At 39.3% G+C, this 133,557-nt stretch overlaps 25 protein-coding genes and 1 long non-coding RNA gene across 34 annotated transcripts; 16 read left to right on the forward strand and 10 right to left on the reverse strand.

Moving 5' to 3' along the window:
• Positions 1-6,421: 6,421 nt before the first annotated feature.
• Positions 6,422-11,699, reverse strand: LOC138927975 (uncharacterized). Of its 2 annotated transcripts, none has more exons than XR_011444447.1 (3): positions 11,200-11,699; positions 7,072-7,395; positions 6,422-7,004 (listed from the first exon to the last, which is right to left on the reverse strand). It is a non-coding gene; the product is annotated as an uncharacterized lncRNA (long non-coding RNA). The 2 variants fall into 2 exon arrangements; XR_011444448.1 differs by having other exon boundaries at positions 7,068-7,395.
• Positions 9,078-30,924, forward strand: Eglp2 (Entomoglyceroporin 2). 2 transcript variants are annotated; one of them, XM_017169285.3, is made up of 3 exons: positions 9,078-9,459; positions 29,416-29,974; positions 30,423-30,924. In XM_017169285.3, exons 1-3 carry the CDS (start codon positions 9,338-9,340, stop codon positions 30,645-30,647), a joined length of 906 nt encoding a protein of 301 aa, XP_017024774.1. In that variant the 5' UTR covers positions 9,078-9,337; the 3' UTR covers positions 30,648-30,924. The 2 variants fall into 2 exon arrangements, with proteins under 2 accessions (XP_017024774.1, XP_017024775.1); XM_017169286.3 differs by lacking the exon at positions 9,078-9,459 and adding an exon at positions 28,694-28,804.
• Eglp4 (Entomoglyceroporin 4) lies at positions 11,541-25,480 on the forward strand. Its single transcript, XM_017169289.3, has 3 exons — positions 11,541-11,634; positions 24,420-24,969; positions 25,029-25,480. Exons 2-3 carry the CDS (start codon positions 24,439-24,441, stop codon positions 25,245-25,247), a joined length of 750 nt encoding a protein of 249 aa, XP_017024778.1. The 5' UTR covers positions 11,541-11,634; positions 24,420-24,438; the 3' UTR covers positions 25,248-25,480.
• On the forward strand, positions 26,330-27,318 carry Eglp3 (Entomoglyceroporin 3). Its single transcript, XM_017169287.2, has 2 exons — positions 26,330-26,935; positions 27,000-27,318. Exons 1-2 carry the CDS (start codon positions 26,330-26,332, stop codon positions 27,216-27,218), a joined length of 825 nt encoding a protein of 274 aa, XP_017024776.1. The 3' UTR covers positions 27,219-27,318.
• On the reverse strand, positions 30,639-31,776 carry Eglp1 (Entomoglyceroporin 1). The gene is made up of 2 exons (XM_017169288.3): positions 31,168-31,776; positions 30,639-31,103 (listed from the first exon to the last, which is right to left on the reverse strand). The coding sequence occupies exons 1-2, from the start codon at positions 31,645-31,647 to the stop codon at positions 30,795-30,797; spliced, it is 789 nt and encodes a 262-aa protein (XP_017024777.1). The 5' UTR covers positions 31,648-31,776; the 3' UTR covers positions 30,639-30,794.
• A 113-nt stretch (positions 31,777-31,889) lies between these two features.
• Positions 31,890-33,000, forward strand: LOC108076244 (uncharacterized). 2 transcript variants are annotated; one of them, XM_041776926.2, is made up of 4 exons: positions 31,890-32,063; positions 32,116-32,182; positions 32,238-32,694; positions 32,759-33,000. In XM_041776926.2, exons 1-3 carry the CDS (start codon positions 31,993-31,995, stop codon positions 32,427-32,429), a joined length of 330 nt encoding a protein of 109 aa, XP_041632860.1. In that variant the 5' UTR covers positions 31,890-31,992; the 3' UTR covers positions 32,430-32,694; positions 32,759-33,000. The 2 variants fall into 2 exon arrangements, with proteins under 2 accessions (XP_041632860.1, XP_017024481.1); XM_017168992.3 differs by having other exon boundaries at positions 31,898-32,063; positions 32,113-32,182.
• A 135-nt stretch (positions 33,001-33,135) lies between these two features.
• On the forward strand, positions 33,136-34,078 carry IM18 (Immune induced molecule 18). Its single transcript, XM_017168972.3, has 3 exons — positions 33,136-33,281; positions 33,335-33,404; positions 33,464-34,078. Exon 3 carries the CDS (start codon positions 33,642-33,644, stop codon positions 34,026-34,028), a length of 387 nt encoding a protein of 128 aa, XP_017024461.3. The 5' UTR covers positions 33,136-33,281; positions 33,335-33,404; positions 33,464-33,641; the 3' UTR covers positions 34,029-34,078.
• A 268-nt stretch (positions 34,079-34,346) lies between these two features.
• On the forward strand, positions 34,347-35,291 carry LOC108076254 (uncharacterized). Of its 2 annotated transcripts, none has more exons than XM_017169004.3 (4): positions 34,347-34,504; positions 34,572-34,664; positions 34,720-34,795; positions 34,851-35,291. In XM_017169004.3, exons 1-4 carry the CDS (start codon positions 34,431-34,433, stop codon positions 35,061-35,063), a joined length of 456 nt encoding a protein of 151 aa, XP_017024493.1. In that variant the 5' UTR covers positions 34,347-34,430; the 3' UTR covers positions 35,064-35,291. The 2 variants fall into 2 exon arrangements, 1 of the variants encoding a protein (XP_017024493.1); XR_011444488.1 differs by having other exon boundaries at positions 34,370-34,504; positions 34,554-34,664.
• Positions 35,292-35,391: 100 nt separating this feature from the next.
• On the forward strand, positions 35,392-36,197 carry LOC108076367 (uncharacterized). Its single transcript, XM_017169168.3, has 4 exons — positions 35,392-35,531; positions 35,592-35,696; positions 35,767-35,842; positions 35,900-36,197. Exons 1-4 carry the CDS (start codon positions 35,404-35,406, stop codon positions 36,107-36,109), a joined length of 519 nt encoding a protein of 172 aa, XP_017024657.2. The 5' UTR covers positions 35,392-35,403; the 3' UTR covers positions 36,110-36,197.
• Positions 36,198-37,243: 1,046 nt separating this feature from the next.
• LOC108076366 (uncharacterized) lies at positions 37,244-38,611 on the forward strand. Of its 3 annotated transcripts, none has more exons than XM_070284497.1 (5): positions 37,244-37,434; positions 37,516-37,608; positions 37,668-37,743; positions 37,801-38,022; positions 38,129-38,241. In XM_070284497.1, the coding sequence occupies exons 1-4, from the start codon at positions 37,361-37,363 to the stop codon at positions 37,990-37,992; spliced, it is 435 nt and encodes a 144-aa protein (XP_070140598.1). In that variant the 5' UTR covers positions 37,244-37,360; the 3' UTR covers positions 37,993-38,022; positions 38,129-38,241. The 3 variants fall into 3 exon arrangements, with proteins under 3 accessions (XP_070140598.1, XP_017024655.1, XP_017024656.1); XM_017169166.3 differs by having other exon boundaries at positions 37,247-37,434; positions 37,495-37,608; XM_017169167.2 differs by lacking the exons at positions 37,244-37,434; positions 37,516-37,608; positions 37,668-37,743 and adding exons at positions 38,293-38,356; positions 38,415-38,611 and having other exon boundaries at positions 37,881-38,022.
• Positions 38,612-38,649: 38 nt separating this feature from the next.
• On the reverse strand, positions 38,650-79,731 carry apt (apontic). 3 transcript variants are annotated; one of them, XM_017169164.3, is made up of 5 exons: positions 79,598-79,731; positions 40,994-41,099; positions 40,673-40,933; positions 40,368-40,614; positions 38,650-40,304 (listed from the first exon to the last, which is right to left on the reverse strand). In XM_017169164.3, exons 1-5 carry the CDS (start codon positions 79,628-79,630, stop codon positions 39,464-39,466), a joined length of 1,488 nt encoding a protein of 495 aa, XP_017024653.1. In that variant the 5' UTR covers positions 79,631-79,731; the 3' UTR covers positions 38,650-39,463. The 3 variants fall into 3 exon arrangements, with proteins under 3 accessions (XP_017024653.1, XP_017024654.1, XP_070140597.1); XM_017169165.3 differs by lacking the exon at positions 79,598-79,731 and adding an exon at positions 60,344-60,722; XM_070284496.1 differs by lacking the exon at positions 79,598-79,731 and adding an exon at positions 41,234-41,391.
• A 136-nt stretch (positions 79,732-79,867) lies between these two features.
• LOC108076305 (uncharacterized) lies at positions 79,868-80,617 on the reverse strand. The gene has a single exon (XM_017169076.2). It carries the CDS (start codon positions 80,615-80,617, stop codon positions 79,910-79,912), a length of 708 nt encoding a protein of 235 aa, XP_017024565.1. The 3' UTR covers positions 79,868-79,909.
• Positions 80,618-80,659: 42 nt separating this feature from the next.
• Positions 80,660-84,137, reverse strand: Pi3K59F (phosphatidylinositol 3-kinase 59F). Its single transcript, XM_017169072.2, has 8 exons — positions 83,944-84,137; positions 83,251-83,872; positions 83,091-83,186; positions 82,939-83,024; positions 82,002-82,879; positions 81,671-81,944; positions 81,255-81,616; positions 80,660-81,197 (listed from the first exon to the last, which is right to left on the reverse strand). Exons 1-8 carry the CDS (start codon positions 84,012-84,014, stop codon positions 80,752-80,754), a joined length of 2,835 nt encoding a protein of 944 aa, XP_017024561.1. The 5' UTR covers positions 84,015-84,137; the 3' UTR covers positions 80,660-80,751.
• Positions 84,138-84,227: 90 nt separating this feature from the next.
• On the forward strand, positions 84,228-85,350 carry Rrp4 (exosome complex component Rrp4). The gene is made up of 2 exons (XM_017169075.2): positions 84,228-84,791; positions 84,853-85,350. Exons 1-2 carry the CDS (start codon positions 84,345-84,347, stop codon positions 85,300-85,302), a joined length of 897 nt encoding a protein of 298 aa, XP_017024564.1. The 5' UTR covers positions 84,228-84,344; the 3' UTR covers positions 85,303-85,350.
• Positions 85,351-85,420: 70 nt separating this feature from the next.
• Positions 85,421-91,631, forward strand: pita. The gene is made up of 3 exons (XM_017169073.3): positions 85,421-85,714; positions 89,214-90,299; positions 90,358-91,631. Exons 1-3 carry the CDS (start codon positions 85,553-85,555, stop codon positions 91,249-91,251), a joined length of 2,142 nt encoding a protein of 713 aa, XP_017024562.1. The 5' UTR covers positions 85,421-85,552; the 3' UTR covers positions 91,252-91,631.
• Dcp-1 (Death caspase-1) lies at positions 86,250-88,954 on the reverse strand. The gene is made up of 3 exons (XM_017169074.3): positions 88,419-88,954; positions 86,905-87,476; positions 86,250-86,841 (listed from the first exon to the last, which is right to left on the reverse strand). Exons 1-3 carry the CDS (start codon positions 88,565-88,567, stop codon positions 86,585-86,587), a joined length of 978 nt encoding a protein of 325 aa, XP_017024563.1. The 5' UTR covers positions 88,568-88,954; the 3' UTR covers positions 86,250-86,584.
• On the reverse strand, positions 91,371-92,100 carry levy. The gene is made up of 2 exons (XM_017169077.3): positions 91,942-92,100; positions 91,371-91,806 (listed from the first exon to the last, which is right to left on the reverse strand). The coding sequence occupies exons 1-2, from the start codon at positions 92,036-92,038 to the stop codon at positions 91,574-91,576; spliced, it is 330 nt and encodes a 109-aa protein (XP_017024566.1). The 5' UTR covers positions 92,039-92,100; the 3' UTR covers positions 91,371-91,573.
• A 498-nt stretch (positions 92,101-92,598) lies between these two features.
• Positions 92,599-96,098, forward strand: wmd (serine-threonine kinase receptor-associated protein wmd). The gene is made up of 3 exons (XM_017169423.2): positions 92,599-93,095; positions 94,969-95,634; positions 95,691-96,098. The coding sequence occupies exons 1-3, from the start codon at positions 92,975-92,977 to the stop codon at positions 95,888-95,890; spliced, it is 987 nt and encodes a 328-aa protein (XP_017024912.1). The 5' UTR covers positions 92,599-92,974; the 3' UTR covers positions 95,891-96,098.
• Positions 95,994-96,888, reverse strand: AIMP3 (aaRS-interacting multifunctional protein 3). Its single transcript, XM_017169424.2, has 3 exons — positions 96,740-96,888; positions 96,356-96,664; positions 95,994-96,286 (listed from the first exon to the last, which is right to left on the reverse strand). Exons 1-3 carry the CDS (start codon positions 96,818-96,820, stop codon positions 96,134-96,136), a joined length of 543 nt encoding a protein of 180 aa, XP_017024913.1. The 5' UTR covers positions 96,821-96,888; the 3' UTR covers positions 95,994-96,133.
• Positions 96,889-97,116: 228 nt separating this feature from the next.
• On the reverse strand, positions 97,117-98,540 carry Gr59f (Gustatory receptor 59f). Its single transcript, XM_070284412.1, has 4 exons — positions 98,517-98,540; positions 97,513-98,460; positions 97,305-97,457; positions 97,117-97,243 (listed from the first exon to the last, which is right to left on the reverse strand). The coding sequence occupies exons 1-4, from the start codon at positions 98,538-98,540 to the stop codon at positions 97,142-97,144; spliced, it is 1,227 nt and encodes a 408-aa protein (XP_070140513.1). The 3' UTR covers positions 97,117-97,141.
• Positions 98,541-98,687: 147 nt separating this feature from the next.
• Gr59e (Gustatory receptor 59e) lies at positions 98,688-100,019 on the forward strand. Its single transcript, XM_017169024.1, has 3 exons — positions 98,688-99,614; positions 99,675-99,830; positions 99,912-100,019. The coding sequence occupies exons 1-3, from the start codon at positions 98,688-98,690 to the stop codon at positions 100,017-100,019; spliced, it is 1,191 nt and encodes a 396-aa protein (XP_017024513.1).
• A 306-nt stretch (positions 100,020-100,325) lies between these two features.
• ppk3 (pickpocket 3) lies at positions 100,326-102,494 on the forward strand. Its single transcript, XM_017169014.3, has 6 exons — positions 100,326-101,017; positions 101,077-101,173; positions 101,240-101,343; positions 101,409-101,487; positions 101,804-102,158; positions 102,220-102,494. The coding sequence occupies exons 1-6, from the start codon at positions 100,326-100,328 to the stop codon at positions 102,492-102,494; spliced, it is 1,602 nt and encodes a 533-aa protein (XP_017024503.1).
• A 137-nt stretch (positions 102,495-102,631) lies between these two features.
• Positions 102,632-105,532, forward strand: bw (brown). The gene is made up of 8 exons (XM_017169293.3): positions 102,632-103,037; positions 103,126-103,358; positions 103,415-104,007; positions 104,059-104,253; positions 104,315-104,420; positions 104,476-104,594; positions 104,657-105,096; positions 105,151-105,532. Exons 1-8 carry the CDS (start codon positions 102,887-102,889, stop codon positions 105,336-105,338), a joined length of 2,025 nt encoding a protein of 674 aa, XP_017024782.1. The 5' UTR covers positions 102,632-102,886; the 3' UTR covers positions 105,339-105,532.
• On the reverse strand, positions 105,399-109,508 carry mi (minus). Its single transcript, XM_017169292.3, has 9 exons — positions 109,247-109,508; positions 108,979-109,051; positions 107,897-108,912; positions 107,698-107,832; positions 107,504-107,638; positions 107,378-107,439; positions 106,708-107,312; positions 106,481-106,641; positions 105,399-106,402 (listed from the first exon to the last, which is right to left on the reverse strand). Exons 2-9 carry the CDS (start codon positions 109,048-109,050, stop codon positions 105,802-105,804), a joined length of 2,787 nt encoding a protein of 928 aa, XP_017024781.1. The 5' UTR covers position 109,051; positions 109,247-109,508; the 3' UTR covers positions 105,399-105,801.
• Positions 109,509-109,962: 454 nt separating this feature from the next.
• RabX1 (RAS oncogene family member RabX1) lies at positions 109,963-114,733 on the forward strand. Its single transcript, XM_017169454.3, has 3 exons — positions 109,963-110,363; positions 111,758-111,891; positions 113,578-114,733. Exons 1-3 carry the CDS (start codon positions 110,321-110,323, stop codon positions 114,184-114,186), a joined length of 786 nt encoding a protein of 261 aa, XP_017024943.1. The 5' UTR covers positions 109,963-110,320; the 3' UTR covers positions 114,187-114,733.
• An 11,179-nt stretch (positions 114,734-125,912) lies between these two features.
• Positions 125,913-126,800, forward strand: LOC108076221 (uncharacterized). Its single transcript, XM_017168963.3, has 2 exons — positions 125,913-126,544; positions 126,614-126,800. Exons 1-2 carry the CDS (start codon positions 125,933-125,935, stop codon positions 126,710-126,712), a joined length of 711 nt encoding a protein of 236 aa, XP_017024452.1. The 5' UTR covers positions 125,913-125,932; the 3' UTR covers positions 126,713-126,800.
• Positions 126,801-133,557: the final 6,757 nt, after the last annotated feature.

Here is a 133,557-nt window from a genome sequence, read left to right on the forward strand (position 1 = left end):
AAAACATTTAATAAATCACTTATAAATAAAGAAACTTCAAAGTGGTTTAAATATTTCTACTGCCTTAATTGGACGTCAAATTTAGCTTAGCTCTTTAAAAAGTGTGACCAGGTTCACATAAAGCAATTAACAAGAAGGAACTAAAGCTGATTCCCCTCAGAAAATTAGCTTGGTTTTGTAAAAACTTACATTTTAATACAATTTTAAGTATGTTTTAATTTTGATACTGTCTTTGTCCTTGTAGAGTTACCATGCTCTCCGTGGAAAGTGTGACCAATTCAATATATAAAGCAATTTTTAATTTTAATAATATAAAATATAATTTTTTCTCTCTATGCATCTTCGACTTCAACTTCGGTTCCAACTTCGTGTTCGACTCGAGCCCAACTTTCATCATTAAAGAAAATTATAGCCAAGTGGCTGTAATGCGTCGAAAGAACGGGGGAGAGAGCGGGACAGCCAGACAGGGTGTAAGCGAGAGAGAGACTGAGGAGAAGGATGACGACGTGGACCGTTCCACACAAAAATTTTTTATGACCAGAAATCCGTCAACATATTAACACTAAATATTAAAACGTACGAGCGTGTTTATGCATACACCGCACACACAGCTGAGTGTGTGTGTATGAGGCTGAAAAAAACCGCAAAACTGCCGAGCAACCGGGCACAGAGTTCACCTCTCATGGTAATTTGCGACTAGAAATCGCCTTTTGATAGTCCCCCAGAGTTGCCAACATCTCGCATTTCTCACGTAGGCAAGAAAGCTTAAAAGTAGTCAAGGAATTATTAAGAAACTTAAAAAATTATTGATTTTTGAAGCTGGGAAATATATTTAGAAATCAAAGAGATATTACAGAAATTAAATGGAGTCACTAAAACCAAAATGTAGTTAAATTATCCATATTTAAAATAGTTTCTTTAAATATAGTTTTGGTATTAGTTATCTTTCCTAATTACTTTCCCTCACAAAACATCAACTCTGCTCTCATAAACTCAAGGTAAATCATCGTTATCGTTTCTTTAGCATATAAAAACCCCTCGAGGGTAATATCATTAATTAACACACATTTATAGAACCATTAGATAATGCACAACGTCTGTGATCTGATAGATCTGTGGGAAGCAGAACTGGAACAGACAGAGAGCAGACTGGGTCAGCGGGAAAATCAATTTATAACAGCATTAATAACATGTATTTAGGAGAAGGCCCGAGGGCAGCAGGTCGCTTGCCCCAATATAACCCTCTCCCTATATATACCATACTATATGCTATATATATATATGTTTCATGCCACATCGATCACTTGACACCCGCACAGTTTGGCAGACGGCAAGGCGGCCTCTGGAGTTGGGGGGGTTTTTTTTTTTGGGGTGGAGCAGGGAAAATGATTATGGAAAACAATGTTGTAGACGAGGCGACTTCTCCGATCTCATGAAGAGACTTCTTTATTTTTTGGAGGGGGATCCGGGCATACTTTGCTTCCGCTGTGGCAGCGATGAAAGATGCCGAAATACTTAAACGATTTTTAATAATTTTACGAGTTTTCTGCGAACATGTACGCATAAAATACAACAAATGAAGAGCAAAGAGCTGCGTTATACGCCCCCCAATGATTTACACACACACACAGGCCCCTCTACCGAGGTAGAGGTTGGAGTCGGGCAAGGATCGTTGCGATGGGTTGGGGCGGGGCGGGTAAGGGAGGTGTAGCTGAGCTGCAAACTCCAGGGTCTCCCTGGTCTGTGGCCTCTTCACCCTGATTTCTGCTCCTCCGGCTCTCCAAATGGTTTCATTTTGATCTCTTTACGCTGCGTTGGTGCCGCCTCGCCCTTTGCCACCACCACTGGACTCCTTCTTCCACATTTATATACAGTTCAGGGGGAAATAATATGGCAACAAAAGGTTTAACAGGTTTTTACTATAGTTTATATATTAAATTTTGATATAATTAAAGCTTTTTCTCAATTTTAAAACTATTAAAAGAATTTAAATAATAAATAACCGCTAAATTATAAGCCAACTATTGATAAAATAAGCTTTAAAAATGCTTTAACACATTTTAGGACCATTAAAAATGTTATATTAATATTTACATGCTTAAATATATATTTTATATACTGGTTTTCTACTTTTAAATATCAATTTTTTATATATTTTTCCAAATCTAAATGCTTAATTATCCCTCTAATATATTTTAAAATATAATACATCCTATCATCTCTTCCCCAATTGTTCTTAAACCCCAAGAACGTGTGTGCGAATATCTCTTAAATTGTTCTTTTTTTGATCTACAACAAGTTTACAGCTTGTTGCTTCTTGGCTGTGATTTCTTTTTGCCGCCTTTAATAGGCGCACTTCAAATGGCCTCCCAAATGATTTCCCTGAATTGCTTTATTATGCTTCAACTTCAAATTGCAACTCCAACTGCCTGGCCTCAGCTTCAGCTTCAACTTCAACTTTAGGGCAAGACAAGTGCCCACGCAATCGATTTGCCCCTGGGCTTTAATAAATTTTATAGTCACACACATGTGTGGATCTCGAATCTGGGATCTTGGATTGAAAATCTGGATTCTACGATCGATAGGGGCCTGCGGGGTATAGGAGAGGGAGGCCTTCATATATCAAGGCCTTGTTTATTACTAATTGAATTTGCTGCCTCCGCTCTAGGCTTCCTCCTAGTAGAGACCATTGGAAATATATTCAAAGAAGGCAGAAGACTTGAAATCAGGTGTGAAAACTCTTTTGGGCGACAACTTCACTCCACCCCCTCTCGAAATTGGAGTTACTTTTCATTCACTTTTCGGCCAGTTCCCACGCTCTTTAGGCTGCATTCCAAAAACGCTTCGATTGTTGGGCAATTAATTAGCACTGCGTGAAATTATAAGGTAAAGGGGGCTGGGAGCTGGACTTTTTGGAGGCGGGGGGAGGTGTGTGCACAACAATTACTGGGGCCTGGGAAAATGTGAAAAGTTGCACAGTTCAAATACATTTTGCAGCAGTTTAAAGGTAGGTGGAGTTAATGATTTATTTAAAGGGTGGTGATTTTGAAAGAAAAGAGTGACCAAAGCAAAAAATTAAAAACAAAAATTAAATTAATTAAATATATAAATATAATAATATAAATTAAATTGCAAATAGTTGCAATACACTTTGTATATTCAGACCGAGGATCCTTTATGAATCCTTTCAACTCTAGTCTGGTCACATTTTAATCCTTAAAATTAAATTACCTTCTAAATATTATAATGAACTTATAAATATATTTAATCGATTTCAATAAGCAGGAAAAAAAAATTCTTACCTTCTTTTCCAACAATGAATATCCTTCAAGTCCTTCCCTAAATATTTCCATCTGGCAACTCTGTTGCTTTAAATACCAAGCTGGTAACACTTTTTTTCTTAAGGAATTCGTTTCCAACTAATAAAATACACAGCCCTGTCCGAGTTTTCAGTGGTGTCCAATCACAATTAAATGCAACCGACAATTACGGCGCACATTTTTATGCCCGCCAAAGCTGTGGCAGTTCCCACAGAGCGCGACTCCGAAGGGGGAGGACACTGGTCATCACCGGACCGCACTGAGAAGGGGGGGTAGAGTGGGTGGAAGGCGGAACATTTAATTAGCTAACTCAATTAAAAGAGCGTAAAACGAATTTATGTAGTCTGGCCCAGGCCAGGGCAAGCTCGGAGGCCAGTGCTCAAAATACTCATCAGGTGTTGGGGCCATAAAATGGGATCTCTATGAGGAGTGCTTTGTTTTTTGTAAACCAAAGAAAAACTCTCGGAACAGCCCTCGCTGCGTGATTAAGGTGTGGTACAAGCGCCTTTTATTTCGGTTAGCCTCACCTGGCTATGAAACAGCCATCCGATTGGCTGCCTCCGCGACAGATAAAATAATCGAGGTGCGAGAGGGCCAGCTGATGCTTAGGAAGCGAGCGAGCGAGCGAGTGAGAGCGAGTTGCACACACAGATACAAGATACAAGATACAAATACACTCGCGCAGCCAGCGAGAGTGTGCGCACACAATTTGAATTGGGATTGGAATTGGAATGGGATTTGGAATGGGAATTGGAAATGAATTGGGAAATGTTGGAATCGAAACGAAACGAGATACATTTGTGGGTGGTTGGCGGGCGAATTTAATGTCCATGTATCTGCTAGATACATTTGCATCTCTTACTGAACCAGCCATTTGTCTGATACTCTTAAGTGTCTAATCAAACAACTTTCCTGGAGCTGAGCCAATCAGAAACTTGCGGAACAAGTAGCTGCAAGATGCGCAAGTATCTTTTATTGCTTGGCAGATATTTATTTGTATCTAAAGGTGGAATTTGTGTATCTTTTGGGGGGTTAGATACGGGATTGTACTATTTGTACGGAAAGATTAAAAGCAAAGACTATTTGGAATTGATTTTTATGAATCTTCTTAGTTTCAAAGTGGAAATTATTGATCTTAGTGCTATTAAACAGCTTTTCTTTCTATCAAATTTTCCTGTTGAACTCATTAAGACCTCTTATTAATCCCCTCAATCTCAAAGTTACGTGCTTCTTAAAACGATTCCCCATTAAAACCGATTGTATCTTTTCCCAAATAAAAGCAAATCCTTATGTGCTAATCAATCCACCTTCCTATAGAGCACACTCTCAGCCCAGAGGCTTAAATATCCATTACGTGCCCCGCCAGTGATCAAAGCAATCAAAGAAAAGATACAATTATAGTAACCAGAATTGAGTTTTCTGCTCAAATTCGCACCACAGAAAAATGTCAACACTTTAGGGCGTCTTAGACCCTCTCCCTCTTCCGGCATGTAGTACTTCTCCCCCTTGCTCCACCTGCTTAGTTAAGCTTATTAAATGCTCCAAAACGCTTTGTTGTACCGTCTTTCGAATGTTTTGGGCCAAGTCTCTCAGTGTTTATTTGTGTGTTTTGTTTGCCTTTTGTGTTTGTCTCTTTATTTGTAATAAATATGTTTGGCCAGCGAGGGGAGTCAGTTATTAATTTCACAAGTTCTGTCTAGAGTTTTCCACACTGCCCGCCGCTTATCGGGTTACATAATTGTCTCCCCCTGGCTTTTATGTAGTGTAATTATCGCAAAACATTGCATATATCACATATATAGCCTTCGATTTGTAGGGTTTCACATCAGGACGACGCGTCCGTCGGTAGCAATTCGAAAAAAGTCAACCCCTAGCCGCACGTAGTTGTAATTGAGTAATTTCCACTTGAATTTCCCCTTTCAATGTGTGTTTTCTTTTAGCGACTTTGTGTGGGATTTCAACAGATTGGAAGGACTTCTTCAGCTTGCACTTGGACTACGTATCTATTTCCGTTTCTTTGGCTGTGGTCTTGGGCCGGCTTTGGGGATTTTTGCGGTGGCATTACACACATTTAATATAAGAAGAATTCCATTTGGGTGTGGGATGTACATAGGTGGGTGGGTGTGTGTATGGTGTGTGTGGAGAGTGTGCTAACAAGTTGGTGGGGAAGAGGAGTAGCTACCAAAGCAGATCAAGCATTTTCTTGCACTTCTTTCTTGGCAGCGTGACGCGTGTGAATTTCAATTTGAATTCGAAATTGGTAACAATGAGACAGCTTATTTTGTACACAGAAAGAAAGGGGTTTATAAATAGGGGAGAGATTATTTTAATATAGTATATTAGATACTAGAAACAGCAGGTTGAAATCACAGGCAACTATGGTAGTTAAAGTATCTATTAAGGCTTCTTTTCCTTTTCTTGAATATTCAATCAATAACATTAACTAATTATAATAATTTAAAGATAATTATATATTTTCTACGAGTGCACACGAGCACTAAGAGATGGGTTAGCATTTCCAGAGGGCGCGGTAGCAGAGCAAATAAAAAATAAATACAAAAAAAAGCTGACAAATAACTGAACTCACTCTTGCTGTGCCGAGGGTAATAATGATGCTGCAGAGACAGATAAATGCCGACGTGCCTCCGGCTACGCCCTGGCACCTTGATAGAATTTCAATTAGAATAAAAAACAACAACGAAATCTATTAAATTTCCATCTAATCACAAAAGCAATTAATCATTGACACTATTTAGGCGATGCTTATTAACCGAAACAGAAAGGAGAGCTTACAACCAGGGCTTTGTTATGCTAAGGCCTTTTGTTGGCCACACATAGACAGAGATACAGATGCAGATACATTTACGCGAGATACAGATACAACAAATGAAGATACAAATGCGCGACAGCCGCGTGTAATTACAATTCCTGAGGCCTGCGCGGTCATCGCTTGTATAAAAAGATATTGTATCTGCATCCGTGCGCTGGCCGGACGACATTGAATTATCACATCGCTCTCATCTCTCGCAAACGCCTTTATTTTCGGGTTTTTCGAGAGACGTCTCCGTCGGAGTTGACAAACTACAAAATAATAATGTGGCATTCATTGTTGTCCTCCTAGGGAAACGACGGGGGAAGTCTCTCTCTGGTATTGTCATGCAGAGGAGACAAGATATTTACACAATTACTTACATTCTCTGAATATGGGGATATTTTCACATACAGATTTCCCATTTTGAATTTACGTACAAAGCTAATTTATCATTTCGTCGTCGGTGCCTGGAAACTGTAAAAAACGCGATGTGTTTTGTGTCCCCACTGAATGGGGATGCCAATATCCCGGCCTGTGCATAAGTATTATAACCGCAAAATAAATAACAAATATAACAAACGATGACGGGGGACCCTGGGACCGAACCGAACCCAAAAGCTAAAGCCAAACCCCAACGTCGATTGAAGCTGTCAACGGGTACGCACAATAAAAACCTTTTGTCCAAACTGCGTGAGATACTTTTAACTGCATGGGATCCGATGGATGTGGATGTGGATATAGCTGGGGCTGGTCCGAGCCATATGGACATGGGCAAGTGCCTAATTATGTGGCCAAGTCAATTTGTTCAGCGTTCGACCCACTCGGAGTGGTCGTCGCTATGCCGCTTTTGCTTTTTTGTTTGACTTTTCTCGCTGCGGGCAAACAATAAATGTTTTGTAGTGATTAAAAAGTAGTGTGAAATCGATTATACGTACTCACATTAACCGGCCCCAGGGTCCCGGACCCTCGTACCCGTACATCACCTCCTGCTCCTCACTCGCTTCTTGGACCGGATATATCCGATCTCCGTCACTCCGACTCCGAACCGTGTCAATATTTGGCCGACTTTAGCGATACATGTTAATTCCTGTTAATCGTTGAGAGTCGGTTATTTTTGATCTCGCAACTGCGTCAACTTGATGTCCACACGGGGTCTTTTTGGATTAATAGAAAAGGTAGGGGAAGCCTTTTTTTTAACAATATTTGATTTCTTCAAAAATCACATATCCGTTTCCGCCAACAAGAATAGTAAGTAATTGGTTGCTAAAGGGGTTATAAGAAGGTTTACTTAGTGATTCACAATACACGAAATTGTTTTAGCTTAAGGTGTATTTAATTTACTGAAAAGTTTATTCATGCTGATCAGGAATATATATGATTTATAGGCTCTAAAATGACTCTTTCACCCTGCAAGGGTATAAAAAATAGGTTTCAATCAAGTTTTATATAGGTTTATTACCTATATATGATATATCCGAGTATATATATTTTGTATCTTTCATATTTTACATTTAACATGCCATATAGACATTAACTAGCGTCCTCTACAGGCTGACAGTGTTTCAAATATTGTGGAAAACGGAAAAGAAAAGCTTTAAAAGCTTTTGCTGTCGATAAAACCGCTTTCATTTTCACCACTTTTGCTTCATAAATATCAGAAAATAAAATATATCCATGGAATTTGTATAAATGTATAGTTTTATTTAAAGAAATCATTACAGATCAACAAATATCTTAAATATAAAGCCTAAAAGCATGCAAAACCCTTCAGAAAAACACCTTAAAGTATGCTAAAAAAAGCAAATACTTATTTCAAAGTACCCAAAGTACCTTCTCATAACTGGTAGCCCAGCCCCTCCGATATGCTCATAAAGGGAGTTTATGATTCAATAAATTCAGTAAACGCTGTCTGCCTTTCACAGCCCACAGAGCTGTTTGGCAATTGATTTTATCTACAATAGTAACAATATCTATAATATACCACAAATACTCCCCCAATAAAAGCGTTGCCGATAAATGATGGCAAAGTACACATATCAATATCGGCATAGAATTATTGGAGCAGCGTTGGATATATAGAGAGAGAAACCCTGGTTAACCCCCCTTGGTGGAACCCTAAAAACACCCACAATCGAACATAATCAAATGTGGAACCGATCTCTGCGTCAGTGGGGATATATACAAATTGTGTTTCGATATAAATCCATATAGATAAAGGTCAAAACTAGCTTGCACTGGGCGAAAACAAAGGTTAGGCATTCATACAATATATCTAACTCAATTACACCGTCAATTATAAGACTCTTATGGCCCCAAAAAGCGCCACAAGAGATCTCATCAAGTGAGCTGACCCTCTGCGTCTGTAGTTCAGCAAAAAATCTGTGGAATCAAAACAAAAGCCGAAAAAATAGTGGAAATTTTTGGGACTCGACTAACCGGATACCGAGCAGACAAATCTATCTTGAGGGACAAGTAAAGTAGAGAGGTTTAGATATAAGGGGAAGTGATAGGTTCTACTATCTTAAGGGTAAAGTCAAGGTGAACTTTTGGCAAAGAGATAGAGGAGCTTCACTAACTATAACCAACTTTATAGTATATCTTTTTGTCTAAAATTAAAGTTCTAGTTAGAGAGTATAGACTGTCTGTCACTATCTAGATTAACTCCAATGGGGAATTTTCCAATTTAGCCTGACGGAAGTTCCCCTGAACCCATGATCATACCCTATACCCTATCTATATCGAATATACCTCCCCCTGGGCTATTAAAAGGTATCGTGTCTAATGGCACTTGTGTAGTTTTTGTTTTGTTTTGTTTTTTTGTGTATTTGTTGCTGCCTTGATTTTATGGCCTGCCTTTTTGCGATATTTGATTTTGATGGGTGCTCAGCGGGGCGACAGTGTTTACTCTCAGTCAGTCAGTTGATCGGTCGAAATAAACTCACATGCGAGGCGACGCAACGCACCGGCGCATGCAGATACAGATACAGCTACGAACTCGTTCCGCAGATACAGATACAACGTCCGCGAGTCAAGAGTCCGAATTCGCACGACACGCAGCGCGCAGTGGTGGAGTTGTGCAGGCAAAAAAAATTACCATTGCAAACGGGAAATTCAATTAGTTGTCAAGTGAAATACAAAGGCAAACCAAGGAAAAGTAAATAAACAATAAAATCACAAGTAAAACTAAAAGTAAAAGTGCGAAGAAATGCCAACGCAACAACAACAGTCGACGGTTCTCGGTCAGCAAATAAAGATGGGCAGCGAGACAGGTGCCAGTGCAGGTGCAGGAGGTACGAGCGGGTCTAATGCCAAACAAAAGCCCAAAAGGTGTGATATTATTTGCTATTATTTATATTACAACATTCGCTTATTTCGTACATCAACAATTTGACACACTTTCGCGTGCCACGTTGCGTATACGCAATATTCGCGTCACGTGCCTAAAGTGTGTTTGTTGAAAAGAAAAAAAAAACAGAAAAACCGCCGAAACAAAATATATTTTTGGCCAAGAACCAAAGTGCAAATAAGAAAAACAACAACAACAAGAAAATGCCGCTGAATTGTTTATTTATTTAGCATTTTCGCAGGCCGTCAAACCAGTTATTTGTGTTTTTTGGCTAACGAGCCAACGCTAGACGAAAATGATGTGTCCATAAATCAAAGAGAGTCTGGGCTTGGACCAGAAATTAAGCATAAAAAATAAGTAAAGTGGATCGTTGGCGGGATAAAAATCAATCCCACCATCCGTGTTCCAAGGCATCTCTTTGATTCGTCGCGGTTTCATTGAGTTTATTTTTATTAATCTCCGCTCGGAGCGCGTTAAATTGCTTCTACCTCGATCGATCGATCGATTGTGTTGTATAATTTATTTGTGAACTTCAAAAGTTCCGATGGTCTATGCAAATCATTGAGGTGCATGTCGCATCGTTTAAGGTGCGCGTCATAAAGGCTAACCGTTTGGTGTCAAAGCGGCACGCGAGTGTCAGGGCCACAAGGAAATCCGTTATGGAAAGCCTTCGATCTATAAGTGACGCGTTGAGTGATAAGTGTTATCTCGAGAGAGACAGAGAGGAAACTCTGGGTAAGTTTTCCAGTCACCTTGAAGGTAAGTGTAAACAAAATAAAAATCAATTAAAGGTAAACAAATGTAGGTTAAAACTATAGTACTAACTCTTATCGGGTATATAGAAAATAAGGGCCACTTGAAAACAATATCAGGTGTTATTGTGATTTCATCTATAAGTACATATAATCATGATGATTATCATCGTTTAGCTGGCTTGGATTTTGTCATCTGTTGATTTGACTCTGATGTCGGCTTCCTAATAGTTTCGATAATTGCTTAAAATGATAGTTAAATAAGCCTTAGGCCAACACATTTTTGCCTAATTATATTTATTTAGCATTTTATAATGTGCCATTATGAGAATTATGGGGCTTTGTAATAGTTTAGGCCAAGCTGTGTGATGATTGTGTGGGTTTAAATATGGTCTTTGTACTCAAAAGCATTTTGTTAACTTGCTTAATTATTTAACTTTGGGTAAACAATGATGGGAGAGCTGTCTTAAGTAAGATGAGTCTTTTGTCAATTATTTCATCTGAACAATTAAAGGCTATAAAGCTTATAATTGTATGTTATTAAAGTGTATTTATATCACTTTGTTATTTATAGCTTGTTCCGGCTGTTTGATTCATTTAAGCTTTTTTTTTTTACTATATTTAAACTTTTTGGTTTTGTTTACAAAAGAATATAAAAATGCAAGTTTTGTAAGAAGACTATATGCAAAGTTTCATTCACATAGCTTTAAAACTGAGGGACTAATTTGCGTAGAAACGGACAGACGGACATGGCTAGATCGACTGGGCTGTTGATGCTGTTCCTCAACATAGGCACTGCTTATGCGGAAGCTGGTCTTAAAACTGCTTGTCTAAACACTGCTTATAAAGCCATTCTCTGCTCGACACTGCTTAACACTGCTTGAACCTGCTTGCCGACTGCGCAGCTCTTTCTACTTGGTATATCTGCACAACCTAATGCCAAGCTAATATTTACACGAATTAAATTACCCGCTATCGCTATCAAAAGCTCCCATCACTGCCAGCTGGAGCGATAAGAGCCGAACTTTTGACGCTGACGCAGCAGGCTGCTGCTGCCTCTGCTCCCTCTGCCTCTGCTGCTGCTGCTGCCTCTTCTCCCGCTGCCTCTGCTGCTGCTGTTTCCTCTGCTCCCTCTGCCTCTGCTGCAGCTGTTTCCTCTGCTCCCGCTGCCTCTGCTGCTGCTGTGTCCTCTGCTTTTGCCGCTGCTTTTTTCTCTGCTTCTGCTGCTGAGCAAGCAGTAGCTTGTTGCTGCTTGTTATGCGGCAGCAATATAATAATACGCCATGGTGTCCGCCGCAGGCGGCGACGTCGGCAGCGCCCACTGCTTCGTTCGATCGCGCGTATTTTTTAGCTCCAGGCGTTTTTTTTTGCTCAATAGCAAACAACCGATCGACCACGACGCAGGTTAGTTGGTCTCCCCGTGACTACCCAGTGTGTGTGTGTGTGTGTGCGTGCTGTGAGTGCCTTGGTGTGCGTTAATTAATTAGCAAACTTGTCTTAAAATTCCCCCCCAAAAACAAGAGCAAAAGAAGAAAGGCTGCTGCGATTTTTTTGATATAAAAAGGTTTGCGGTTCGTTGACAGGCGTCGAACAAAATGTGTATCGCGTTTTTGGCGGTTTTAATATAATTTTTGTAAATATCTCTGAAGCTGAAGCTGAAGCTGGCTTCCTGGTGATAAATTAAAAGCTGTGACAAGTTAATGGAATCTTTCCATACCAACCCTGAGGAGAGAGAAAGAGTGCGTGTGCTTATAAATGTGGATTTTATTCAAATATTCAGACTCAGACTTGGTGAATTGGTTATCTCAGTCTCCCCCTTTAACTTTCCATTTCTCGTTATCGCCTGTCTATAGCCCAGGGCATATTGCATATTCAGGCAGTATCTCCATAAAATGCGGTAGTAGGAACCCGAACCCCTTTCCTCCCACGGCGCCTGATCAGACTAGCTAAGAACAATTGAAAACACCTAAGCACATTGCCATTGCACATATAATATTTAATTAAAAATTGTTGTTTATCAACTGGCAGATTATTGACTTGTAATTATGTGCATTATTTAGCATTTGCACCTGATGATAGATAGATAGCTAAGCTAAGCTAGTGATCCCACACGATTGCACAACCTTGAGACCGGGGTAATTATTAGACAAAGCCAAATTGTAATGCAGCCGGGAATCGAGTTAATTTTTATATATTTATTCTGGCCAAGTTTACGACATTATGTCTTGTGCATTTGACATTCATTTAACACTTGCTTGTACAATTTCTTTACCGGAGAATGTTTATTTTTATAAAAGTGTGCCACTGTTTTTTTTTCTTTCGGGGTTTTTTTGGAAAATGTTTCTACGCATACATTTGTCTGCTGCTCTACTTTAAATGCTAGACTGTATATACATATATAAATGTGTAGAGTTGTTGTTTTTTTTTTTATACTAATTAGACGTCGGCTCGTGGGCAAGTCTTATCAAAATTATCATTGAAAAATAAGTATAGCAACACGATTGCCGGGGTCACTTCGATTCAATAAAGTGAAAATAAAGGCCTGATAAGTAAAGGCAAATGGAATGCTACATGCTAGACCCATAATTCTTGGATCAGGCGATTTTTGCATAGTTTTTGTAGAAGCTAAATTGATCAGTTTCTAAGACTTTAAGACTGGGAAATATGCGTTGCGCAATATACTCCTACTCACTGAAAAATAATAATAAAAAAACCAAACAAGCACATACTTTTTTCGGCTGCCTCGAAGGTCAAACAGTTCCGATAAAGAAGTTGTTAGTTAGCTTGATCTTGGCAGCAGCTTGTTCTGTGAATGGAAACCAAACCAAAACCAAACCAGATTTTATATAAGTTTTTTTTTGACACATGCCTTTGATTATGAGCCACTACTCACGGGTTAAACGATAATTTAGTGCTAATCAAATTTGATAAATCAATCAAGCGCGTTTGATCGCGTGCCCAGGCGCTAAGTTAATAACTCTATTAAACGGAAATTTGGGTCTTTGGACAATATGTAGTGTCATCATATGATCAGGAAACTGGTTGTAGACACAATCTTTCTATGTTAAATCCGATCCAGTTTGTAACATTGTGATTTTTCACAGTCCGTTGATGTCATTCAAGCCCACAGCTGTTATATTTGTGCTTGGCAAACCGTGAAACAGAAATGTGATTAACTTAGTTGCTCCCTCCTACCAGAACTTGATAAGGTGTTCTCGGGGTTATCAATGGGGGCCCCACGACCGTCATTGAGCAAAGTTTAGTCCCAGTTTCTAGTCCGTTTCGTTTCTAATTCCTTGTTGCATAATTCATTGGCTGACTAAGCTCTTATCGACTTGGTATTATCTGCTAAACCTGCTATATAAATATATGTTAGAAGAAAGCTTATAAATAGTCTTGACATCGCACCATAAATTTGCTGATCGACGGGCCCTCTGGAAAATTCTTAGCCTAGGTCAATGCTAGTCTCTATCAGCTCTGGTGACAGTTCTCTAATAAAGAGCTATTTGTTAGTAATTAACAAATCGTCTGCCCCACAATGGGCATATAATTGTAAAGCTTTCCACAAATAATAATGAGCAATCAAGTTTCAAGTGGCCAACCTCGTGGTGTGCTGATAAGCCCCAGAGAGCCCCTAATTTTAGCCGCAAATCAGGGAAATCAAGGAAACTTCAACGCACACCTGACTGTTGTTATTGTTGTTGTTTGAGGGACGGGATCTCTTCTTATTTTTTCGGCTGCCCCCTTAATCATGGCCATAAACCTGGTCCATAAATTAAATGGGCCTATGCCCCGTGGTAGTCTGTGGTTGCGCAACCCGAGCGTCAACACTTGCCATTTTGGCCTGATAAGCCGGATAGATAAGAGCTGCCTTACGGGAGGCGGAGGCTGCATCCAGATCAATGGAAACTAAAGCTTCCGCCACGAGTCGTAATGGGTTTTAATTACGTTTCGTTTGACAATTGAAATGTGGAATGAAAGCAGGGTAAAATATGACAATAGAGGGCACTGAATAGGGTATCTCTAGGTATAGGGTATAGCCTCTAAAAAGTAAATAAAAATATTTTAAAATTATTTTGTATATTAAAAATTGTATTCCTGGCTTTTTATAAGGTCTAAAAGTAGGCTAAAACATATTATATTTTAAAGAAAAAGCCTATTTGCAATTTATTTGAAATAAATAGGTTTTATATTTAATTAATGATAAATAAATGAATGAAATAATTATAAATAAAATTGATAATTTAATCATAAATTAAAAATATATATTTCGATTATTTTAAACCAATTAAAATAAAGTCTAAAAGTATGCTACATGGAGTTAAACCTTAGATAGATAGATAGCTATGTGGAAGTAGTAGATAGACTTCTATCTTATAGCAAACTTTTAGATACTATTTCAATAAATTTATATTTTATAGATTTTTTTTTGGTATTTATTTAAATTCCAGTATATACCTTATATATACCTTATATTTTGTAATTATTTTAGCTTTAACATTACATTTTTAATGCCACACCGTCAAGAAATATTTGATATATATCTACGCATTTTATGGCTTCATAATACTACTAAAAGTCCACCCCACCCTTCCTCTGGAAGCACAACTTATAAACGCATAAAAAACGACTAGATATGAGTATAGTTTCTCTTTCAAAAAAAAGTATGTCCGATCATTATCAGACTTTGGAATGGCCATAATAAATGCCGGGGCGATGTCAAAAGTCTGACGGGCAAATCCGATTTGAGTTGGCCCAATTATGGCCAAATTAAGCCGATCGAATTAGTATGCCGCCGCCGCCGTCGCATCATCACTCAGGTGCCTTTGCTTATCGCTTATCAGCAGCCATCACCTGTTGCCCGATGACAGTGGTTGTGGTTTATAGTTTATTGACCCCAAACAAGCACAACGTAAAAATCACTTCTTAAGCAGCCAAACAATAACTATTATCACACAAAGTATGGCATATATCGCCGATTGATTAGTGGCTCTTCAGGCTAACAGGTTTTTTACGATGCGCTTCTGGCTAAACTTTTATGGCAAAGCGATAAACGTAAATTCAGGCTCTTAAAAAACAGAGCAAATGATAAGGAAGCTCGTAGCCCTAGAAGCTCTCTCTCCATATAGAAGCTCTCTTTGATAAAGCTAAGCTGGAGAACTCCCCACGAAGCTTGTGGCACAAAAAGCTCGGGATTCTATGCTAATTAACAGAGCTCATTTCCGCCGTTAAAATATATACAGATATATGGTAAGATCTTGCCGAAAATATAACCATAGAACCTCCCCAGTCACGTTCCATCACTTAGCCGGGCAATGAAAATAGATGATGAAGTTTATCGCCAATTAGGGCCCTGCGGCAATATCGATGATCGGATCGTGGCCCATGCAGCGATCCCATGAATGATACGTGATCCTTCTGGGCAAATGGAAAATATATATGGTAATAAACCAAGTATATATAGTAGGTGGTAATTAAATTATTAACATTCGATGTTGGGGAGATGCGTAACAAATCTGTGTGATTTATTTTTAACATTTTTTTAGTCCATCGCGTGTTTATTGTTTAGACTTTTAATACCTTATGCCTTCTGCCAAAACGTGTCGCTCTCTGCCAAGCGTACAGTAAATGTCAATAAGTTGGCCAAACATTTGCTCTTGGCCAAAAGCCAAAACGTTTTTCTCACCAATTGTTCGGGGGGAAAGCAACAAAGAAATAATAAATAATAGAAAAGTAAAGAAAGCTACAAGTAATTGTTTAAATATTTTATATATTAGGTGAGGTCAGTGAGGGTCACTAAAAATATCACTAAAAGATCCCAGAGTTCACCTGGGCTATCGTGCCACGCTTATGCAACAAACACCGTGCCTTGCAAACACATTTATTTATTTTTTTAATTTTAATTTATTGCCACAATCGCTCCAATTGTTATTGAGACATTTAACGCGAATTGCGTGCAATTTGATCGACAGCCCGTGCTGAGATTTGCCGTGATTTGTTTGCCATAACATTGCGTAGCACGCAATGCCCAGCAGTGCAACTTCAATTGCTGCAATTGTCAATTGCAATTGATAGGGAGATCTCGGTGTGGCCATGGTAATTGATAGTGTCGGTCACTCTCTGTTATCAATCTGCCGAGCGATGCAGCTTCAATTGTTCACCAGCAGCAGCGTCACGCACTCGCACACATGGCAATCGTGATGTGATCCATCCACCGCCCCCTGTTCATGCTCTGAAAAAATTGTTAAATAATATTATATATATTTCGGAGTTTAATTATCAGGTTTCTATATTTAACTTGGTTTTTTATTGGACTTTACAATTTCTTCATTTAAAATTAAAACAAAAAAATGTAATTAAATACAAAAAAAAAAAAAACAATAACTTCAAGAAATTACTTTGACGTATTAATTTTCAACTAAAAAATGCTTTATTTTATTAAAATTCATATTAAAAAACCAACACAAACTCAGCACTTTATCTTAAGGAAACGCCTAGGTTTTTGGTTGTCTTTTATATATATTTTTAAAATCCATATCCCCGCGTAGTTTGATAATTTTTAATATTATATTCTTAATCTTTAAGAGCTTTAAAAATCAATAAAAATCATTTCTAATGTTCCGTAAAATTCACAAAATAAACTCGCAGATCAGAGATCACTCTCAAGTTCAAGTGGCTACCCATCTGCTGGAATATTATCTAGACTTTATCTATATTATTTCTCACATTTTTACAAAATATATATATTTTGTTATATTGCTCCAGAGATGGATTATGGCCCAGAGAGCACAAGTGGCTAGGAGAGCGGCCAGCGGTAGCTTTTTAAGATGCTCATAAATTCTGGACACTTGACTTTTTTATGCTCTGCCGCCAGTAGGATTTGCTAATTTCCCTAGCTGCTAGTGTGTGTGTGTGTGTGCTGTGACTCTCTCACTCTCACTCTCTCACGGATGCTAAAAATGGGCTTTTGATTTACGCAATATTATATAGATATAGATATAAATATTTGTCTTTGGCGACTCCAACGCCTCAGATTGACATTGACAGTCCCGCAGTCGCTGTGTAAATTCAACACTCGCTCCGCGCGTTAACACTTGGATATAAGATTAAAAAAATATAGCGTGATTTTTTGTTAATACTTTAAATTAAAAAAATAAAATAAGACAAGTGTCAAAATGAGTCGTGAGATCCGTGAACGGTAAATATTTGCATTTAAAAGAGGGATATAGATAAAGAGGCAACAATTTTTGCCAGAAATTATAAGAAATATAAATTATATGTATAAAGATATAATAGTTCTTAAAGGAATATGAACAGAAAAAAATATATAAAAAAAATATCAATTCTTAAAATAAATAAATTCAAACAAAATTTCTAAACATTATTATAAAGAAATAACAATTACTTAAAGAATCTGGCCAGAAATAAAATTTATTAAAAAGTTCAAAGAAATTATGTGAAAATATACATATGTACGTCTGGAAAGTCTTTTAAAATTATGAGTGTTTTTCTAAAAGGAATACGCATACAGTATATGTATAAATAAATACCAATCCTTAGGAAAATATTAACCAAAAAAATATATACAAACAACATTTCTTAGAAGAATAGATTTGGATATATAATTCAAAAGAAAGTTCTTAGAAATTAGACAAACATACTATATAAGTATTTTAAAAATCATTAAAAATATGATACATTTTTACAAGGAATAAAAATAATATAATAAATTTTAAAAACATAATTTGTAGAAAGAAATTTAAACTAAAAGGTTTTTCAGATATTAAAATAAAGCCTCGTGTTAGTGGTGGCAAGAAACACATTCAATATACATAGTTCCTGGATCTATGAAACCACAAACATAAAATTCTATATATAGAATATTAATCTATTAATTTCTATATATTTTATAGGAAGAGTATTATTTATTTATTTATTTATCTAAAGCTAACAAATAGTATTAAACTAAGAGCTAACTATGGGTAAAGAGCCATAGCATCTAAGGCCTTTGGCTCGCGGTTTGTGTTGGTTTAGTTGTATTTACATTAATTACATTGATACAACGAATAGATATTTACAAAAGAATAACATAAACATACATACATAGGTGGAATCATACATAATTTATATTTACAGCGGCTTCATATTTTGTAGGTAATTTTACAGTTGTCTAGGAACTTGAGGATGTTTTTGGAGTTTTTATTTGAGGGGTTGGCTATTGTGGAGATAGGGTCAGGGTTGTGGAGGAGTAAGGAACGTTGTGTGGTAATGGCAGGGCAAGTGCAAATGATATGTCGAAGATTTACTTCGGCATTGTTGCACATTGGACACAGGTTGTTTTTTGTTTTGTCAATATAGTGAGCGTTTGTTAAGTATGTGTGTCCAAGTCTGAGTCGGGTGATGATGATTTGCTCTCTTCTGTTTAGGGAAGAGTTTCTTAAGGGCTGGTTTGTTGTTGATAATCTGCTGATTTCTTGGTACCAGTCAGACGTGCGTAGTTGTGATTGTTTTTCAAGAAGTGATATTTTTAAGAAATGAGATATATCGTTTGAGTTATAGTTAGCGGTGTACGTTAAGGGGGATTTGGTGGCAAGTTTAGCTGCTTTATCAGCGCTTTCATTGCCCACTATTCCCATGTGACTAGGGATCCAGATGAGTTTAATTTTCGGAAAGTGTTGGGTGATCATGTTTCTAATGGAGGCCGGGTAGTGAGCGTGGTTGTTTTGGTTGGTGATAGCGGAAACTGCTGATAGGGAGTCGGTGCAAATGGCATATTTGCCTGGCAATTTTATGTAAATTTGCATGGCTTCCTGGATCGCTATTATCTCGCTCGAAAGTACTGAGGAGTAAATAGGTAGGAGTCCGCTTTTAATTGTTTCGTTTTCACTTGTAATGCTGTAGGTTGTTATGCCGGAGGATTTGCAACCGTCCGTATAAATAAAGGTGTGGTTAGGGTAGGAGAGTTTCAGGGAGTGGAAGAGTTGTTGGAATACAATTGGGGCTGTTGTGTTTTTATTAAATTTTGAGAGGGAGGTGTCTGTTGCTTTGAGGACATTGGACATGTTGAATTTCTTACAGGTATTTTTCTTTATTGGGAGGTAAGGGATGGAGTTGGCTTTACATATCTTTACTATTTCGTCTATTGTGCTGGGGTATCTGTAGGTCTTTTTTGCTGCTTTGGTAAGGGTTTTTAATGGTGTGTCTTTGGCCTGGATTAAGTTTTTGGAGAGTTTGCCGATGAGGAAGTCTCTTTTGTGCTCAATTGTATTGATGCCGGCTTCTGTCAGTAAATTGTTTATGGGTGTGGAGCGGAATGCCCCCAATGCTGATCTAATTGCTGCGTTTAGTGGGGTTTTTAGGCGATTGAGTTGGGATTTGGGTGCGCGTCCATATATAGGAAGACAGAAGTCTATTTTTGAAACAAGAATTGATTTGACGATTTGGATTAGGGTTGTTGTGTCTGTGTTGTATTTGAGAGAGGAAAGGTGTTTAATTATCCCTAGAGGTTTGGCAAGTTCTGATTTTAATTTGTTGATGTGGGAGTTCCAGTTGTATCTATTGTTTATTGTAAGTCCTAAAATTTTAAGAGTGTTTGTGATTGGGATTTGTGAGTCACCTGAGATTATCTTGGCTTTGCAATTGTGTTTGTGGCAGATATGTATTATTTGGCATTTTTCCTTTGAAAGGACTGAACCGGATTTTGAGCACCATTCATCAATTTGGTTAAAGGTGGTTGAAAGGTTGGTTGTGGGATTTTTATGTTTATTGTGTTGGATGATGAGGTGGAAGTCGTCAGCATAAGCACATAATTTAATATCTTTTGAGATTGAAATTATGTTAGATAATGAATTGTATGCTATCAGGAAGAGAATTACTGAGATCGGTGAGCCTTGTGGTATGCCATTGTTTAGGGGGAATGTATCTGAGAGGAATTTTCCAGATTTAGCTATGATTTTCCTATTTGACATAAAGTGTTTTATGTAGTTTATGGTTTTTTGTCCTATTTTCCAGTTGTGTAGTTGGTGGATGATGGTGTGGATGCCTATTCTATCAAATGCTTTGGTGAAATCCAGCGATATGATTGAGAGGTGCTTTTTTAAGGCAATGGATCTGTAGGCTAGGTGGTCTACGTAGAGTAGACAATCTAGTACAGATTTGCCTCTTTTGAAGCCGAATTGGCTGTTGTGTATGAGATCGTTATTTAAAACGAACCACCACAATCTTTTAGCCATAATTTTGTCCAGAACTTTAGCTAGGCATGGATTTAATGAGATGGGCCTGTACGATGTTACATCCGTTTTGGGTTTTTGCGGCTTAGCTATGGGTAGGACGAGACTAAGTTTAAATGATTGTGGGATGTGGGTGGAGAGGATGATGTTGAAGTGGTTGATTATTCTATATTTAACAGCGATAGGTAGGTTTTTAATCATTGGGTAGGAAATTCGGTCGAAACCTGGCGTGTTACCTCTTAAGGAGTTTAGAGCGGCTGAGAATTCTGTAAGGGTTATGTCCTTTTCAATTTCTATGGCTGTCTTAGAGGGCTGGTATGTGATGTTGGTATTCAGGCTGTGTTTGTTAAGTTGGAATTGGGAGGAGAAATTATTGTCTTCGGCTTGATCTGACCAAGTTAGAGCAAAGGCATTTGCGATTTCAGTTTGGTTAGTTGTTTCGATGGGGTTGCAAATGCAGTGAATGTGTTTTTGCGGATGAAGGCCGCAAAGTCTTTTTATGTTGGCCCACGTTTTCGTAGGGTCGGAAAATTGGTTAATGTTTGTTGTGAATTTGAGAATGGAAGCTTTTTTTGCTTCCCTAACTGCTCTTTTAAGTTTAGCGTTGGCTTTTTTGTATTCAATGTTGTTGTGATTGTTTATGTCCCTTTTTAATTTGTTCCATTTTTTGGATTTGTCCTTTTTGAGAAGTGTTAACTCTTTGTTCCACCAGGGAACAGTTCGATTGAGGGAAAAGGTGGAGTTTTGAGGAATGGAAAAGTGGGCACTTTCGATAATAATTTTTTTTATAAGGGCAGCTTCGCGATTGACGTTTGAGCTTGGTTTAAATTGAGGTGAATTATTGAGGTCGGAGGCTATTTTTCTGAATAGGTCCCAGTCTGCGGATTGGAGTTTGAATAAGGGTTTTGACATAAAGTTAGGAGAAGTTTGGTCGTTAAACATGGATATTAGTATAGGGAAGTGATCGCTGCCATATAGGTCATCTAGCACTTTCCATTGGATTTCAGGGGCTATGTACGCTGAGGCAAAAGATAAATCTATGTGTGTGAAGGTCTTATGGGTGGAAAAATGAGTGGGGGATTTGTCGTTGAGGAGGATGTAGTCAGATTTGTCTATGTATTCGGCTATAATTTTACCTCTACTGTTTTGTTTTGGTGAACCCCAGTACGGGTGCCAACTGTTAAAGTCACCCAGCACTAGCGTGTGGGCATTATTTTGCGGGTCAAGGATGTTTTCTAGATTTTTAGAATTAAATGTTTTGGTGGGAGATATGTAGGCAGATATTATAGTGAATTTGATTTTGGAGTGTATATTAACTCCGACTGCGTCGAAGTCTGCGTTCAGTGGAATTTGGTTTTGGGTAATGGAATTATGGATGAGGAGGGCAGCGCCGCCAAAGCTATTGCTGTTGTTGACGCTGGTGTAGAGTGTGTAGTTAATTGGGGTGGGGAGTGAGGAGAGGTTTGATAAATGGGTTTCTTGTAGGGCTATAATGTGTGGGTTTTGATCTTTAATTAACATTTGTAGTTCAGTATAATTATTTCTATAGCCGTGTATGTTCCATTGTATAACTTTTAGCATATTGATTTGATTAATATAAATGTGTACTTATAGATAAGGATAAATGGTAATAGTATGTGGTATCTAATTGATTTATTGATCTGGACTTATAGCGGATATGGATTTAAGTTTTGCTCTAGTCAATATTGAGCTCTGTTCAGTTTTCAATAGTCGTTTGGTTTTATTTGATGTGTTTAGGGGGAGAATTTTTGTTAATTTCTTTTTGGTGGGGTCGGGCTGGGAGGTGCTGGGTGTTTCCAATTCTGTTGACATGGGTTCGTCTGAGCTGAGGTTCGTTGCGTTAGGTAGGTCGAATTCGTTTGGTGTGTAGCTTACTGTTTTTCTGCTAGTTGATGGTTGTGCTTGGATTGCGTTTGGTGTGTTTGATTTAGCTGCTGAAGAGTATAAAGAGCCATCGTGGTGTCGTTTGTTGTAGATGGACCAGGCTGACCTGGTATCGACTTTCTCTAGCGTCTTGATTGCCTGGACTTCCTTGTTGGACAAGAAAATTGGGCATGCTCTGTTGCGGGCGTGGTGGTTAGTCTCGGGAAGCTTTTTAGTGGTGCAGTTAATGCAGTTAGGGGCGTTTTGGCATATTTCTGCGTTGGCGTAATTTACGTGGGCTGGGAGTCCACAGTTTGCACAGGTTGGAGGGTTCTTGCAGAACTTAGCGGTATGACCGAAGTGGAGGCAGTTGTTGCAGCGCATTGGGGGTGGAATGTAAGGTCGTACCTGAACTTTCTCGTATCCAATGTATAGTGATTCTGGTAGGTTGGTTAGTTTGAAAGTAATTTTGATAAGTCCGGTTTCATTTTGTTGTGATTTGGCGAATGGTTGTCCAGGGATATTTTTGTAGATTTTTTCTACGGCTTCAACCTTTTGCGATTTGAGATTTTCCAATATTTCTTGCTCATCAATTCCTCTTAAGTCGTTTGAATAAATTATTCCTCTAGTAGAGTTAAGGCTTCGGTGTTCAGTAATTTTTATGGGTATAATGTGGGATGGTATATTTGTAGGCATGGTCTCTAGTTTCATTAGTTTTTCGGCTTGTAGTTTGTTTTTGGTTTTAATAAGTAGATTGCCGTCCTTGGTTTTTTTGCAACTAATAACTTCTCCTTGAATTGCAAAATCGATGGTCTTTTTGACGATGAATGGTGATATCTCAGCTAGGTGTTTGGTATGCTCATCTGTACTCGTTGCGATTAGGAATATTCCGTCGGGAGGGTGTTTCCTCCAGATGTCCGGAGGTTCGAACATGTTTGGGGTCAACAAACTATAAGGTTGCTTAAAGTTGCCGAAATTGATTGCTGCTTCGCTCGAAATGTAGATAAGAGGTCGCTATCTTTTCGTCTGCTTTATGCTTGGATGCTGCGCTACGTAAACGTTTCGCGGAAGAACACTACCGATCGCTTGGGCTGTCGAATGTGAACTGGAGGAAGAGTATTATTAATTATTGGTAATTAATATATATTTTAAAACATTGAAAAATACAAATAACAAATTCAATTAGAAGAACCTCTTTATATTTTTTATAGAATATTAACTTTGTGAGTTCTTAGTTGCCAAAACCTAACTTCTCCAAATTGTACAAAAATATATATAAAGAAAATCCATTTAATTCTTATATTCGTTTCTCCAAAGACTCTCCCAAAAGTATGTGAACTGATCACAACTCCAAAATACAGATAAACGCAATAAAAAATGGATTAAGTTGCTCAGAATTTCTTTTTTTGGGAAGGTACCACCTCAAGTGGTACTCCTACACAACCGATAAGAGCCACAAAGATTGGTCTATTGTTTTATGGCCATGCTTTGATTTAGTCTTTTTTTATTCGGCAATTTATCTATGAACTCGACGATTGACAGCTGAACAGGCAATCGCAAGAGCTTCTGTTAAATATAGTAGGCTATACCTCTTCCTGTGGGACACACACGCTCCGTGCTAATCTGGTTTCAGTTGCTTTGTGACAATGCCAATGTGCGCATCGTGAATTTTGTGTTTTCGATCAAAAAAATCAAGTTATATTTGAGTGGAAAAAATCGATGACATGTCAACGAACCGCGAACAGCAGCAGCAGGAGCAGAGGGTGCCTGTGGATCTCCAGGGGGTGGAAAGAAGTTCAGATATTAACCAAGAAGAACTCAAGAAAAGGTCTCTCAGAAAACTATAAACAAGATAAAGATATAGTAGGTATATCTATATAGTAAGGCAGCTTGTGCTGGAGATTAAAATATAATTAAAAAGCTTAGGGAAACGATACAATGGCCCAGAGATACGATATGATGGATGGGGCGCAGGGTTAAGCTGGGAGAGCGGAGTAACAGCAAAGGGGGTTGGTTTTTTTTGTTGGCTCTCTAGTTCTAATATTTTCTAACCATTTCCCTGCGACCCCTTTTCAGTTGCTGTAAGGTATTCAAAATGAAAGGATCGACGTTGGACAAAATCTGCGCCTTTCTGGGCGAACTCATCGGCACTGGCATCCTGGTCTTCCTCGGCTGCATGGGCTGCGTGAAGACGGACTTGTTTGCCAACAATCATCTCCAGATAGTCCTGAACTTTGGCTTTGCCGTCCTGATTGCCATCCAGTGCTTTGGCTGTGTTTCGGGTGCCCATCTGAATCCTGCTGTGACAGTGGCTGCCTATATTTATGACATGGTCACGCTGCCCATGGCCTTTGCCTACTTTGTGGCCCAGATGCTGGGTGCCTTTATTGGCTATGGATTGCTGAAGGTCCTGCTGCCCACGGAAACCATTAACACAGGCGCTGGTCTGTGCGTGACCTTGCCCCATGCCACTGTCACGGATGCCCAGGGCTTTGGCATTGAGTTCGTGATCACCTCCATCCTGGTCATCGTCTGCTGCGGCGTCTGGGATCCCCGCAATGCCAAGTTCCATGACTCGGTGGCCATACGCTTTGGTCTGGCCATTGCCTGTCTGGCCTGTGCTGCTGTAAGTCTTTTTGAGGAGAGTCTTGTTTTTATTTAAAATTTAAAATTTCCTTTTTTTAGGGTCCCTTCACTGGCGCCAGCATGAACCCTGCCAGGTCCTTTGCCCCCGCCTTGTGGAACTATCACTTTGAAAAGAATTGGATCTACTGGCTGGCTCCCTTGAGCTCTGCCGCTTTGACTGCCTATGCCTACAAGATTGTCTTCCGACGGGAGGTGGTCGAGGCGGAGATCTCCGCCAATGAGAAACTGCGCCACTTGGAGGATGTCCAGCTGTCGTAGATGCCAAAGACACATTGCTGTGGGAGGAAAGCCTTAACTAATTTACTTTTTAATCTAAGACGCCGAATTTTATATTAATGCATTCATTGTACGCTATTTTATTGGGGTTTGCCAGGGGTTTTATTTTGTTACAAAAGCCTAAGGTTTTGGTAGCTAGATAATTCTTGGCTGATACCCCGATTGCCTTCAATTATAATAAAGAACATCGAGATTTTTAAAATATTCTAAAGAAATGTGGTTTTTAATTAACAAAATAGAACAAATAGAAATAGAAATAAAAGAAAATAGAAGTCTAAGGTTCTTAATTACTTTTAAACTAAAATAAAATAGGAGTGGCATTTTGAAAACCCAATTGTCATATTACAAAGTCCATTTAGTTTGCAGAAAAACATTGTCATTGAATACAACCCTTGTTATGGCAAGTCATAAGTTTTTTCTTAATATTTTAAATGCCTTCAAATCGACCAATCAAAATGCTAAATAAAGTCTTAATGAAAAGACTTAAAAAAGTAATACCGTCTTGACACAAGAGACTATAAATGATGTACGTATTGCCCAGAATTATGGCATGTTAGTGAGTTTAAATTGGACTACAAACTGCAGACGTATGATAATGCGGGATTTTCTTACCTCACTCGGAAAATCCTGGAAATGCAGAGGGGCTTTACTGTGAGGTAGAGGGAGGAGGTTGCTATGAAAAGTGGCAGGGAGGTGGACTTGTGATACCAAGAAGTGTTGTCCAAGGCTTGGCGCCCCGTTCGCCGTCCGATAAAAATCTTAATGAGATAAGATTGAGCACAAATCGGCAGTGGCGCTTATCAGGCCGATAATTATGGCTGAGCAAAGCCCCCGAAAATGCCAGGAAGCCAAAGCCCCCATGATGAAGTGATCTATCTGGGTCTGGGGTATGGGGTCTCGGGTCTCGGGTCTGTTGGTCTGCCCTGAAATCTGCGCTCGATAATTAGCATTAAGGTTTTATAATGGATATTGATTGATTGCCTTTGTGGCCAATTTGGGAGGCACAGCTCTGGGCTACGAGCTGCTGGCTTCGTTGGTAGCAGCAGTAGTGTTCTTCGGTCAGCATGTCGCAACAGAAGCAAAAGTCGCAGGAGTCCAAATTTGGCAGCAATTCCCCCTCCCGATGGCGAGTCCAAGAGAGCCATCGAGTGGCAATTGCCTCCTTTTTTGGTGAACTGGTGGCCACCGCCATGTTCGTCTTTGTGGCCTGCATGGGTTGTGTTCAAACACCCTTCTTTGGCAATTCGCACTTCCGGAGCGGTTTGACCTTCGGCCTGGCCATACTCATAGCCATTCAGTGTTTTGGTTCCGTTTCCGGTGCCCATCTTAACCCGGCCATCACCCTGGCTGCCTGGATCTATGGCGTTATAGGTTGGTTAAAGGCCATTGCTTATCTCATTGCCCAGGCGGCGGGAGCTCTGATTGGCTACGGTCTACTGGTGGCCGTTCTGCCCCAGGATGCCATCAAGGGTGTGGATAATCCCGCCGGGGCTTGTGTCACCGTTTTGGCTCCGGAGATCAGCGAACTGCAGGGCGTGTTCATTGAGTTTTTGATCACCTGCTGCCTGGTTATGGTGGCCTGTTCGGTCTGGGATCCGAGAAACAAACGGTTCCAAGACTCGGTGGCCGTGAAATTCGGTCTAACAGTGTCCTGTCTGATCCTCACAGCGGTTGGTATTTATCTGGGAATTTATTGGAAATTTGAATTTGAGGTTTTCTTCATTATTTTTTTAGGGTCTCTTCACGGGCGCCAGCATGAATCCAACGAGATCGCTGGGACCCGCTGTATGGAACAACTCCTGGGCGGCTCATTGGGTGTACTGGGTGGGTCCTTTGGTGGCCGGAGCAGTGACCTCGGTGGTCTACAGAATCTGTTTCAAGGGCGACGAAGAGATTGATCTAAGGAACTCCAATGCCCAGATCCGGATGATCGGAGAAGTGGTGGTCCAATGAACATATTAATTTATGCTTTAGCTGTACTGTTAGAATTTTAAGCGAAATAAATATATATACCGATTGTTCAGGTAAAGATTGTTAAATACAATAAAATACAAATAAAATGTATATATAAATATTAACAAAATGTCACTCAATATTAATTAATTATCCCACAAATGGATGAACCATTTTATTAAATCAAAATAAAAGAAAAATCATTGCCATCAGAGACAGGTCCTATTATATTACAGTTTGAATATTAAAAATAAAAAATAATAAATAAAAAATAGAAGAGCAAAAAGAGAAAGAAGAGTAATTCATTTAAAAGAAATTTTAAGAAGTTTAAGAAATATTAAACAAAGGAACACGATAATTAAAATGAATTTTAAAATATAAAGAACAAGTACAAAAAAAAAGAGTAAAGAAAAATCATTGCCATCCGAGACAGGTCCTATTTATATTACAATTTATAAGTTTCAAATAAAACAACAAAAAATAAAGAAGACGAAGAGGATGAAGATAAGGTAGGGACAAAATAAAAATAATAAACAAAAATCAAAAAATAATGAAAATGAAGATGTTGATGTATGACAAAATAAATTATAAAGAATCAACTAAAAAAAAGAACAACATAATTAAATAAATAAAAAACAAAAACAAAATAAAATTTCTTGGAATAAGAAGTGTTCCCTTCAAAGGGAAGGAGACGACTGAAGCTATGTCGCAGAGCTCGACAGCAGGTCAACTCGGACTTACAGGGTTGTCTGCCACATATATATCGATAAATAGTTACATATGTATATCGATTACAATAAGGATAACTGTCAGGATTGTCAAACTTATTCCTACAGGGTTTCCACACATTTGGTTAATTTTAAATATTTGTTTTTACTACGAATTGCTAGCATACATTTGGGATGACTGCATATATTTAAGGTTTTTTGGGGGCTCGTTGTTTTGCCTTGTGTGTGTGAGACAGAAATAAACACACAATTTAATAAGAAACTACCAAAGAACCAACAAAAATTATAAAGATTAAAAAATATTCATTAATAAAGTTGCCCACAAGGTAAACCCTTGAATGGCTCAATTGCTGATAAGCTATTGCCAGGCACGATGATGATGATGTTTATTTACTTGTAAATCATTTAAAATGTAACACTAATCGATGGAATTTTTTAATGCCAACTGTCCTACTATATCTCTGAACCGAAGATAGTCCGTATCACAAGTGCAAATTGCCTCGAAGGTGCCACTAGACCAACGTCATAAGGCTAAACGTCAGGTGAATGGGCCCACGAAGCCGAATATGTTCGCCAATACTTGAGCAAATACAGCTGTATATATGTTTATATATATTTGTAGTATATAGAACAGTCTGCTGCCTGATAACTCAACTCGACTCGAGACGATTAGAAGGCCTGATAATTGCTCTACGAGATTGTCGGCGATTAAGAACCGTCCATATATATATATGTAGTATATGATCCGCACCCATTGAGCCATCCGCTGGAGTGCACTCCAGTCCGAGTTGAACCACGTCCACGTTCGGGTTAATTGTTCCGTCTACTCCTACCTGGCATTATGGCTACGACCACGAGGTGATCTTTTAATCAAAAAACACAAAAAGTGCAACTTGTGAAGTGGAGATTACGATTTATCTTAAAGGATTTCCTTTTAAAAGGACTTTAATTGTGTTAAAAATATAGATTTTAAGTTAATAAATAGTCTTGAATTCCTGGAAATATAAAAGATACATTTTAATGCAATTTTATTTTAATATTTTATTTTTATATTTTTTGTAATTATTTAACTTTAGTTTATTGAGTTACCTTATAAATTATTATCAAATAATAAACAATAACCTCTTCAAGTTTAGTGACATCAAGCAATTTGTTAAGCCCAATGGGACACTCAAAGTCCACGTGATATATAACTGATTGTTTACTTTTTAATAATAAATAATGTTATTGATTATAGCGTCTTAATACCTGAATTGTCTATACAATTATTTCTAGAATTGTTCTACTAACCTATTTCTTTATCTTAAAATGTATTCTCCATAAATCATCTATTGAATTAGATATATAATATTCCCGATGGACTTTAAAATTTAAATACATTTTATTTTATACCACTTTCCCATTGTTTTAACTTTAAATATTTAAAATTCCTTTTACTAACTTTACCTTAACTCTTCCCTCTTTTCCAGCCGCTCATCCTGCTGGCTTTTGCAGCGCCGCCAGCTGGACAACATCTCCACAGTCGTGGCCGAAATGATAGCCACCGCCATGTTGATGTTCCTAGGGTGCATGGGCTGTGTCCAGAACTCCGTGTTCACCAACTCGAACTTCCAGAGTGCCGTCAACTTTGGCTTTGTGGTGCTGATCTGCATCCAGTGCTTTGGCTGTGTGTGTGGCGCTCACCTGAATCCCGCCGTCACCTTGGCCACCTATGTCTACGATATGATCTCACTGCCCATGGCCCTGGCCTACTTTGTGGCCCAGATGGTGGGCGCCTTCATAGGCTATGGCCTGCTCAAGGCTGTGCTGCCTGAGAATGCCATATATAGCACGGATACACCCGATGGCGTGTGTTTAACATCTCTGAATAGCACTCTGACCAGTTGGCAGGGTCTGGCCATTGAGTTCCTAATCACCTGCGTCCTCATCTCTATTTGCTGTGGTGTCTGGGATCCAAGGAATGCCACGAAACAGGATTCGGTGCCAGTGCGGTTTGGATTGGCCATTGCCTGTCTTTCACTAACGGCGGTAGGTTTTTTATGGGGAAGCATATTGGAATTATATTAATATTATATTATAAAGAATTTTTTTGGGGAGATTGAAGCTTTTTTAACTTGTAGAAGAAGTTCTTTTGATGATATTTATAAACATTTAAAGCTTCTACAAATTTCTTATCAATATATAAATAATATATTTCTTGAAAATGCCAAAAGCAATCAGTCCAAGTTCAAATTAATTGTTAGTAAAGATAACATTCCTTCAAACTTGACACATATCAGTTAAATTACTTTCAAGATTAACCAAAATCAGTCTAATATATGTAGGATTTTTTACTAGAAATAAAACAAGAGAAACTAGAAATAGGATATCTAAATAATACAGTTCTTCCTTTATTTTAAATCTAAAAAAACAAATAATACAGTTCACAAACCTCTTTTTATAATAAACCAACCTTACTCTTTTCCCCAAAAAACAGGGCCAACTTACTGGAGCCAGCATGAATCCTGCCCGATCCTTTGCCCCGGCCATTTGGAATGGAGCCTGGGACAATCACTGGATCTACTGGGTGGGACCCATGGCTGGATCTCTGGTCACCTCCGTGATATATAAATTCGCCTTCCGGCGAGAGGTGGACGAGGACGCTGAACTGGAAGAGTCCACCATGTCAACGAAACGAGTCTCCGAGGCGGAATTTGCATAGATAGGATTTTAGGGATCTAATCCCCCGTTTTATTGTTTAAGTTGAAAGCGGTTGTAGTTTTTTAAGTTCGTACAAAATAAATACCTTAAATGAAATCTTAAGGCGGCAGACGTCGTCTTTGCCGTCATAATCATAATGTAAATGCTACTATATATGCTTATCTGAGCGAGATTGCCTCCATGCCACCGCAAACTGCTTATCGTTAATATTTAATTGCACATACACTTGATCAAATAAACCACACACACGGTAGCCACAATTACCTTTTACAGCTTGAGGTTTCCGTGTTTGAATGGGCTTTTGCAGGGATCTATAGCATGGCATATATGCGTTTTGCCAGATTTTTGGCATCATAATAGATGCCAACAACTGACCGGTTAGCTGTAACCAAACCAGGCCGGGATGGCCCTGAACAAGTGTCTTGACAGGATTTATAGAGCCTCCAGTTAATTGAACCTGGAAAGGAGAAGAGAAAACTATCAAGAACTGGGATTAGATTCATTTGAAGGCTTAAACTTACCCCCACAAAACTGCAGGCGGTCACTAGAAGTTCCCTACGAAGACTGCCCAAGTACATCCAGCCACAACTCCGTATATCCCACAGGGCACAATATCCCAGCACATTAACCGAGGTCAATAGCCACTCAATGGCCACAATCTGGATGGAGCTGTCCAAGGGTTCGTTTTGGCAAACAATCTGAGCTCCTTCCTGGGGCAGGATTCGCATCAAGAGGAGATACCCCAGGCCAGCTCCCAACACCTGGCAGGCCACATATATCAGCATCAATTTGGAGGCTAGGTAGCCCATAAAGTAGCAGGAGATCGAGACACAGGGATTGGCATGGGCGCCGGACACAAATCGAAAGATGTACATCAACACAAGGGATACATTCTTAATATCCTTGTCCTTCACATCTTCAATGCCGCCGACCAGGATCACTAGGGTAGTGGCCATCAGCTCACTGGCCCCTCTTGTAAATGTACAAAAATCGCCAACCATTTGTAAGTTCCTTACTTTTCACAGAAAATTTGTAACAAAAAAAAAGGATATGCAAAAATAATCTATGAAACTAGGACCAAAATTACTTGTGTATGTGTGTGCCTGCAGTGTAGAAAACAATGTGTTTGAATGATCGGAAAGCCATTAAAATTGTAGCATTAGGGATTAGGACTACTGGGATAGGTTTTAGGTTTGGATTATGGAAATGTTAAATAAATAAAAAAAAATCCGCTAGTAAATTTCTTTATTTAATTAAGCAAAAATCCAACTAAACAGAGTAACCTGGGAAAACATCACCAAATAATTTCTTGTTAAATATTTAAAATTTTCTGTTAAATTAGTATTATGTTTCAGAGGACATATAGATTATTGTCTTTGGTTAAAACCACCAATTTACTAGCTAAAACCGAACTTAAGTAAGTAACTCAAAAATCAATTCCCCTTATAAATTTTATATTCCCATAGAAGTTGCCGACCCTTTGGTGACATTTCCATGGGCAGCAAGGATGACAAAGGCATTGATTCCTACCGTGTTGTATGTATATCGACATAAAAAGGATATTTCATACTTAAAAACATTTTGCCGCCAGAAATCACTTGAAGTGAGTAAAAGAAAAGAGGCCAGGATCATGGAGTTAACCGCACAAATCGAGGCTTTGCAAGTGAAAATCAAGGCTATGCAAAAGTTAAAGTCGGGGGACGCTAAGAAGGCCCTAGAAGAGATGAACAAGATCCTGAAGGATTTAAAAATTGCCCTCCGAAAGCTAAGAATGAAAAATTAAAATCCTAAAATATATATCAACGAGCCTAGGAAATTTCTTTCAATGATTAGTTTTAACAAAATTTGATCTGCCAGCTGCCACTATGCTCCGGGGGGCTGGTAAAACCTTTCACTTGGCTAAGTTCAGCGATGTCCTGGTTAGAAGCTGGTTTAGATACAGTCCAAATTCAAATTTGTATGTGTTTAATTTTATAAAAAACTTAAACGGAAATCAACGGGATTATTCCTTTAAGGGTGTCTTTAGAAGCATCGAACCTAAGCATGAGGTATGTTTTTTAAACTATATCCTTCTAAAAATCCAACTAATGCTTATCCCTGAAAACACAACAGAACATTGATGCCAATAAAAGAGCCAGGATCATAAAGCTGACAGCACGTATCAAGTCCTTTCACTATCGAATCAATAGTCTCAAAAAGAAACGCCCCCCGGACGAGTCCAAAAATGTGGTTAAAAAACTTTTAGTAGTCCTTAAGGAATTGGAAAAAGCCCTCGGGGAGTTAAGGCAGTTCCTATAAATTTTTATTTCCTTTTATGTTTGTTTTATTTAAACATTAAAATTTATCTACTTATAGTTTACATTGCTTATTTTTTAGGATTTGGGAAAAGGGTTAGCATACTTTTTGGCTCTACAAATATGATTACTGACATGTAGAGACCTTTTTTTTCTTGAGAAAAATATAAAAATATTTTACAAGTTATGGATAAGTGGGCTGTGCTTAAAAAACATCAAATTTTAATCATTAAATATAAAATTTTAGGTTTTTTTCAATTTTCTTTTAGTAGAAATGTTAAAGCAGCCATGAACCACTTAATTCGATCTGTTTTAAACTATTTAAGAGCAAATACCATAAGGTAGGTGGGTTTATATTTTATTTTATAGATATTACTAGCCTGAAAATCTTTAGGAGCTACCTGGTTATCCTGCCCGATCTTGGCCTTACAAGAAAACAATTGAAACTGGAGGACATGAGACATGTAAGTCCCTAAATATATAAACTATAATCAATTAAAAAAGTTATCCAAAACTTCTCCAGGAACTTGGCCTGATGGACACCCAATGGCGTCAACTTTGCATTCAACAGAAACGCGTGGAACATATGGTCACCGACCTGACCCGGTGCATTCGTGGCCTTGAGTTTGACATGAAACTATACACCGAACCCAAAAAGCAGGGCAAGAGGAAAGCCAAGGAAAGCACTAAATCAACGAACGATGCCCCGTCAGGTGATAAGAAATCACCCAAAGTCGGTGATTTCAGCGCAAGCAAAATCCCCCCGAGGGCTTCCCCATCAGAGCAGCAGCAACAGCAGCAGCAGCAACGGCTATAAAAGTCTCAATCTCCGAGAGATTCACAACCAGAAACATCTCAGCGTTTGCTTTACAATGAAGTTCCTTGGACTCTGCTGCCTGCTTATCCTGGCTCTTTTGGGTTGCCTGCCTGCTCCTGGCAATGCCACGCCCTCTCGTCACACTGGACCTGGATCTGGATCTGGATATGGACCCGGTAGCAATCCCTTCAGGAACCCAAATCCCCAACCCCGCCCCTTTATCTACGATTCACCTATACCAAGGCCAGGTCCCAAGACTATGTACGCCTGAAAATATAGCAAAGTGATTCAATAATAAATTATATTTGGAATAGCACAAGAGATAGGGGATTTTTTATTTAGTCTTATCAGTTAGAGGAGAACAAAGCCCTCGGATGAAAATGTAAACAACTGAGCTAAGCTTTGTTTACATTTTTAAAAGGTTAATCATTTATTTAAAAATGAAAGGAGAAACTTTGGAATGCAGTACTTTGTATGACTCTCTTTTTCTCGTTCGCTATGGAGAGAAACAAAAAAATCTTAAGAAAATCTTAAGCAACATCCATTGAGGTTTTGAATTTTTAATAGATTTCTCTATATACAAACTTTTACCTATACTTTTACCTTTGCCAAATAAGTCATAACTTTTTAAACTAACCAAAATACAACATCCATCTAAATTTATTTATTCTCAATGCCACGAATTTTAATCTCCACCATGAAAAATAGTGTATTGCTTGCCAAAATTCTTAGTCAATGCCGCCTACAGTGAGTAATAATTGCAGAGTTATATATTTAGCAAAAAAAAAGCCTTAAGCCTTGAGCCTTATTTCAGCCATTACAGCTTACCCAATAGTAAAAACCCCTTTATCTTTACGAATATTACATTTCTGCGAAACAGATATATCCCAAAGGAAAGCAAGACTAAGTAAGTGAAATAAATAAATAGGTTTAATTACAATTAACTACTCAAAAACCTACAGAACCAACAGGCGACAACTATCCGATAAGCTCTCTGAAAAGGGTAGAGGTGATGAGGCCAATTTTTATCTGAGAGTTGTATGTATATACCTTTGAAATATATTATATTATTTTTATAATTTTTTTACCATAGAGAAGGGAACAATTTATGAAGATCAAAGAGCGCAAGATCATACAAATTGAGGCTGAACTTCGACTTTTGGAGGCTAAACTCAGTAAAATTGGCCCCAAGACCACTTCCCAACAAGAGGAAGTAAAACAGAAATTATTGGTGGAAATTAAAGAACTAAAAGCCACACTAAAGAAATATAAAAAGTCAGTGGAAGAAGACAAAGCAAAATATTAGCCAGAAAATAAAACGTAATTTTTTTTACTCTGCTATAACATATTACAGAAATCCTATAAATTTTTAGTAAATACAAACATGAATTCAAACCCATTCATCTTCTGTAAGAAAAAGTATAGTGACAAAAATTTACTTGGATAAATTACTAGAAAACTCACCAGAGGAATGTTTATAAAATATCAATAAAATGCTATTACTTATGAAAAATAAAAACAAAATAAAAGCTTTTATAGTATATTTATTTCAGGAGGACTTTGTGAAGCGTTTTTTGCGTTAACCCCTTAAAATCTATTATAACTAAGCCTAAAATGCAATATTATTAATTACAAAAATTTATCTAATGACATACATACTTTTACTTTTACCTTTACAAAAGTTGTCAAGTTTTTATAATTTAACCGAAAAACCAAAATTTTTAAATATGACCCGAATTTTCGTCTCCAAAATTCTTAGTTCACGTCACCTTAAGTAAGTAATAATTGCAGAGTTATACATTTTTTCTTTCAAAACTAAGTGATTTCTTAATAGGTCGTTATTCAGTAATTATAGTTTAAGCAAGATTAAAAACCCCTTTATGTTCACGTATATAACATTTCTGAGAAGTTCAAAAGACCCAAAAGCAAGCGATATTAAGTAAGGGATATAATATTTAGGTTTTAATGTTATAAATTATTAATGATTATTTATTAATTATTATTAACAGAACCAACTGGCGACAATTTTCCGATAAGCTCTCTCAAAAGGGAAGAGGCGATGAGCTCAACTATTTCCTAAGAATTGTATGTTTATAAATATAATATGTAAATATATTTTTAATTATTTTGATTTTACCCAAGAGAAGGGAACAATTTATAAAGCTCAATGAGCGCAAGATCAAGGAAATCGTGGCTGATCTTCGGGTCTTGGAGGCTAAACTCAGTAAAATTGGCAGCAAGACCACTGCTCAGCAAGAGAAAGCAAAACAGAAACTTATAATGGAAATTAAAGAACTAAAAGCCGCACTGGAGAACTATAAAAAAACTTTGAAAGAAGACAAAACCAAATAATAGCCAGAAAATAAAACCCAATTTATTTTACTCTGTTTATTAAGAGAAAACTTACCAAAAGGAATGTTTATAAAATATCAATAAAATGCTATTTCTCATTAAAAATGATTGCCTTTTTATACCCTTGCAGGAAATTATAATTTCAGTCAGAAGTTTGGAACGCATTGAAGGAGACCTTTCCGACCCTATAAAGTATATATATTCTTGATCAGCATCAACAGGGGAATCTTTCTAGATATGTCAGAAAGAAATCGATTTTTTGGCCATTTTTGCAACATTTTATAAGGGGTTACATCATTAAAATTTTTGATTTTGATAAAAAATTGAATTTTCAAAATTTGTAAATGAAGTATGCAGATTTATTAACTGTAGAAAATCTTGCACAGAGCAGTTTTCCGATTTAAAATTAATGCTCTTTCGGCCGAGTTATGATATTTTTAATTTAAAAAAATTAAGAAGTTTTTTAATATAAAAAATCCGATTTTATAATACAAAATAATATTTTTCTAAGTCAAGGAATCATTTCCGACCCCATAAACCATATATATTCTTGATCAGCATTAACATGCGAATCTTTCTAGATATGTCCGGAAGAAATCGATTTTTTGGCCATTTTTGCGAAATTTGATAAGGGGTTACATCATTAAAATTAGCAAAAATGGCCAAAAATTTTGATTTCTTAAAATTTTAAATTTGGTATGCAGTTTTTTTAAATTAATAAAAACTAACACAAAACTGCTTTCCGAATCGAAATTAATGCATTTTTGGCTTAGTTATAATATATTTTAATTGTTTGACTGGCCAAAGTTAGCTTTCCTTCTTGTTATCTATAATTTCTTAAAAATTATTCAATGCTTTTTTTTATACGTTTTCCATTATTATTTATTAAAAATAATAATTTCTAGTATATTTATTTCAGGAGGACTTTGTGAAAGGTTAATTGCCGATGAGGTTCCACCTAACCCCTTAAAATCTATTATAACTAAGCCTAAAATGCATTATTATCAATTCCTAATACTTTTTTGTGCAGGTTTTTATTAGATTAACAAATCAACATATGAAATTTAAAATTTAACAAAGTGAGCTTTTTTTTAATGTTTAAAAACTTTAAAAATGATAGAAATGTAGCACAACCATTTAAGGCTATGAAACTCTAAATACAAATTTGTACCTTTACTTTTACCTTTACAAAAGTTGTCAGGTTTTTATAATTTAACCGAACAACAAAATCAAAATTGTTAAATATTCTCAATGACCCGAATTTTAGTCTCCACCATGGCCAACAGTGTATTTCTCACCAAAGTTCTTGTTCCACGCCACCTAAAGTGAGTAATAGTAGTTGAATTATAAATGTTTTTTAACAAAACCAAGTGATTTCTCAATAGGCCACTTGCGCCGTTATTAAGTAATTATAGTTTAACCAAGAGTAAAAATCCCTTTATCTTCACGGATATAACATTTCTGAGAAGCTCAGAAGCCCCAAAAGCAAGCAAGATTAAGTAAGGAAATTAACTTATTTTAATGCTATAAATTATTAATTATTAATTATTATAAACAGAACCAACTGGCGACAATTATCCGATAAGCTCTTTCAAAAGGGAAAAGGCGATGAGCACAACTATTTCCTAAGAATTGTATGCTTATAAAAATTATATATTAATATATTTATATTTTTTTAATTTTTACCCAAGAGAAGGGAACAATTTCTCAAGCTCAAAGAGCGCAAGATCAAGGAAATCGTGGCTGATCTTCGGGCCTTGGAGGCTGAAGTCAGGGAAATGGACCACAAGACCAGTCTCCGGGCGGAGACGGTAAGACAGAATCTGATGGTGGAAATTCGAGAACTAAAGGCCTTGCTGGAGAAGTTCAAAAAGAGTCTGTGAAAAAGAGAACTACAAAATATAGCCGGCACAGTAAGTAGGCTCTCACTTTGCCTTCATTACGTTGACCTGTTATCATTACATTACTTCTTTAACCTATAAAATTTCCTGTAAATTCCAAAATTATTTCAATTTCCAGTCATCTTCAACCATTAATAGTGAAACGTGAATATACAAAGACATGCCGAAGTTGGTGGGAAATCTGATGCAGGTATTGATACGCAAATCAAAGGCGTTTTTCCAAGGCAATCAGTGAGTTTACTTTAAAATTAAATATTATAAATCTAAACTGTCTTGTGGCAGGAATACCTCTAGGCATTTATATGAGAAAGCCAGGGGTAAGGAAAATATACACTTTCTCAAACTGGTAAGGATTTTTGTATATATATTTTTATACAACTTTATGCAGTATATCTTTAATTCAGCAAAGAGAGCAGCTGAAAATGTTGCGAGATAGGATCCTCAGTCAGAAAAACGAGGTCATATCGGAGATGATTAAAGTGGATACAAAGATACAATCCTTGGAGAAAGCCAACCCACCAGATCAGAGCAATAAATTTAAAATTTCTGATAACTAAAATTCCTCATAAAAACCATAAAAAAATAAGATTTTAAAAAGGCATTTATTTTCTTTGTTTTTTTTTTTTTGTTTTTCTTTTATTTAAAATAATTTGTTTCTTTCATTTACACGCTTTACACAAAGGAAGCCTTCTACTATAAATTGAGTGCTTTCTTGAGGCCTACATATATGTATTTATAATATGTGGTAACAATTTGTTTTGCAGCGCAAATGGGATAAAAAGGATATTAAAAAGAACTTTCATTTAATATGGCATTCAAACAAACATATATAATATATAGAGTGAGTCTATACAAAGATAAAAATAAATACAAGTACAATACAAGTAGGTTTAAAAATCAAAATCAAATATATATATAGAGTTCTGTTCTCTTAGGACTATAAAAATGATTAAAATATGCTTCGATCGTTAGTGGTGGATAGCAGAAGATTAACTGAAGTCAAGAACATAAGTACAATACATTGGTGGTAGTTGAGCAACTTGGAGAGAGTGTGGACTAAGAACTAGAAACTAACTAAACTTGACCCTTGACTTGGTCAAGTGTCGGGGTCGGCCAGAAGGGTGTGTGTCTGTGTGAGTGTGCGTGTGCTGAGTGGGTACTGAGTGAGGTAGGCGATTCATCATAAGATTATGGCATACTTCCGAGCGCCTGGTGATCCTCGCTTCTTACTGTTTGTGCTTGTGGTGTTTCGGGGGATTCGCTTCTAGCTTTCAAAATACTGATCAACAATGCCAGGAATGTTGCTTGTGTCTCTGTGTGTGTGTAGCCATGGATCCTGTTTTCAACTTAACTCTAATACCTAAGGCTAACTCTGCTCTCAAATCCTATAAACTAATGTAACATGAAACGGCAATGGGCTGCTGTGGCTGCTGCTGCTCCTCCTTTGTCTCTCCTAACTGGGCAACCGCTTGCTGGCCAGCTCCTGCAGCTTCTGCAGCGCCAGCGTCTTGTTGATCTCCACCAGGTCGCGACTGTGCTTGGCCGCCTGCAACTGCACCTCCAGTATCTTCATGCGCATCATGTGCTCCTTACTCTGCATTTCCATAAACAAGCGCAGTTCAAAGTTGTCGCTGCTGTTGCTGCTCACGCCGTTGGCTGTGCCTGCTCCCGCTAGGACTGCAGCTCCTCCATTGCTGCTGCTGCTGCCAGAACGCTCCAGGGCCTGACATTCCGACGAGGCAGGCACTGATATCGCCTGATCCTCGCTACCCAGCACACTGCCACTGTTTGTGCGCTGCCTTTTGGCCAGTGGCTTCATCACATCATCATCATCCTCGTTATTATTGTTATTGTTGTTGCTGCTGCTGCTGTGCTGGTGCTGCAGGGCCTGCGCCACTTGAGCCTGTGCCTGGTGCTGGTGATGTATGGCGGCCGCTGCTGCTGCTGCTGCACTGGGAAACTGGCCAGTTCGAATGGCATTCAAAGCCTCCAGTGTGGCGGATATGTTGTTCATATTGAAATTGGCCTGGAAGCCGGACATGTCGCCGCTACCGCCGGGCAAAAAGGCCCCACTGGTGTCCAAGGCAGCTGCTGCAGAAATGGTGGCTGGACTCTCGGCCTCGTGGATGCCATTGCGACTGATGCTGTGATTCGGCGAGACACTCAAACGCTCGCCACTGCCATGGATGTCGCTCTGATTGAGATGGTGATTGTTGTAGGTCTCATTGAAGGTCTCATTGGTCTCCTCCTCCTTGATGTCCACATCGCAAAGCTCTTGAGGAGGGGTGCGACTGCTGCTTGATTAGAGAAAACCTTTTTTAATTAAAGTTCTTTCAGAAGTTTAAGGGTTAACTTACTCATCCATGTCATGTTCATCGGCATTGAATTTGTAATCCTCGCGATACTCAAAGCCCTCCTCCAAGGCCAGCGGTATCTTGGAGTAGTCAATGCCATCTAGAGCCTCAGATTTGCAGGCTTTCTTGGCCTCTTGCATGAAATCCCAGACCTCAAAGGTAAACGGTGAAGGCTTCTTGCGATCGGCCACCTCGGCTCCAAACCTAGCCAAGCGATTGTTGTAGTCCAAGATCTCATTTCGAGTGCAGGCTAAAGAAATTAGATATTAGATTTTATGTAGATTTCATATTTATAAATAAAAATTTACCCTTCATGCGTCGCCACTGCTCCTTGAGGCGATTACAGGTGCGATCTGTGCCAAATTGATTGGAGAACTTTTGGTGTATTATTTTCCAGGCTTTATTCTTTACAGCCGTGAGGCCGGCATCTAATCTTTTGTTTTCTATAATCCTCATATCCTTGCGACACAAATCTAAAAGATATTTCTTCTCCTGATGATTCCAGTTCTGAGTGCGTTCACGTTTCTTGTACATGTTCATCGAGGGACTGTTCATGTACTGTGTCATTTCTGTACATCAATTTTATACATTATTATAGAGAAAGAGTTGAAATTTGGGGGCTAACTTACCCGTCTTCAAGTCGACGCCCTCCAGCAAATTGTGATTGGAATTCTGCCAGTTGGCGGCTATCTTCATAAAAGCCTCCAGATCGTTGGCCGTATACTGTTTGTTGACCTGCAAATAAATTACAACGAGTAGCGAGTGATGAGAAATTTGAACAAAATATCAAAAATCGTTAATGAGTAAAGTCAGAAATCAAAAGCGAGAAGCGAGAATCGTTTGGCCCCATTGATTAGTCCTCAAATTACCAGCTTGGAGCTGGCTTTGCCAGGTACTTGAGCATGCAAAACTTGTGCCACAAAAGTGCTTTGGAGACGTACTCCAAAATTCAATGAACCTAAATGATGAATTTGGTTAAGTTCCCAGACAATCGGAGATATGTTTTTTTAACTCTCTCAAAAGCACACATCAATTAGATTTTTTTTAATATTCTGACAGTGAAAACAAAAGGATTCAGGGCGGTGTGAGACTTTGGAATTGTTTCAGCTTCTTATTCTTTTTCTTTTCTTTTTCTTTAATTTATCTGTCGAATTATTTTAGCCTGGAATGATGATTGCGATTTCTGATTTCTGACTTTGACATGGACTGGCGGGCTTTATAGGATGCAGTCACATTAATTGATTTTCAATTAGCAGACAATGACAGAAATGTAGGGGGGAGGTGCCTTCTTAGCCATATATGTATGTATAAATAAAATGCAAACAATCGCATAAAATGAACACCCAAAGCTCGTAAAAATAAACCCATGTGAACGTGTTTTAATTTATGCATTAACACAACTCACACACAAAAAAAAATAAAATAAAGCAACAAAATACAAGCAGCTGCCGACATTTTGTTTGCTTCGAAAACGTACGTATCTGTGAGGTTGGCTCAAGTATCTGAGTATCTGTGACGGCCAATTATATCAAATCAAGTAAATAGCAGTTATTTAAGTGACTTATAAGAAATGTTTAAGCTTTAAAAATGTATTTTTTGAAACAAGTAAATATATTTAAACTCTAAAGCGAGTTGTTTTCATTTTGGAATGAAGATTAACTCACTTATAATTAATTTTAAACACATGAATACAATTTAATAAATGGGTTTAACCTAGGGTTAGCAATAAATAGGGAAATATCTACATTATAGCGAAAATCGATAAATAAAAAATCGATAATAAGGCGATAAATGATTATAATATATCGAAAAACGTAAAACTAAATTAAGTAAAATGTATCGGATATATTTTTTTATTATATGAACATATTACAAATTAAAACCAATGTTTTTTAATACTTTATATATCAATAAATCAAACTATATGATATTTTCCAAATGAAATTTGATATTTTCAACATGTTGAACTTATTCCCACAATGTTCATTCATACATAAACCCTCTTAAAATTTATTAAATGCCAAAATAAAGTGATATCTAATTTAAGTCACCCTTTAATTGGTAAATATAAAACATTTCATCTTCTTTAATGACATTCCCCATCGACTCGACTGTACTCCTCGTTAAGTATTCGTTGGAGTCTCTCCTCAAAAAATAAAATAAAAACTCTTCCATTGATCGCCTTTTGCGCCCCCATCTACAAACACAGCACAATCGTCAATCTTAAGTACGTTTTATTGTGCTTTATTTTATTTCAATTTTGCTCAGTTCCCCCTTTAGCACCCACAAGAAGCAGAAACTGCGCCATGTGTTCAATATTTATGCCGTATCTGATTTACAATTTATATACAAGTATGTATATACTGCTTATATCTATGTAGACGCGCATTTATCGGATATCCAAAGAGACCTAAAGGAAACTTAGTCATTGGCGTCGGCGCGTGCGCTTATTGTTATTAATATTATTATTATCATTATTTGTATTATTTGTAGTCTTCCTGATATTTATTAGCAAACAATTAATTATAGCTGTTGACTATTAATGGTAATGTTTAAATTTTTAGTCATGAGTTGCAAACGGGTGGTTGGACTTTTTATTTTTTTGGGTTTGGGTACTCATTATATTCATTCGAGAATGTGAGAATCATTTAAATTCGAGACGAGTGCTGGTTAGGGTGGGGCCTTCTCAGCCAAGTTAGTCAAGAAAAGATAAAGTTAACTCAGAAATAAGTCTTTACAAAATACTAGAAAGAAAAGGTAAGTCAAGAATGTGCCCTTTTTGGGGTCTGTATCTGTATCTGCTTAATGTTATACAAAAATTCCCCAAAAACAAAAATTATATTTAATTCTTTTCCTTCTGTTTTTTTGGCATTCATAAAAGTATAAAAGTAATCGCACTTCCAATCAATGTGACTTCAAGACTAAGCATTGAAATTAAATAAGCAAACTGGTTTAGATTTTGAGAGTGTGTATATGACTTTTGGTTATCTATTTTTTAACCATTTGTATAAAACCGAAAAATAATTACTGGATCTACACATGCTCTACTCGAATTTAACAATTGTTAATAACGAACGAACCTACACACACAACAACAGCAGCAGAGACTTCCACAAAAGTCAACCTTGTGACTTAAAATAAAGCAAAGGCATTGTTAGATTTTGTAGACTTGTAGACTTATAGACCATGCCCGATATATATGTATATATAGTAAGTACACATGTCTGCGTGGGCAATTACCGCAAATTAACAAACATAGTAGGTAGCCCAAAACTACGACAACCAACTACTATTTTTGTCATCAAGTTATGGGGCAGCGTTATAGTTCAAAGTAAACGGGAATGGGTTTGGAATGGGTTTGGAATGGCTTTGGGTAATAAGTGGAGCACACATACATTATTATTACAGCTACGGTCGCGGCCCGACCAAATCTGAACCTGAAGAATCGTTAAAACTTTATTTTTTAGGAGGCACACACTCGAGAAATGATTTTACAAATTTTTTCTTACTGAACCCTGGCTGCTGCTGTAGCATAAATTTATGTATTATAATAATTGTACAGAGGGAAACTAAAAACGAAATGTCATCGAACGCTCAAGTGGCCGAAAAGAGCTGCTCCCCCCCTTGAACCCTCTCGAGTGGCAGGCATTCATTGATTTGAATGTGTGTTGTTAAATCAGGGGAGAGGAAAAAAATATAAGAAGAAATCAAAGAAAAGAATTTGTTGTGCCCTGTTTATTGTTCTAAGTTCCGAGGCCTAAGTGGGCCCTTGCCCCAACCCATAGCCATCCTTAGTAGAAGATGCTGCTGTTATGGTCTCAAGAGAGGCACGTCGTTCTACCAAATTTTTCGTTGTTTAAATCACGTTGGGTAGAACGTCAATATTTATGGAATGAAATTTACAATTTCGTTTACTTTACAGGAAATATGAGTGAACGAACATATTCTGGGGAAAACAAGAAGCTGGGGTAATCTTAATTATGGGATAAGGAATTGTGGAAAATCTTTTTAAGTTGTTTTTCTGGGATGACTAGAGAGAGAGGTTAATTAAGGGGAACAAATTAATTGAGGATATATTTTCTTGAAAAGTATAATATTTTAAAGCTAAACCATGTGTTTATGGATAACTCATAATATATATATATATATATTTTTATTAATTACCCATTCCATCTATATATTATTTTAACCCCTTCTAACTTTTAGTACCCTTTAAAATCTCTTTAAAACCTTTGCTTTCCTATACCCATTATTATAATCATTATCGCTTATAAGTTGTGCATATGGAATACCTATTCACTTATTTATTTACTATTATTCCCGGTGCGAATCAGTAGTTTGTGTGGTGGCAAAATGTATCTTTATTAACTCCCAACTTGGCTGCTGCTCAGCTGGCGCAGCTGACGGAAATTGACTCATGGCTCAGTTCAGTTGAGTTTAGTTTTTGTTTCGGTTTTGTTTTTGTTTTTGTATTTTTTGTTGGTTTGGCTGAGGGCGAATTATGCTCCAGGTGTGCATGACACGGGTGCCGAAACAACAACGAATTTATTAGAAATTTGCTGCACACAAAAATCACATATAAGAGTGGGGGTCTTGGGCTTTGGCACATTTATGCAAACAAATAAACTAATTTCATGACGCACACGCGCGCCTGCGCAGTTGTCAGCAAAATAAGTGTGTGTTCCGGTGAGTGTGTGTGTGTTGTGTGTGTGCTACTTACAATTGTAACTAGCTGCAAAAACTGTAAGATTTTTCTTTGTCAAACGTGGCTTTTGTTTACTGCGGGCCTGGCCTACACCCAAAAAAAAAATATAGATGGAGAGAGAAAGAGAGCTGCACTTGGAGAAATTTTAGCATTCTTCTAAATAAATGTATTATTTTTCTTAAGATTTATTTTCAATTATATTTATCCCTTATGTAATTAACAAATTCAGAAAGCCAAAGTTTTTGAACAAAATTGCTTAATATCATTCCTCTAAAGCTAAAACTGCTTGAGAATTATAGCAAAATATGCGAAGAAATTGCTTAAATTGCTTTCTATATAATTCAAAACACTCTTTAATTAAATAAAACTCTTTTAACTGCGAGGTAAGCCCGAAATTCTTACCAAAATTCTTATTATTTAAATAAAAAAAGGTTTTTTAACATAATCAAAAAAGGTTCTAACATAAAATATACTAAGAAAACCTTTAAAATATCCATTATTCCAAGTATATGGGTCCTAGTACCTAATTTCTTTCCGTGTAAAGATAGCAAGTGGGGGAAATATAGGTGGACAAAAAAAAAGTAATAGAAAAAAAGCTTGGCTCGAGCGGGTTCAGTGACTTCCACTCCCCGTCTACGACGATACGACAACGACGACGACGACGACAAATTGCGTTTTGTGCTGTGACAATTGCCAGGCTTCGGCATCGGCATTGCCATCGAATCCACCTTTTGCGCATGCGTAGGTCTGGACTTACTAAATTATTATTGTTCGGTTTCATTAGTCAGCCCCGAAAAAGCGTAAAAAACTGAAAAAAACGAAAAGCGAAAAGCCCAACAAGCCTCTCTGTCGCATACGAAATTGCGCAGCTGTGCATAGTTTTCAAATCAGAGTCAAAGTCCCGCCTGAAACTGAAATAGAAACTGAGACTGAAACTGTGGCGACTGTGTGACAGTCGTAGATATGGCCAAGTCAAATGGATTACCTTTATCTTTGATTCCCCATACACAGCACACACACCATACACTCCCCCGAAATATAACAATTGGAGCACTCTGCATTTAGCTTTATGTATTGTCTATATACTATATACATATATATGCTGGGTGCTCTCAACTTTCTTGAGCACACCCTGAAAACATGGCTGACAAGTTCATTACTCCGCTCGATTCCATCCATCCATCTACAATTGCCTCAAAGTTTTGCGGGCTTTGGCTTTGGCTGCTGACTGCTGCTAACTGCCTTATATGGTCCCCCACCACCAATTGTTATTGTCTTTATGCCATTCGTAGAATGAAAATTGGTTTGTCACTCGACTTGTTAAATGAGTTCATACGGAGACTCGTGTAGGAACAGCAAAAAGCAGCAACATACAGCGATCATAAAATCACTTTGTGGCGTGCTTTGAATAGGTGCTTATTTTTATTTAAAGCATGTTGTGTAATTTTATAGGAAGTAAAAGAGGAGGTTCTAATAAAATTAGACTTAAATTTGTAGCAGGTTTTTTTTGTTTGAAGTTCTAGAATGTTTAGGTACTAAAAACATCTATTAGATATATTTTAAATTATTATTTATATGCTTGAACTTGAAACATCTTCTTAAAATATTCTTAATAATTTGTTATAAGCCAACATATTATAACATATATTTTATTAACTTAATTAGGAGATCCTTGAATACCCTTTTTATTAGTTTTTATAAGAGTAAAAGCTTCCTAAAAATTAAAAATCTCTTAATTTGTAAACCCATGAAGTAATAAACATTTCCCCTAAAAAATACAAGTACATATAACTGAAAGACTTGATGTGGGTTAAAAAGCTCTGCTGTCTTGGCTGCCTGTGCCGGATTTGATTGTTATTATTATTATTTATAACTCTCTAAGCAGGCCCGCTCCTAAAGAAAAGAAAACAATTCTAAGCAGCAGTTCAGTTGAGTTCAGCTCAGAGTTTGGGGGCATTATTTTTGGTTTAGTCATTTTCCAAAAATTCATTTGAATATCGAAATTGTTTAAGTATCCCATATGTGCCTGTCGAGTGTGTGTGCGAGAGTATGAGTGTGTATCTAATTTCTATTTGTATTGGGCATTAATGCTTTCTGGCCCTCTCTCTCCCCTCCCCCCAGACCCTGCTCAATAAGCCGAAACAAAAAACTTCTTTATAATCGCATCAAGTCATGATTGCGCGCCCCAACTTCGAATCAACTTTGGTTCGTTCGTTCGTTTTTTTCCTTTTAAATGTATTTTTGTTGTAAATGTTGTTGGTGTGGCACTTGAAGGCGTTCAAAATAATTTCTGGTTCCATTTAAGTTGGACTTAAAACGAAAACTGAAAACTGAAAACCGAAACTCTACTTCAAGTAGACAACGACTTGCCCCGAAAAAAAAAAAGAAGAAAGAAAGCCCTTCCCCACACTCTTCTTATGATCAGTACTTGTGGGTTTCTTATGGTTTTTTTTTTTTTTTCTCTAATGTTATTTCAGTTTTTTTTTTGGCATTAATTGTTCCCTGAACCGAATCTAAGATTGATTGAACGAGTTGAACGAACCGAATGAAAGAAAGAATCGAGAATCGTCTCGCAATGTAAATTATGGCACTGTGATTACCATTAGGGAGGGAGAATGCGAATGAGACACGACACGAACCATTTAGAATGATTTGTGATCTGCTACGATCTCCTCCATCGTATCGACCAATCCAAAGGGGTTATACTATATATATATCGAGGGGTGACCACGCCCAAAAAGACAGCTAAAGACAGCAAGTAGCCGACGCCTTGTCATGTCGCAATGCGCAATAATAATTACAAATGATCGGATGTCAATTTTTATGGCGATATTATTTTACAGCCAGGCCGGCGGCTTTGCTGGCTTGGAGTTTCTTAAACAAATGAAATTTATTGTTAACGGTTAGTGACCCGAATTACACGTATCGCTTATTTATATCTGCAATGGATGTGGCATGTATCCCAGAGTCCGACTTGGGCCCCTCAAGCGTTTTAATTGCCAACGAGAGCCACACTCAGTGACTGACTGACTCTCTGACTGACTGACGACCGCCTACAACTACCACAAAAGCTAAAGCTTCCATCCCAGCTTCCAAGCGATAATGTATCTTTGTATCTGATCTTAATGTGCTCAGAACGGGTGGAAGGGGGGGTTCCAGCAGCAACAAAAACCACATCAGCGCCTTAATAAGTATTTGCTATATAGTCGCCGCTGGGCGCTGCTGAATTGATCAAATGAAACGAACACTCGTTTCATTATAGGAATCTAACTGGAGGCTATATCAGTCCATTCAATTGGTTTGAATATGCAAGGAATTCGGAGAAGCTGGAGAGACGGGAGAAAGTCGAGCACTGAATGGTTAAGAAATGGTTCTGCAAGAATGAGTAGTCTTTCTTATTTTGGATTTTGTTTTAAATTAAAGATTTATCAAAGATTTCGATAAGGTTTTTTAATGAAAATAAAGCTTGTTATTGAAAGATTATGAATTTTATGAATATAAATTAGATGTTTTATATAAATTTACTATATCTTAAACTTTTATAATAAATATTTATGAATTATAAAGTAAAATAATTACCATTTTACTCATAAATAAGTTAAGAATAAATTTGAATCCAAAGTACATTTGGGAAAATTTGTTTTTTCTTACAAATTTAAGTTCAAGCTCAGATTTTTCTATGAAAAACTGAATTTTAAAGAAAGATTTTAGCGTTTTAATGAGGTTTTTAAGCACTTAAAACGCATTTTAAAAGATCTTCTTTAAAATTCTATATTAATTACTTGAAAATTACCTCCCAAAATATAGACAATTTTCCTTAAAAATTACTTTTCAAAAGATCTTAGCTCTCAGCTTAGATTTCTCTTAAGATTTAATAGGGAAAAGAACAAAAAACTCCCTTTAAAATCATAAAACCAGACACTATAAAACTCCCTTTAAAAAAACTGTCAAAAAAAAAAAAAGAAACCCAACCAATTGCCTTTGCTAATTCTTGGCTTTCAAGTTACATTTTGCATTTGGCATTTGAGTTATGCCGCGGCATTAATTCCCTCCATGGAACATGAATGTTATTCATTCTGGCAAATGAAAAAGTGGCCACGCACATTATTACTCTGCTTGGGCAATGTATCTGAGTATCTCAAAGTGTCTGTGTCTGGGGTATCTGAGTATCTCAGTAACTCAGTATCTCAGCTGCCTGGTGAACTCATTGCTCACTCACGGCTGCCCCATTCCTGTTAACCAACCATTTGTTGTGTTGACTCTTTTATGATTTGGCACGAACGAATGGCTTGGCTCCTGGAAAAAAGGAACCCGAAATCGGAACAGCGGAAACTGCAGTTTCTTTAATCTGTGACACAATTAATAAACCATAAATATATAGGCCCCGATTCTTAGGGGAGGGCTTTACATGTGCATACCCATATCTTCCTGCAATCGCAATTTAAATGTTTGACTTGGGCTCGTTTATTCACTTATCTAAAGGCGGCTAAAGCCAAAGGCACAAATTAATTTAATTGCGCATAAAGTACAAAATTGTTTAATTATGCCAAACAAGCAGACGCACAGACGCAACGGAAAATGTGTTAACTAATTCTAGGTAATTTAACCAAGAGCTGATAAAAAAAAATAAAGGAAAAACAAAAACGAAACCAAAACCAAAACCGAAGGCAAACGCAACGCAAGCCGCTTGGAACGCCAAGAGAAACGCTCCCATTTGGCATTGTTGTTGACGCCTTCTTTGTATAGTTTATAACTTTTTTTTTTATTTCCCCCCCTTGTATTTGTGTCTAATTTACGTAAATTGTTGGAAAAGAGCGGGTGTGCCCGGGGTGCGTGTGAGGTGGTAAAAGATCTTGGGCTTAAAAACACAAATCAAGACACCGGAAACGGTGCAATTTTCTATATAATTTAGGAATTAACAAAGATTTTTAAAGAAGCCACCCAGCCTTAACTTACATATCTGGGTTACTTTTACCAGCAATTTAGGGTTTAACTATTAATTGGGAACACATTCAGTTACTCGATTCATTTTCAATTTCGTTGATTTGTTGTACAAATTTACTTAGGCATTTGATTACCCCTGTTAAGACCCAAAAAAAAAAACAAAAACAAATACGCATTTGCACAGAGGAAGATACAATATCTACGACTGGGTGCAGTCATGAGTATCCAAAAATAATCACCTGGTGCCCGTGGGCCTTATCGAACTAAATAAATATTAAATTGTAATTAAAGTCATGGGAACGGGGCAGAGTGTGTGTGTGTATGCGTGTGTGTGTTTGCTGAGACAACAACAAATGTTAAGACTACACATAATTTAAAGCTCTTTTGTTTATCGATGTCACACACCTTGGTATTTGTATCTGTAATTGATAAATAAGTCGAAAAGTCTTGACTGAAATTTAATTGCTAATTGCATCGTTTACTGGGCTTACCAACCGGCCACTATCTGTAAACTAAACTAAGTACCTTTGATAGATAACCTTAATTAAGTTGTCGTTTGTCGGTTGTCCGTCTGTCCAGCGAATCGAATTCCTTGAATTTTCAAGTGACATGCAAAAAGGTAAAATAAACCAGAAGAACACAGAAAAAAAATGTCCACAAAACTATTTTGAAAAAGAAAAAAAACAGCAACATTGAACTGCACTGAAAACCGCATTATAACAACGAAAAATTTGTAGTTGTAGCGCACACCTGGACGCAGTTGGGTATCTAGATATTAGAATCTAGTCTCCCCAGCAACAACGGGCCCAAAAAAGTATATCCATTTGATATCGAACTGTGGCCGCTTGGAGTTTTTTTTTTTTTTTTTGTTTTGGCGTCTTTTTGGGTCCAGTATCTGCATCTGTGCCCGAATTTTATCCCCTCTTTTCCGCTCCACATCTCTCAATTATTATGCCCAAGTGTGACGCATGAATCATACCAATATAACCCATATAGCCACTGCCGTTGTGCCGTTTGCCTCAAAAGTCATGCGCTTTAAATTTTAATAAATTAATTTTTGCCTTCTCCTTAGTTGCCTTTTGTTGGGTGACTACTTCTAGTATTGTTCAATGTGCATATATACAATTTATATACCTTAAATATGACTGGTTGGGCAATTAGCAAGGAAATATAAGCGTAATTGTTGCCAATTTTAATCTCCAGAGGGAAGAGAGGTGCTTATTTATCATAAAATAATTAATAATTATTGAATATATTTAGAGAGCAGTTAAAATAATAAAATTCAAGGCTCAAAAAGACTTAAATAAAAGGCAAAGTTACATTTTTGATTTAATAAGAAATATATAAAAAATATTTACTAAAATAAAACGTCATCTTTTGGGCATAAAATGTGGTAAATAAATTGTTTAAATGTTAACAGAAATGTTTTAAAACCTTTCAAAATTTATTTGGAAACTAAAATATATTCAAAAATATTTTTCTTTATAAAAATTTAAGTTCTATACAATTTAATTCACAAAATTGTCATAAAACCTCAATAAACAACCCAAAAATCAACCAATAACTCGTTAAATAATCCCAATTAAATATCTTTTAAACAATTAATGTATCTTTTCTTTAACTTGCCAAATTTCAACTGAAATTGCAATTAGGAAACCCTTCCTTAAAGTCAACCCAAAAGAAATCAAAAAGAAGATGCACAACCATCGCTTAAAATGATGAATAGTTGTTGGTTGCCTAATCGAATACCCAAATCAACTGTCAAGCCTCAAATTAGTCGGCAAGAAAATAAAAAAAGGAAGCAACGACAACCTAAAGTCCAGCTTAAAGTCTTTTTTGGGGTGTAGTCGGAGATATTTCTCTCCTTTGCTTTTGCTTAAAACAAAAATCAAAGCAGAGAATGAATATTTTGAAATTCAGCATAAAAAACGCTGACGACATTTTTAATCCTAAAATCAAAAGACTAAACTCAAACCAAAGAGGAATTCCGAGTTCAGCAATCAGAATTTCAAGGTGGGGGTGTGTGTTGTTGTGTTAAGTTCGTGATCAGTCCGAAATCTGAGATTTACCTGCGTTCGTGCGATCGCATCGCAGACTGGTATTAAAAAAAAATATATATATAACATCCTCTGCTCTCTGAATGCTTCGGAAGAGAGTGTAGAATCAAGATTAGGTTTTAATAATTCAAAGTGGGTCGCTGGGGGGAAAATGTATCTGAAAACTGTCGAAGTTACCCGAAAGCAAACGTGTGAGGGATTAGCAGTGGGTATGAGTGTGTGTCTCCGATTTACTTGAAGTAAAAACTGAAATCATGTTACGTTTGTCTTGGGTCTCTTGGTATTTATTTTTTTCCTGACAAATTCGAAAGAAATTAAACAAGCCAAAATATATATAGGAGAGGGGTGTGTGGGGGTAAAGGGTGTGTGTAGCTTAGTGTATTATGTGTGTGTGCGTGCCGAAAGGAAGTGGCAGCAGTGCGCAAGCGATTTGGGCTTCTCTCTCCGCATCGCATCGAGCTATTAAAATACAGAACACACCCAAAAAATATTTTAACGACAAGAAAGAAACAATCGGGGCTCAGAAAAAAGGAGGGAGCTGGGGGACCGGGAGACGGCCTCTGATGATCACGGCCTCCGATGATGATGATGACAAAAGGCAGCAGATCGGGGTGACAAGCGCGATTTATGCTTAAATGGTACGCGTTGATGCATAAGTTATGCCCAGCCAGGAATATGGAAGTATCTCACAGATGCCAAGATACACACAGAACGGCAATTGGCCGGGACCAATCATTATATAGGGTGTATCTCAGGGGGGTAATCTTTAAAGCATCTTGCAGATACTTTGGCGGGGAGTATCTTAACAGTATTACATACATTATAAACATTCTATTGAGTATCTTCATGGTTCAAGATACATTTTTGGCGTTCTTTTAGGTATCTGTTTAGTAAAAAATACATTTTTAGCGTTCTTCAAAGTATCTTCATAGTCTTAGATACATTTTTAAAGGTAATCCAAGAATCTTTTTCGTATAAAATACATTTTTAACGTTACTCCAAATATCTTTTTAATCTAGAATGCGTTTTCAGTGTTCTTCATAGTATTATTTCAATCTAAGAAACATGTTTAGCCTTTTTATACAACTTTAAAAGGTATCCTAGACACATTTCCAACCTTCTCCTCTACACAAACCTCCCCAGAAAACATATTTTTTAATATTTCTTTTACCATCAATCACCCAAAAAGTCTTTAATAACCATTTTCAACCCCCCAAATAAACCTCAATTGAATATCCTTACAAAGTAATCCTTCTTTCAACTCAAGACCCATACTTTCTTACAAAACTCCAGCTCCTACAAACCCACGAATTAGCTCCAAAGGACAAATGGCCTTCGGTTTGAAGTATTTTTGAGTTCTCGAGTCCATATCGCACAGCTGTCATTATTCCAATAACTGGTTGAACATACATATGCACATACACACAGGCAGCACGGCACACACTCTTACTATAAACACAGTCAACACTCGACAACAGCAACGCAAATAAAGAAACGCCATCAGTGCGCAGTTGTTGAAATCGCACAAAACAGGAGAGTGAGAGAGGGGACATGGTAAGGCGAGGCTCACTATAAAATGTTAATCCTATTTTATTAAGTGCACGCCATGCGAAATGCTGGAAACCCAGGCCACGACAATGAAGATCATTATGAGGATGATGACGCCGTAGTCGTCGTCGTCGTCGTCAACCCCTTTTTTTATTTAATTCGGTTTCAGTTTTTGGTATTCTGCCAGCCCTGGCTTTGCTCTTTTTCACCACTAACCTCGACTTTGCTTCCCCTATTCCTATATTCCTATATATCTATATACCTCTCAGTGTGCATATATCAGCACTGGCTAATCTGGGTATCAGGCCAACAGGAAAAAAATTCCTTTTAATTCCGCGAAACTTCAAACGCATTTGAAGGGAGCAAGGGTAATGGACATACAGTCGTCCAAGGCAAATGTGGGCCAAGTCTAAATTCTTGGGATAAGCTTTGATTTTGGCTTATAAACGGGGTTAAAAGAAGCCAGACTTGGTCTGTAAAATAGATTAAAGCTTGAGATTTATGTTTTTTGGACTTGATAGAGTCAACTAAATAAAGGAAATACGTTTTAAGATACTTTTAAAGATAGGTTTCATATTGAAAGAGATCTCTATATTGTTTGTATATATTTTCAAAGGTTTTAAGGTTGTATATTAGATACAAAATCCTTGCTGATAAATCCTTAAATCAAAGCCTAACTCTTCTATAATTTAATTTAAAATAATAAAGATTTAATTTAGACTAAAATAACCTTTAATACAACCAAAACTAACCCTTCCTTACCCTAAACTCAACCTTCCTCCAAATACCAAATTGATTCTTGTTAAACCCAGAAATCTGCTCAGTTTTAAGCTTATTTTTCCACACTTTCAGCCACTGGGGCGTTGCCAGTCAGCACTTCAGCTACCTGAGATGATTAATTTTTGTCTTGCGCCGATCATAATTTATGAATAAATTCAGGAATTTCAAGGCTCATCACTCGTTGATATTTTTCGGGGCAAAAAAAAGCAACAACAATAAGCAGAAAATGCGTTTCCATTTCACGATTATTGTGACTAATTGCGTTTGATTGTCAATTGGTTTGCATGTTGCAGACAAATAAATTAATGGAGAGTAGAGGGGAAAAACAGGGAGCGGGTCCGAACCCGCATGTAAACACATGAGAAAAACAGGGGAAAAGCTGGCGGTTTACGGAAAATGCAAAGCGTGAAAAGTTTACCCCCAAAAATAAAACTAAAATTCTAAGAGTGGAAAAGGGGTTACACAAAACGGGGAAAAACAAATAGAGCAGCGCCCTGAGGGTACCATCATATTTATAAGTCGATTGCTATTAATTCGTTACTTAATTGCTGCTCTTATCGAACGACCCAGAGTACCCAGTACCCCAGTTGCGTTCTTAGTTCGGGGGAAATGTTTTGTATTTCATAGTCGCTCATTGAAAATAATTAAAATTAATTAAGACATTCTCCTCTTGGCGGGCGCGTGTGTGAGCGAGTATCTTGGGTGCATTGCCTAACCGTATCTATAAATTTAAATCATCACTAATTGAGCGACTTTCGGGTGAAGCTGCCAGCGGACTTTGGCTTTCGATTCGAACGTTGATTATTCATTCATTTAGATATATATCAAAGTTTTCATGTTGCAACCAACTGACTAGGCTTTAAACCATCTTTGTTCGCTGACTGATTTGTCCAAAAATTCTCGTCAAGCGGCAAAATATCAAAAAAAAATATATGAAACACGTGCATTGATTGATTGCCCAGTTATTGTGCGGGGATTAAGTCCCAAAAAGACGCCTTGCCTTCCCTCGGTGGTGGTTTCCCCCATTGTGTTTGTCTGCGTGAGTTTTCCGTGTTCCAAGGAGCCGGAGATGGCCACGTGATCCAGACACACGCGTGTGTGGCCACCGCCCTAAGCGAAAGCGTGAAATCCAATTTGAAACTTTTGTATTTAGTATTTTAAGTTTTTCACAGTCAAGTACATATGATGGATTATGTTTTGAAAAGGGCATTTGGCAATGGTTTGTTAATTAAGGGGGTTTGTCATCTATTTATGTGAAAAATTGATAGGGATATATTAATTTAAAGAGTTTTGTCACATTTCTTATTTTTACAAAATTTATATTATTTATTTATTTTTCTATAAATTTGATATTTAGGAGGAAAGAAATCAAAGAAAAGAGAAAGAAATCGAAATTTATCGATTCTGAATTGATATTTATCGCTTAGGCAGATGTTTTAACGTTGCGATATATGAGCCATTAATCGATATTCTGCTTAATATGTCGAACTATACTAATCAAGAGCCGAAACTTAGTTTAAACTATCACTTAAGGAATGCATAAAAACAAAGTTAAGAATTTAGATCTTGTAAATATTGGTAAAAAATATAATACATTTTTTCAATATTTTTCGATAATATCGATAACATTGATATTTTAACTATGAATGCAATTTTTTCTTCTTTTTTCTATTTTCCTTTTCTCTACAATTTTCCCTCTTAATTCACTCAAAAACCCGTGACTCACACTGCCATCTCTGTGAGAGCCGCTAAAGGATGTCGATAGATGAAATAAAAAGCAGAAAGCAAAATTCATAAAACATAAAGCATATACCGGCATCATCAACACGAGCATAACGCATAAGGTGACTCAACCTGAACCGGCTGTGGCTGTCGCCTGATTGACTGACTGACTGACTGAGCGACTGAGTGATTGAATGAGGGATTGACTGATGGACAGACCCAACTGAACAGATGGACATGCATTGTGTTTGAGGCACTTTTCTTACACTTGCATTAATTTTCCGCGTTGTGGAAACCAAGGAAAAACTATGTGATGTGAGTGATGGAACGAATTTGCATTCGACATTTGATGCGTTCACAATCGGAGATGGAAACAAAAGCCGCAGAGCAGCACAGTTTTAAAATCAATATGGAGAAATTCTTTAGCCATTAGCATAAACAATTTATTCGATCGACAACAACAGCAGCCTTTCAGCAATGAACTTTATTTGTTTTTAAGGGAAAACCGCCATCGGAGTGTGTGTCCGATAAATATACTAATTGTTTATTTCATTTGAGGCGTTTTTTGTTCAATATTTACAAGCCAAGAAACCATAAATAAGACAACTTATATTCCTTTGGCCAAATGGATTCATATTTATTTATATATATATATGGGAAGGGAGGGGAGGGAAAGATTTGAATTTTAAATTGAAATTTTTATGGCACTTGGAAATTAAGTAGTCACAGAACCACACACATGCACACAATCTGAATCAGAATCAGATCAAATCCCATTCCAGATGGTGAAAATGAGCTATAGAAGAAGTTCCCTTAGACCTTCTTCTCCTCCTTCTACCCCATCCTAACCCACAAAGATACTCCTCTCACATATGTAGCTTTTGTGAGCATTAAAAATAAATTCAAATAATTGCCATTTCAATAGACAGCCAATGAAGAGGGGGTGGTGGCGGTGGCGGTGGTGCCTGGCAGCTGACAAAGCTCTAAAAGTGCTTCGAACATTCGGTATTCCAGATTAACTGAATTGTACGAAGAGCTGACAATGTTTGGCAATAAATGGAAAGTTTATTACAGGAACAAGATAAAGATTTAATGGAGGAAAAAAAAAGAAAAAAATATGTGTGTTTCAATGAAAGATACAAAATGTATCTATTATGAAAGAATAAGTATGGATGTTTAGAGGTTATAAGAGGTTAAGGTTAGTTTTCAAAAGTTATTGCCCTCTTTTTTAATTATTCTCTCTTTAAAAAATAGATATTAAGTGGAAAATCAATTAGAAACTACATATTTTGAACAAGAAAATATTACAAAATTTATTTATTCTTCCTTAGTTTCCTTAGTTTGATAACTATAATTAAATAACCAATATACAATATATAATACAAACAAAACATTACATCTATTATAAATTCCTTGTAAATACCACATTCCTTTTTGAAAACTGTCACTTTAATTATTCTCATTTACAAATTACCATTCATTTTAGTAGCCCATAAACCATTTTCCTATATATATTCCTTTTCTGTTTGATATATTCCCTGAGCAAAGCAGCTTTTGCATTTTCATCATCTCAAAAATGAAGAAAAGAAGCCTTATATTTGGCATCGAATTAATAAGGAGATTTTCAGTATGGAAGAACATGTTCCAAATGTGTGTAAATATTCCTCATTACAGCCACTTTTTGGCCAATTATGATTATGGCCAGATATACATATGTATATGAATATATATTCCACGATTATCGGCCACGAGTCTTGGAAGCATGTGTTTGTAAGAGTGGCAATTAATAAAAACAAATGTGGTTGTTTCATCTCGACACACACACACTCCTCTACTCTTGTGAGTGGAAACATATCGTCCAACATTCTCGCCCGACTTTTCAATGGAAAATAGGGAAGAAAAGAGGAAAAAGGAAAATAAGAAGTGCACGGAGGGCAGAAAATATCGAAAAATACGAATATGATTTGTGTAAAAGTTTCGACGCTCGCTTTTGGCTGTGATTAAGCACTCGAAAAAGTGTAATTGCAGCGATATATATGTACAAATATGTGTATATGTGGGCACTTAAAAATAGCAGCCCCCGACTAAGACCATAACTAAAGCCCATATGGATCTGAACGATCTCAGAAGCAGCAGCAGCAGCAGCAGCAGCAGCAGCAGCTGGCGGTGAATATTCCGAATACAACGACCACAACGACGACGACGACCACGACGACTGCTTATAGTCAATTTTTGAATTATTGTGAATCGTTTTTCGCTTTCGTTGTTCTCTAATTATAACAACATCATAATCATAATCGCAATCATAATTTCATATTTGGCTGACTCTTCGCATTTTGTGGCGTTCTTAATGTGCCAAAAGTTTATTTGTATCCCCGCCAAGCACACGAACATGCACAGATACAGATACAAATGTATCTCACATATGGCATAGCATTTTCTTTTCGATATTTCTCAAACACCACCATAACATTTTTGCTTCATTTTTCTTTTCAAATCTTGCATTTATTGCGATTAATTTGAAAAATGAAAAATTCGGTATAATTTGAGAAATGCGTTTGCGAAAAATTGTTGACAGTAGAGAGTATAGAGGAAAAAGGGCATATACTCTCCCGGATTTTGCCTTTCGAACTAATATAGTTTGGTGATATAATGGTTTCTCTTATCGTTATTTTATTTTATTTTAGACTTCCTCTAGAAATAGGGTACTTTTTTTTTGTACAAGTTAGGCATAGAGAGTGATTAGACTTAAAATGCTTTAAAATTAAGATAACATTCCCGGAAGATATATCCGGTATTTAAAATTTGGTTTGAATTGTGAGTAGCTTGTTAATAAAACATTCCTTAGTTATAATTAAAGGGTTCTTATTAGTAAGTTCCAAAATATACTTCTTTTCTAATGAGTTTTACATTTCTTAGAACCTTTATCAGGCAAGACCTTCATTCATATTTTTTTCCCCCTTATTTTATGCTTTAGTATTTATCAATAAATATATTTCCTGTTATTCCCTGTTTGCTAATCTCAAATCCCAGTTAGAGTCTCCCAGGAATAAGTGTACAGATCCCCAGGGATAATAAAATATGCGCTTTTGCGATAAACCCACTTAAGCTTGAAGAGAATCTTTGATTAAGACACAAAATTCGCTGAAACCAACTTATACATATATATTATATATATATTTATATTTGGCCAGATTCTCCAGTTTGGAAACGGAAGTTAGCTACGTCAATCGTAGTTCCTCGCTTTGGCTTAATTATATTATTGTTCATATATTGCTTTATGGCAGGCCCAGAGCAAATAAATCGCAAAATCGCACAAATCAGAGCCGCCTTTTATGGGTGCAGCGCAAATGTTTAGCGCTTAAGTTAAGCGAATCAGCCAGCGCCGGAAATTATAGAAATTACCGATGCCAATATTATTGAGCAGAAATTAATATGCAAGCGAAGAGAGATTAAGCTAAATTTATATGTACGTCGCAGCGTCGAGTGCGTGCCAAATAAAAAGTATATTCGCTATTCTAAATCGGAATACAAGTATGTAGAATACATATATATCTCTCCATTGCTATATCTCATTTTATTTGCAATCTAACCCATACATATATGTATATATTGGCACTAAAAAGATACCAAGACAAGACCTAATGACTAAGACTAAGGAGTGTCAGCCGCAAGTCGCACAAACTTGGCTAATAAAGTAGAAATTAGTGAGACGGTAGGGTAAGCTGATTCATATCGCTTATGAAAAATACTATTACGTTTTCTGGCCACACAAATATTACAGATTTTTTTAACAGCTTATCGCGGCTAGATATTTGTGTGTTATTTACCTACTAATGAATTAGTCAGTCAGAAAAATCAGTGATAATTGGAGGGGTCTTACTTGAAAATAGAGAGTGATTATTGTGGGAATATGCAGATATGTTTTCTATTGACTTCTTTGATTTCTGCGTTATCGGTAAAGTGTATTTTTGTTAACTATCAACTTGAGTGGGTAAACCTCCATTAGTTAGACATGTTAATTGTATTTTTTTATGATTTCTTAACTAAAGTTGGCTGAAATCCAATAACTAAATCAATTCTTTATACAAAAACTCCCACGCTTTTGCCGAGTTTTCTTATCTTTTCCACACAAAACTATTTAAAACCCCTTTTAAGTAACTACAAATAATTTCAGAACTTGATTTCAGATTTCATTTATATTTTTTAAGCTGAATATTTACCATTTTGATTGTCTGTTTTGCTGCGTGTTTGTTTTTCTAAAAAGTATCCTTCCTGTGGAAAGTTGTCTCTTTTGTTTTGTTGATAATCCGCAAAAGGCAAAAGTTCTAAAAGTTGTTTATGTTTGTTTTTTAGTTTGTTTTCTTGGCAAGTTTCCTGCACATAATAATTCACATTGGTTTTTTATTTTATTTTTTTTTTGTTCACTCAAAACACGCACACACTTTTTATAGTATATTAAAATCCAATATTAGGGCTTTCATTGGGAATATATAGAGTAGTATAAACGCAGAAGGAAATCCGAAAAACGCTGGAATTCTATTTATTTATTATTTGTATTTTATTTGTGTTTGCCGCTGCTCGCGTTCGCACTGCTGCACGTTTAGTTACTGACTAAGGGCGGGCAATTCAAAATTTTTTTAAATTCATCGGCCGGCGGCGTCTGCGTCGTCGTCAGCGTCGACGTCGGCTGCGGCAAACACACAACAAAAACCAAAAACTAATAAAATCAATTACAAACGCACACACACACTGACGCTCGCCGAAAGATAGCGGAGCCGAAGAACTGCCGAAGGCGCTCTTCGTGCTCGTGCTCGGCTTCGTATGAGTTATGAGAGAGCAATTCAAGTGCTTGCCTCTCTTCGGGGTTTCCCTATATGTGTGTGTGTGTGTGCGGTTGAATGTGGGCCAAAAGTAATGACAATTGAAATGTGGCTCTCTCTCGCTGTCTCTCGCTCACTCTCTTGGAAATGAGTGGGTGTTTGCACCAGGCTTGTGTGCCTGTGTGCGTGCTGCCAAATGAGCCAAGCAAAACAAAAAGGCAAAAATGCGGCTACAACAATAGCAACAACAGCAACAGTGCGGTTCTGCTCAAAAAATAAAATCAAATAAAAGAATTCAGAATTATTTGCCAGCCCAGCAAAAGACTCTTGGAAATGTAATTTCTTATTCCTGAAAACTTATGGAAAAAAGGAAAAAGGATAAGTCTATGGAATAGCATAATATTCGGTGTTGCCAGGACATTTTACGTTTTATTTCTTCGTTAACTTATTTACTACATAAATTGCAGAAAAATGTAGGAGGGTTTATATAAATGTTTTTGTACTTTTCCGATTACTACTTTGTATTTGTTTTGACTTTATTTTTAATTTTTGAGTCTTATAGAAACCTATTTAAAATCTGGTTAAATCCTGATAAAAATCAGGCTTATGTATATCTAAGAGGATCAAGCTGTAGATGCGTATTTATCTGAGGTATTTATAAATAAATCCAAAAAGTTTTTATGTCCCCTAAGAAGGTGTCAAAAACTAGGCTATAAAATCGGAAATAAAAAAGCGCAATATGGCCGTAAAAAATTTTATTGCATACTTTCGGACACATTCTAAGGAGATTTTAAGACCCATAAGATATCTGAAGCACCTCCATGTATTTAAAATAATTTATAAATTTGACAATTAATAATTTTTAGGAATCTCAGATATACTTTATATATTTTCCCTCAAAACTGAGTATTAGTCTTCTTTGTCTGAAAAAAAAATCCTCAAGGATGCTGCAGCTGCATGGGCATAATTTTTGGGTGTTCCCAGCGAACCTCCCCCTTTCGCTTATTTTACTTATTTTTTATTTCGTCCGCTTATTGCTCAAATTTCACAGCAAACGAATGAATCGAAACGAAATGAAACGCAACGATATAAAACGAACCCTCATGTCAACGACCGTTATTACAGTTGCCATCATCATCATTGCAGGACCAACCCGACCCGTTCCGACCCAAACCGAACTGAACCGTCAGTAATTACACAGAAAAGTTCCATATCGCATATACATAAGCCGCAGGAGCAGCGCATAAATCGCAATTAATCAAGTGCAAGCCAATGCCGCTAAAACTCCCCAACTCTCGCACCCTGGAACACTCGTGGAACTGGGAAATAGCAATAGCAACCCTCCTAAAAACCTAAACCCTAAAAGCAAACCCAAACCCAAGCCCAAACCCAATTTCAATTCCAATCCAAATCCCAACAAGTTCAAAAACTCGTCTCCTCTCGCTCGCTTCCTCAGCTGGCAATTACCATCGGGCAACCCATCCTGCTTGCTCTTAGTGAGCCAGCAGCAAGCGGCTGCTACTAAAAATGTAATCATTATGCTTTATCGTGATAATCAGCAAAGGCAGCAGCTATAGCTATAGCAGCAGCAGCAGTCGCACTGGAAATCGCAGTTAGGAGCAAAGTTTTTATACCCGTTATGAAAAAAGGGTGTCACCGGGTATATTCCATATTTTGTATCCATTTCGAGAGAGTGACAGAAGCCAAACGGATTATGCGGGAAAGGTGAAGAGAGATAGTTGAGATAATGGTTTAAAATGTGAATATTTTTAATTATCTAAGGGTTCTTTGGAATGATGGAAAAGATACATTTCTTTCAGGATCAAACGCTTTATATTTAATTATAGTTTTTTTCAGATCTTTTGGTTTGTGTTGTTATAAAACCCCGAGGACCTAGGGCTTCCAAGGTTTTCTGATTCTTTTTCTATAAATTTTAAGGAATTTTCTCAACTGCTTTCTTCCCCAAGACAAGGTCACACAAAAACTCTTTTTTTCCCATATTAATGGGTATCAATGAGCTTGCTAAATTGATGGCTCCCTCGTCCTTTCTACCACTTGTTTTCCCAGGACGAAATCACAGCTAGTATATAACAAAGGAAAAACCCCAACGCAAATAACCATTCGTACTAGCCGGTGGCCGAGGGGAGTTAGAGAGGTAGAGTTCAGGCATATCCAACTGGCAAACAAACAAACTAAATTACAACAATTCCAAAAATTTATAATTGTGCTCGGCTAACACACACACACACAGGAGGAACCACCACCCAAGTCACCACCCCATGATAAACCCCCGACCATTCGTAATAATCATCATTGGCATCGGCATCATCATCATCTCTGGGTTTTTTGCCTTCTCGCCTTACAATTCGCCATGGAAGGGAAAGGGGGAGCGAGGAGCGAGAACTAACAAAAACAAAAGCAAAAACAAAAAGCAAAGGCAATGGCAATGGCACACACAGCACACACAAAAAAAGGCAGTTAAGTTAAAATGTACTTAGAGTTTAAGCGTAACCCCGAAATCCCAACCGAACCCGAAACGAGATTGTGTGTTTTAAGCGTTTTAGTTACAGCCCAAGCCACCCTTCTCGCTCTAGCTTACCCAGATTCCCCTTCTTGTAACTTCTCATCCTTCTCCTTTTGGCCACCACCACCTCAACCCCCTTTTTGCTTTCTTTGCCAGCCTGCTGCTGCTCGCTCTTTTGTTGCTGCAAAGTCAGCCATCTTGTGCGGCGTTATTAAATTTTATACAAATACTAAAAATGAAATCAAAATTTTCTTATTACAATGACTATTTTGAGACCATCCCCTGGCTACGTACTTCGTGTCCTTCTGCCTTCGCCGCCTGCTGTCCTTTTCTTTGCTTTTCTTTTCTGTTCTCGGCTCTCTTATCCAACTTCTGCTTCTTCTCCAACAGCTGTGCTTTGAGTTGATTCGGCCTCCTTTGATGGAGAGGGAGAGAGAGGTACGTGGCAAGCTTTTGGCTCTACCCTAACTTTAAAGAGTTCTTCAACTAGGTGATGGAAAGAAAAGAGAAAAACCTCTGACATACTTGATATCTTCTTGAAAGGCACGTGAGACGTTGTGCTCTATATAAAACTTTCTTCTTCATGTCTTTATATTGTTTACAAATCCCTTTGATGTATTTTTTAAGCATCAATCTCTTTATAGAGCACTTAATAATTCGTTGTTCCTGAAAATTAAAACCAATTCCATAGCTCCAGCTCCTCCTTGCTCCTATTATAAGCACTTCCTTGGTGTGTGTGCGTTGTGTAGAAATGAAATCGTACTTATGCCACTACTTATCGACTGCATTCATTGTTGGCTCTACGTAAAAGTTTTCAGTTTTTGGCTGTTGACCCCACTGCCTCCCCTGCCCTGCCCACCGCCCATGCCTTGTCCACTATTATATTCACCCCCTTTAATTGTAGAAACTTTCCCTTGGCTTGGAAATCCTGTAAATGTCTAAAGGAAAAATCCATAAAAATCAATTAGAAAATTTTCGTTGCAGGACAAATACAAAATCCAGCAATGAAAATAAAAATAAAACTTCAAGGAGAAGTGGAAACCAAATCCAGAGTCAGTCAGCAGAAATATTTTACGACTTCCTGTGGGCAACTAAATAAATTTGAAAATTTTTGATTCTACCTTCACGAAAAGCAGATACCAAGGCTACCTGAGCGTACTTAAAATTTAAATTAAACACTGTCAAGGTTGTGGCCTAAACAAATCTTGTCCGATAAGCCAGAGAAAACATCGGGGGAAGAGAAAGAAAAATTCCAAAGATACGATAGGATACCAGGGAAGGACAAGTAGTGATGAATAATACCAATCACGTACTCGGACGGGCAGGGGACGGGGCTCACCTTCGTGGCCTAATCAAAAGAGTATTGTAAACTAAGCCAAAGACAAGACAAGACGGGAATTCCAATTCTGAAAGGATCGCCAAAGATCGTTCGTCAGGCAGCGAAGAACTCAGACTCAAAATGCGTAATCTCACACACCAAAAATGCTGCAGCGCACAAGAACAACAAATTAAGTGCCGGCACACACACACACACACTGCACATAAATACTTAAACTCACCTACACCACACCTTCGCAGGTCTATCTACATAAATCTATGAAATGAAAACATTTTTCATGCTTCAAAGATAGAGAGAAATGCACTGGGAAAATAAATATAAAACGTCATACAAATCATAAGAGATTACTGCACTGAAAAAGGAAGAAATCAGTATATAAAAAATTTCAAAATACTCGAATTTATTATATTTTAGCTCAGAAGATATAAATATCTATTATTTTTAATTAATTAGCTTAATTTTTACCATTATTTAAATATTTAAAATACATTATTTCTCTACTTAATTCAATATATTTTTATATTCCCATTTAACCAACAATTTCTCTCCGTGCAGAGTCACTGAGAGTGATCCATTGGGAGACAATTAGTCGAGCTGAGACAGGCTTCCATCTCGCATCTATAGACTGACGATGAAGAGTCCCTGTCCCTCCAAGAACCCCTCCCGAAACCCTTGGATATTCTGCGTTAAAAGGTCAAGCCGACTTCTTTGATATTGAAGAATTGATCTATAGTCCCTCTCCTGGCATCCCACTCGCACTCACTTTGTGCGTGCATTTTATACGCTTCGTTCTTAGTGCGATATTCCTTTTATTTCTTGGTTGTTGCTCCTCTCCTTCTTCTGCTTCGTTTTTAGTGAGTTGCTTCGTCAAAATGATTGATTTGTAGGTGATGAATTACAACAACATCGGGCATCGGGAGTATCCGAGAGAGGTATTCTAAGGTCGGGTTAGTTAAGAGACCGACAGAGAGATGAGATATATGGGATAGCCGGATGGATGTGTGAGAAAGGTATGGGACATAGTGAGGATTAAATACGAAATTTTCCATTTAAAAATATCTCTCATTGTTCGCATTCGTTTTTTGTTTGGTTTTTTTGTGTTCACCGCTGCTCTTCGTTTGCTCATTTCTTTTTGGTGGAGGCTTAAAACGTTTTCCACAGATATATCTGATATCGGGATTTGGGAAAATTAATTATTGTAGCTTGGTAGACAATGACAATGTGGGAGAGTCACTGCCAAGGGACGACGAATGCCTGTCATTTAGTTGACGAAATTCTGGGCAGGGCTAAAAGGACTTTTCTCGAAAAAACCGGGGATCTTACAGCGAGATAACGAAGAAATCCCATTAAGTATAGACAGTTTTTCTTTCTTTCTATATTTTAAAGCATTTCCTGGCTTTATTATATCAGATGGAATGCATAAGGTTGGATTTGAAAAAAGTGATTATATGTAGGAATATAAACTTTTAGAAGTCCTTTAAAAAACATAACGGTAAATCGAATTATATACTTTTATTCACTGAATTATTAAATGAATAGAATAAAGGGTGAACAATTTTTTAATAATATTAAATATTTCATAGGCAATCTAAAGTTAGGGGTTAAAATCCATTCAAATCCTTTTTAAATTTATTCCAGTCAAGTATTTAATTTAAACTTAGACACATGCTCTGATATTGGATTTCTACTATTAGGATATAAATCCATACTTTTCAATGAAGTTCTATTGTTTCGTTTCGCGAACTTTGAACTATCGTGTGAGTGATCCCACCCTTCTCGTCACGTCACAATCATTCCAGTTCAACAACTCCATTCACCACTCTTCTCAGTACTTTATAGGCATTACCTCCCCCCACCCGATAATAACCCAACTGGTCGCGGACTAATTCGCACATCTTTCGGCAGTTTAATGCATCATTTTGAGATTTTAGCCCTTCCTAAAAATAAAAATGCAAAGTGGCTGTGGAAAAATATGTGTAGCAACCCTGTTTCTAGTCCCTTGAAGGGTGTGCAAGTACTTCGCGGTTCGGAGTAGGGGAAATTGATGGAAATTTTGTAAGCCATAAGACAATGGCTTTGATTTCTATATATATATAAAGAAAAGGGGCGGTGGTCCGAGTTCGTTAATAAAAATCTAAGGGCAAGACCAAACGCAAATGGTTTCAATGGTAATCAAGAATTTTTAGGACCATTAATACAGTTACACAGCAAGCCATAAATATACAAATTTACACAGAGAAAGAAGTGTGCATAGAAATGGATTTGAATACATTTTGATTATTGCCCTGGTTATTTCTTCCCCCATCACCAACATCATCATCATCATTATCATCATCGTCAGCAATCCATTCTGTTTCGTATCTCAGGGCAAATATCTCAACTTTGTATCTGTATCTGGGCTTTGTTCGCGCAACCCTGCAACTAAAATGTATCTCGGCAAGCTCTGTGTTGTGTCACTTTTTTCTCCTTCAGCTTCTTGGCTAAATATGTAAATACATTTGCCTAACTTTAGAGCCGAGCTCTCGGCGTCTGTGAAATGTGATTTGGCAATCTTTCAACAAAAGGGGGAAAATTGAAATACGCTTTCAACGCCAAAGCGATTTGAATTACAAATGCCGAGCGCAAGTACAGTTCCCGCCCGACCAGATGCGTAGATACTTTTCATAACTACAGTCGCCATCACCACCACCACCACCACCACCCACTTTTCACTTCAGACTTTCAAACTCAAAAATATTGTCACTGGCAGGCGGCAGAGATTTAAAGTTACTTAATAATAGTTGTTGCATCCCCCTGGATTTATGATCCTTTGAGGGTTGCAGCAGTCTCAAAACTGCGAGATTGCATTATTAGTCCAAAAACCGGGGGGGAGAGGACACCTGTTCAAATGGTAATTCAATCTCCCTTGTCTAAAATAGAAACTGAGACACACTCCGGGGCCTTATGGATTGTACGCATCATTCGCATCTATAATCTGCAAACAAAAGGATCTAAGGACGAGACAGCTGCGTAGTTTTTGGCAAGGCAAAGTCGAAGGAAGGCGAAAAACTAGTTCCAGAAACTACGCATATAAGCCAGCAGATGGAAAGAGGAGCAACAAAGACGCATTTTTGGCTTTTCAGCCCAAGGACCAAGGAGATTTTCAATTACGTTTTAAATGAACACTGGGAGAAATACTATTATTTGAAGGAGAGATGATTTTTTTGTAAATATTATTAAATATTTTTTTTACTCGCAGATACTTAACTTTAGAGTAGAATAATTAAATATTTATAAGTACATTTTAAAGAACCCTTGAACATTGAACAATTTCTTACAAAGAAAAAACCCACTTATGCTTTCAAAAACCCCTATAAATATTTTTTAAAACTAAACTCATTTGTTTTCTGTGCACGTTTATCCTAAGACAGGGATCAGCCGTTGACTGAGAAATGGAAATAGATTCTTTCGTCACTAGACGCTCTCATTATATTCATTTCTCTGCCCTATTCCCAAACGTGGTATTCCTGTTTCTATAAGCAAAACAAGAGGAAACCATAAACCATTAGCATGAAAAAAAGGATAACGTGTTTCTTTTGTTATCTCTCTCCCTAGTCAGTCGTCGTTCAGACTCAATGTCTGTTTGTGTTTGCACAAGACGCAAAAATTTTTACCAGGAACATGTATAACAACAACAACAACATACACACACACAATAAATAAAACAAATCCAAATGGAAGTCCGCCTCAAGGTACGAATCATATTGCTCAGGTAGTCAGTCCAGAAGCATTGAAATATCTTTTATTTCAACGTTTTAGGGTGTTCGTTTCAACTTTTCAGCTCTCAGATTTAGTTTCGGTCTTGGATTTTGCGTGCGATTTTATATTCCCTTCCACACAGCTGCTAGTAGTACAGTTGATCTGGGGATCGGAAGTGCTATTTGATAGCTAGAATAAATAATCTTCACCCTTGGGCAGCAATGAGCGTTCTTTCAAGTTAAGTGAACTGAACATCATCATATTTTTATCCTCTCCTATGCTTTCTGTTATTTTAGTTGTGCGTTTTGGGATTATAAAGGGAGGAATATTATAATGTGATACGTGAGCCATTGTTCTAATGACAGGAAAAGGGGAAAATATGATTTATGTACGTCGAAAAAGAATTAAAAAATTTAATTAATTTCTTTTGGGTAAGAAATACCCCTTCATATTACTTTATAGAACCCTTTTTTGAAGGTTATAGGTTATAATGTATGTTTAGAGGTTTTCTCTTTTCTTACTTAATGGAATTCATTCTCAAAAGAAAGTCCTTTTTTTAAAAGTTTCCAGCTGGAACCAAAAGCTAACGGCTTGTCTTGCGATTTTTCTGTTGTTTTTTCTCCCTTCCTATTTTTGTTCCTTTTGTTTATGCTTTGCCCTACATTGCACATTATTGCCCCACAACTCTCCTTCTCCTTTTTGGCTTGTTTATTTTCTTATTTCCACTTTCATTGGCTTCCTTCTGCATTCCAACAGCATGTGTTCCAGCTCCCTTCCAGTGTCCCTCTTATGCCAACTGTTGACATTTTACAGTTGTGGTCGCCGCACGGTTTCCTCTTTCTTTCCTGCTTCCTTATCAGCATCAGCAGAACAAGATGAAGAGGAGATTAGGGAGAAAGAGCAAAAGAGAGGAAAGGGCAGTGCAATATTGTGACAGACTGCAACACCTTCGGCATCGAATTGCAAGCGAAGGACACATGCCAAGCGGCTTAATTCCATTATGTTGTATATTTAGTGGCATTTAGCTGCCGCTGTCCCATATCCGTATCCTTATCCCGATCCCTAACCTGAATGTGAACCCAGGGCCGAGTCTTGAACCTGACCTATGGCCATACATGTGTATATTTGCCTGCACATGTTACTCGCACGCACGAACGAAAGGCCAAAACAAAACAGAAACAAAAAGGCGGAGAGCAAGGACAGACTGCTCACCTTTTTGCGGGAGAACGAGTGGGAGGGGGAGGAAGGTAGACAGCAGCAAAGGAAGGGGGGAATCGTCATGCGGTGGCAGTGTGGGGGAGGAGGAGTGCGGTCCGCTCTCTCAGCATGTGTTCGTGTGTTCGGCTGTTGCTTTCTTTTTTGCACTCACAACCGCTCCTCTGCCTCTTCCATTCTCTGTGTGCCTCTCAGCACGTGAGTAAATGTTGCTGTCCTTTTTTTGGAGTGTGTGTGTGTGGGATGAGACGGCGCGTGTCTGTGTGAAATTGCCTGGCGACATGTGCATGTGCGAGTGCGGCTTCAACAGGTGTTGTTGCCATTTGTTGTGACGGCGGCGGCAATCGCTGTCTCGCTCGCTCTACCAATTCACTAAAATTCATTGATGAAACAGGAAAACTATAAAAGAGAATATCTAATATAAAGGTAACTGTACTTTTAAAGGATGCTATAACTATCCTTTTCTAAATATTTAAATGATTTTAAAAATGCCAAATGGTTTTTCCAACATGAAAATAGAGCAATAATATGAAAGCTTCAAAATAAAGCCTCTGTTAGTACTTTAATACATTCAAAGTAACCCCCATATCACTTCACTTAACAACCAAAACAACTGCCAATATCAATTTCTTTCAGTATTCCAACATTTCCCCCACAAATGAAAACATAAACCCAAATTATAAATTCATTTTTACGTCAAAGGCAAAGCAAGTAGCGAACAACAAAAAGGCAACCACATCAATTTATCTCTATAGAGAACCTCTTATGTCTATTTCTCTTTTCTTTTTTTTTTTAACGAAAGCCAATGAAAAAGCAACAGACACAGAAATAGCCGAGGCAACAACAACAACAACAATGAAATCAAAATGGGCGCTAGAATAATGCATAAAAAAGTCTCAACAAGTCAGACAACTTTGAGCTAAGTACACAATACATCTCTCGCACGCAGCTGTATTTGTGTAAATATGTATTTAGATATGTACATATGTATGTTTGTATATAAGGCAAGTACCCAAAATAACCAAAAGCTGAGAACTGAAGCGAAAGAGTGAAAGACAAATTGTTTTCAAACGTCGTAATCAAGAAATGATTTCTTAAAATATGCGCGTTGTCGACTTTTTGAATTCGGACCCATTACAATGGAAATGAAAAGAGAGGAGGGGGAGAAAAAGAGGGAGGGATATACAGACTTACAGTGTTGGTCAGATCGAAGTTGGTAATACCCTAACATGAACTATGTCGAAACTATGGGAACTATGGGGAAATATACCTTCTTAGGACATTTCTTCATAGTTTTTCAACCATTTTCATCAATATATCAATACCTTAATAAAAATGTCTCCCCCTAATCAGTTCCTAACCCAATTTAACCACAAAATACTTATTAAATTAAAACCTCCTCAAGTTAGAGTATAGATAATTGGTTAAATCTCCAAGGAACCAGCAGGCGGAAATAAAACTCACTTAGTGATGAGATGAAGGCGAAAAATAGGAAGCAAAGGGATGCGATGCGCTGTGCCAAAGGGATGCAAAATGCCCAAAAGATAGTTTGATAAATCTCCAAACACAAGGAGACAGACGGAGAGATGAGCACGAAAGTGAATCAGTAAAGATGAAAAGGAGTTGTTTCCGTTTGCAACCTCCAGCTGGTTTTTTTTTTGAGATTTCGTCAACGCTTTGTCCCATTGTAATAAAGTACAGTTTCTGTGGTTGCAACCCAAAGATACTTTTGTACCAATTACGAAAGAAGGGATATCTAGCTCTAATGGAAATGAATAGAACGAACACTTCCCGTATCTGTATCTGCCATTTGTATATATGAATTTATGATTTGATTACACCAGCTCAAGTGTCGCCGTTCCTTCGTTCGTGTATCTTTCGGATACACACAACATTTGCTAATGGCTTTTGTTTACTCGAATCGGAATCTGAATCTGACGAAAGGGCAGCTGGCTCCGATTCGGATTGATTGGTGTAATGTAGTGCTATATAGAAGTATATGTTAAATGTCTTCCCCTCAATGTGCGGATTGCTCAATTCGTGCCTGAGTCGTCCCGGCCACTTGAGAGCTCACAAATTGTCGCATTTCAATCGGTCTCCACCACTCTGCTCGACTCACCCTTCCTGAAAATCTCTCAATGCCGCCCCAAATCGAGGCACGGGGTTTGAGTTCCGCTCCGTTGTCATTTTGTATCTGGGACGTAGCCTCGGTTTGGGTTACACCGTTTTCGGGTTCTGAAACTCAAACTTCGATCCCCTATCGGCGGAGTCCAGTCATAGTCATAAACTTAAGTAGACGCGACCCTTTTTTGTGGGGAAAGAGCATACTTGAAGTAGTTGAAAGAGCTCAATTAATGGAAATCATAGAACACTCAAATTGGTATAGCAAATGTCAAGATAATACCACTCGACTAGCGGGAGATAGGAACCGGAACTGGAGTACTCTAGAGTTAGGATCAGGAAGTTTGACGGAAATACAATTATTAGTGGGGAAAGTATCAATGGAAACTATATATGAAATTAAACATATTAATTCCCAATTTTTAATATATAATACAACAAAATCGTATGGCGTTACCCATCTTATCATGATATGGTAGTTTCTGTTAGTTTGCAGATTTTCTTGATTTCTCAACGAAATAATTTAAGCTAGATAAAGAAAGCAAGTTTCTAGTTTAAAAAGAATTAAATATTTAAGAACCCACAGAGTATAAATTATGTTTAGTCGAGTTAACTAAAAGAGTGGGAGCATGGCATAAAAGTTAACAGAATATGAGCACAAGAAGTTGGGGTGCGACAACATTTATTTAATGCGTCGACAAGGATTGTTTCTCCAGTCAAGCCGGGAGGAGGACGAGGCGTTGATGGTGGGCGGAATAATCGTTATAGTCGTTGCCCACAAAGGCGGGCCACCCCTTTTGTCGAGTTCAACAATTGTTTGGGATAACTTTTCCCCCAAGTGCGAGTGGGGGAATGCTAGCCATGGGGAGTAACTCTTAAATCGCCATCGAATGATTCCCTCGTCTAAGTTTAACAAATGCATAAATAACGAATAAGAAAGCACGGCACTCATTCATACTCATACACACAAACACAGAAAAACCCAGCCAGACTAAGTAAATTATCAAAGTTTTAGGCTCCACCCAGATGTGCTGCTGTATGGGTGTACCACACCATATATATGAACATATATATCGGGTATATTTATATATCTATATGTATATATTTGTTCAACTAACTGGTTTTTGTTGCGTGAAAAGTAAACAACATTTAAATTAGCGAATAAAAATGTATTATTAATGCGAAAACATGTTTATAGAATCAACAAATAAGAATCCAGAGAGCGAGCGAGCGAGAGCGACAGAGCGAGACGGACTATGCAATTGTTTAAAACGAAAGGCAGCACAAAAAGAGCTTTGTGTAAAGATTAGGGCGGAGCCCAGCCCCAAAGAACCAAAAAAACCAACGACGTTGCTCTCCACTCTCCCAAAAAAACATTAAACGAAATTAATAAATTAGATTCGGAATACGAAATTTCATCATGGCGTCTCAACTGACGCAGAGGAAATCGGAGAACATATGTATGATGTGAGTGTATATATTTAATTTTCGTTGACTTTTTATATATTCTTTTTTTTTAAGAACTGTCGGCAATGAATGGCAATATTATCACGTAGCCGAAGGTGGGGGCCGAATTAACTTATTATAAATAAATCAAACTGAACACTCATAGGTCTGTTTCATGGAATTGAGTGATAAATTTAAGGTAATAGAAACAAAGCGTTTGATGGGAAACTATTTATTTATAGATGATCAAGTTATAATGGTATTTTTAACTGTTTTTTAAATGTTAATTTGTTTATTTTTTTAAGAAAACTTCTGCAAAAACTTGTTTATAAGAAAAGAAAATAAAATAAATAAAGAATATTAGATTATCATACATTTCTCTTTTTTTAGTAGAGATTTAAAGAAAATATTGTTTAACATTTAATAATAACTACATTCTTAGGTAAATATTTTTTAAAAATAAGGTAAGATATTCTTAAATCCCTTCTTTCTAGAAAATAATCAACCTTAGCCTTTTATTTTTAGCCCAAAGCTGTCAAGTCTCACTAAGCCGCACTTTAATAACTGCGCCCCAAAAACTAGTTTTTCTAAAGCCTTTTTATATTCATTTATTTTTATGTGTAATCTTGTTGTTATTTTTGCACAAACATTTTAATTTCAAGTGACGCAGAATGAAGCTTTAGGTTTTCCATTATTTGACTTGACTTGTTTTGCGTTAGATTTTTGTGGCTGTGGCTTGGCACGTTTTACCAAACCGAATGTAGCTCGCAGATACAGATACATAGATAGATGTAGCCAGACCGGACAGACATACCTTTGCCGCATACTTAACGCACTCGAGTGACAATAATTGAATTCATTATGGAGCGAGAACTGGCCAAGAAGTTAAAGAATTTGACAAAAAACGAACTAAGGAGAGATAGGTCTGGGATTAACAATGCCAGGTAATTAACCCCATAGATCCACTGGCCTTGACTGTGGCTTGGAGACTCTGGTCTGTCACCAATCGTGTGGCAGGCTTATTCGATTTTGTGACTGTTCTGTTACCATTTTTATTTGGGCTACGTGCGGGTTTTACTTATTAGCCCCCCTAATTACCATATAGTCATACCACTTCTTCTTGGCCATAAAGCTAAATACTTCTCGGCTGACTTTCCTTCCAGCCTAGCCTTGCCATTATATTGACATGATCTTCGTGCAAGTTAAGTTGATTTTTTTTTGCAAACTAACGAACAGGGCACACAAACCAAGAAACGAGAAAGAAAATCGTTATCAGTTGGGAAGAGAGGTCAACAAACCGCGGATAACACTCAGCCAGACCATACCCCTCCTCCTGCCTCTTGTGGCTTGGCTTTCTTTATCAGATAATTGAGCCAAAGGTAAGCAGAGTGCGCTAACATTACCTGTACTTTAAGTACATGTGTGTGACTCTGTGACTCAAGAGCCATAAACTTAGCACTCGGCTAACGGCAATTTCAGTCACCATAAAAGCCCATTTTGCAACAGATTTGATTTTGTGTTTTAAGTATTTGATAAAGGTTTTTGAGATTATTCCTATTACTTTGTCTTAAATCAAAATTAGTTTTTAATTTTAATGTAATCATTATTAATGGTCATTATTTTTCGAATATTGGTGAAGATAGAACGATAGAAAACCCTCAATTTGGGAGAACCTTTTCAAATAATTCCAATTTAACAAACCTTTAAGCTTTGTAAGACTCAATTGTAACAATTTTGCTATGAGAAATATATATTTTTTTGTAATAATCATAAATTCGTAAGCCTTTTAAGCCACTGATTTTTATTTCTTATAATTAAAAATTTATTGATTAACCCCTGTTTAATCAAAAATTCAATAATAAAAGCCAGAGAATATTATTTAAACAATTTAATATAAAAACTCACCATAAAAAAAGATATATCAAAGATTTATGCGTTTAAATTGTATGCAAATTCTTCACTTTGCTTACAATTTGTGACGTTCTTTTTTGGCTTTCTTTTGTTTAATTTATTTATGAGTTTTTTTTGAAGAAGTTCATTATAAATTTTAGTCACGTTTATTATTTATTTAATTTGCACAGTCAAAAAAAAAAAGACGCAAATCAAATAAGAAATTAAAAAGCACAACAAAAATAAAGGAGGATGACTAAAACCACAGAAAACTAAACAAAAAAAATAGAGAAAAATATCTAAAAACACGGAGAGGAGCGCCAAACCGAAGGCGTCAGAAACTGCACTGGAATTGGAAGTGGAATCGGAATCGAGGAATGGAATATATGGAATCGGGCGCAAAAGCTTCCCACATACATAAATAATGAGTATGCACATGCATCTACCTATACAAATAAACAAATGTGTGTATGTATGTGTTTGCATTTAAAACATAAAACTTACAAAAACTGAAACTTAACTAAACAAATGTCTCAGTTGCAGCCACAGCAGCTCCTTCTTACTCTGCCTCTTGCTTCTCCTTTTTTATCTGCTACGCCTCCTCCACCTCACCGGCCCCCTTCTAGTTGCACTTCTCCTTTTTCTTTTTGCTTTTCTTCTTCGCCTTGCAACTCATGTTGTTATTGTTGTATGTTCTCGCATTTGAAGAAAATTTGCTGACAATTGCAAGAGAATTTTGTTTTTATTTGATTTTTTCCCCATCTATTTTGTTTTTGCTTTCGCTTCGCGTTTCGCTTAACGGTCAAAGGAGTGGCAGGCGAGAAGGCGTTGTAGCAGGGGGAGGGAAGGTAGTCTTATTTCAATTTACAACCAAGTGACGAAGTATCACAATTCAATGTTTAAAGTTTTTATCACGTTGTGGACGTCAACAACAACAATGACAAATGCAGCGCCACACTGAAGCACATACAAATAGTACAGTGGGTCCTGGAATTATAGTTTATTAATATAATTTCCACAAAAGAAGCTCGAGAACTCCAGCTGTCAACAAAATCTTCTAAATTTCTTTTAAGTAAGGATTTGCTCTTATATTTTCTAATAAAATCTTTGTCGATTTTAAAGTTGGAAATTCTAGCGCTAAAATACCAAAAGAGGTGAGAGACACTCCACTGTACTTGAACGCTCGCATCACAATACACAAACAAAAACAAATGGAGCAACTGCCAGGCTACAGCTTCGGGCCAAGGGCGGCGTGTGGAGGGTGGAAGGAGGATAAGAGGCTCCCAGCCCCCTCAACCAAGTATGGAGCATGGGCAGCACAGAGTATGCAAAAGCCAAAGCAAAGCCCCTTTGGCTGGCTCCCGAGTAGCAATATGGTTAATATAGCGCGACATTTCATCCGCTGCTGCCGTTTTCTAGCTGCCCGTTCGCTTAGTCAGCTTCCCTCGATTTTTCGGATAGGGAAAGACGGGGAGTTCCCGGGGAGGCACTAAATGTTTAGTAACCAACTGAAATAGTAGCACTCGTGTTAGTATCGGTTCATGAAAAACGAACAGCAGCAAAATAGAAGTGAAAAAAAAACAAAAAGAAAACAACAACAAAAAATAAATAAATGAAAACCATTTCGGTTTACATAGAGTTTCGCATGTAGCTACACGACTTGCACTTGGATTTGAATATGAATGTGCATACTAATCCACAGATGAGGTCAGAAAAATATTGACAAAGGATAGAATTGAAAATTAGAAGCTATAATCTTTGATTTGAATTGATATAATTTCATATCTACAGTTAAACTTTAAATTAAAATCAGAAGATAGTCAATCTTCTTTATCAGCTTAATAAGTTTTTTGGTCTTAAATAATATTTCTTTTATTTATTAAGAATAAATTAATCTAGTTTTTAACTATAATATAACCTATTATAATGCCCCCAACTGCTTAGTTGCAGGGTCACTGGCGTATTGGGTAAAAGCGGGCTCGGGGCGGTGGTATTGAGAGAGGAAAGTGGTAAGCAAACGACGTCAGCGTAAACTGATTACCACCAAACGGACGGACGGACAATCTATGGAGCTAAGCTGCACTAGCGGCACGTACACAGCGCTTTTTTTTGGGGGGGCTTAAAAGCGGGAAGTAAGGGGGTTGGCATAGGAAAAACTATGGGAACCTTCGCTTCGGGAGTTAGGTTCGTCCAATGGGGGAGACAGACAGAACGACTCGACGACAACCCAAAAGTTCCAGTTAAAACCAACCGACTCTGCACACACAAATGTATATATAGGAAGTCAGTCAGAGAGCCAAGACTTCAATTACAGTCAGTCGCACCCATGAGTTGATTGTGAAATTATAGCCAAACTAGCATAGTGTTCCCAGAACTGAACGAAAGGGAGGGAAAAGACCCAGACCCGGAGACCGATTACTAATTAATGGAACGTGCTAGCTTCTATAGCTTCTTTAGCTCGAATTACTATCAGCTTACACTTACTGTGAGAAATTGGATAACTTTTTTTTGAAAAGGGTTGCTTTAGATATTTCGGTTCTATTGATAATTTTGCAATGTTATGACAAATCTTTATAATATTTTTTAGAGGGGTTAATGGGATTGATTATAAAGTGGGGTGCGGTTTTGATAAAGTTAAGCTTTTTTATGGGGCAAGACTCATAAACAGATAAATAAATACGAAATCAGTTATTATTTTAGAATATTTTTTTAAAGTAATTTAAACTGTAAACTGAGCTATTCACCCCGAAACAATACAATGTTCAGAAAATCTTATAAAAACCTATATTTAAAATACCATAAAACTATATAACTTTTCTTTTCTTTCGATTTTAAAAGTCCTATTAATAACCGGAAATTTAAAATGATTCAAATAGTAATTAAAAAGATTTTTCCAAGTAATAACAAACTGTAAACTAAACCTCCAAAATGTGAATCATCGCTTCTAATGCCCGTAAGTTATTCTCACTCATCTCCAAAGACAGTTATCTGTGTGGTGTTATATTAGATAATGCACATTCATAATTTACTCTTCGTCATATAACAATTAATCTTATTCACTCGATGTTTTATCGCTATCAGCGGCCGGCGGATTTGTTATTGCCGAACATAGTTGGCATTCCCCGATCTTTGCGAAACTAAAACTTTTAACACCCACCGCAAACTGCACGTAGTGAAATTTAGCTGCCAACTAAACCAAACATGCTGTGATCTAGAAAATGTAGTATCTTTCAGATGCACACACGCTTTTCCGCACACCCACACCCACCCACTCGCACACAGAAATACATATATACATACATAGATACTGTCTGCAGAAAAAATAAAAAAATATACAAAAAAAAAGGCGCACACATAACTTCAACTTGGCATTCCAAGTGACTTTGCACGAAAATGAACACGTGCTGCTTTCAACCCAAAAGGACGATGAGGCGGGGGGAGGAAGGTGGCTCCAGAGAGGGAGTGGAGAGCAGAGTGGGCGGTGGGGGGGCTTGGTCGGTGGCTTGCAGCCACCAAACCGCAGACAATAACAAAAGGCCAAGCTGAGTGCAGTTGCCCGCTGGGTGACTCACTTCAGTGTTGTCTTTTTTGCTTGTTTTAAATTATTGTGTTAATATTTAAATTAAATAAAATCAATTCTTAATTATAAAAAACATGGAAATAATTTTATAAAAACAAATCTAAGTGTTTTAGCTTTTTTTCGAAAACTTTGTTAGGATTTAAATTTAAAGCAAAAATTTCAGTTTTTTTTAAATTAATTTTAATTTTTTAATTTCAATTGAAATTTTTTAAATATAATTTTTAAATTTAATTCAAAGAAGATCTCAGAGCCCACAAAATTCTAATTGGAAGTTCTACTGTAATTATTGGCATTCAACATTTCAAATACTTTTCCTAATTCCAACTAACGAGTTTCTACTGTGGCTAAAGATGTTTTCGGATTGGAAGTTCCACTGTTCTAATTGGAATTAAGATTTTCAAAACCTGCTGCTAGTTCCACTTAACAAGTTTCCACTGTGGCATGTGAGGTTTTAGGACACGACTCAACTTGGTTGGCCGCCTGGGACTTAAGGTTTATATGTATGTATGTGTGTGGTTGCGGGTGTCTCTATGTGTATGTGTGTGTGCTTACATTGCGGTGCTGCGTCTGCCGGCAACTTTAGTGGCCCCGGCTAGACTAACTTTTAGCAAAAGTTTTAGGTTCGAAATACCTGCCACTAACTAAAACCACAGAGGCAGCGGTGGCACACACACACACACAGAGGCAGAAGTTTTCCTGCACCACGCATCGAACTATGAAAATCAGAAAAGTTTGCAGACGAGAAATTTCCAGCAATGCATCTGAACAATGGGAAAATGGACGCTTCCCCTAAGGACTTACCGCACTGCTGCTGTTTGCCATCGCCCTTGCCATTATAGAGTTGGTTTCCACTGGGAGAGCTTGAATTTATGGGGAATTTATCACAGAATTGTAGTAATTGCAGCAAACATAAAAAACAACACTGCTAGCTCGAATAACCGTAAACGAACAGCTGTCAAAGTGCGCGGGCACACAAAGACAGGGTTGTTTGTGTGATAAACAGCTGATCGCAGACCAGGGATGCGCGAGGAAATCCGTTGGAATTTAAAAAGTAACGGAAGCAGAGAACTGTAGGATTAATATTTTATAATTAAAATTAACTAATTAAACAATTTATATGGGAAGCTCTCTCATCTCGCCCGACCTTCGAAACACCCCCGAATTTCTGGCCTCCTCCGGCTGCTTCGTTACGGACACTCGCTGCTCTTCTTCATCCGATTCCGTGTCAAAGGACATATTCCTGTTCCTGCTGGAATGCTCCGAGGGCTGGGCACTGGTTAGCATCTTGCTGGCCAAGTGCTGGAACCACCAGAAACGACTAACATACGCCTCCACCCCCGGACTGATGAAATAGAGGCTGAGCGGACGCTTACTCCTCACCGGATGCCTCTTCGCTTTGAATTTGTGTGAGAGCATCAGGTCCAGGGCAAAGGTCAAGTGCAGAAAGTAAATAGCGGCGGCATAGAGGGCAACCATGGCATTGTTCCGGCTGCATCTATAGAAGCTAACCCAATCCTGGGGATGATACTTCTTCATGGTGACCAAGTGCATGTGAGCGAACAGGGTGAACAGGTGAAAGGCACCGAGTATACCAGCGTGTGCTGCCTCATGTTTCATTTTCGGTTTCTCCGCATAAAATGAACCAATTATGGATAAAATTCCAATAATTACAGAGCCACCATAGGCGGCGCACAGCAGGAAGACATGCGGGACACCACGATGCCGGAAACAGTTCCAGTGGACGAGGCAGCAGGACAGGCTTAAGAGCACCTCCAAGACCTTGAACAGGAACCAAACGGGCTTCTTGGAACGCACCTTCATGGTTACCTCTTGAATAAAATTAGAAAATAAGAAACTTTTGAGTCAAAGTCAAAGCTGGTTATAGAGTTACATTTAAATTCCGGATAACAGACTTGTGAATACAGGCTACTACGACTACAACTAAATCCTAAATCCTACTTCCGCCAGTACTGAGTGAAACGATGGATGTGCTCTACCAGCGCCGGCATTACCGCTGTAATGCTCACATCTAAAAGATTTTGCAAATGCTGGACAGCCTCCTCATCCGTTAAACCCAACTGCAGATTCTCCTCCACCTTCTTGACCGCCTTATCCGGCTCCAGGGCTATATCCGGCACGGTGGCATCCACCATCAGGGAGAATAAATTAAGCATCACATTGGCATGACGTCGCAGATGCAGGTAAGCCGTATAGCATTGCTTGCGGAATTCATGGTGATGCTCTGAGCTAATACCACCCATGGCCTCCACCATCTCCTTGCTAAGCTTCATGGGCGGTGGCATGGGTTTGGGATCACGGCCCAGGATATAACCGAAATCGATGTGGAAGAGCTTGCCATTGGTGGTTAAAAGCAGATTGTCCAGGTGACGATCACCCACGCCTGGAAAATACAAGGAATTAAGAAGGAAAATCCTCCAAGGTAATGTTAGAGACTTACCCAGCAGGTACGTTATCACACAGTAGCCCGCACAACTCTTGATATAAGTGTCCATGACCTCTGCCGATATGCCATAGGGTCCATTATCGCAGGGATGATGCTTTCTGAAAAAGTTGTGGATATTGCCCTCGCGAGCCAGGACCTCGGCGACCGTACAGGAGTCCACATACTGCAAGAAGCCATGCTTAGAGCTGGTGGCCAGCACCTTGTAAGGAGTCAACTTCAAATCGAGGTTTTCTCTTCGTAAAAGCTTGTCCATTAGGGTGATCATCTGCAGGATGAGCTGATCCTGACGCAGATCATCGCCATGCTTGAAAATTGCTGCATATTCATGCTGAGCAATGGAGGTGACAAAGGTGAGTCTAAAGAAGATAAATTATAAGTAGATATTCTATTTATAAAGATGAAAAACCCACTTGGCTGGCATTAGGGCGCTCTTAAAGAGCGACGTCCTCATGGGCACAATCTTGGTGATGTAAATCTCCGGATCCAGGGGAAAAGGTATGGGCTCAAAGTTGGTAAAGTTCACCTTGAACATATCCTGCTCGGCTAGGAGTTTCTGGAACTTTTCCGTTTTCTTATTGCGATTACCCGGCTCTTTGGCCACCAGTTTAACCAGCTTGACCAGCTCATCAATAAAGCGACGTTGCTTGCGGAGATTATAAAAGATGCCGCGAAGGTTAAAGTTGCCTGGGAATAAAAAGAGTAAGTATAAAAGATTTCTCTTTCACTCACCACTTCACTCACCATTCTCCAAGACCTTCAAGAACATCTTAAGCACCATGGCATACATGTCATGGGCCCGCTCATCCTGCTTCCTCACCGACTCCACCTCCTCCACCTCGATGGACAGGTACCAGTAAAAGTAATTGGCCAGCGTGGCATTTGTGCAGGCTCGCTGGATGAGGAATGTGCAAAGATTGGCCGGAACACTGCCAAAGCTAATGCCCTCGGCCAGCATCAAAGCATTGGAGTTGGAGTCACAGGGCAGGGAACTGCCGCCTGGTGTAGCAGGAGTCGACGGTCCTGGGGCTAACGAAGATCCCTGGCCACCCGTTGAGCCCGGACTCACCGACTTGTCACTCTTGATGGCAGCCAAGACACTGGCCGCTCGCTGATTGGCTGGAATAACAGAGGCATGGAGGCCACTACTGGCGGCACTCAAATCCGAGAGACTGCTCTGATCCAACAGCGAGCCATTGTCATCTAGGATAGAGCGCACCACATCCCTTTCGGGAAAGATGCAGCCATGCAGGTGGACAATGTGCCGAGGATCCTCGTACTTGAGAGCCTGCACCAGTTGGAGCAGGTAAAGCAGGAGATCCTCGTCGGGAGCTTGAGCCAGGCGACTCACAGCATACTTTCGCACTTGGGGATGGGTGAATGTGGGACTCAGTAGCTCCAGGGCATCCTCTACATCCATGGGCGCCCAGTTGGCCAGCATCCAGAGAGCTTGGGTGACCTCATCCTCCAGTTTCCAGTTGATGCACTTAAGGAACTTGGTCAGTGCCTTTTTGTGGGAGGAAAGATAAAAGCGGAACTTCCAGACCAAATCCTGCTCCTCGCTGCTCAGCACATAAGTGGGGGGATACCTGTACACTATGGTGTGCAGCTGGTCACGAATGCTGCGGGTTAAGAGAGGTTTTAGATGGGAAGTTGTTTAAGAAGGGTTTAGTAGTTCTACCTGGCGGTGGGCTTGGCATCTCTGTCAGAGATTCCAGAGCGCTCCGAACGGGCCAGGCGATGGTGCTTTCTTTCCACCAGGTTTTCCTTTAAGAATACAAAGGTTTATAGCTTTGGATTCATCGGGTAATAAGCTCCAAGGACCTTCCTTACCATTTGAATCTCCGAATCCGGCACGGATACCAACTTGGGCTTGGCTGGCAGCTTGTACTTGACATCTCCCTCCGCCTCAAAGTAAACCACTGCATACTGCGGATAAAATAATACATTCAGAGCTCTTCTAAATATCCAAAGATCCCCCAGATCCACTCACATTGTAGGAATCATCCACGACGATGGCGGGAAACTCAATCATTAAAAACATATAGTCGGACATGCGCTTCTCCCGCTCGTTGATCACCTCGATTTCGCGGAATGTCAACCTGTCCAGCCAGTCCACCTTTTGCACCTGGCCATTGCGATGCTTCTTGGCCAGCTTTCCTAATCTCTGCATTTGAGACTTGGAGGACTCCTTGCCCTTGCCAGGCGTTCTACTGGGAAAGCTGCCATCCCCCTCAACGCCCAGCCAAACCCGCAGATCGTACATGCCTTGGCGGAACATGCCATCCTTGCCAAACACCGAAATGGAAGTGCCACCAATCACAGTAGTTTGCCCAGCGCCGGAGCAATCCAAGATGGTCAGGACAAGCATGGCGCTGCGAGGTAAATCTGAGAACTGCAAGGGCAGCGACACCCACTCGTTCCAGCTCCAACGCTTGCCAAAGGACTTGTACGAGCTGGTCACGGGCAGGCAGTAGGGCCTGCCCTGGTTGAACACCTGCAGGCGCACCTGGAACGAGGGATGCTCCTCGGAGTAGAGGCCCGAGAAGCGTAGGATAGGATCATCCAGCAGCTTTTCATAGTCCGGCTGGCGCTTCTTGCCCTCAAGGGTGCCACTGAAAAGGAAAAAGGTTCTTCACACTCAGGGACACTTTTTCAGGGGTTTTCCAGGTATAGAAACACATACACCTTGATCTGGACGCGTTCGTGGAGCGAGGAGCTGTGTATATAGCGGAAATGGTCATCGGGCTGGTCCATTTTCCTTGTGATTTTCTTAGTTTTTCATTACTTCGCAATTTTTTCACGGAACAACAACAACAACTGGCCACAACAGATAACAGCTGATCCGGATAAACAAGTCTGGCAACGCCATTCGCCAGCAGACTTCAGCAATTTAGTGTGGCCAGCTGCTGTGGAGAAGGAAATACTGGATTTTTCTGAAGAAATTTTCAGCATTATAAACGGAAAAGCCGGCGGTTACATTAATATTTTCTAATACGAGGAACGCGTGTTTCGCCAGCTGTTGCTTGTTTACCTTTTTTAAATTTAATAAAACTTAATTAATTAAACTTAATCCAACCCACCGAAATGTCCACAAATGCTACGATAGACTTGGCCCTGGATCGGGTGGACTGGCGGGATCTGACCGCCCATCCGGGACACCTGCCCCGCATCTACACACCCGGCGAGGTGCTGATGCCGGAAGCGGGTTTCATGCGCGGACATGGCACCTTCGTGGAGGACGAGGTCATCAAGGCTTCGGTGGCAGGAGTGATCGAGAAAGTCAACAAGCTGATCTCACTGCGTCCGCTCAAGAGTCGCTATGTGGGCGAGATTGGGGATGTGGTAGTGGCCCGCGTCATCGAAGTGCAACAGAAGCGTTGGCGTGTTGACACGAATTCCCGGCTCGATTCCATGCTCCTGCTGTCGTCGGTGAATTTGCCAGGTGGTGAGCTCAGAAGGAGATCCGCCGAGGACGAGCAGATGATGAGGCGATACCTAGATGAAGGAGATCTCATCTCCGCGGAAGTGCAGGTGATTTTCAAACCTCCACCTCTCCGGTTGATTTCTGATTAATAATGCGATTCCTCACCAGAACATCTTCGAAGAGGGCACCCTCTCCCTCTACACACGCAGTTTAAAGTACGGAAAACTGTCGCAGGGCATCCTGGTCAAGGTCTTCCCGGCCCTCGTAAAGCGCCGCAAGATGCACTTTCACAACCTGCCCTGCGGCGCCTCCGTGATCCTTGGCAACAATGGCTACATCTGGATAGCGCCCACCAAGGCTCAGGAACAGGAGGGCGGCGAAGGTGGTTTCGCGCAAAACCTAAACGAACACGTGCCTCGCAGCGAACGGGAAGTGATTGCCCGGCTGAGGAACTCTATCCTGGCCCTGGCCAAGTGCAAACTAATGATCTACGACACCAGCATCCAGTATGCCTACGAAGAGTCCCTCAAGTACGAGGCCCACGAGCTGCTCCAGCAGAACGTCATCTACGACATAGGCGAGCAGACGCAGGCGCGGTTAAGGGATTCCGACGAATAGTGTTTCAAATTAAAAAGCATTAATAAATTTATTTTTAAGCAAATTAAACCAAGAACTATCGATAAATTTCACTCTCCAGTCTGGCAACTCCCGGCGCTGGCCCCGACTGTCCGGCAAGGCTGGCTAGGTTTGTGAAAAGAAAAGACGCCGAATCAGATTATTTTCTGTGCTCTTACTTATTTTCTATACGCCCCGCGTGTGCAGTAATTACAATTATTAGTTATACACCAGACTTATTGCAATTGATACGATGGCGCAAAGTGCTGCGCTTCGCGAGGCCTCGCTGGGCCTAAAGAAGGTCTGCCGATTCTGCCTGTCGGATCAGAAGCTGGCCTCCATTTTCGTGGAGAACACACGCATCAAAACCAGCGCCAACCTGGCCCTGCAGATAATGGCCATAACGGCGATCGAGGTAAGAATAAGTAATGGGTTCTAACTTGCACTAAAAAAACAAAAACCACCCGCTGCCCGCACAGAACTTGGCTAAATCATAGAGCCCAGGTAGCGGCCTCCTCTTAGGTTTTTGAACCCACTGTGCGTTGGCGTCTCGGCTAAGTTTATCTCGCCCATGTTTTCCTGTTTCCAAGGGGGAAACCCCGCTTAAAGATCCCCATTCGTGTCCTTGCCGATTAGTCAGTTTTCCGGCAGAGTTCCCCCCAGTGAAAATGTGTGAAAAACCTATTTCAATTAGTCGCCGTGACAACTGTACCACGGACACGCACACACACGTGCACATCTGTCCAGTCAGCTGTTTGGGGCTGGCAGGCAGTCAGCTGTAGTTTTTTTCTACTTTTTTGGCGGGAAAAAAAGTAAATAAATATTGTTATCAAAATAATTCAATAAATTTAGGAACATGAAATTTCTGAACTACTACAATATTTACTTTACAATCAATTAAAAATCTCTCAAAACTTATTCATATTTCATTTTTATTCATTTTCATATCAAATATATATAATATATGATTGTTTTGTATGTATAAATCTTCATTATATCTCTTATTTCTAAAATTTGTGGGTTTGCTAATCAGCAAGTGTTTCTTATAATTAGGGCAAGTCGTACATTTAATTGGATAAGCGAATTTCGTCAACGATAAGGCCTGAATTGGGGTTTTGGGGGGAAATGAGAAATGGAAGAAAAATCATGTCCTGAAGCTCGGCATATCCTTCGGGATAATTGCAAGCGTCTAAAAACTAAACTTGAAGTGAATTGGAATCCAAATGATGATTGCGGGGGCATTGAGTGAGCGCTCAACCTGAGGTAGAACCGAGAGATCGTCCGTTTAACCAGCCTTATTGCCGTTGGGCTTGTCGTTGAAGCGCAGTATGCGCGTCAGCATTGAGGTGAGGCATGGTATTTGCTTCTGGCGATCCATCATTGGGGTGGCGGGCACGTTCGACTCAAAGTCTATGGCCACACGCTGGTTGACGAATGTGAGCAGGGTGAGCAAGTCGTACTTTTTGCCATTGGTGTTTAGCTCTTGGATGAGCGACTGCATGTACCAGGAGCCGTTGTTGATGTTGCGCCAGGAGTAGTAGCCTGGAAATTAAATACAAATTGTTAGGAAAATTCCTCTACAAATACCCTGGTTTGTATCCTTACCCGGAATTGTGGAGTAAGAGAAGAGAAAGTCGGCATGTATGGGTATTTTGTAGCTCATGGAGGACTCGCCATCCGTTTCAGTCACGCACTTCTCCAGCGTCATTCCACCGTCCAAGCGATCCCCCTGACAGGCTTGGATAAAGAACAGCTTCGGCTTGCCTGCCAATGTGGGACAGATGGCAGCGGTGAAGTAGTGCCAGATATTATCCAACTTGTACTGCACATCCTTGGCATACAGATAGCCGTGTTCACCGTGCGACAGTATGGCCACCGCCAGACAATCGTTGTCCGTGTGATCCTGCACAGCGGCCTCCTCGATGTGCTTGAGGATGTCCCGCAACTTGCAGTCCTTATGCACGGTCGCATCAAAGCCCAGACTCTTAAAGGTCTTCTTCAGCTCCTGGGCATCCACATTTGTGCCGGCGCGAGGCTTCAGCGAGGGTATTTCAAAGAACTCGTGGTTAAAGATGAGGGCCAGGCCGCGATTCTTGTGATTCATGTTGTACTCGCTGGCATATCGCTCCACGGGCATTCGGGCCACAAACTTGTTGGCCGGCAGGGCGGCGGCGGCGCTGCGCAGGGAAGACCAAAAGAATAGGGTCAATAGAAAGTGATATAAGATTCGATTTGCTAGCCATTTGGTCGGAGTGATTAGATAAGATAAGGCCATTGGCCAAAATTAGCTATGATTAATGGTCGTTTGTGTAGGCTTTGCATAAGCAAAATCAAACAAAAGAATAGTTTTCACGATAACAAAACGCTTACAGGGCTCTTTTTCAATTGCAACAATTAAATAAATCCTATTATTGATTGTTAGCAGCACTTTCAATGACTAAGGCAGGCTTTAAGAGCTTATGGGAGGGCTTATGAGCAATCAGGAGGAAATTTTGCTAGTAACTTCTGTAACTTCTTTGATTTTAAGAGGTATTTCATTTATTGGTACTCTTTAATCGAAGAAATCATTTGATTCTATTAAAAATGTATTGTAAATATGATAAATTTTAGTATAAAAACATCCGGATATACGACCTTCTTTGATATTTCAAATAACTGGTTATTATAGAGAACTTCTATGATAAGAAAATGGGTCGTAAATGCTTTCAAGGCAGTGAATACAATAATACATATCTTGCCGAAACTACATTGAGTTTTCAGTTTTAAATAATAATGTTTCGCCAAGTTCCAAATTTGAAAATCTTTGCTATTTATCAAAGATTAGATTACATTTCATGATCAATGATCGAAAAACAAGATTAATTTAGTTCTGATAAGATTAGTATTTTTGGAAGGCTAAATTCATAGCTTGATAAGAAATTTTAGCAAAAGAAACGGGCTTTCCCGAAATTAAATTTTTTAAATGCGTCTTAAAAACAGGATTTTTCCAATCAAAACTCCTTTTCCAGCATCGTAACAAAAACAAGAACAACAATACTGATAACAAGAGCAGACAAGCACACATACAGACGCACAAAAAGAGAGAGAAAAAGAGCCGGAGAGAGAGCATGGACACTTACCTCGCTGCAGTTGCACCACCAGCAGCAACAGCCAGCGGCTCCGCCGTACAGCCCTTGGCATCGATACTATCAGCTATAATGCTGCTCCGATTTCCCGCTCCGTTCGAGCTGAGAACATTGTAGTTTCTGGTTATACACTCGTCCGTCATTTTGCCGCCTCCGAGGGTCTGTCTCCTCTTCTCTTGTGTTGCCCTCTCTCTCCTCTTGTTTTGGTTGTTTTGTATTTCTCCTTGTTCGTCCGCCGCTTTGCCTTTTGTTCGGCTCTGCCTTCTTTTCTGCCTTCTTGTAATTCTCCTTCTCCTTCAGTTGTTGCGCCCTTTTTGCATACGTTTGTAGTTGGAAGTTTCTTGTTCTTTCACGAAAAAGTTTGCTAAACTGGCACAGCACAGCTGTTTTTTTTGCAGCTTTTGTCGGATTAACAAAACTCCAAATGTCCTTTTATGGCGCCGCCGTGTTTAATCAATCAAATTAACGAAGGTTAAGCGTGCTCACGAAAACAAACTGCATCTGTGGTGGTGTGTGTATGCACTTGCCGCCAAGCAGTCCAATGTGCCTGCCGCATTTACCTTTTATAATGCCAAATTCAGACGGTGGGTATTTTCCCTGCGGCAGCTGGTCCCACTGGCTTAGAACAATAACGTAATTAAACTACGTTAGGTGATCAAATACGTATCCTTTGACGTAAAGTATTTGAAAATTTAATTTTGTCAAAGCAACTTTTAAAGTTTTCTTTAAAATATCAAAATATTTTCCCTATAAAGTTATTAATGTTAAATTTGTTCTCCTCATTTTAAGGTTTTCGATGGCGACGGAATGCCAGGATATATCTGCCTGGACTGCCGTCTCCTCTTCGAGCACTGCTACCGCTTCAAGCAAATGTGCAAGCGGGCTGAGACCCTCATCCGTCAATACCCCTTGACTGGAACTTGGCCCGCTCCTCTGGAGAAACCCCGGGCTCCCATGATAGCCAATCAGGCGGTGCCCCCCAAGAATGTCACCGCGGTGACAGTCACTTCACCGGAAAGCAAGCCCAAGAAGCTGCTCAACACCATGGCCAAATCGAACAAGGCCATCATCGAGAATGTCCAGGTGCTGGAGACAAGTTTGCTGAACAAGAATGCCACCGCCGGAGGAGCTCCAATCGGACGCAAGGCCCAGGCCTATGAGCTGAAGGTGGAGAACAACCAGGACCTGACGATAGACGATGTGCACAGCATGATGGAGGACATGGCTAATGAGCTGCAAGATGAAATAGTCCAGCCGCCGGCGAAAAATTCACCCAGCAAGCCCAAGCTGCTGAACAAGTCATCGATTCGTATACTGAACAAGGGACCTGCCGCTCCCCTGGAGCCCCGCATTGCCACACCTCAGGTTCATCGGGATGAGAGCGGCAACGTAGCCATTGTGACGGAGATTCTGGATCCCGGCAAGATTATTTCTCCAAATGATTTAATCAAGAACGCCGAAAAGGTGGCAACCAATGTGTTTCCTTGTCCCGACTGCGACCGATCCTTTCCGCTGCAGCAGTTGCTGGACATTCATATGGTAAACCATAAACGCGAGCGCAGTTTCCAGTGCCCGGATTGCGAGCGGAGCTTCTTCAGCAAGTACGATCTGCAGAAGCATACCTTTGTTCACACCGGCGAGCGGCCGTTCCAGTGCACCATTTGCTCCAGGGCCTTCACCCGAAAGGCCCTGCTCCATCGACACGAACGGACGCACACGGACATACCCAAATTTATATGCGTTTTTTGCGAGAAGCCGTTCATCTCGCGCCAGGAGATGGAGACTCACGCGGAGCGTCACACCAAGAAGCGGCCCTTCCATTGCGGTGTCTGCAGCAAGTCGTTTGCGTTTAAGCAGGGACTGGAGCGTCATGAGGTAAGTGGGGAATGGAAATTCGTGACAAAAAAGGAAACTAAAACCCCTTTTCTCTCAGGTCATCCACAAGACCAATTTGCCTTTCCCCTGTCAGCACTGCAACCGCTCTTTCCCAACATCCAGCAAGTTGGCTCGTCACCTGGTCGCGCATGCCGGCAAACGGGCTTATCCCTGCAAATACTGTTCCAAGTCCTACATTCTCTCGCATCATCTGTCGCGGCATCTGCGTATGCACAAGCAGAGCACCTCGGAGGCTTCGTTTGTGTGCAGCGAATGCAAAGATACTTTTACCACCTATGACCAGCTGCTGGAGCACTCGCTGACCCATGCCCAGGATACCCTGAAGTGTCCACTGTGCCGCGAGAATATCGAATATGCCGACGATGTCGAGGCCCACATGGCGCAGCACAAGACCGAGCGTTTCGCCTGCGAGTTCTGCGATCACATCTTCTTAAGCGAGGCACGTCTGCGAAATCACATTGAGGATGACCATGTGGTGGACATGATGCCCTATCAGAACGACGAAGTTGAGGGAGCCGAAAGTGTCGAGGGAGTTGAGGCAGCTGAAAGCATCGGAGTTGAGGGAGCCGAAAGCGTCGAGGGAGTTGGGGAAAAAGCTGAAGGAGAGGAAGCCCTCGAGGAAGTGTACGATGCGGTGGGCATAAAGGCAGAGGAGGAGTTTATAACGGAATACTTGGAAGACGATTCTCTGGAAGATGACCATCTGGACGATAGCGATGGTTCCTTTGAGCCGCCGCCAAAGCAAAAGAAATTAGTAAAGGAATCTACAGAAGGAAAGCGGCAGACTCGCAGTCAGGATAAGTCGGGAACTATTTCGAAGATATCACCAAAGACAATGAATATCAAGAAGGAAACCAAGTCACCGCCCGCCAGGTCAGGACGCTTTCTGACCATTTCGGGCAAGATTACGAACAAAAAGTCGCCTAAATAGGTTAAGATGAGATTATTGCAAGCACTTTGTATCTTACATATTACAAAAGTTTATGTATTCCAAAACTATGGATTTTCTTGGGGTTCACCTGGTTCCCACATCAATGCAGCTTTGGTTACTTCACTTACACCTGATTTCGATCTTTATTCAAGCGCCAACTGGAGGAGTCGTGGTGTTTCTTTACTGTGGTTATGTTTCTGTGTATTTCCGCCTAAAGTTTTGTTTACAATAACGATTACATACAGGAGTCCCGGGTGGGTCTGCCATTACCAAACAACTGCTGCTTTACCCCCCTCAACGGAATCAGTGGCCATCCATCCATCTAGTGCTCATAGCCATCGGGCAGGGGGTTGACATGGGGGTTGTGGAACAGGCTCTTGTTGCCCTCGCCCCAGGGGAAACGCTTCTCACGGCGACGCAGATAATCGTACTTGACGAACTCCTGGCGGGGATGGCCGTGCTCCTCCTGGTGCTTCAGGTAGGCATTCAGCATGCACAGACCGACGGCGGGAACGGCCACGAAGAAGGACAGGCGCTTCCACACCTTGTAGCCACCTGCAAGGACATAAAAATAACAACAAAGTAAGAGAAGTGTTGCCAGAGGATTCTTGCCCAACAGCCCAAATTACATAACCTTAACCTTACAAAATCCGGGCAATGGGGAGATCGGGCTCCAGAAAGGACACTTACCGGAGTGCTCGCCGGCAGTGGCGGCGGTGCCAGACATATTCCTGGCGGCAGTAGCGCCAAATTGGCGACGAATTGCGTGATTTAGGATAGCAGACATATTTTCAGTCGATTCCAAGCCCCGAATGAAAATTAGGTATTTTGACAGTTCAATAGGGGTGGCCCAGCCAGCGATAGTTTGTTATTGGTCCAATGATTGATATCGATAAAGTGCACAGTGGGGTAAGAGAGCCAAAAACTGGCGACCAAATAAATAAAGTGTACTTTTTTTTACAAAATATTCATTTATAAAAAAATATATATATTAACATATAAAAACAAAGACGGTACAAATAAAAATTTTTGTTTAATATTTAAAATTAATTTAAAATTGACGATCAAGCACACTAGAGGAGTCTGTGTCATTGACTCAGTTACCCCACTGTAAGGTGACATTTGCACCGTACCTAAAATCATATGTATGTAAATAAAAAGTATAAATAAAATAAAAGATGAATATTAATATACTTATTTTTTATGTATTTAATTTTTTATTTAATTATTCCTTAAGACTGTGAAATATATTTCTAAACGATGTCACGGTTCGCGGACGCCTTTCCCACCTTTAGCAACAATCGCCTCACGCGACCACCACCATCGATAGGGCACTGCGAAGTATCGAGACTGGAGTCGGCTACCAATCGTCCATCGACAACAACAACGTGTTATTTTCCCTCTTGTTGATAAATAAAAAAAAGTAAATCAAATTGTAAATACACTCTGGCGTGGGAGAAGCACCATCGCGACTATCAGCAAGGAACGGGAGAATCGTAGAGGACAGTGAAGCGTTGCTAATTAGACGAAACCAGCGGCAGCAGCAATCGAAGTACAAAGCAAAATCATCAAACCCCCGGAAAAAACCGCTCCTATCCATTAAGTGCAAAGTTTGCAGCATTCTCACTAGACAATACGACCAAGTATTATACGGCGGAAGAGGAATACACAAATAAGGATTCTACAGGATCAGCAATATAATCAGCAACAGAGACTCGCTACAATGGCTGCCAACAATTTGCGACAGATTCCGCTCACCTGCAGCGGACACACGCGACCCGTGGTCCATCTGGACTTCAGCGACATCGTCGACAGCGGTTACTTTCTCATCTCGGCGTGTAAAGGTAAAAGTCGCGCAAAAAATCCCATGCAATTTGGCGTCCTTGCCGAGCTATAAATAGTCATTGTCCGCCGTCGCACAGTGGTTGTGGTGCTTTAAAATCGAGTCAAAAATGTATTATTCCCGGTATCTAAAATTTTTAAGATTTTAGGGGTTTATAGGTCTTTTGTCTCAACCCAAAGTACTTAACTTTAAATTTTAGAAAGATAGTTTTCAAAGGATTGCCTAAAGTTTACTTCCCAAAGATTAGTGTCTGTTTTTGGAACCCTAAAAAAAATGACTTACTTATATCGGACCTAGCAACCATTTCCTTCTAAAAAGATTTCAAGTCTTTTAAATTTGTAAAATTTCAATCCCAAAATTGGAAAAATATGTTTAAAAAATATCTAAATCGTTGGTAATAGAATATATCTCAAAAATACATTTCTTTAAAGCTTTATAACGCATATTTTTCAATTATCACAACTATTTTAACTATATTTTTCAAATAATATCCTATTTAATCGGATATAAAATTGAATTTAAGATTTTTGAAACTCATATAATTTCATAAACTTAAAAAAATATCCAGAAAACATGCTTTCTTAATGAATAATCTTAAACATTTGTAGAAATGAGTATTGATTCTGACATTCTGTCTTATAATTGGTTGTTTTTGATAGCCTTTTTTTTAAAAAGATGCTGCATCAGCGCATAAGCGATCGGCAAAAACATAAACATATGTACTATATGGCGAACAACAAACACGATTTAGCTCCGTCTAGCCTGCGCGTATTACCTTGACCCAAATGCAAAGTCATTTATTGCGAGCGAAACCTGTTTGCTGCGAACCCTTTTCCCGCCGCCACTCGCATGCTACAAATTTCGCTTCGCGTTCTTTGCCTTGAGGTGTCAGCTAGTCGATGCGATTTGCTATTGCCATTTTATATACTCGATACCTGGTGCTGGTGCTTTGTGCTTTGCATTTGTTGCTTTCGCTAAATGTTGCATTTATGCGGAAAGAGCGTTCGAGTTGCCATTGCAAGTTCAAGTTAAATTCGTTATCGCCTTTTAACGTTACTGGCTTCCCCTTGTTGAGCAACTTTTTCGAAACTTTGCACGTTATTTGTTGTTTGTGCTCGCCTCTCGGTTTCAGGAAGCACCTTGAAACTTCTATATTTATATGCTGTAAATATGCAGGCAGCAGCAGCTGGCAGCTGTCGGGAGAGGAAAGTCACCTCTGGGGAGGAGTCTGTCTGGTCAGGGGATACGCTTTTGCCAAATGATCTTGTAAGGGTTGAACTTTTATTTAAAGAGGTTTCTCTTCCTTCTTCATTTATCCCTATTTTTTTGAGAATAGACTAATTTGATTACACAGGTTGACAGCTTTTTGGAACCAAGAACCGGAATATACTTTTCTGATAGTTTTTGATCTAAAGTTCTTCCATAAACTCTAAGAAATAAGAGTAAAAACCACCATTAACCAAACTCCCTACCCCAGTCCATATGCCCAGTTTATCTCATTAAAAATATATTTGTATATATTTAATCACAAACTGATAACCACTTACATTTCCAATTCATGTCGATCTGATCGAACTAACAAGTTGCGTCCCTGCCAGACGGCGGCGACGACTGCAAATTGCAGTTACCCCTCCTGTTACCCTGCTACACCCGATCGGATGCAGTGGAAGTGACGTGAACTTGGGAAGCTCGCTCGCTTGCCTGCATGATTGCGAGCGGCGTCGTTGGCCAGGTCGTTGGCCTTGGCGGCAGGCATTGAGTCAAGGTGGCTTCCGTTCGTTAATTTATGCACGCACGCTCTCCGCCGGTGCGCCAAGTGAATGCATATTTTCCCCACGAACTAACTGAGACTTCTGTTCTCTCTTTTTTTGCAGATGGCAGCCCGATGCTGAGGCATGGCGATACCGGCGATTGGGTGGGCACCTTCGAAGGACACAAGGGTGCCGTGTGGAATGCCACCCTTAACCGGAACGCCACTTTGGCCGCCTCTGGAGCGGCGGATTTCACCGGCAAGGTGTGGAATGCGGTGAGCGGAGCCGAGATCCACAGTTTCCAGCACAAGCACATTGTCAAGAGCGTGGCCTTCGATGCGGACTCCGAGAACATAGTGACGGGCAGCAACGAGAAGCTGGTGAGGGTCTTCAATCTGGAGCAACCGGAGGCACAGCCGGAGGAGTATGCGGGGCACACGGGCGCCATTAAGCGAGCGCTCTTTTGTCGCGGCGACAAGTGCATCATCTCGGCGGCCGAGGATAAGACGGTGCGTCTGTGGGATCGCATGACGGGCATTGAAGTGCAGCGTCTGCAGTTCCCCAGCAACCCGAACAGCCTGGAAATCTCGCGGGACAATCATATACTGACCATAGCGCATGGCTCGTCCATTAGCTTCTGGGAGATTGACACGCTAAAGAAGCTTAAGGAGGTGAAAGTGCCGACGAACGTCTCGTCGGCTAGTTTGCATCCGGACAAGCATGTCTTTGTGTGCGGCGGCGAGGACTTTAAGATGTACAAGTTCGATTATATAACAGGAAACGAAATTGGTAAGGATGTAAAGCTTATATAGGATGTAAAACCTAATGCTATTTGTCTTAAACAGAATCCTTCAAGGGCCACTTTGGACCCGTGCACAGCGTGAAATTCAGTCCCGATGGCGAGCTATATGCCAGTGGCTCCGAGGATGGCACTCTCCGGCTGTGGCAGACGACCGTAGGCAAGACCTATGGCCTGTGGAAGTGCACGGAGCCCACGGACATGGGCAACTCTATTAGCTCGCCGCGTGAAGTCCAAGCGAACTGATGTTGGCGGAGCAGGAGTCGCTGCTATACGCCCCATGCCGCTGCACGTGATTCGGAGCTACTACGGCTGAGATCCGATTATCAAGAAGAGAACAACTCGTAACGATTTTTCATATTCCAACGCTGAACTCTCATTGGCATTAAATGATAATCACACACACAAAAACTACATTGTGAGAAATGCAATAGAAATAAATAACTTAAGAGTCTTTGTGACGTTTTTTGGATGATGGCATGGCTTGTCTTAGATGTGAGTGCCTGTGGCCCAGCCATGGAGGTAGATGGTGGTGAAGTTGAGCAGCGGTTCGCCCTGATGGATGTCCGGTCGGTTTTGGAGATGATCAAACCAGCGGGAGAGGTTCAGGTAGGCTTCCTTGTCCACAGGAGAGAGGGATTTCTAAAAGAATCGGGGAGAAAGTTGAAAATCCTTTCCTTAAAACTTAAATCATAGATTTTTCCAACTTACCACAAGATCGTATATAGCATAATACACCGCCAGATCCGCTAGAGTGATGAAATGACCCACCAAATAGGATTTGCTGGCAAAGAGCTTGTTAAAGTCCGCCAAAAGTTGCTTGGAAACATGCTTGTCCTTGGAGCCGGGTGCTACATAGAGCACGGAGAACTCTATCCACTGGTACACCTGTGCCTCTACCTCCCTCGATGCCTTGCTGTTCTGGGCCGTTTCCGACTTGGATTCCTGGGCCAGGCTCTCGAGAATGGTGGCGAATCCCGCCACGCTGCTCTTCTTTTGGCCACTGATGCGGGTTACGACCTTCACAACAAAAAATAAATTGAAGTCCGGCCATGAGAATCATCCGTTTTTGGGGGTCAAGTCCAGGGTACTTACCTGCTCCTCGTTGAGCTGCACCTTGCCGGGATTCACGCCCAGGCAATGGGCAATCTTCTGCACAGTTGCAACGTCGCACATGGTTATTAATTAAAGTTATTTGGCGTGCAGAAAAAATACAACAAAAGGTATTCCAATAAGGGCTGCCAACTCTTTCTAAAAAGCTTAAAAAGCTCTTGAGGAGTCAGATGTCGATAGGTCTGTAATCGATTGCTATTGGGGCGCCATTTTTTAAAAGCTTTAAATTTATAAAATTAATTTATTATTTATATTTCTGGCCTTACAATTTTTAAAAACTTTCATTCATTTTATAAATTTTATTTCTGAAATTATTGCAATTTTAAAAAATTCTATAAAAGAAATCAGTAAACTGTTTCGTAAAATATTTAAAATGAATGTCCATTAAGTTTTTGTCACATTTCCTTGAACCGTTTTGGATAAAGCCTCGTAAGTGACATCATATTGAAGCAAAAAGATAAAAAAGTCTGCAGAGGCCACTAACAACTAAATATGTAAACATATTTTAAATATTTAAATAATTTTAAATACATTTTAGTCAACTTACGGCTGTCAGGAACTTTAAATCCAGGACAATGACGCCTCCCACCACATGCTGCCTTACATCCGTCTGCAATTGAAAAACAAAGTGGTTGATGGTCTCCTGAAGATCAGATTCTATGAAGAATGCAGCATTTACTAAAGCCAAACATCTAGATTGCTAAAAGATAAATCATTAATAAAAATGTTCTAAAAATAATAAGTACAATTCCCACCTCTTCCTGAACCTTCTGGTTAAAATAAAGGATACTGCCTACTTTTCCCAAATGCATGGCCAGCCACAGGAGCATGTAGAACCACTTGGCCCAGTCACCCATATCCGGATTCTCTACCCTCTGGTAAACCAAAAATAAAACCAAATTAAAGTTAAGGAAACAGCCCACGAAGAGGAGTACTATAGACCATGAGAAAGTGCGGTTCACCAGCCAGGTGAAGTTTGTCAACTCGGCGTGTTGAAGGCGGAATTTTTGGATTTCCGATCTGCGAGGATTTATCAAAATAAATAATTCCCTTTCCAAATTCTCAGTGACCTTCCTCTGGCGCCAAGCTATGCCTTGGAGTAGAAGGTAGTACTGTATAAAGGATAAGCTACTGATGATATTCGGCATCACATAGCAGATGATACTCAAGATGGATTTGGAGACCACGAATTTCTGGCTGCAAAAGGCAAAGGTAAAGGCCAGACAGGTGAAAATTCCAACTAGGAATAGTTGCATCCCCACAAACCGACGACTTCTCTTGCGATCAATGGTGTAATCTCTCTCCAGATCCGATTTGATAAACTCTTTGAATACTTTAGGTATCCAGTTTCTCCATTTCCAAGTGAAAAGCATAATGACGAAAATATGGATTATATATACTCCAGATTCAATAGCATTCAGGTAGCGATCCAGGGAAGCCCTTTGGATGGTGACATGCATAAACTCCCAGTAGGAGGCCAAGGCGAAGCAGGTGTACCAAAGGATCATCCAGCAGAGGTGAAGAAGTCGATAGAATCTATTGTCACAACCAGGGAGCAGGGATATAGGTGCAGTATTGGCCAAGACTGAGATGATTATAAGCCAGTGTAGGTTCTTATGAAGCTGTTGGTATCTTTGGACATACTGTTGATGGTATGAAGGAGGCCTATGAATAGGAAGGTGCTTTATTTGATATTTCTTTCTAAAGAAATTTTATTTTACCCTTCCCTTAACCAAGCTTTAGACTTCAGGAGTCTTACTGGTAGTTTCTTTGCACTCCACATGATTAGAACTGAGCTTATCCTTGTTTGATACACCTTTGCTTTATGCCTGTCGAGTGGTCTAGAACTCACAATTAATCAATCAATCAAATCAATTAAACTTAAAGACAGTAAATCAGTTTACCCTTCATTAATTAAAACCCCTTCAAGATGAACGCTTCGGATTTCCTGCTGAACCTCAACAGAGTTCTGGGTATATCCCCCATCGACAAAAAGGGAATCCTTCGTTGGCTCCATTCCTTGTGGTGCTTGGGCTTACTCTTATACATTTGGACCAACAGCATCAGGAGATGTGTGGAGTTCAAGGGAGAGATCCCCACCATTGAGAAGATACTTTACTTGCTGGAATTCCCAGGAAACATGTCCGTCATAGGTTTTCTGGCTTTTCATGCTGTACTTCATCTTCCCAGTCTCCAGGAAGTGGAGTTGGAGATTCACCGTATGATCAAAAGACTGGACTCCAAGGCAGTTCAAATGATATACAAAAAACACGATCAAAGGACTCTCCAGTTAATGGTAATCTCCATCATTTTCCATGGACTCTGTGCTGTTGTTGATATTATTACCTGTAAATTTGAGTTTTGGACCACCTGGATCAGTAATAGCATATATAACCTGCCTGGCTTGATGATGAGTCTGGGCTTGCTGCAGTATGCTCTCCCCTTACACTTTCTATGGCTTCTTTTGGATGAGATCAGGAGAGCATTGGAGGAGCTAAAGTGGCAGCAGAGACCGCCTGGGGGAATCACCAAACTAGATGCTAGATATGAGTCTGCCTTTGCCGTTCTAGTGGACGCTGGAGGAGGTTACTCTGTACGGCTGGAGGAGATGCGTTCCACTTGCCACCACTTGGATTTGCTGCACAAGAAACTCTTGTCTCGATTTGGAACCTTCCTGATCTTGAATTTTGCCAACTCCCTGGCTAGTTTCTGTGTGGAGCTCTATCTGGTCTTTAATTTCTTTGAAAATCCTCAACTGGAGGAGAGTGTGTTGCTCATCTATCGCCTGCTTTGGTTACTCATGCATGGAGGAAGGATTTGGTTTATTATGGCAGTCAATGAACAGATTTTGGAGAAGGTAAGAAAGACTTATTTTAAACTGTTAAATATCATTTTGAGGGGTTATTTTCTCTTTTAGAAATGCCAGCTGTTTAGGTTAATCAATGAACTGGAGGTCTGTAGTTCCCACTTGGAGAGAACCATTAATCGATTTCTCCTGCAGCTCCAGACTAGTCTGGCTCAACCTTTGGAGGCATGTGGAATCGTTCCACTGGACACGCTGGCCTTGGGTGGGGTAAGTGAGTAGGAGGAGAATTAACCCTTTAAGCCACCATTTGGGGGAACAATTAAAGTATCTTCCTTTGTTTGTTGACAGTTTTTTGGTGTATTGATGGCCATTGTTATTTTCCTCATACAAATCGGACTGGGTAATAAATCGCTAATGGGTGTAGCTCTCAACAAATCAAACTGGCTTTATATTTGAGAATATGTACTACATTATGTACTAGATAATAAAATAAATAAAAATTAGAAGTCTTCTTAGTTTTTAAGAAATATTTGTTACTATTTAAATTACATAAATAAAGGTCTAGCCGTATTTATGTTTTGTTACTAAGGTTTTTACCCATTTATATAAATGAAAAAAATAATCCTTTTCTTTGTTTCCTGATAAATTATCTTCGTCCTGATGGCCTTTTGTGAAAGTAACCTGATAAATGCAACTCTAATGGCTAATTTTACCTCAGAATAAAAGCATTGCCCTGCAGGTTTTTCCTTTCATTCGCTCAAAATGGACAGACGACGACTGTGGCTCTGGCTGAAAGGCATTTCAGTTAGACTCCTCCGCGGACTGTTGGCCTTTCTTCGCCTCTTTCTAGCTGGTTGCAGGAGCTATGCTGGTCGTCTAAGAGATGTGGTGGCCGAGGCTGGCGCTGAGACAGGACTCCTGGCCATTAGTTTGTGCGTCAATCGAAGGATTCACCTCCTGGAGAGACTTTTCTGGCTGGCTATAGTGATAAGCAGTGTGATTGCTGCCCTGTTGCTGAGTCGCTTTCAGCTGGATAGATATTTCAGCTCACCCACGGTGATCTCGGTGGATCGGGACTATCGTGGATGGAATGGATCCCTGCCGGCGGTCACACTCTGCTACTACGATCACATTGACTCCTTTAAGGCCAACGAGTACATACAGGAAGTGTGGAATGTGTCCATCATTGACGAGGATTACTTTTACTTTATGGATTTCCTTTATGCGGTGGTCAATGCCACTGCTGGCAACTATGCGGAGTTGGCCAAGTTTGCAGAGGATGAGAGATTCGATCAGATTGATTTGTACGAGATGATTCAAAGAGTGGACAGACCGTTTGAGCAGGTCATCAGCAGTTTTGACTCCAGTTTTGAGGTTCATGTGCAAATGGTGATGACGGAGCGGGGTTCCTGCTATGCCATCAACTCCCCCATGTCCACGGTGCTGAGCGGGCAGTGAGTAGAGCTTCGGTTACTCGGTTAAGGTTAAATATTTCATCCTTAATCCTTGCTAGACCCGTGGCCTATGAGCTGATGCCCCAGCCCTTGTCCTGCCAGTATGGCAAGCAGCAGTGCTATATACGCATGGATTTGTACGAAAGCACGGGCGTGGTAGATATACACAATAAAAAGCATTCTTTAGAATCTGAAACTAATAGAAATGTATCAACCTTGCAGCTGGACGTCCACTCGCCATTTGAGGTATCCGCCACAGAGGCAAACATTGTGGCGCTGCACAAGTCAGACGAGATAACCGCCTCGTTCAAGGTGTTGGAAACGGTGTAAGTGGAGCGGGGCATCTTCTCCAGACAAGAAGAGGTTTGTTTATATGTTCTATAATTTGTAGAGCATCGAAAAACCTACGCGAACTCAGTGTGGCCCAGCGCAAGTGTGTGTTTAACAACGAGGAGACTTCCAACCTAAAGGTATCTATCTATCTATCTGTCTGTACTCTCTACTTATCTGGCCGAGATGCACTCTGGTGTTGGAGGCGATGCCCTGCGTTTCGGTTCGTCAAATAAACAAATGATTCAAGTAAAACAACAACAAAAAATCCACACCTGATAAGTCATATCAGTGCAGGGAACTCAGTTTCCAGACAGAAATTTAGATGCATCTGGCCTGAAAGAGAAATGTATCTTTCTCTTTGGGATTTCTTTTACCTTTATCTCTGATTTAGTGGGTTTATTATTATATATAATATATATAATTTCAAATGATATATCTTTCTTGTATTCTAAGATCTACAGCAAATCCTTGTGCCTGGCTCGCTGTCGTGCTGTCATGGCTCTGGAAATGTGCAACTGTGTGCCCTTCTTTTATCCTTATGTAGAGGGACCCAGCTGCAATCCTGCTGGCTTTGAGTGTCTTCTGGACTTCAAGTGGCCTATCTGGGCTTTGCACATCTGTAAGTGTCCCTCCACCTGCACGGAGATCGAATACACCATGCAAACCGTAAAAAAGAGTTCCTGGGGCGTCAAAAACAACGAGGAGGTGAGCAGCAGTGAGACAGCTACCTCTAGTTTTCGTTGGGATTTGATTCCTCCTAAAGTACGGATGCGACGAGATGTGGTCTACAGCTTTGAGGATTTAGTGGGTGAGACTGTTTTCTAGGTAACCATATATTCCATTTTTAAATAATTATCTTTTCCCACCAGTATCCTTTGGCGGTGTCCTGGCCCTCTTTGTGGGCGTCAGTGTAATGGGTCTGGTGGAGATGGGTCACGTGATCATCTATAATATGCTGCTGGACGCCTTCACCATTCTACGCATGGTCGTGGGCCATGTGCGTCTTTTCTGTGGAAGAGGTAACCGCAAAGCGGAGGCGAATCACCACCACCAACAAGAGCCACAGCAACAGCGACATCTCGTAGACGAGCGCCTCTCTTTGGCCGACACCGCTGAACTGCCGCCGTTTGACTATGTGAATTGATACGCGACAATTAGCCGGCAAACCCAAATGCGGTCAAAAGTTTAATGTTACTTGGAGGGAGGGTGGGTGAGCTCCATTGGGGGTAGAAAACCATGTCGCTGGCATCAACGTTGCCCAGTTGCCGGTCGGTCTTCAACGCGAACAGTCGTCGTCTGTCCGGGACAGAATTAATTTTTTTTTTAAGGCTTCTCTCCAAACGAGATCCCCTGGCAGATATGCAAATACATTGTAGGCGGCATTCGGAGTAGCCTCAGATAAGATAAGCCACCTGCCGCTGTCTGCTGCCTCCATTCTGGAGGTGATAAGTTGTCCCAGGGATTAGTACAGGAAAATCAAACACAGCTTGAATACCAAAAAGTTGCTCAAAGAGGTGATTGAACCGGCCAAGTGCCATGCCAGAATCTGGTAGCTCGGGTCAGGGAGGACCCTCCCTGTGCCTGGAGTGGAAGCAGCTCAACTACTACGTGCCTGCCCAGGAGCAAAGCAACTACAGTTTTTGGAATGAGTGCCGCAAAAAGCGAGAGCTATGCATCCTCCAAGACGGTAAGTCAATGCTCCGGATATGGATGTGGCGGGGCTTTGTGGGAATGGGACTAACTTGCGGTTGCCCCACTCGACTTGGGTTTTCCAGCCAGCGGGCATATGAAGACCGGCGACCTCATCGCCATCTTGGGCGGATCCGGAGCGGGTAAGACCACGTTGCTGGCGGCCATTTCGCAACGGCTGCGCGGTAACCTGACCGGGGATGTGGTTTTGAACGGCATGGCCATGGAACGGAATCAGATGACGCGCATCTCCAGCTTTCTGCCGCAGTTTGAGATCAACGTGAAGACATTTACGGCCTACGAGCATCTGTATTTTATGGTGGGTTCCTGCTAAAAGAGATCTTAAATACATAACGTAATACTTGGCCTACCCAGTCCCACTTTAAGATGCATCGTCGCACTACCAAGTCGGAAAAACGCCAGAGGGTAGCAGATCTCCTTTTGGCTGTGGGTTTGAGGGACTCGGCCCACACCCGCATCCAGCAGTTGTCCGGCGGAGAGAGAAAGCGACTGAGCCTGGCCGAGGAGCTAATAACTGATCCCATCTTCTTGTTTTGCGATGAACCCACCACGGGTCTGGACAGCTTTAGTGCCTATTCAGTGATTAAAACGTTGAGGCATTTGTGCACTAGGAGAAGGATAGCCAAGCACTCCTTGAACCAGGTCTATGGCGAGGATTCCTTTGAGACAAGCAGTGGCGAGAGCAGTGCCAGTGGCAGTGGCAGCAAGTCCATAGAGATGGAAGTGGTGGGTCAATCCCATGAGAGTCTGTTGCAGGGAATGCGGGATTTGCCCACTCTTAGTATCCTTAACAATAGTCCTAATGGGACCCACAAGAAGGCGGCCATCTGTTCTATTCATCAGCCTACGTCGGATATTTTTGAGCTGTTTACACATATTATCCTGATGGATGGTGGCAGGATAGTTTACCAGGGACGCACCGAGCAGGCAGCCAAATTTTTTACAGAGTAAGTAGGCTAGCGGGAGTATCCTTTTTATTAATACTCCTCCCTTTTTAGTTTGGGCTATGAACTTCCTTTAAACTGCAATCCAGCTGACTTTTATTTGAAGACCCTGGCGGATAAGGATGGCAAGGAGAATGCTGGAGCTGTCCTCCGAGCCAAGTACGAGCACGAGACGGATGGTCTTTATACAGGAAGCTGGCTTCTAGCACGTAGCTATAGTGGAGATTATCTAAAGCATGTCCAAAACTTGTGAGGGTCCCAGGAAATTAATACAAAGATTTATATAGTATAACCTCCTATATCCCTTTAGCAAGAAGATACGTTGGGTATATCAGGTTTATCTCTTGATGGTGCGCTTCATGACGGAAGATCTGAGGAATATAAAGAGCGCCCTCATTGCCTTTGGGTTTTTTATGGTGAGTTTTAGGTACTCCTTTGATTTTTTAGTTTTATTATCTTTTATATCCTCAGATTACTGCAGTAACGCTATCCTTGATGTACTCCGGCATTGGTGGTCTAACTCAACGCACAGTTCAAGATGTGGGTGGTTCTATATTCATGCTCAGCAATGAGATGATCTTTACCTTCAGGTGAGAGTAGTAATCATTTCCCCGGATTTATAAGACTTTAGCCAAGATATCTTCTCGAACAGCTATGGAGTAACCTACATCTTTCCCGCTGCCCTGCCCATCATCCGGCGTGAAGTGGGCGAGGGCACATATAGCCTCTCCGCCTACTATGTGGCCCTGGTGCTCTCCTTTGTTCCAGTGGCCTTTTTCAAGGCCTATGTATTTCTCTCCGTGATTTATGCCTCTATATACTACACCCGAGGCTTCTTCCTGTACTTGAGCATGGGCTTTCTGATGAGCTTGTCTGCAGTGGCAGCTGTGGGTTATGGTGTCTTCCTTTCCAGCCTTTTTGAAACGGATAAAATGGCCTCGGAATGTGCAGCGCCTTTTGATTTGATTTTTCTAATATTTGGAGGAACCTACATGAATGTGGACACGGTGCCCGGGCTGAAGTACCTTTCATTGTTTTTTTACTCCAACGAGGCCTTGATGTACAACTTTTGGATTGATATTGATAATATAGGTAAGAAAGAAGTAATTTAAACCATGGATAACTAAGAGATGTATCCCTCCACAGATTGTCCTGTCAATGTGGATCATCCTTGCATCAAGACCGGCCTGGAGGTGCTGCAGCAGGGCTCTTACCGCACTGCCGACTACACCTACTGGCTGGACTGCTTCAGCCTTTTAGTGGTGGCCATAATCTTTCACATTGTCTCCTTCTGGCTAGTTCGACGTTATGTACATCGCAGTGGCTACTATTGACAAAGCTTTTATTATGCTAAAATTTCACTTTACACTCTTAGAAATAATTACGATTTCAGCTTGATTTCAGTTGTTAATTTGTAATTTTTAAGCACAAATTTTGGTACATTCTACGTCTAGACTTCAGTGGAAAATATTGCATTCATTGTGGTTTTTGAGTCGCGCATCATAAAATAAATCCCATATAGATCTTAGTTGAATTTTAACTAAAATTTTGAGCAAGTCGGTAGCTAAGGCAGGCGATCTATAAGATCTACAAGAGATGTATTTTATATATATATTTTTTTTAATACCTATTTTTAAACGGTTGTCTGCCTTTGGGTTTGGGTTTAGAGAGAGTACTAGGCAGTTAAATAAATTAAGCTAAAGCAACCATAAAAAAAAATAATAGAAAACAAAAAGTAAACGGTTTCAATATGAGGTTAGGTAAAGGGAGGGGTTTCCCTTTACCTTTTCTCTTATCTTAGCAGTCAAAGGATATCTGTCGCTTGGCCTTTCCTCCCGAATTGTTGCTGTTCGCTGGCGTCACTTGGAACTTTCGGGCCGAGCCGTTGCTTCCATTTCCACCTCCTCCATAGTAGGGACTTATGTTCCTTTGATCCTTGCCCGTGAAATTCTTCTGCGCTGATCTTCTTAGCTCACAGTCCACATTCTCTCGCAAGGCTAGACCACCCAGATTGCTCTTTGAAGAGCTATTTTGCAATGTGGGATTCGGTCGTATAGGCTGCCTTTCCTTACAAAACAAATCCTCGGCTATGCGATTCACTAAACTCGATTGGGTATCCGTGCAGGCGCTTGTCTGCTGGCTCAAACCAAACGAATCAATGGAGTTTTCACTGCCAAAGATGTTGTGTAACGAGCGTGTGGAACCCGCTAAAGTACCCACACCGGAGGAAGTTTGAGACAAAAGCAACTTGCGCTGGGCAAACTCTTCGGGTCCTATGTAGCCAGAGAGCCGGGTGCTGGACAATCGCTTGGCCTCGCTCTCTTGACTGCGTGCCTGCAGGTAAATATCGTCCGCATTTTTGCCCGCAATGACGCTGAAGGCAAACTTCTTGGCTAGCCTGTAGGAGGGAGGAAAAGAAGAAGAGAGAGTTGCAATAAATAAGAAAATGACTTTCCTCAACCCCTGTGAAATTTACCTTAACAGCGTCTCGCTATTGCTGGTTGTGTGTCCTAGGTAGAATTCCTGGAAGATGCGCTTCACAATACGCGTGAGATCCGCTGCATGCTGACGGAAGTGCTCATGCTTGGCTGTGATTTTACGCTCTTGCAGGGCCTGGGATACAGCCCAAAGGAGTTTCTAAGAGAATAAAATTATTGAAATACTTGAATTTGCAAGGAACTACCCCCTCCCTTAAGGACTTACCTTTCTCTGATTATCCGTCATGCTACTATTCGGCGTGGCGCTCATCTCCGATTGTGCTCGTTGCAGTTTATTCGCCAGCGGCGTTCCACTGCTGGCCAAATTGCTGCTGCTGCCGCTTAATCCCAGACTGAGTCGCGATTGACTGACTCCCGCTGCCGTCAGCTGCTGCTGTGTCGCCTTCTGCTGCATACCTGTTGTGGAGGAACCAGCTCCAATGCAGAAGCTCTGACTCTTGATCTTGAGGGCACGGGGCGTCAAGCCGCTGGGTCCACTACTTTCGGCACGGAACAGCTTGCTGCTCTGACTGGCCATATCAGCGGAGTCCTCATCATCGCAGGCATTACGTTTTCGCTTCAGCAATGACTCCAGTTGGCTGCCACCACCTTGGTGATCCGGCGAGAAAAGAGCCCTCTTGGAACGCTCTACGCGATTGGCAATCTCTGGTTTAAACAAAGGCTTGGGTGGCATTAGCTGCTGCTGGAGGGACTTGGCTGGGCTTTGGAATAGGGCGCGCTTGGAGGTTTCCCTCGAGGGACCCGGACCCGGTTTGATGAGATCGGTGCGGTAGAGACGTTTGCGGGCGGATGAAGTGGGCGTCTTGCGAGCTGGGAAAGAGAATTATATAAATTAAGATTTGTTATACAAAGGCTTATCTTATCTCTGGACTTACCTTTCTTTTTGCTGCCTGGAGTCTTGCGTTTGGGCGTGGCCTTGCGCTTGTTTCGCACTTTTCTGTGAATTTAATTTTAAGAAATTATTTCCCATTTAAGGAAGAGTTGTAACTTGATTAACCCACTTCTTTTCTAGCAATATTTGTGGTCCAATTGAACTGTTTAGCTTCTGTGAGTTGGTGGCCAGATTTGCCGATGAAAATATGGCACGGCGCTTGGCCAGGTGACTAAGGCGATTGCCCGGTGATTGGGTGAGCATTCTGGAGAACAAAATAGTTAGAAATTGTTTAAGGAAACGAAAATAATTTCTATAACTCACTTCATTCGCATATTTCGCTTCTTGGCACTCGAGGGGGAACGCACGTAGGAGGTGGCTGTCTCCACTCCCACATAACGATCCACCACAGACATGCTGAGGTATTCATTTTGTTCGGCAGCTTTGTTTAAGTTGTAGCTGCAATTAGAACCAAATTTAATATTTTTACAGTAAAAAAATTACTTCAAAAAGTAAAATCTACCTCAATCCATGTTGTCTCACGCTTAAAACCTCCCGCCAGCCCATGTTTTGGGCCTCCAATAGACTATGAGTGGGCCGAAACAAGGAGGAGGTGGTCACACCATCTTCAATCGTGGCTGGATCCTCCTTCGACATAAAGTTAAGCACCTTTTCCTTCATGCTAAGCACAGTTTTGATCACATCCATTTCGGGATTGGTCACTGTGGGCGGCGGTCTAACACCCTGCAAACAGCGTCGTATCCTTCGATAGAGTTCTCGCTCTCGGCGACAGTTCTCCAAGAACTGTGAACGCGTATCGTTGGCATTTAGCTGGGTGGCCGACATGTCCAGTGTCTGCTCATCCACAAAGCTGGATTCCGTGGCGCGGGCACGCACATCGCTGGTGCATTGTGATTCATCCAAGGCCTCGGGCAGATCTTCAAGTCTTGTGGGTGGGTCAGCCTTCTCCTCTTCATCATCGCTGTCGGCAAAGAGATCGGGCGAGCGTTCGTTGTTGAACTTTTGCTGTGAGGTATTCAGCGAGGTTTCCAACACGGTGGATAGCCGGGAGGTACCCGGTTTCTCCTGCTCCTCAGTCAGACTTTTGATTTTGCCATCGAAGGAGAGACTGCCCGTAGTTATCGTCGTCGTCGTGGTGGTTGTGAGCTCAACCGACACCGACACGGCCATGTCCACGGCATTGCAGCTGTTCTCCTCGATCAGCGAGTCGTAGAAACGGGGAAAGACTATCTTTCCGGGTGAGGGACCACGGTTGGCCGGGGGAGGCTCCACCTCGGGCAGTTTCAGGTTCTGCAGCTGGGAGCCATACAAACGCTTGTTAACCTGGCCATACGGACTGTCGCCGAAGCCCTTGAACTGGGACTCTTGGCTGCCGGTCTTTGGGGCAGAGGCAGGTGGTGGAGTAGTGTTTTTTGGTGTTGTACGGGTCTCGGTCAGTGGTTTTGGTTTCATCAGATACGGTAGATTTAAGTGCTCCTCGTCAGATATGTGGCCCTCATTGTTTTCACTGAGCGAAGACTGCAAAAAAGAGTTTTTCATGGTTTTAGAGGTTTTAAAAGGTTTTTAAATCATATTATATCTCACCCCGCTTCCCGTGGAAGGCTCCGATTCATAGCTGTTGTTTATTTTATTCCTTAAAGAGTTGCTGGTGGCCATTCTTTAAATAAAAATAGATTTTTTGTTGTAGTTATAGCTCTTGGCTAAGGCACGCGGCCTTATGTACAGGCTCGCTCTAGTTTTTTCTTGCTGCACTTTGTGGAGCTCCGGAAAAACGAAAGCGAAAGTCCGCAAAGGCTAGGCATTGACGATTTCCTTATCACAAGCGCATCAATCTTAATGAAAGTGCATTTACCTTTTGGAAATGTGGCACTTTTCCCAGGTAGGGGGGAAAAACTAAGCCGCCCAAGCGAAAAACGCGCGTAGACCGCCGGGTTTTAGGGGCATTTATTGCCCTTTTGTCGCACGCTCCGAGCCTCTCTACGGTGTCCAGTTGTGCGTGCGACCTTGGCGGGGCTTAGTTCATCTTAAATAATTGTCTTAAAACACATTTAATTAGTTTAATTCAGTTTTAAAACACTGTTGTTAAAAATCGCTCGCTGTGGCGTTGAACATCTGCCTGGTTTTTGGCGGTGGTGCTAACGCGTCACGAAAATGCCAGCAACGATAGGCGATACTATCGGATGGCAGTCACTAAACTGTGATCACGGAATAGTTTATTTTTATATTTATATAAATAATATAACTATAGATTTTAAAAATATAAATAAAATAGTTAAATATAAATATAAATGTTAAATAAATTATTTAAGCGTTTAAATATATAAAAAAAGAAATGTTTAAAAATATATAAATAAAATATAAATGTTTATTTGGAAAAATAGGTTTTTCAAGGCGTCAAAAACCAAAATTGTGAATTCATAATTTAATATTTAAGTTTATTAAATAAAACCCCTAAAATTTACTGTAATTAAGGTTTTTCGATATTCCGTTACCGTGACCGTGAAACTATCGATATCTGCAACTATCGTTGCTTCTAGAGAAACACACGAGCCTGCAGCCCTGGTAATCAGCTGATTGCTGTATAACAACGAACAATAACAACAAGTCTTAAAATTTATTAAATCTTTTATCTTTGCTGCTGACAGAGCGCGTTTAATCGTAGCGCCCGCCCCAAAAGTCCCCACCGACAGCGATAAATTCAGTTGTGACCGAGGAACCGTACACATCAGGCCCCGTAAAAGCCACAATTGCTGGCTCATTTCGACCTAGAAAATACAGCCAAGTGGCCTTATTAGCCAAAAAAACAAAAACAAAACCAGCAGCAGAGGCAGCACCAGCACCAGCAGCAGCAGCAGCCGAGCAAACAACACATCATTCCACGGCAAACGTCACCCAGCAATGCGATTAATCCGTTAATCTTGGCGAGATGCGCGGAATTGAGGGCAAAGTGGTGGTACTGGGCTCGCGAGGTGAGTACAAAAAACCCAGTTCATTCATTGAATGCCTCTTTGGCTTTCATTTATATAAAAAAGTCAGCGATCCGCATAATGCAAGTAATTCTTATTCTTGCAATTGATAAGAGTCACTCTCGGAGGAGGCAGAGGCCGCTGATAAGTCACAGCCTTGAGCTGGGTATGAAGGGGAAGCCCCGAACGCGGAATTCAAATCTGCAATCTTGCTGAAGATGAGCCACCCGAAAGGCTTTAATGGGGGGAAGGCCTGCCTTTTAGACTGGTTGGGATTTTTCTTATCTCTCAGCTGCATTCCATGACTTGAGCCAGACAGGTGGCCCTGCTTATAGGGAACGTTTAGTATGGGGTTTTATAAAGGGGGAAGATAAAGATTACTAGATTATGTTGAATCTGTTTGAGTAAGATATTTATTTTTGACACAGCCTTAAAGATTTCCTTATTAACTCAATTTCCATTGATTAAGTCAGATTTTATATACCTAAACTGAACAGATTAAGCCGAAAGACTATAGTATTTTAGGTTCCATTCAATGTTATCAGGTTCAATAACTATATTGGGGTCAGGCAACTATTACATTTGTAATGTCAATATTTAAATTGTCCCCCAAGGCCAACGTTTACCCAAGACACCTACAATGTATGTACATTAATGTGGATATAGACACACACATCGTATAACCCATACATATTCATGTGGATGAGCTTAATTTTACGCCACAAAGGAATTCACAGATTGATAGGCGTTACTTTTCTGGAGACACTTACATATTTGTATATAGAATCTGTTCTTTCCAAGATGATTCAGTGCACATATACTCTGGATATCGGAGAAGTAAGGGGCTTTTCAGAGCCGCAAACAAAGAGTTTTGCAGTTGGTACGCGATTTCCTTATCAGTGTTTACCACCTTTGCTCGACGAGTGCGTCTCCAATTTTGTTTGTTTGTTGTTATAGTTATATTTTATATATTTATTTAGCCATGATTAATCAGTGGTCAATTAATGCGTGAGCTGTGGCGCGTTTGTTGAAAACAAAGCTGATAATTTGTGGGGGATTTATAAACAAATAGTGATCGAACGAGAATGAAGTCAGTTTTGTAACTTTGTTAGTTGTGTATTTTTTATTTTTTTATTTTGTATGTTAATTTAATTAAAACTGATAAGTAGTGGAGTATTAAAAGGAGACTATTTTGAATATTAAACATTTTTTCAGTATGTGTTATGTTTCAATTTTTAAATTCTTATATTTTGCATTTTAAAAGATACATAAACCTATAAATATTTTTAAATTAATAGCCTGAAATCTTTAGAAAATGTAAATAAATTATTTTAAAATATTATCAAGTCCTAATATCAATTTTAAATACAATAAACTATTTATTTACCCCTTTTCAGGTGTGGGCAAAACCCGTCTGGTCATCCGGTATATAAAAAACACCCTACACCGCAGCGAAAGCGAAGTGCCAACGATAGCCGTGTCCTTTTTCACATGCAACATCATTCTGGAGGAGGTCAAAATAAAATTGCAAGTGCGTATACCCAAACACATGTACAATATCACTGCAGCCAACTCTTTTGGGGGGGAGGTAGGGAAAGAGGCGCCAACGCAAATGGAATTGCCTCGTAAAAAAGCCGAAGCCAAAGCCAAAGCCAAAGGAATTTGCCTCCGCTTCGGCACGCCTCTGCTCTTCCACTAATCCTATTTGCCAGCTTGGCTGCCGGAACGCTAATCTGGGTTTATTCTGCCACTGGCAGTGCCACCGGGTCCTTTATTTGTCCGGTCCGGTTCGGTCCGGTCCGTTCCTCCCCCCTGTTTCGGTCACTTTATTTGTTTTTTATTTTGCAATTTCTGCGTCCACTGCACTTTGTGTGTTATTTGTTTATTTTGGTGTTTTTTTTAGCACGCCTTTCCTTTTTTTTATAGTTTATTGATAAGCTGAGCGCGGGCAGCAGCAAAAGCAGCTTCTCCTTGCGATGATAGGGTTACAGCACCCCTTTGGCCCTGGCTGCCATATATTCTCTTGGATGATTTCGCTTTTTATACGTAGACAAGCACATATAATAATGGTTTTTACAATAAGTGGAAGTGGGTGTACTTGGTTAACTAGGTTTTACTCTAACAAGGTGTTTGGGAATTATATAGTGTAGGGTTTTTGGGATTTAGGGTTAAAAAAACCATTTCTAACATTTTTTTTTAGGTTCTTAGACTTTAAAACAACGTTAAAACGGATTAATTTCAAGTTAAAGCTAAAAATAAGTATAAAATGTAATTTTTAAAGATTTAAAATGCTAGAAATGTATAAAATAGTTCACTCTCTGTCCTAAATATTTACTTATTAATTAAATTTCATATTACAATTGTAATATTTGACAGGAAAATATATCAATTTAATATTATATTAATAATAACATTTAATATTATTAATTAATATTACAAATAAGTTAAATAATTATGTTTTTGAAAGTTTAAAATGCTAGAAATTTATGTTATTGCTCACACTCCTTACCATTTACATATTATTTAATCAAATTATTCAAATTTCATATTAAAATTTATATATATCGCAGAAAAATACATTAATTTCTTATTTAAAATAGCAAAATTAACTATTTCTGTATTTTCCTAATAAAATTCTTAGCTTTAATGCATTTAAAATCCCATTCGAAGCAGGTCCCATCAATCCCAAAGTGTCAGATTCAACAGACCAGCAGAAGCACCCGTTGTGTCTGACCACAATAAGTATGAATACCGAATGGGGATATAGTTGGCAGATTTTTCTTCGTTTTTTTTTCACCATTCGCATATCGCATAGATTCGAAGCTCTTTGTCTCCGTCCCTCTGTTTGTGTGTGCTTCGATTAAGTTTCGCCAATGAACATGTCGTTGCCCCAAAAAAAATTTTTATTATCGAGCGCATAAAGAAGAGAAGTCCCTTCTCGAGACCTGAAGTGCAGATCCCACATCCAATATGATTGTTATTGCTGTGGGAAAGCGCGGCCATAAAGAGCACAATTGCGGAATAAGCGCTGAATGGCTCAATTAAAGTTCAAGTGGCAGGTCAGAGGGATGTATTTTGAAAGGGAAAAGTTTGATGTTATAAAGAAAATGTCTTAAACTATGGAAAATTAGTGCATTTAATTTTTAAATATTTTTTAAAATATTTATCTCATCAAAAACTATTTTACTTATTTACTTCCGAACTCTTTTCCTTGAAGATCTGGGATACAGCTGGCCAGGAGCGATATAGAGCCGTGGCACCCATGTATTATAGGAATGCCAATGCTGCCATTCTGGTCTTTGATTTGACGCAGTACAAAACCTTCACAGAAATCAAGTCTTGGATACAGGAACTGCATCGCAATGTTCAGGATCCCATGATACTCACTTTGGTGGGCAACAAAATGGATATGCAGTCACAGCGGGCAGTGTCCCGCGAAGAGGCCTTTGTCTTTGCCACCTCCATAGGAGCCACGTATTTTGAGACCTCCACCGAAACGGATCAGGGCCTGCAACAGGTCTTCATATCAACGGCTCAGGGCTTAGTTCGACTGGCGGATGAGGGCAAGAGTCCGTCGCTGCGCTCCTTTGAGTCCACTGATTCGCTGGCGTACACCAACACCAATACTGCCTTTAGTCATACGGTGGCTGCTCTGGCCAGAAGTCCAGGAAATGCTGCCTTTCGGCTGCCCTACGTAGACATAGGTCTGACCGTGGAGGGTGAGGATGTAAAGACCAATGGCGTGGGCAGGCTAGAGACAGCGCCGTGGAGTATCGAGCATATTGCGCTTGGAGAGGTGGAGCGGCCCAGCTGGTGCTGCTATTAAGATCGTGTGGCCACTCTCCCTTGATCCCTAGGATCCATCTCTGTGAAAGAACCAATGTGATTGTCAAGAAACAGAACCAGACTTTAGTTCGAATACAGGCCGAAAGAGGCCCACCCCAGCATCGTTTAAGCAATCCCAAAAAAAAGAAAAAAGCAAAGACCAAAAGCATTCGCCACAAAAAAATAAGCAAGATTGCAAGCTTGGCTTGAAGCTATGTATTAATACACTGAATAGGCTATAGATCCACGATCCACTAACTACTTTATCCTGGATTTACTGACAAGGCGCTGGGACTAACCGCTTCATTGTAATCTTAACTCTAGATCCTAAGCGAGAACAGCAATTGCCGCGTGCATATTATGACTTTAAGCCCCCCATTTGACTTACCAATCATAAGATTAACACAATTTTAAATACACAACAACAACAACAGGGAACAACACACACACTCACTCACAAAGCATCATCAGCAACACCAATTCATGTACAAAGCATTTTATACTCCATGCATATACTTATATAAATATAAATGTAATAATGTAATGTATTTCTGGTGCTTTGTCATTTCCGGGGGGAGTGTATGTGCTTGCCACGCCCCTAGCTAACGGCTAACGGCAGTTGCAAGTGCATTAACTTGGCCATTAACGCGGCAACTTAACGTGTAATTGGAATTTAATGCCCTCATAACAAAGCCAAGGGTTACAATTGTATTGGCTTTGCCCAGCACTCCTAATGCTTTGGCATTAAGTTCGCCCCCAGAAGCGTGACCTGGTATTTTTATTAACCCTCTGAGGCGGCACTTGATAGGGGAGATGAGTTGTCCATGATGAGGGCAACCTTTTTAGCGCCAAAAATGTTAGTAATAGCTTTTTGAAGGGTGTTTTTTGGGGGGAGATTTGTTATAAGAGAGCTATGAAAATAATTGCAAAAGCAGTTTAAGTAAGGTTATCAAGCAGCTTATTTGCTTTTGTATTTAAAAATTGTTCTTAAAAATCGATATTTTATCGATATATAGATGATTTAACCTTCTGATAAATTTGTTATACTGAAATTAGTATATTTTTTGGCTTAGCTTTTATAGATTTTTAATGCGATGACATGATTCAATTGCAATATCGAAGGGTATACAAAGTTTTCCTGGCCAAAGTCAGTTTATTTTCTTGTTAAACGTTAAATGCGATATTTTCGATATCTTAAAATTCGATATATTAAAGTCTAATCGAACTTTTACCCTCCAAAGATGTGACTTTTCTAACAAGGAATAAATAATAAACAAAATGCCTATTTTACCTGCTAAATCCTAAGATAAAGTGAACATCAAACGCAGTTGACAGCAGATCTAATTGATATAAAATCAATAAATGCCCACAGCAGCCGTCCAAGCAAATACAAAATCCAATAATAGCCGATATACCCCCAGCACGCTCACTCTCTCTTTTCCGTCCAAGTCCCCGGGAATCGGGGAATTGATTGCCCATCAGGAGGTTAAATTGAATGGGTAAATGCGGTCGTTAGTGCGGGGGAATGTGGTGGAGATGGAAGAAGCCAGGATGCCAGCAAGTTCATAAAGCACCGAAGGCAACTTTAACGATTAGCTAATATACATAACTTATGGTCAGTTGAATCCTTATGTATAAATAATATGTGAAATTTAGCGTGAGGCGCCGCTTCGTGGCGACAAAAGACACCGAAACTCATTCAAGTGTCATCAGCGCGTTTTGCTGGCAGCTGGCTTCCGTCGGGATGATTCAGTTTTTGGTTGCCATATAGAGCTTAGAGCTGGACAAGGATCCGGGATAAGTTGTGTGGCCCAGGCAGTCAGCCCATTGATTTCCCATTAGAGGGAAATGGTAAATTAGTTGGTTCCGGCAATAGGGATGTTAGAGAATATTGAAATATTGTTTTGATTTGGAAGTTTATAAATAAATCGATATTTGGTGAGCTATAAATCAATATTATGTTTGACATTATAATAGGAAATAAAGAAAAATAAATTAAAAAACCTTTTTTTTGGATAATTTACTATTAAATTCGATCAATTTCGATAGTTAAAAAATGTTAAATATCACATGTACAATATTTTCCATATGATATCTTTGTGATTTTGGAAATTTCAATGAATTTCGGTAGTTAAAAATTTTAAAACATCACATGTCCGATATTTTCCATATAATATTTTTGTCATATTGGAATTTTCCTCTCGATATACAATCCTTACAAGCATCTGCACCGTCCCCTGGGGCGCACTCAACCGGAAGTGATGCTCACACACGCAGAGTGTCGTCCTGCGTCGTTGCCTGGGATCCTTATCCTTGACTTTCACCTACGCACTACAAACACACAAGCACAACGTACCTCAACATCTTGGCTGCTGGCTGTGCTAATGGTGTTTAGACGGCTTAATGATGTAGAAATGCATCAATGTAATCAAGGTAAGACAACAGCAGGCAGCAAAGTCCTTTATATATGTATATAGATGAGTGTACAGAATGCCTGCAGGCCTTTTTAGCCACAAAATTTTGGTTTGTGTGCAGTTGGTTTAACCGAAACTGATGTCCGAACAAATTGCTTACTTCCTTCAATGGTAATGACTTCATGTGTAAAATTATCCATTAGCAATTCCTGACTTTGATTTCCGTTCTTCTTGTTTTCCCCCCCAAGAGTCCTGCTAATTGTTTTGCTTAAATTCGGTTAGTGATTTGTGAGAATATAAAGGAGAACCTGGTAATGCTTTTAAATCTAATTAGTATGTATAATTGGTAAAATTTGCCAGCTTCTTATGGCATATTCTTGTTTTTTGAGGCGTTGTAACTAGCCACTAATGAATTTTAATGGTAAAGTAGATTTTGATATTGAATTAGTATTTATAATTGGAAAATTGTCAGCTTCTTAATACAATATATTGTTTTTTGTACAGCTAACTATAAACTAATGAAATTAATTTAAATGTTGTATCAAGAGAACTTCATTAATTCATCAAGGAGTTACTCAGTTTATTATTGTAAAAATTAGTTTGTTAAATGATCATGATTATTTAATACCTTATATGTTTTCTAAAAATTTAACAACAGAACACCCTTAAGTATTCAATGATTTAAAACCAAATCTACGAACTTACAACCTCTATTTTCCCTATTTCATTTCATTCAATTACTTTCAACTTAATTAAAATATTCCATTACCAGTTTAATTTAATTTTTTGCCAGCTAAAAATTTCCCGCCTGCAACTATGTTAAATGACTCCATCAAACATTTTCTATTTGAACCTTTTTCATGTGATAAATCTATTATTTCTTTGTATATATTTTTATTTTCCCAATCCCTTGCGAATATTTTTAAGCTCTTATTAAGCTCTTATATCTTATTCACCAGCAACGATTTGATCCCAATTTATATATGCAGATTTATGTTTGTTTTTAATTCCGCCCAAAATACGTATACGTATACTATGTTCACTTAGTTTGTTAGGCGTCAATTTGGGGGGCAGGGCATTGCAAGGCCATATTTTTATAGGGAGCCATGCATATAAATCGAATTACACGTCATGCTGGCATATTTACGACCCTCTCCACACAAAATGGAATCCATACGTACATATATTTTGTCGGGGAGCGTTAGAATGTCAAATCTACTAAAGTTCTCAATGCCACATAAATTGCTGCGACACACATACTCACACACAAATCAAGTATGCAAACGAAGGAGCGTTCTATATATATATGTAGGTGTGTGTAAGTGTAAGAGACGGAAGGGGTCTCCTCGTCCCTTTGTTCCTGCATCCTGCAGTCAGCATTCAGCATCCTCCCGTATCCGTTGCCATTGAATCCTGCCACGCTGGTCATGCAAATAATTTTGAATATTTATCAAGCGCCTCGGCTTGGGGCTTCACTATGTTCACGCTTCTGATGCATACTTTATGGCGTTCTCTATGCTTCTGTGTGTGTGTGTGTGTGTGTGTGTGTCTGTGAGAGTGGGTGTTAGTATATGTGTGGCATTGTTAGAGAGTCAGCTGAACTTCCACTGACCTGCACAGCAAATACATCATGTGTGAGCAGCATTTAAGCACACGAATTCGAATTTATGCACAGGGAATATTGGATTTTTGGGGTTTGAAAATTAATTTTCAAATATTAAAAATAAATTTTATGAAAAAGTAGTTATTTCTGGTACATGTTTATGTCAAATTTAAGCAAAATGTTGATATTTCTTGTAATTACTAAAGCTTTTCTAATATTATTCCGGAATTTAATTCTTTTATTAATAGATAAACATATATTTTTAAAGAAAAAATTTATTTTAAAATATAAAAAGAATATGTTTCACATACAAGAAGTTTATATTTAAGCTTTGGCTTTTTAGTATTTAAAAATTTCGTTCTCTTATTTACCTTGACATTAAGAAAACAGATCTGAAAACAATAAAATATATCTAAATATTTATTTATTATCTTCGTTTAATAATCAATATCAATATTTTCTAGAAATATATATTTCATAAGCTTATAAAATAATTTGAAGTTACATTTTTTCATTTAATGATGCATTTCATTATAAATAATTTTCTTATTCAAGTTTTTTTCCCCGTGCATTTTTCTATGTACATTTTATTTTTGCAAAATTGTCGCTTTTATACCGACAAATTGATTTTACCCACAACATTATTTGCGCTATCAAGATCAGAATAACTTGAAATCGAATTTTTAGAACACGAAATCAAAATGATTTGCCCGGAGGAGAACACATTTTGCGCAGTTATAACCCCTTTTGTATTTTTGCTAAATTAAATTATCAACTCAATGTGAACAAACGTGCGTTGTTTGCAAAAAACAAAAAAAAAATACACACAGGTGAAAAACTTCAAGTGCCATGTTGTCAATTAATTAAATTAAGAGTCTTTCACCTGACACGGCAATCGAAAGGCTGCGCTGCGTTGGCTGCTGGCAGCGTTAAAGGCAAACAGACAAGGCGAATTTATTCTTGGAAATTCCTTAAATGCCAAGTTGTCGGTCTGACTTGAATGTTGGTCGCCAGCCAGATGCTGAAAGCAATGCAGCGACATGGAAAATACCACAGCGGCGAATGCATAGACACGCACACAGACGCCGGATGCCAGGATGCCAGAACGAAGCTGGAAGGGCGAAGAAGGCAGGACGCGCTGAAAGGCAGGCTGGCGAAAAGGAAAGGCTGCTGCTGCTGCTGGGGATACTGAGGCTGAAGATGATGGCGCTGCGGGCAAGTCGTTTGTGTGGAGTGTCCTCGTTGCGTCCCAAGCTCAAATCCCGAATGCACAGACAGCTGCTGCTTTTGCTACTCACTGAACAGGGTGCACTGGGATATATATATATTTTTTGAGATTTTTTTCGAGTTTTATTTAAAGAATTGGGTAATTGTTAAGCTCTTAAATATGTAAAATCTATAAACCATTTTGATTTTGAATAATATTTAAGGTAAGAAAGTTCAAGTCTCTCTTTTTTAATATATATTAGGCTTCTTTCTATTAAAAACTCCCCAACTTTCTGTCAGTGCAATAGCTATTGCTGGTGTTTGGACAAAAAAGGCAATCCCCAGCCAAGGAAAAGTGGCATGTCGAGGGATTGGACAAAAGTGGTAAGGGGCCTGGCTTAGACTCCGTCAAGACAAGGCAATCCAAATGCAATTTAGTCTCATTTTAATTGAGCCGCCAGTGGCCAGTGGCCTGATCCTCCCCGTTCTCTCCATTCTTGAACCTAATACTTTTCCACAGAGTTATTTATGGTCACTAAAAAATAAGAAACTATTCGATTTGCATTCAATTTAATAAGTGGCAATTGAAATGCAATTGTTTGGTCATAAATTTGGTCTAGAAATCCAAAGTAGAATTTCCATTGCAGTATAAGATTTTCATTCCCAAAAAATAATGGAAAATAATAAACGAAATGGAGTTGCTGTTTTGTGTGGAAAATTTCCTAGCTCAAATTGAGTTGGGTGCTGCGGTCGGCGGGTTCGTCATGAGTCTATTTATCATAATTTGCCTGCAAATTACTTTTTTGGCCCACACAGATGATGATGATGCTGGCTGCCAACTCATGTTGCCAATTTCGTAGATCCCAGGTAGGTAGGAGCAGTCGAGCACAAATATGGCAGCCATTAAAGAGATAAACCCCCGGCATGAACACAGACACACATCCAAGCGTTGCTCTAACGAAGTTGGTGTGCGTGCGTGTGGCAGGCATAAGGACACAATTTGTCTAGACAAACTCCAGCATGGCTTTGTTTTTTCTTTTGTACATATATTTTTTTTATGTATGCTTCAACTATACCCTGAAATCATAAGCATAGCATCTTGAATTTCAGGCGGAGATTAAAAAAGCAAAATAAGCTTTTAATATTTTGTTTAAGCAACTTAATAAAAGCTTTTAAATAACTCACTTATAAAAAGCCTGTATATTTGTATAAACTGAATTATCTTTAGTTGTTTTTGGTTATTTCAGATATCATAATCGATAAATTAAGAGCATTTATTAATTAAATTCCCCGTGTTTGTTTATATTTAAATGTCGTGTTTTATGTACTTTTCTGTTTTTTTTTCATTTAAATATTATTTTTGCAAACAGGCAAGTGAAATGTTTGTATATTGCTTTAATTTTTTTAATAAATTTGATTTAATTGTGGGGAATTCTACGGATCAATTTATAAAATATTTTTAATAAATTAAATGGTGCAGGGTATTCAATGATTGGGAATCATAACAGCGACCCCTGTTATATGCTGTCATAAAAATTGTGAGATGTCACTGCCATATATTATATATGAGTGTGTTTTGCGCCATTTTTCTGGTGATGCGTGATGCCAACACTTTTGTGTTTGGCCCTGTCACCTTCTATGTCCTGTACCCTTCTCTTTCTCTCACTCCGCGCCATTTGCCATTTTTAATTGTTTACCTGGACAACAATAGAGGGACAAAGCCTTTTGTTTTTTCCCCCCTCCAATTCAATGCGATTCGACGAGAGTGCTACCGGCATAAAAAATAAAAATCGAAAGTGAACATTAAAATTGGATGGTCTGCAACAGGTTCGAGGACGAAATGGAATTAAAACGAGCTGGACTTTAAGTTTTCGGGGGGCACGCGAAGAGGCCAAGGACTCTCTCTCGGCCTCTTGGAATTTTCGAGTTCGCTGATTTCGGGACTCACATCATTTGTCTGCTGACTGGGCAACCATGAATCTGCATTTACTTTCGGTGCCAGAACTCCCTGGCTTTTTTTCTGAATCGAAAAAGAGCCCTTGGGAGGCCATGTGTGCATGAATATAATTTCGGGTTATGGCCTGTTTGTCCATCAGCTTGTAAGGGTGAAAATATACATATATAAATGAATATATGTATATATATGTACATATATATCGTTGGACATGAAGGAGCTATTAAAAGCTCCTCCACGTTTTCTCCCCCCTTGAAGGTTCAGAACAAACAGTGGCCTGGTGATGGTACCTTGGACTGCTGTCTTTGTCTTCGGACTTAATGGTAATCCCAACTGCTGGGGGTAAGGGTAAGCTGGCCAGGGGCTGGTACTTGAAATCCAGCTGGCCAGTGGGCGGTGCTGACGTTTGACATTGACTGGCTGATAATATAAATATCATTGTTGCTTGCACATAATTAAGTTGGACAGCCGACGAAGCTCTGCGGCAACCACGGCGTGTTCACAGTGGAGCAAGTTAATCAGGGATAAAGACTAATTGGTTTTAATTGAATAGAAAGGTTTTCAACGGTTTGTAAATGTGAGATTTATTAATAAATAAATATAATTTTCTAAGAGTTGTGAGGAAAGCTTTGGGAATTGCAAATGGGAGTCATACACTGCGTATGAGTGATGTAATTAATTATTTATTTTTATAAACGAATCAGTAATGTTTTATCTATTGATTTTGGCAAGCAAGTAATTATTTAAGAATTTATGAGATTTAAGATAAGCCTTGACAGTTTTTAATGAAAATAAATAAGAATAAAAATCATACACTGCGTATGCGTGATATTTCTTAGAAGCAATTGCTGTTTATCACTCATTCGCAGTGTTGGTTTGGCTTTTAGACTTACAGAACTTATTTTATTTAAATGATTTTAAATGATTTTAAACTCAATAAATAATTTTGCCACTTGATTTTTGTATTTTTAATAGCTTTCTTTATTTTTATTAATTTACATTTCATAGATTCCTGTGCTAGTTTCCTTTAGTAACCACTGTATTATACTTGATTGTGTTTTTAGTCCTGCTGCCACTGGCTTTAACTTTATTTGTGTGTGTGTGTGCAAGTGTGTGTGTGAGGGAGTGTTGTTGGGCTTGGTAATAATGCGCCTAGTGCCATTTCCAGTTGGCAGTCTGTTGGCTTTCGGCTTTGGTCGCTAATTAAGCCTGTTTATCGAAGTAAGTTAGCTGTTCAACTTTCGCAAGCCTTCAGCCCGTAGCCAACCCTCCCTATATAGTATCCCTCTCTCTCTCACCCCAAAATGTTCATCCTTAGTTTGGTTTTATCAGCTAACTAAATTTGATGTCAGGATATGTGTGTGTGTGGGGTGTGTGTGAGGGTGTTAGGAGGTGTAGTTGTACTACATACATACATAGTTGTGCTTGTGTCGCCACAGCAGAATTCGGAGCGCTCTTAAGTGCAATAATAAAGCGATTCTCGTTAATGCCGCAAAGCCTTCGAGTTCGAGTCCCTAATTGAGTAAATTATCGAGGGAAATGAAAATGGTTAGCCATATGCGAGCAACTTTGCGTAATTGTCACACACGGAGGATAGTAACAGGAATATAAACTGAAGAAAATAATGGTAGGAAATTATAAAGAAGTAAATAAAATAGAAATAAGCAAAAAATTAAGTTGGAAGATAAAGAAAGCTATGGAAAGTAATATACGAAAGCTTAAAACCTAGATAAAAGGCATTAGTTTTAGAAAAATAAATAAATAAAATAATAATATATACAAAAATAAATAAAAACAATTGTTTATATAAGTTAATACATTTTTTTTAAGCTTTTAACTTATTTTTGAAATAAATTTTAGGTTAAATTTTAATTAATTAACATTTTAAATATATTTTTATGATGGTTTTATTAAGTTCATTAATTATTAATAAATATGTATTAACAGTATTTCTCATATTACAATAAATTATCATTATCTATTCTTTTCCTATATTATCTCTCAGTGTCTTTATTAATTTCCCTTTATGCATTGTGTCTGTGACAGAAATCAGAAATGGAAATCACTATAAGAACCGACTTGTGGTTAGCTTTGTCCCTGACAATTTATTAGCCGCCAAAAGTTAACTTTAGATGACACATCCCCGCGTTCACAGGAAAAGCCGCAATCAAAAGCAGAGAGAAACCACAAATTTAAGGGAAGGATACTTTAGATAAAGTGGCTCACAGGTAAGTTGAGGTTATCAGCCATCAGCCATCAACTGGCAACCTTTTTTTGACCACTTTTATGTGCACATGTGATGCTATTTCTTCCCCCTGCAGACAAACTTTATAAACATTTTGAACCTCGGGGGAAGAAAACTTTTCGCCCTGCATGCAGTTTATTTGCTTCGGTTAAATCGAATTTAATCTTTGAACTGCAAAACTATTTTATCCAGTGAAATAAATCGCCGATCTGGGCTTAAGTGGAGGAAAGCTTAACTGCAAACTGCGGGAAAATTGAACAGAATCATTTCGTTTTTTACAAAATTGTCCTCTCTGCTTTATTTTCCATGTATTTTTCTAGTACTATATATTTTTCTCATGTTTCCCAAATTTGCAATTGAGTTGTGTGTGCATCGTAAACAAGAACGAATAATGGGAAATACAAAAAAAAAAGAAAGGAAATGCCTGAATAAAACTATTTCCACTTCGTTGCCTGGGAAATATTCGAAAAAGAAGAGACACCGATACTCATGACAAATAGATAAATGTGCGTGAGTGCAACGAAGCGCATGATTATTAATAATAAAACAAAGGAATTTTTTCAGTTTTTACATTCCCCAGGGGCATTGGCAAAAACCCACATTCGGACCATTGAACCTTTCTAAAAGTGCTGCCAAAAGTTCAACTCGAGTTGAAACTGAACCTGAAACTGACACTGAATCTCCTCCTTCACTCAAATGCTGGCCATGAATCATGCTGAAAACCCTGGCCAAACAAGGACACATTGGACATCGGACATCCCCTTGGGCCGCCGCCAGAGACATGTGTCCGTCCGCCCCACTCCTGATCTCTCACTGAAAGTGATTTGCACTCTCGGTCCTGGTGTTGGTCCTGTGGATAAATGTTTGGCCCTGCCCTGACACAGTCCTATCCTGTCCCTTCCGTTTCTCCCTGTTTGTCAGTGGAAACTAATAAGTGAGGAGAGGATTATCCTTCCTCTCATTGCACACATGGTTGGGGTGGAGAAGCAGGAGCAGGAACAGGAGCATCAGGTGCATAAGTCATAAAGCTTTTGCATTGGCGAAGGGCTGTGGCTGCCTTTGCTAATTAGCAATTAATGAAGCGCACAACAACATGGAGATTATCGGGCAGGCACTGAAATTATAATACCTAGGAACAACCAATTAGATGGGCACTGGAAAAAATATTTGTTCCTTGAGAAAAAATAAATTTCTTCGAATTAAATGTATAAATTTTCTTATGAAAAAGGTAAATTAAATATAATTTAAATAAAAAGAAAGAAAGTGAATATAAATTCAAGTTAATAATACGAAAATTAATTAATAAATTCCGTATTTACTTTTAAAATAATTTTAAATTAAAATAAATAAATAAATGAAAATTCAAATAAAACAAAAACTTAAATGAGAAACCAGAAATTAATCTTAGATATTATTAAAATTAATTTTATAAAAGCCTCCATACCTTTTTAAAAGTAAAAAAAAAATATTTTAAATAAATAAAATGTATGCAAAATAAATAATTTAATATAATGTAAATTATATAAAATTCCTTCTTACAATTATAAACATTTTAAACCTAAATTTAAAGCAAAAAAATGTAGCAAAAATGTAACTAAAAATAAGTAAAATATTTCTAACAATATATAGACATTTTCTTGAGCACAAAAACACTTTAAAGAAAAATAGCTACAAGCATGTAAAACAATCTAAACATTTTCTGTACAATATTTTCGCCTCTTTTTCCTTTAGTTTTTATCACAACTTGTAGCCTACAAAGCTGCAACACAATGGACTTAACTTGTTGTAGAAAAACGTACATTTGCTTGTGAAAATATTTAGTGCAAAACTTAAGTGGTTGTTTTTCACAACATTTACAAAATAAAGAAAATAGAAAAAGAGCTTGTAAAATCACGGGAAAAATTTCCGGTTGTCTGTGTTTGCAGAATTTAAGCAGTTTGAGAGAATTAAATTTAAGAAAAACTAATTATAAATAAATAAGAAATTAAGTAGAGTTTCTGATATGTTAAAAACTTAACAGAAATACCAAAAATTTATAAAGAGAATTTTAGCTTTGAAAAATATTTAAAAATACAATTTTTATTTGCTCTCTTACTTTATCTTGGCGCTTGTCATTTTTTAATTTTCACGCCGCATGTGGCTAGACATAGATGTTATTCCGGGAAATGCCTCCCCCCTCCTTCCCGTCTGATAAGCGGCATAAGTTGTCCGGACAAATTACGCTAATTGGCAGACCGATAAGCAAAGTGTGCGGACCAAAGGCCTGCATAAAAGCCAGTGCTCCCTCATGGTTCCAGCCAAATTCGAATCACACCCAGCCGGAAGATGAGGGACCTGAAAACACTCGCCCTCTTGGCCGTTATTCTGGGCATCTTTGTCTGCCAATCCCTGGCCCATATACCAGTGAAAGAACCTGAGGAAGACTGTGATCCAGATGATCCAAATAATCCAAATAATCCAAATGGCCGCGATGATGATACCGCGCTGTGCGCCAACTTCCAGCATATACGCAATCTGATCGATCAGGATGAACTTCAGACCCTCATCCAGCTGCACTATAATTGCGATGTCAAGTTCCGGCGGGCCATGCGTTATTACAAGACCGCCGGCTTTGTCAAGGTCACCAGCGAGCTGACCGAGACGGACGCATATCAGACCATTTTGAGGGAACTGCAAGCAGCCAGTGTGGACACGGCGGAGATAGATAATGTGGCTGAGATCTTTTACTGCATTGTTTTGCCCGTTGAGCTGCCGGATCGTGAATGTGACTGCAAGAAGGTCAAGGGTCATACTTTTGTGAATGATTTGCTGTACATAATGCCACGCGAGGAGGTCCATGACTATGTGGCCGAGTCACAGGAAAAGCAAACCAACTTTGGTAACTTTACAATTGCTGTCACCTCGCCAGCTTTCCAGGCCACCCTCAAGGCCAGTATTGTGAGTATATAAAGATTTATTTATTGGCCAGAAAATATATACTTTAACATTCGTTTTAAATCCTCACAGAAAAAGAAGGACGTGGCCAAGCCTTTGCGCACCCTGCGCAAAAATGGCTGGGACATCCCGGTGCTTCTTCGTGCCATGCTGGTGATTTTCAGCTGGTAAAAGGGTAGGAGTACTTCCACTGTAAAAGCATATCGTCTGTATATTTTGTATGTAAACCAAATATAGCAACAAGTGAAACGAAACAAAAGGCTCGTACACTCACTCACTCACTCACTCACCCGTGGACACTCTCTGTTGACACCTGTCCTTTGGGGGAGTGCCAAGTGTCCACCCGCTGGGCTCGGCAGGACATCAAAAGTTTTTCAGTAGGACTTTTCAGAAGGCTCTCCTCTCACGCTGCCGCTGATAATTGCCTTCAATTTGTAACTGCAACAGCGGAAGAGGAAGTGTCGAGGCAGGAAGGAAGGAAGGCAGACAGGAAGGATTCGTGTTGGAGATAATCAATTAATGATGATGTCCCTGGCCTTTGTTCGCGCTTTTCAGCTAATTTTCATTTCAATTCCAGGAAAATGTGGCTGTCAAAGCGCGTGCCTTGAGTGTTATTTTCCAGAAGCAAAGCTGGGTAAACATTAATTAGGAAATTCGCGAGTAGATAATGATTTTCTAAGTATTTACAGGTGTATTGTTCAAGAGAAAATGGAAATTTAAAGAGAGATTATATGTACAGAGAGAAATAAGGTATTTGAAGTAGAAAATAAACTTCTTATTTCATTAAGAAATTCTGTCAGAAATAAACCCTAATCCATTAAACCATTCGAATTTCTTAAATTTTTCTTAAGATTTTTTATTAGTTCAAGGACAATTAACTTTCCAGCTTGCTAGATTTCTCCAGTGTTCTCTAATTGGACCCCATATTCCCATTAAATTTAGCTCTCCTTCGGCACTCAGCTAAAGTCCTAGTCCCAGCTGGGTATTTGATTTGCCATCCATCTTGGCAACGTATTTTTAGGCATCGATTGGGAGTTGCTTATCGGATGGTTATCAGGATATTCGTTTGGCAAACGAATTAAGACTCGTTACGCTTTCATTGCCTGAGCTCAATTTACGAGTTGCCAGCTGTCGTGGGTATCCATTTTTACCCCCACTATCCTTCCAGGACTACTCACCAGCCTTACCTATGCAGTCGTGCAATTTGAGCGGCACAAATGCCTGCTCATAGCAATTGATTTATGCCTGCGACGTGACTTCATTTCGGTGCTGGCATCCAGGCATCCAGGATCCTAGCTCCTGGTTGGGGTGCAGCACCTGTTGTCGTCGTCGTCGTCGTCGTCGTCCTTCCTCTTATTAAATTAACAAAGTAACAACCTCACTGCTGTGTGTATGTGTGTTTTTGTTTGTGCAGGCGTGCTTATCCTGGCCAGGCCAAATCCGATGCCATTATGCATTATAACTGTATAAACAAATCGTGTGCGTGCCCCGCCCTTCCACGCCTTCGTCGAAAGTACGTGCCAAAAAAACAAACACCCCCAACAAATACCCGAGTCTGGAGTCCTGCAGGACTCCCTCGAATCTCCGGCTCGTGTGTCAATCAAGTTAAATGTTAATGAATTACTCGGCCTCGGTGCCAGGACATGCTGACAGGACCAAAGCGAATGATGCCAAGAAGTAGGACCAGTAGGCTCCTGTTCCTGTTTTGCGGTTAAGGCCTCTGATCCTTGTTGAGGTATAGGGACTCAAAGGAGCTTTAGGACAGGGTAATAAATTATTAGAAAATGAAGGTGCTCTTTAGACATTATAAAACAATTTAAAGAAATACGTTCAGGCTTGAAAGTTTCAAGTTGAAACAAATTTAGAAAAATATTTTTATACTAAATATAATTATTTAAGTGGGAAAATAGAGTCCTTAGAGTCCTTTTTCTCCAGGGGTAACTAACAAGTCGACAGTATGCACGAAACTTTCACTGCCACTGCCATGGTCAAGACTGAAGGTCCTTTCGCCTATCTTCTGGCGAGTTCTGTCCGTCTTTTCGTCCTGTTGTCCTGCCTGTCCATTCGTCCTTCGGGCTGTCAGCGAACAGGGGCGAAATAAATCGTTGCATACTTACGTGAGCAAACAATTTTCGCTCCTGCTTCGCTTACGTGGAACGCGGTCCTTACGTGTCATTGAATTCATTACGCTGTCAGCTCGCTTTCTGGGGCGTGTGCAGTAGATTAAACCCACAAAAAAATACAATAAAAATAACAACAATATATATATATATAAATATATAAGAAAAAATCAAATAAAGGCAAGCCAGCAATTTGCATGTTGAAATGAAATAATTAATTAACGCTGTCATTGCCGGAAACGTGATTTGGTTTCCCAAACAACAAAGAATGCCATATGTGAAGCGTAGCCGTCAACATTAGTCATAAGGTCAAAGAACATGTTGACTTAATTGTATTTTTTTTTTGTTTTCCAGCATTTTCAGGTAATTATGTTAAGCTCAAAAACATCAATCCAATTATGATGGCAATTTTAATGAATTATTGATTCCAACAAGAGCGGCAAAAAGTAGCAATTAATTAATGTTAAGGCTAGCCAGTAATTTATTTTAACAGGATTTACTTTTTTTACAGACTTTACTATTTGTAGAATATAATTTTAGGTTTTTTTTGTTTTTAAACTGAAGTGGTATTTGGCCAAAACAAGCTCTTACAAGTTCTCCTCCTTTTTCAAGGCAAAAGTGTAATTGTGGGGAGAATTTTGCTACAAATTGTTGGCTTGATTTGTTCGGAAATTGTATTATGGTAACGAATGCGGCTTCTTCTCTCTCTTCGCTGCAACGAATGTGATTTGAGTCGATTGATTTCCACTAACGGTTCGATTGCCAAGTGCAATATGCTCGGCTTTCAGCCATTCCAAGGGCTCTTCTTGCCAACAAATCGAGTTTGTTTTCTCTATTTTTTTTGTGTTCTGCAGAATAATGGCTGGTATTTTGTATTATAAGGAAGACAACTATGTTTAATAGTTGAAAAGTACTTAAAGTGTGATAAATTACAAAGAATAGGTTCAGCAGATATTCCAAAAAGGCAATAGAAATAGATTAACTAAGAAATATTTTATTTTATAATAAATGTAGGTAAATAATGAATTATTTATAAGTATAAATCTAAACTTCCTTGATTTTTAGATGACCTATGCCCCTGGCTACCCACAAACCTTGACCTCATCTCCTGTTTGAATCCTATTACCAACTTCTGCTCTCTCTCTCTACGACTTTGCACTATTGGGAATTCGAGCTGTGCTAAAGAAATGTGCTAAAATAATGTGTTTCGTTGATAAAACTTTTCCCACTCAATGCTCTCATAACACTTCAGATTTATGGTCCATGCTATTGGAGATAGCAGCATCTCCCTTCGGCAAGTCCTGGACAGACCAGGACAGTACAGGATTCGTTAAGTGAAACCGCTGCACGGGCCAATGGCCATAAATAAATGGGGAGTATCAGCTAGCAAATCTCATTACTCGGACAGCGGTCATCCTTCGGCTCCTTCGCGATGAGATTGTCCAGCTGGGGAAACCGAATCCCCTCCAGAAGCGGCTTATCTGTCGGTCGTCAATTGGCCTCGAGGAGTGCATGTTTAATATATATATAGGTATATATGTTATATCTCTGCGATAAATAATACATTGTCCTGCAAGGATTTCAATGTGGCAATTGGATCGGCTTCGACACTCTTAACCAAGCGAGCTTTAAGTGAATTTTGCGGTTTCCAATAATGCATAAATTAATGGCCTCCATGCCGGAAAAGGGACAAGGATGCGAACACAGACAGGATACAGCCATCGGTGGAATTACTTGTCGTTGTCGCCGCCATCGAACAAAGCTGGCCAAATGTTTTCAGTTTAATGAGAAGAGTAGAAGAATGTAGATGGAAGAATGGGTTTTAACTGAATGAAAAGATAAATCGAAGTTGGGATGCCCTAGATAAATTTTAAATTAAAAATAAACTTGCTTAAAAATGTAATTTACTATAAAAAGTATTCAAAATGAAGTAGGAAATAGGAATCTTCATTAATTATTATACATAAATTTTCTGATTAACCTTAAGTTATATTAAAACTGACACAAAATATCGATATATGAATGCTGTATAGATTGTTCTTTCGATATATAGGCGATAAATTTATATTATATTTAATATATAAGATCCTAATAATCAGAAAAAGAGAAAAATAAATAAAATCCAATTTCTTTTTTTTAATATTTTATCATCGATAAATAATAATGTTATTTTTAAATTTCAAATTTCGATATACAAAATTTCACGATACTTTCGATAATAATATTTATACCAAAATTCAATTTTTAAGTTTTAATTTTAATTATTTATTTCAATATTTCCCACAAAAAACACTTGAATCCTCTTATTTACAGCTGAAACTATCTCCCATTTAGCTCTTGAATTTATTTAAAAATAATTATATTAAAGGTTGATTTACATCGCACATTAAGCGGCCATTTACTGTATTCTTAATGACAATTTAAATTAATTAAAGCCTTTAGGCGCCATGGACAATAGCTGCGGGCGAAATGCCATCAGTTATTTGCGCAGACCATGCACAATTTCAGGGCTTAAATTTCCAGCCAAACTTAATGGCCGAGTTAAATTCCATAAATGTTTTACAAGTGAAACAGCAAATAATTGGCAGCACGCCAAACGAGTTTTCCCCCCAAAAAAGAGCAAACTGGGAAATGGGTAAGAGAAAGGAAAAGCTCAGAGACAATGGTTGAAAATTTTGAGGAAACTATAAGTCCGTTTTTGGAACTTTTATGCAAGGACGCGCGGGCATAAGTAATTATAATGGAATTGGGAATCTTTGGCAAATATTCTAATTATCAAAAAAATCATTAAAAGAAAAAGAGAAAAGCGGAAAAAACACTTGCTTTGAAATAGTTTCTGGCCCAGAGCAGTTGTAAGATGAGCTCAAGTTTTGCCAACTCCAGCCAGCAGGAATATTATTATTTTTTTGTTGTATTTTTCCTGTTGACTCTTATCTCAGTTCCCAACTATTTTCCTGCTGCCCCCTCCTCGCCTGTGGCCTGTAAAGTAGCCATGCGGGCGTTGCTTTTCCTAACCAGCGCAAATATTTTAACCTACACACAGGACGGGGGACGCAGGACACAAAAAACCGGGCTACCAGATACAGGCCAGGCCAGGCCAGCGAGGATTCCGGGGTTGGCCAAGTAAATAAATGTTCTCGAGATAAACTGGCGCTTTGTGTGTCGTTTTTCGGTTGCTGCGCTTAAAGTCACTTCATCCTTAAAGCGTTTTAAATATATATTTTTTCGCACTTTGCATGCAAACGTTAAAAATGTTGTTGATTTTTTTTGCATTCAGCTCAAAGTCCAAGTCCGGCACAATATGGCAAACTCCGTGGTCACCCGTTTATATGTCTGTACGTGACTTTGGCACGCGTCGCGTTCCGTCTGCCGACGCCAAAGCCAACGCCGCCAAGCCACGGTCATTTTCCATTGTTGGTCATTAATTTGAAGGCAAGTGTGTTTGGGGTTTAACTAGCGGACGCGCGCCTTTCGTCACCAAAACCGCACACGTACATCGCTTTTTGGCCTGCACAGGGTGTCCTTATGGGTTAGGAGTGGTTGAGGTAAGGGAAGTTTTAAGTTATTTTGTTGAGAAAATGAATTAACAGATTTTAAGGCAAATTTTTAGACTATGGGAAATTCGTTGATATAGATAAATATATTGTTTCAGTCATTCTTTCTGTCATTCCTTAAGTTAACCTTATTAAAAAATCCTTAAACTAAATGCTTCCATTAAGAAATGTATCCTAGAACACACAAATCTATAACTTTTTATAATTTTTTACTTAACTTAAAGTAAATGTAAATTTCAAGCTACTTCCCCCGAGATATTATCCTGACATTATGGGACTTTTATTGCTTTTACTACCCTGATAATTTATATATTTTTAAGATTCCCAGGAAGTCAACTACAACCGAAAATCCTCTACCATTTCCCCTCTTAAAATGCGAGTTTGTATAAATCATCTAAATGGAGATGGAGACAGGGACTGTCGGGGGTTCACCCTGTATGTGTGCATATGCTGCGACCACTTTGTCATCCGACTCACGTACGCGGCTCACGTATGCCACCCCGAAAAGGATTGTGCACGCTTTCGGTCAAGTTTGGCCCCAGCCAGGTCCTTGGTCCTTGGTCCTTAGTCCTTGGCCATCAGCTCGATTAGATGTTGTGGCCTGGCTCCGCCCTTGCGGTCATGTTTTGTGGATTCAACCTAGCTGACCGTCTGGTTCGGTTTTGGTCTGCCTTCGAGCTTCGAGGGGGAGGAGGATATGCTAGGATATGGCAGGATATGGTTGCGAAGTGTCGGGTGAGCCAGCCAGCGTTAAAAAATGTTTTAGCAGCGCATTTTTTGAGGTTAACAGCGTGCACGTGCTGGGGGTAGACTTGGCCAAAAGGTGGCGACAATGGCTGACGCTGAGTGGCGAAAGGACGAAGGACACCGAAAAAGAGATTTATCTAGACTCGCCTCCGTACGTGATGGCAGCAATCGTGTCAACTACTACTGTCCCACTGCCATGAATTATGACGAATATGTTCGAGAATGGTCCACACACCATGGCCAAGGATCTCTTGTAAATCTCAGTTAAATCTGAGGCGTGTCTGTGTGTGTGCTCCTAAGAAAGACAAATAAACTGCAATCGTTGGGGCATAAATCCTAATTCAAGTTTGATTATCTGCTCGAAGGGAGAAAGAGAGAGAGAGTGGCTTTAAGGCAAGTGCTGCTGTTGCAGCTGGTGGGGTTCTGGTTCTGGTTCAGGCTTTTGCTTCTGGTCCCAAACAAAGGCTTAAAGCCTGGCTAGGAAGTGGAAAGGAGGCCCTATTGGTGGCCCCAAATTCAAATTCGAATCCCAGGACTGGGAGCCTAGGTATCCCCAAGTCCCAATTCCCAGGCGAGCATTAACGAATGTTTGCCT

Source organism: Drosophila kikkawai, chromosome 2R (genome assembly GCF_030179895.1).
Source record: "Drosophila kikkawai strain 14028-0561.14 chromosome 2R, DkikHiC1v2, whole genome shotgun sequence".
In the NCBI taxonomy this organism is placed as follows: Eukaryota; Metazoa; Arthropoda; class Insecta; order Diptera; family Drosophilidae; genus Drosophila; species Drosophila kikkawai.

What these genes read in the sequence shown, in the direction of transcription:
- Eglp2 (XM_017169285.3), top strand. Translation starts at nt 9,338, where the DNA reads ATGCCAACGCAACAACAACAGTCGACGGTTCTCGGTCAGCAAATAAAG. An exon ending in GCCAAACAAAAGCCCAAAAG is followed by an intron (nt 9,460 to 29,415) that starts GTGTGATATTAT and finishes CCTCTTTTCCAG; the next exon opens with CCGCTCATCCTGCTGGCTTT. An exon ending in CCTGTCTTTCACTAACGGCG is followed by an intron (nt 29,975 to 30,422) that starts GTAGGTTTTTTA and finishes CCCAAAAAACAG; the next exon opens with GGCCAACTTACTGGAGCCAG.
- Eglp4 (XM_017169289.3), top strand. Translation starts at nt 24,439, where the DNA reads ATGAAAGGATCGACGTTGGACAAAATCTGCGCCTTTCTGGGCGAACTC. An exon ending in CCTGTCTGGCCTGTGCTGCT is followed by an intron (nt 24,970 to 25,028) that starts GTAAGTCTTTTT and finishes TCCTTTTTTTAG; the next exon opens with GGTCCCTTCACTGGCGCCAG.
- Eglp3 (XM_017169287.2), top strand. Translation starts at nt 26,330, where the DNA reads ATGTCGCAACAGAAGCAAAAGTCGCAGGAGTCCAAATTTGGCAGCAAT. An exon ending in CCTGTCTGATCCTCACAGCG is followed by an intron (nt 26,936 to 26,999) that starts GTTGGTATTTAT and finishes TTATTTTTTTAG; the next exon opens with GGTCTCTTCACGGGCGCCAG.
- Eglp1 (XM_017169288.3), bottom strand. Translation starts at nt 31,647, where the DNA reads ATGGTTGGCGATTTTTGTACATTTACAAGAGGGGCCAGTGAGCTGATG. An exon ending in CCGCCTGCAGTTTTGTGGGG is followed by an intron (nt 31,104 to 31,167) that starts GTAAGTTTAAGC and finishes TCTCCTTTCCAG; the next exon opens with GTTCAATTAACTGGAGGCTC.
- LOC108076244 (XM_017168992.3), top strand. Translation starts at nt 31,993, where the DNA reads ATGTTTCAGAGGACATATAGATTATTGTCTTTGGTTAAAACCACCAAT. An exon ending in CTAGCTAAAACCGAACTTAA is followed by an intron (nt 32,064 to 32,112) that starts GTAAGTAACTCA and finishes ATATTCCCATAG; the next exon opens with AAGTTGCCGACCCTTTGGTG. An exon ending in GCATTGATTCCTACCGTGTT is followed by an intron (nt 32,183 to 32,237) that starts GTATGTATATCG and finishes TTTTGCCGCCAG; the next exon opens with AAATCACTTGAAGTGAGTAA.
- IM18 (XM_017168972.3), top strand. Translation starts at nt 33,642, where the DNA reads ATGCCCCGTCAGGTGATAAGAAATCACCCAAAGTCGGTGATTTCAGCG.
- LOC108076254 (XM_017169004.3), top strand. Translation starts at nt 34,431, where the DNA reads ATGCCACGAATTTTAATCTCCACCATGAAAAATAGTGTATTGCTTGCC. An exon ending in CTTAGTCAATGCCGCCTACA is followed by an intron (nt 34,505 to 34,571) that starts GTGAGTAATAAT and finishes GCCTTATTTCAG; the next exon opens with CCATTACAGCTTACCCAATA. An exon ending in CCAATTTTTATCTGAGAGTT is followed by an intron (nt 34,796 to 34,850) that starts GTATGTATATAC and finishes TTTTTACCATAG; the next exon opens with AGAAGGGAACAATTTATGAA.
- LOC108076367 (XM_017169168.3), top strand. Translation starts at nt 35,404, where the DNA reads ATGACATACATACTTTTACTTTTACCTTTACAAAAGTTGTCAAGTTTT. An exon ending in CTTAGTTCACGTCACCTTAA is followed by an intron (nt 35,532 to 35,591) that starts GTAAGTAATAAT and finishes ATTTCTTAATAG; the next exon opens with GTCGTTATTCAGTAATTATA. An exon ending in TCAACTATTTCCTAAGAATT is followed by an intron (nt 35,843 to 35,899) that starts GTATGTTTATAA and finishes ATTTTACCCAAG; the next exon opens with AGAAGGGAACAATTTATAAA.
- LOC108076366 (XM_017169166.3), top strand. Translation starts at nt 37,361, where the DNA reads ATGACCCGAATTTTAGTCTCCACCATGGCCAACAGTGTATTTCTCACC. An exon ending in CCAAAAGCAAGCAAGATTAA is followed by an intron (nt 37,609 to 37,667) that starts GTAAGGAAATTA and finishes TATTATAAACAG; the next exon opens with AACCAACTGGCGACAATTAT. An exon ending in ACAACTATTTCCTAAGAATT is followed by an intron (nt 37,744 to 37,800) that starts GTATGCTTATAA and finishes TTTTTACCCAAG; the next exon opens with AGAAGGGAACAATTTCTCAA.
- apt (XM_017169164.3), bottom strand. Translation starts at nt 79,630, where the DNA reads ATGGCAAGGGCGATGGCAAACAGCAGCAGTGCG. An exon ending in TGGCAAACAGCAGCAGTGCG is followed by an intron (nt 41,100 to 79,597) that starts GTAAGTCCTTAG and finishes ATTTATTTGCAG; the next exon opens with GTCAACAAACAGTATACGGC. An exon ending in GATGAACATGACATGGATGA is followed by an intron (nt 40,305 to 40,367) that starts GTAAGTTAACCC and finishes CTAATCAAGCAG; the next exon opens with CAGTCGCACCCCTCCTCAAG.
- LOC108076305 (XM_017169076.2), bottom strand. Translation starts at nt 80,617, where the DNA reads ATGAAGGTGCGTTCCAAGAAGCCCGTTTGGTTCCTGTTCAAGGTCTTG.
- Pi3K59F (XM_017169072.2), bottom strand. Translation starts at nt 84,014, where the DNA reads ATGGACCAGCCCGATGACCATTTCCGCTATATACACAGCTCCTCGCTC. An exon ending in GAACGCGTCCAGATCAAGGT is followed by an intron (nt 83,873 to 83,943) that starts GTATGTGTTTCT and finishes TTTCCTTTTCAG; the next exon opens with TGGCACCCTTGAGGGCAAGA. An exon ending in GATGCCAAGCCCACCGCCAG is followed by an intron (nt 82,880 to 82,938) that starts GTAGAACTACTA and finishes CTTAACCCGCAG; the next exon opens with CATTCGTGACCAGCTGCACA.
- Rrp4 (XM_017169075.2), top strand. Translation starts at nt 84,345, where the DNA reads ATGTCCACAAATGCTACGATAGACTTGGCCCTGGATCGGGTGGACTGG. An exon ending in TCATCTCCGCGGAAGTGCAG is followed by an intron (nt 84,792 to 84,852) that starts GTGATTTTCAAA and finishes ATTCCTCACCAG; the next exon opens with AACATCTTCGAAGAGGGCAC.
- pita (XM_017169073.3), top strand. Translation starts at nt 85,553, where the DNA reads ATGGCGCAAAGTGCTGCGCTTCGCGAGGCCTCGCTGGGCCTAAAGAAG. An exon ending in TGGCCATAACGGCGATCGAG is followed by an intron (nt 85,715 to 89,213) that starts GTAAGAATAAGT and finishes CCTCATTTTAAG; the next exon opens with GTTTTCGATGGCGACGGAAT. An exon ending in AGGGACTGGAGCGTCATGAG is followed by an intron (nt 90,300 to 90,357) that starts GTAAGTGGGGAA and finishes CTTTTCTCTCAG; the next exon opens with GTCATCCACAAGACCAATTT.
- Dcp-1 (XM_017169074.3), bottom strand. Translation starts at nt 88,567, where the DNA reads ATGACGGACGAGTGTATAACCAGAAACTACAATGTTCTCAGCTCGAAC. An exon ending in GGTGGTGCAACTGCAGCGAG is followed by an intron (nt 87,477 to 88,418) that starts GTAAGTGTCCAT and finishes TTCCCTGCGCAG; the next exon opens with CGCCGCCGCCGCCCTGCCGG. An exon ending in CTCTTACTCCACAATTCCGG is followed by an intron (nt 86,842 to 86,904) that starts GTAAGGATACAA and finishes TTTAATTTCCAG; the next exon opens with GCTACTACTCCTGGCGCAAC.
- levy (XM_017169077.3), bottom strand. Translation starts at nt 92,038, where the DNA reads ATGTCTGCTATCCTAAATCACGCAATTCGTCGCCAATTTGGCGCTACT. An exon ending in CACTGCCGGCGAGCACTCCG is followed by an intron (nt 91,807 to 91,941) that starts GTAAGTGTCCTT and finishes ATGTCCTTGCAG; the next exon opens with GTGGCTACAAGGTGTGGAAG.
- wmd (XM_017169423.2), top strand. Translation starts at nt 92,975, where the DNA reads ATGGCTGCCAACAATTTGCGACAGATTCCGCTCACCTGCAGCGGACAC. An exon ending in TCTCATCTCGGCGTGTAAAG is followed by an intron (nt 93,096 to 94,968) that starts GTAAAAGTCGCG and finishes CTTTTTTTGCAG; the next exon opens with ATGGCAGCCCGATGCTGAGG. An exon ending in TATAACAGGAAACGAAATTG is followed by an intron (nt 95,635 to 95,690) that starts GTAAGGATGTAA and finishes TGTCTTAAACAG; the next exon opens with AATCCTTCAAGGGCCACTTT.
- AIMP3 (XM_017169424.2), bottom strand. Translation starts at nt 96,820, where the DNA reads ATGTGCGACGTTGCAACTGTGCAGAAGATTGCCCATTGCCTGGGCGTG. An exon ending in TGCAGCTCAACGAGGAGCAG is followed by an intron (nt 96,665 to 96,739) that starts GTAAGTACCCTG and finishes TTTGTTGTGAAG; the next exon opens with GTCGTAACCCGCATCAGTGG. An exon ending in ATGCTATATACGATCTTGTG is followed by an intron (nt 96,287 to 96,355) that starts GTAAGTTGGAAA and finishes CGATTCTTTTAG; the next exon opens with AAATCCCTCTCTCCTGTGGA.
- Gr59f (XM_070284412.1), bottom strand. Translation starts at nt 98,540, where the DNA reads ATGTGGAGTGCAAAGAAACTACCA. An exon ending in GGAGTGCAAAGAAACTACCA is followed by an intron (nt 98,461 to 98,516) that starts GTAAGACTCCTG and finishes TAAAATTTCTTT; the next exon opens with AGAAAGAAATATCAAATAAA. An exon ending in ACCAGAAGGTTCAGGAAGAG is followed by an intron (nt 97,458 to 97,512) that starts GTGGGAATTGTA and finishes TTTATCTTTTAG; the next exon opens with CAATCTAGATGTTTGGCTTT.
- Gr59e (XM_017169024.1), top strand. Translation starts at nt 98,688, where the DNA reads ATGAACGCTTCGGATTTCCTGCTGAACCTCAACAGAGTTCTGGGTATA. An exon ending in ATGAACAGATTTTGGAGAAG is followed by an intron (nt 99,615 to 99,674) that starts GTAAGAAAGACT and finishes TTTCTCTTTTAG; the next exon opens with AAATGCCAGCTGTTTAGGTT. An exon ending in ACACGCTGGCCTTGGGTGGG is followed by an intron (nt 99,831 to 99,911) that starts GTAAGTGAGTAG and finishes GTTTGTTGACAG; the next exon opens with TTTTTTGGTGTATTGATGGC.
- ppk3 (XM_017169014.3), top strand. Translation starts at nt 100,326, where the DNA reads ATGGACAGACGACGACTGTGGCTCTGGCTGAAAGGCATTTCAGTTAGA. An exon ending in TCCACGGTGCTGAGCGGGCA is followed by an intron (nt 101,018 to 101,076) that starts GTGAGTAGAGCT and finishes AATCCTTGCTAG; the next exon opens with ACCCGTGGCCTATGAGCTGA. An exon ending in TTCAAGGTGTTGGAAACGGT is followed by an intron (nt 101,344 to 101,408) that starts GTAAGTGGAGCG and finishes TATAATTTGTAG; the next exon opens with AGCATCGAAAAACCTACGCG.
- bw (XM_017169293.3), top strand. Translation starts at nt 102,887, where the DNA reads ATGCCAGAATCTGGTAGCTCGGGTCAGGGAGGACCCTCCCTGTGCCTG. An exon ending in CTAAAGCATGTCCAAAACTT is followed by an intron (nt 104,254 to 104,314) that starts GTGAGGGTCCCA and finishes ATATCCCTTTAG; the next exon opens with CAAGAAGATACGTTGGGTAT. An exon ending in GAGATGATCTTTACCTTCAG is followed by an intron (nt 104,595 to 104,656) that starts GTGAGAGTAGTA and finishes CTTCTCGAACAG; the next exon opens with CTATGGAGTAACCTACATCT.
- mi (XM_017169292.3), bottom strand. Translation starts at nt 109,050, where the DNA reads ATGGCCACCAGCAACTCTTTAAGGAATAAAATAAACAACAGCTATGAA. An exon ending in CAAATATTGCTAGAAAAGAA is followed by an intron (nt 107,440 to 107,503) that starts GTGGGTTAATCA and finishes TTAAATTCACAG; the next exon opens with AAAAGTGCGAAACAAGCGCA. An exon ending in TGACGGATAATCAGAGAAAG is followed by an intron (nt 106,642 to 106,707) that starts GTAAGTCCTTAA and finishes TTATTCTCTTAG; the next exon opens with AAACTCCTTTGGGCTGTATC.
- RabX1 (XM_017169454.3), top strand. Translation starts at nt 110,321, where the DNA reads ATGCGCGGAATTGAGGGCAAAGTGGTGGTACTGGGCTCGCGAG. An exon ending in GGTGGTACTGGGCTCGCGAG is followed by an intron (nt 110,364 to 111,757) that starts GTGAGTACAAAA and finishes ACCCCTTTTCAG; the next exon opens with GTGTGGGCAAAACCCGTCTG. An exon ending in AGGTCAAAATAAAATTGCAA is followed by an intron (nt 111,892 to 113,577) that starts GTGCGTATACCC and finishes TTTTCCTTGAAG; the next exon opens with ATCTGGGATACAGCTGGCCA.
- LOC108076221 (XM_017168963.3), top strand. Translation starts at nt 125,933, where the DNA reads ATGAGGGACCTGAAAACACTCGCCCTCTTGGCCGTTATTCTGGGCATC. An exon ending in CCACCCTCAAGGCCAGTATT is followed by an intron (nt 126,545 to 126,613) that starts GTGAGTATATAA and finishes AAATCCTCACAG; the next exon opens with AAAAAGAAGGACGTGGCCAA.